This window comes from Meriones unguiculatus, chromosome X (genome assembly GCF_030254825.1).
Source record: "Meriones unguiculatus strain TT.TT164.6M chromosome X, Bangor_MerUng_6.1, whole genome shotgun sequence".
Lineage (NCBI taxonomy): Eukaryota > Metazoa > Chordata > Mammalia > Rodentia > Muridae > Meriones > Meriones unguiculatus.
In genome coordinates, this window is record NC_083369.1 from 102,516,083 (window position 1) to 102,660,261 (window position 144,179).

General features: G+C 38.4%; 1 pseudogene; it reads left to right on the forward strand.

Moving 5' to 3' along the window:
• The first annotated feature begins 42,254 nt into the window (after positions 1 to 42,254).
• Positions 42,255 to 43,022, forward strand: LOC110540252 (small ribosomal subunit protein uS5-like; annotated as a pseudogene).
• Positions 43,023 to 144,179: the final 101,157 nt, after the last annotated feature.

Consider the following 144,179-nt stretch of genomic DNA (forward strand, 5'->3'; position numbering starts at 1 on the left):
ACTTTCACAGCTTCACACAATGCCCTCTCTGGGCCTCCATGTGGGGACACCCCTAACACATTCCTGGCCTCTGCAGCTTTCCATAGTCACAGGGGGAGACTCCATAGCCCCTTTCTTCTATCCTTGACTGTAAAACCAGAACCATGTGGCCAGAGCGGCCAAGTTATGCTGCTTGCTGGGGCTGGAATACGGCCCCCTCATTCAATTTGATCTTCATTAGCTTTCTGGTTTTGATGGTTTTCTTCACTATCTAAGCTTGGATGTCCTGGAACTCACTCTGTAGGCCAGGCTGGCCTTGAACTCAGAGATCTTCTTGCCTCTGCTGGGACTAAAGATCTGCGCCATCATACCTGGCTATAAGCTCTTCCTCAATTCTTTTTCACAAGTAGGAAGCTTGCTTATCTGGGTGAGATCTTGCCCTGAAGTGATCACTCCCTTTATTCCAGTTAGCAACAGGCTTTTCGTCAATCTATTTATCTCCTGACTACTGGGCTTGATTCAATTTCACTTCCTGGTATTCCTTTTCTCCCCAAAATGCACATTGTTTAAAATATTTCCTTATTCAGACTTCTTTTTATCAGACTGCTCCTTTTTATCATAGAGCTGCATAAACATGACCATTAATAACCAAGTAACACAGTTAACACTAGGCTGTCTGGTAGTCTCCTCTGCCAAATCTATTAATCCACAACTCTTGAATTTAGCCTCAGGTAGATATTTTGAACAAGGGTAGAAAGCAGCTACATCCTTTGCCAAAATATCACAAGAACATAGTAACATCCAGGCAACAAACTAACATTCTTCTCCTCTGAAACCTCTTGAACTGGGCCCCCATATTTCAAATCATCCTCAGCACCATTGTCTTCTATACTCCTACTAGCATGGCCTATTAAACCCCACTTAAAACTTTTCTAATCCAGAGACCCAAAGTCCACATTCCTCCAAACCATAGCCTGGTCAGGCCTATACAGCAATACCTCAGCACCTGGTACCAACTTCTGTCTTACTTAGGGTGTGTATGACTGAGAGTAGATACCTTAACCATGGCAACTCTTATGAAGTAGAACATTCAACTGGAGCTGGCTTACAGGTTCAGAAGTTTACTCCATTACCATCATGATGGGGAGCATGGCAGCATATAGTCAGACATGGTGCTGGAAAGAGGTAACTGAGAGTTCTATATCTGGCAGGTAGCAAGAAGAGAATGCCACACTGGGTGTAGCTTGAGCATCTGAGACCTCAAAGTCTGCCCCTAGTGACACATTTCCTTCAACAAGGCTACACCTATTCCAACAAGACCACACCTTCTTATATGGACATTCCTTATGGGTCAATGGGGACCACTTTTATTCAAGCAATCACACCATGACTACTAGACATTAGGCAGCAATGCCATCTCTTTGGCTCATGAGGCCTGAATGGTAGTGCTACTTCTCCATCTGTTCACATACTTGGTCTTAAAGAAGCCCTGGATATCAACCCATGTTTTCTACAGCCTAAGCAAATCTCTTAGACATCTGTGTAATAAGGTTTGCAGCACTAATAAACAGGGTTCAGCCTGACCTGCAAATCAGAACATAACAGGAAAATTGGCCAGCATCTTCAGTTATGATGTTAATGACATAGAATATTTGCCATTAATGTCACAAGGAATGGGGTTTTTTTTTTTCCAGTCTAGAGAGTGGATCAGAACCAACTCTGGTGGTAAAATGTATGCTGGAGATATGAAATATTTAGCATGTACCATCCTAGAGAAGGCAGTGCCCACAGCTAATGACAAAAAGTAGCTCTTCAAAGAATGACCCAACTGAAAATTAGTATTTCCCAGGAATGAGCCCCCTAATTGGTTACCCAACACCAAGTGTTCATCCCTGAAATTATTAACATACAAGCAACATTGAATGGATTTAGCAGGATATTTATATATTTAGTCATATGTAAAGGATATGTAACAATAAAGAAAAAGATGTCATGGATATGAGAAGACTGGGAGATGGGAGCATGACAATGTTTAGAAGGAAGAGAGGTGGCAGGGTAGATGGATGATATAGTATTTTAATTAAAATAAAATTTAAAGCTAGTTATAAAGGAACAAAAAGTGACCTAACTAAAAGAAAGAATATAAATAAAAATATTCCCAAATATATAAAACAAATGGAAGATTTATATGTAATTTATGGAGACGAAGAATGAGTTTCTCTAATAATAAAGCATCTAGAAGTCAAAAAAAGAATAATGCACAAAATTTGGGCATGAATAAATGGTACCTAGAAAAATACATGTATTGGGGTAAAAAGATAAACTTTTTTAAAAAAAATTCCATTAAACATACAGTGCAATTTTCTTGCATATATTAAATAGATATCAATTTAGATTATGGAAAACACTGTTGGTGAAGCTGTAAGGAAAGACTGTTGAAGTTACATGTACATGTCTATGGAGGATAATTTGGCAATCTTAAACACAAACAGAAATATATTTCTTCTTTAACCTAGTAATTCCACTTCTAGATGCATATCCTAAAAGTATACTTGTGACTATCTGAAATTTTATATACATAGTATTTGTTGGCATTGCTTAATCTAGCTGTTGAGCTTGATTACAGGGATTTGGACATGAAGGGCAAAGTGTTCTACCATTAAGCTACACCTCTGACCCTTGTAAAAGATTATTATTGCAATATTGTTAATAAGAGATTGAAAATTATGCAGTTCAGTATGGTGGTGGTGGTGGTGCATGCTTTTAATCTCAGCACATGAGAGGCAAAGGCAGGTGGACCTTTTTGAGTTTGAAGCCTGCATGGTCTACAGAGAGAGCTCCAGGATAGCCAAGGCTACAAAGAGAAATCCTGTCTTGAAAAACCAGAAAAGAGCCAAGATGGCGACTAGCACACACAGTTTCTGAGCGGTGGGATACCTGAAATTCTGAGTTGGTGAATGGAAGGACCTCTAACCCAGGAAAACCACGGTGAGGCTTTCTAAACAACAGGGAACATCGCAGGAGGTGAAAACTTTGGTCTCCGGTCAACCAGGGACTTGTTTGGGGAAGGAGAGAAACGATCCTTTGATCTTGCAGCACTCCCTTCCCCCAGACATCCTTCCTCCTCGGCACAGCGGCACAGCGGACTCATCTTTCTCAGCGCAGACCTAACTGCCTGGGGTATACAGCCATTGAGATGGAGCCCCAAGCCCTTTAGCGGCAGACAAAACCCAGCAGTACGTGTCCCAGAGTCCCAGATTCGCGCAGCGGCTGCACCATCCTCCCAGGGCGCCATACTAGCTCCGCAGGATCCCCATCACTGACGGTACAGCCCGCCCAATCCCACAGTGACAGAGAATACGCTATATACTCACCAAAACCAGGCAGAAACATCATACAACCTGGACACACCAGGCGCTGGGCCTCCCAAGCTTGGAGAGCACAACGAAGAGATCCCAGGACTTCCCAGAAAGCATTGGGACTAGCAAGCCAGTCTCCACTTGGAGAAATGGATACTTCTCTCAAAGAAAAAGTAAAATCAGAAAAGTTCCAATCACAAAATATCCAAAAAATCAAGGATGCTATGAAAAGACAAAATCTAAGAATAATAGGAATTCATGAAAAAGAAGACTCCAGGCTCCAAGGTCCAGAAAATATTTTCAAGAAAATCATAGAAGAAAATTTTCCCAACTTAAAGAAAGAGATGTCCATAAATATACAAGAGGAATACAGAACTCCAAATAGACGAGACCAGAAAAGAAACACATCACGTCACATCATAGTCAAAACACTAAATCTACAGAACAAAGAAAAGATATTAAAAGCAGCAAGGGAAAAAGGCCAAGTAACATATGAAGGTAGACCTATCAGAATCACACCGGACTTCTCATCAGAAACTATGAAAGCCAGAAGGGCCTGGGCAAGTATCATGGAGACTCTAAGAGACCACAAATGTCAACCCATACTACTATACCCTGTAAAGCTTTCAATCAACATAGATGGAGAAAACAAAATATTCCATGACAAAACTAAATTTACACAATATCTACACAGCAAACCAACCCTACAGAAGATACTAGAAGGAAAACTCCAATCCAATGAAAACAAATTCACCCAAGAAAACAGGGCATACAGATAATAACCCAACAAAAATGAAAAGAAAACAAGCAATGAAACAGGGGTAGATCACCGACTCCATTACAAAAGGAACAAACATGCATTGGTCACTATTATCTATCAATATCAATGGACTCAACTCACCAATAAAAAGACACAGGCTAACAGAATGGTTAAGGAAACAGGATCCAACATTCTGTTGCATCCAAGAAACACACCTATGCAACAAAGATAAACACTACCTCAGAGTAAAGGGCTGGAAAACTGTTTTTCAAGCAAATGGTTCCAGAAAACAAGCTGGAGTAGCCATCCTAATATCTAATAAAATAGACTTTCAACCCAAGTTAATCAGAAAAGATAAGGAGGGCCACTATATTCTCATCAAAGGAAAAATCCACGAAGAGGACATCACAATCTTGAATATCTATGCCCCAAATACAAGAGCACCGACATTCGTAAATGAAACATTATTAAAGCTTAAATCATACATTGATCCTAATACCTTAATAGTGGGAGACTTCAACACTCCACTCTCACCAAGAGACAGATCAACTAGACAGACACCAAATAGGGAAATAAAAGCACTCACAGAATCCCTAAATCAAATGGACCTAATAGACGTCTACAGATCGTTTCACCCAAACTCAAAAGAATACACCTTCTTTTCAACACTGCATGGAACCTTTTCCAAAATAGACCATATAGTGGGTCACAAAGCAAACCTCAACAGATACAAAAGGATTGAAATAATCCCTTGTATACTATCTGACCACCATGGACTAAAGCTGGACATCAACAACAACAGAAACAACAAAAAGCCGGCACGCACATGGAAACTGAACAACTTACTACTCAATGACAGCTGGGTTAAGGAAGAAATAAAGAAAGAAATTAAAGACTTCCTAGAATTCAATGAAAAGGAAGGCACAACATACCCAAATTTATGGGACACATTGAAAGCAGTGCTCAGAGGAAAATTTATAGCACTAAGTGCCTGTAAGAAGAAATTCGTAACATCACATACAAACAACTTAATGGCCCAACTGAAATACCTAGAAAAAAAGAAGCAGATACACCCAAGAGGAGCAGACGGCTGGAAATAATCAAACTAAGGGCTGAAATCAATCAATTAGAAACAAATAAAACTATCCAAAGAATCAATGAAACAAAAAGCTGGTTCTTTGAAAAAATCAACAAGATAGACAAACCCTTAGCCAAACTAACTAAAAAGCAGAGAGAAACGATCCAGATCAGCAAAATCAGAAATGAAAATGGGGACATAACCACAGACACTGAGGAAATCCAAACAATTATTAGGTCATACTACAAAAGCCTATATGCCACAAAATTTGAAAAGCTAAATGAAATGGATAATTTTCTTGAAAGATTCCATCTACCAAAACTAAGTCAAGATCAGGTAGAAAGACTGAATAGCCCTATATCTCCCAAGGAAATCGAAGCAGTCATTAATAGTCTCCCCTCCAAAAAAAGCCCTGGACCAGATGGCTTCAGCGCAGAATTCTACAAGACCTTCAAAAAAGTGCTAACTCCAATTCTCCTCAAGCTATTCCACAAAATAGAAACAGAAGGAACACTAGCAAACTCGTTCTATGAAGCCACAGTCACCTTGATACCTAAACCACACAAAGACCCAACAAAAAAAGAGAACTTCAGGCCTATCTCTCTTATGAACATTGACACAAAAATACTCAATAAAATACTTGCAAACCGAATCTAAGAACATATCAAAGATATCATCCACCATGACCAAGTAGGCTTCATCCCAGGCATGCAAGGGTGGTTCAACATATGGAAATCCATCAATGCAATCCACTACATAAACAAACTGAAGGAGAAAAACCACATGATCATCTCCTTAGATGCCGAAAAAGCATTTGACAAAGTCCAACACCCATTCATGTTTAAAGTCTTAGAGAGATCAGGGATACAAGGCACATACCTAAAGATAGTAAAGGCAATATACAGCAAGCCTATAGCTAACATCAAACTCAATGGAGAGAAACTTAAATCAATCTCACTGAAATCAGGGACAAGACAAGGCTGCCCATTGTCTCCATATCTCTTCAACATAGTACTTGAAGTCCTAGCCAGAGCATTAAGACAACTAAAGGAGATCAAGGGGATATAAATTGGAAAGGAAGAGGTCAAAGTGTCACTATTTGCAGATGATATGATAGTATACATGAGCGACCCCAAAAATTCAACCAGAGAACTCCATCAGCTGATAAACATCTTCAGCAAAGTGGCAGGATACAAAATCAACTCAAAAAAATCAGACGCCCTCCTATATACCAAAGACAAAAAGGCTGAGAAAGAAATTAGGGAAACAACACCCTTCACAATAGCCACTAATAACATAAAGTACCTTGAGGTGACACTAACCAAGCAAGTGAAAGACCTGTTTGAGAAAAACTTCAAGTCTCTGAAGAAAGAAATCGAAGAAGATATCAGAAGATGGAAAGATCTCCCATACTCATGGATTGGTAGGATTAACATTGTGCCAAAAGCAATCTACAGATTCAATGCAATTCCCATCAAAATACCAACTCAATTCTTTACAGACCTTGAAAAAAGATTCTCAGCTTCATATGGAGAAACAAAAAACCCAGAATCTCCAAAATGATCCTGTACAACAAAGATCATCTGGAGGTATCTCCATTCCTGATCTCAAGCTGTACTACAGGGCAACAGTAATAAAAACTGCATGGTACTGGCATAGAAACAGAAAGGAGGATCAATGGAACCGCATAGAAGACCCAGAAATAAACCCACACACCTATGAATACTCGATATTTGACAAAGAAGCCAAATCCATTCCATGGAAAAAAGACAGCATCTTCAACAAATTGTGCTTGACCAACTGGATGTCTACATGCAGAAAAATGAAAATAGATCCATATTTATCACCCTGCACAAAATTAAAGTCAAAGTGGATCAAGGACCTCAACATAAAACCAGATACCCTAAATCAATTGGAAAAAAAAGTGGGCAACAGCCTAGAACTCATTGGCACAGGAGAGAACTTCCTGAACAGAACACCAACAGCACAGGCTCTAAGAGCAATAATCAATAAATGGGACCTCATGAAACTGAAAAGTTTCTGTAAAGCAAAGGACACCGTCATCAAAACAAAACGACTGCCTACAGATTGGGAAAGAATCTTCACTAACCCTTTATCTGACAGAGGACTAATATCCAGTATATACAAAGAACTAAAGAAGCTGAAAAGCAGCAAACCAAGTAATCCAATTAAAAAATGGGGAACAGAGCTAAACAGAATTCTCTACAGAGGAATATCGAATGGCAGAAAAACACTTAAAGAAATGCTCATCCTCATTAGCCATCAGGGAAATGCAAATCAAAACAACCCTGAGATATCACCTTACACCCATCAGAATGGCCAAGATGAAAAACTCAAGTGACAACACATGCTGGAGCGGTTGTGGAGAAAGGGGAACCATCCTCCACTGCTGGTGGGAATGTAAACTGGTACAACCACTGTGGAAAGGTATCTGGCACTTTCTAAGACAATTAGGAATAGTGCTTCCTCAAGACCCAGCTATACCACTGCTAGATATATACCCAAAGTTCGTTCAAGTACACAAAAGGGATACTTGCTCAACCATGTTCATAGCAGCTTTATTTGTAATAGCCAGAACCTGGAAACAACCCAGATGTCCATCAACGGAGGAATGGGTACAGAAATTGTGGTATTTTTACACAATGGAATACTACTCAGCAATCAAAAAGGAGGAAATCATGAAATTTGCAGGCAAATGGTGGGATCTAGAAAAGATCATTCTGAGTGAAATATCCCAGAAGAAGAAAGACAAACATGGTATATACTCACTTATATAGACCTATAAGATATGATAAACATAATGAAATCTATACACCTAAAATGATAATCAATTGAGCAGACATAGAAAGACAGATGGGATGTGCATTGAACGTATGACAGGAGTCTACTGAGCGCATCTGAAAGACTCTAACTAGCAGTGTTTTCAAAGCAAAGACTCATGACCAAAGCTTTGGCAGAGTACAGGGAATCATAAGAAAGAAGGGGAGTTAGTCTGATGGGGAAAGGATAGAAGCTCCACAAGGACCAAATATATCTGGGCACAGGGTCTTTTCTGAGACTGACATTCAACCAAGGACCATGTATGGATATAACCTAGAACCTCCACTCAGATGTAGCCTGTGGTAGCTCAGTAACCAATTGGTTTCCCAAAGTGAGGGGAACAAGGACTATTTCTAACAGGAACTCAATGACTGGCTCTTTGGTCTCCCCACCCCCGAAGGGAGGAGCAGTCCTGTTAGGCCACAGAGGAGGGCTTTACAGCCAGTCCTGAAGATACCTGATAAAACAGGATCAGATGAATGGGGAGGAGGTCCTCCCCATCAGTGGACTCGGAAAGGGGCACGGTGGAGATGAGGGAGGGAGGGAGGGACTGGGAGGGAATGAGGGATCGGGGCACAGCTGGGATACAGAGTTAATAAAATGTAACTTATAAAAAAAAATAAAAAAAGAAAAACCAGAAAAAAAATGTGTACTCCTAGGACCATGATTAGATAAGCAATATTATACCTACTCAAGGAGAGTTTCTGCAACTTTATAAAATAAGATGTGTTATTGTGATACTGCTTTAAGGATTATGTTTGAGTGGGGAAAAAAATAGATACAGATTTCTGGGTAAGATGACAGACTAGAAGCTGCCTCTCCTATTGAAGGATAAGTGTAAAAGTAAGAAAAATGTCTATTGAAAATAAAACAGCTTCAGGAATTCACAAAGATAGAGATAGAATACTTGAACAGTACAGAACGTTAGACAGGTGATGCAAGAAAAGAAGTTAGCCAAGAGAAAGCACCACCAGGGAGAGAGGAAGCAAAAGCTTCCTCCAGAAGATGATTTAGACAGTCCTGTTGAAAACAGACTAGGGTCCTTACATTTGTGACAAGCTCACAACCTTTACAAAAACAGTTGCAGCTTTATTGAGACTGTTATCCCTCCAAGAGATGTGTCAGCGTAAATAGAAATCTCATTCTGGTACTTCCTGTGTCCCAGACAGAAGAGGTTGATACATCTTGAGATAATTATTGTTTGAAATTGAGTTCTTCTGGGGGTCTAAAAATGAGACCCAACCTGGTGACATGGGACCTGAATTTAATTTACTACAGCCTTTGTGTGAGAAATAGCTCCGTGAAGCAGTTATAAAAAGCTGGGAGGCAAGAGGGGAGATGACAATTTGAAAAGTACAGGCTCAGATCAGACAGAGTACCTACGTAAAAGTAAAACCCACCCACAGTGTGGGAAGCAAATTTCATTAACTATGACTAACTCTGGCATTTAATAGCACTGAGAAGTAGGTGGATAAACCTTTGGAGCCACCTACATGCCATTCACTGTTGTACAAGCTTCAGCATTCTACCTGGTGACCATCCCTCCATCCCTCCAGTAAGATGATTAATATTGAGAGCGTCTTGAAAGCACCCTCAGACTCCACTGCTGCAATTGCCTCCTACACTCCTAAAATACATACCTCTAGCTAAAACTTTTGTACTTTCCATGCTTTCTTTTTTCTTATACTTCTAGCAGTATTTTTATTTTAAAAATAGGTCTTTGGTTTCTATTTCCCTTCATAAATTCTTCCAAGTTTTTGTGTGTATATAATAAACATAAAATTTTATATAATAAATATTATTATATAATACATAATAATATATATTATGTATATGAACATATATTTCATTAGTGGACAATCTTTTTTCTTTTCTGTATTATTTTTCTTGTCTTTGTCCCCTGTGTTTTCCCTCTTTTTCCTGTTTTTTAAAGTTGTTTTGTATGGGTTTTTGTTTGTCTTATTTGTTTTAAAAATAAGTAATTTTAATTTTTGTGATCATGTACTGTTTTTTCTATATTATTATTATTTTCTGTATTCATGTATTATTATTATTTGCTTTGTATCCCAGTTGTAGCCCCCTCCCTTATCTCCTCCTGGTCACACCCTCCCTCTCTCTTTTGCCCCTATCCCTCTCCCCTAGTCCACTGATAAGGGAAGCCCTCCTCCCCTAATATCTGACCTTAGTCTATCAGGTCCCATCAGGACTGCCTTGATTCTCTTCTTCTATGGACTGGCTCATTCGCCCTATCAGGGAGCAGTGATCAAGGAGCGGGCAACTGAGTTCATACCAGAAACTGTTCCTTCTCTCCTCATTAGAAAACCCACATGGAGATGAAGTTGTCTATGGGCTACATCTGAGCAGAGGGTCTAGGTCTCTCTCTATGTAAGGTCTTTGGTTTGATGGATCAGTCTCTGTAGGACTCCCTGGGTCCAGCTTTTTGTTTGTTTGTTTGTTGATCTCCTTGTGTGGCTCCTGTCCCCTCCAGGTCCTTTTATATCCCCCTTCTTACATGAGACTCCCTGCCCTCTGTCAAAAAATATGGAACACTTCATGAATTTGTGCACAGGGGCCATGCTAATCTCTGTATCGCTCCAATTATGGCTCAGCTGTTAAAGACTAGGCTCATTTAATTTTTAATTCTTGTATTTATTTCATATTTTCGAATTTTATCATTAGTAAATCTTTTTCTCCTTCATTTTTAATCTTTATTGATCAACTTGTAAAGGCACTGGCCCTCCATCCTAATGACCTAAGTTTGATTTCCAAAATCCATGTTTTGATTCCCAAAAGGCATTCATGTCTAAGTTAAGACTTATTATTTAAATAGAGTAGTCAAAACTGATATTTACAAAATAATAAAGTCAAAGATTAATGGAGGAAAACAGGGAACCCATACAGGTTCAGGCAAACCAATTTTCAAATAATAATGAAATATTAATGGTATCAAAAATTAATAAATTAAATGTTTCAGTGTTTCAGATGTATAGTAAATTGAGAAGACATTACTGAGTTCCCATACACTGAAAAACAGTTTACCTTATTAATACATTAGATTAGTATAATACATTTGTTATAATTAAAGACCCACAATATTGTTATTAATTGAAGCCCATGCTTAATTCAGACTTTTCTCTAAATGTTCTTTCCTAAAATATCACAGGTTCCACATTATATTTAGTTACTGTTTCTTCTTAAGGTCTTCTGATAGTGAGAATTTCTCACATTCCTTCGGAACCTTCTCTCCTCCTCCAGACCTAGTTTTGTTTTTACTTTCAGGCACTGTAAAATATTCCATTGTGAATATTTCTGCCCTCAGTCTTTGAATGAAGGATTTCTTTAAGGAACATTGGTGCGCTTTTTTTTTTTTTGAATAATGGTAATAAAATCAAAGGTCTGCTTCTTGATTAGCTTCTTAGGTGTACAGATTTTAGTAGGTTTATCCTATATTTTATGTCTAATATCCATTTATGAGTGGGTATATACCCTGTGTGTCTTTCTGCTTCTGGGATATCTCAGTCAGGATGATCTTTTCCAGTTCCCAACATTTATTTACCTGAAAATTTCATGATTTCCTTTTTCTGTATCCATTCCTCAAATGAAGAGCATCTGGGCTGTTTCCAGCTTCTGGCTATTACAAATAAAGTTGCTACAATCATGGTTGAGCAGATGTCCTTGTCTGGCTAAGATGGTCAATCCCCATTCAGAAAGGCAAAGAGGATGGACACTGGAAGAGACAGGAGCTCCACAGATCCAAAAAGTCTGGGCATAGGGGTCTTTTTGGAGACTGATACTCAAACCAAGGACCACTCATGGAGATGGCCTGGAACGCCTGCACAGAGGTAGCCCATGGCAGTTCAGTGTCCAAGTGGCCTCCATACTAATGGGGACAGGGACTGTCTCTGACAGGAACTGGTTGGCCTGCTTTTTGATCACCTCCCCCTGAGGGAGGAACAGCCTTACCAGGCCACAGAGGAAGACAATGCAGCCACTCCTGATGAGACCTGATAGACTGAGATCAGAGGGAAGGGGAGGAGGACTGGACTGTGGGAGTGACATGGTTGGGGAATAGGTAGGGAGGGGAGGATAGGGAGAGGAGGAAGGAGGGAGCTACAGGGGGGGGATACAAAGTAAATAAAGTGTAATTGATACAAATAAAAATAATTAAAAAAATAAAGGATGGAAAGACTTAAAAAAAATTCAAGGTTTGAACAAAAAAATGTGTTCTATGCTACTAGGGTGTGTTCATTGCTTCTAGGTCCTTTTAGCTAATTAAAGCAAGAATATGTATGTGTTTGTACTAAAATTGTATAAGCATATATTTATAAGTATTTCAATATGTAGCTTGCCACTTCATGCTTTGAATTTTCAGTCTTGTAACATCAAATTTCTTGAATCTTGCTCTTATAATCACCCTGTTGTAACCTGGTCCCTGTTTATGCTGTGACCTGCTTAGCCGTCTCCAGGAAGCTTTCCTTGCCATCTCCACTCAGATCTGATCCTAGTGTGAGTCCATGGCATGTTCATTCTTTTACCTCTTTACTGCTGCAATATTTGGAAAAGAACGTATTGTCAATAGAGCATGAATTCCTTGTAGAAAGGATCTGGGTTTTATTAACACTTGGCTCAAGTTGGAGATGTTCACCATATTTTTGATAGGAAGGTCAGGGACTAAATATCTCCAAGGAATTGAATTCAATCCAGTCATTATTGGATTTAAATAAATGAGCTCAAGAAATCTTTTAACCTTACTTAAATGGTACTTTTTTTTATTCACTTTATATCCTGAATGTAGCCTCCCCCCTCACCTCCTCCTGGTCTCACCATCTTCCCCCTCTTACCCTTATTCCTCTCTCCTACTCCTCAGACAAACCAATACTTAACTGGCACTTAATTGGCCAGCCAGTTCTGTCAATTTGAACAAGAAGCAAGATGAAATTAAATTAGTCTCAAAGAAAAGGGAAAAATCCGAAGGTAGGAATCATGGAGGTATTCTTTCTGGCTTGCTCAGCTAGCTTTCTGATGGAACCCAGATGGGTGTGCATAGGGATGGTGATACCCACCATGGGAAGGACCCTGGTACTTCAAATCATGTCACTTAAAGGAAAATGAATAGAACCAAAGATTGTTATGTTAAGTACTTGTCTTCTCTTATATGCAGAATCTAGAAGTAGAAATATACATAATAGTAAAATGTAACATTTTGGAAGAAAAGGGGAACACATGGAAGGGTAATAGAAGCTTGAGCTAGTTAAAAGTGTATATCAACAAAATATAATGAAATATTATTTTATGTAATTAATGTATACTAATAAAAAGAAAATAATCTCTGCAGACTATATTTTGCTGCTGCTATGTGGGTAGAACATGTCCATCTAATTGTTCCATCCTTGTAGGGCACTTCACCAACACAGACTTCTTTTTTTTTAATTTTTATTTTTTTTCTTATTAGTTACATTTTATTAACTCCGTATCCCAGCTGTATCCCACTCTGCTCCCTCATTCCCTCCCAATCCTACCCTCCCTCCCTCCTCTCCACCCTTCTTTCCAAGTCCACTGATGGGGGGGACCTCCTCCCCATTCATCTGACCCTGTTTTATCAGGTCTGTATAGTTCTCCTCTGTGGCCTAACAGGACTGTTCCTCCCTTGGGGGGTGGGGAGGTCAAAGAGCCAGCCACTGAGTTCCCAACACAGACTTCTTAAGAAATGACCTAATAAGTAATGGTTTATAACCTCCATACTTCATTAGTGTGGTGCTTGAGAGTTATGATAGTAACTATAAATTTTTTAATTATTATTTTATGTTTATGGGTGGTTTACATTTTTTTGTGACTTTATGCAACCTGTGTACCAGGTGCCTTAAGAAGCCATAAAGAAGGCATCAGATCCCCTGAAACTGGACTTACAGATAGTTCTGAGCTGCCATGTGGGTACTGGGAATTAAACCTGGGTTCTCTGGAAGAGCAGCCAGTACTCATAATCACAGATCCATCTCTCTAGCCAAAGTCTGTGACTCTTGAAAGGATGCTTTGATCCTCTTGGTAGCCTGTGGTTACTTTCACCATAGGGTAAAATATAATAGAACACTACTACAACATTAACAAATCAGAAGTTATTTGTGTTTGGGCATGGGAGAGGGGACATATCATTGACATAGCCTGCACATCAGAACCTAATCCCATCTGGGTTCTGAAAATCTTGACCTTGACATTGCTACTACAACAAACACATGCAGAAATGCCAAAGCCCCTGTTCTTACACTAGGACAAAGCATTGAGGAAATTTATCTTCATGTATTTATGTATTTATCCTACCCAGCCCTTATACCCTAATGGCAAACTAGCCCTATTGATCTATCTCCCTCAATTCTAAAAGGATCCACCTTCCTCCCTTTACATACAGTGTTTTCCTTTCCTCTCTCTCTATCAAAGAAATACAAACACATAATTTTCACATCTTGAATGTTTTATTTCAGTTGTCAACTGGTGAATTTCTTGTTGGTTGGCCTTAGATACAGTCTTAAGTGTCTTCTCTTTCTTCCACGTTTATTTCTGAAAACACTGTAGTTTTTTCTAAGTTTCTAACCCAGGCTTTACATTTTCTGGATTCACAAGATGTTACACAGAATGGTTTTATGTTCCAATGGCTTTTTCTCTGGCCATGGCAGCCTTGATTCTTTCCATTATTTGCCTTGTGGGTACATAAGAATATAGTTGGTCTTACTGCGCTCTTGTAGTTTCTTGGGCAAGCGGGGGGCAATTGAGAGGATTTTTTTCTTGGTTTCTTTGTGAAGTTTTTCTGAAGTTTCATTGGTTTATTCTGTAAGTATAAGAACAACAGGGTGAGTGGGAAGGCCACTGGTTCGGGAAAGAGAAAAGGATTGTATAGGAAAGGGGTTCTTCTGCAGAGGAGTAGGATTCATGCTGGGAAAAGGTAGCCTAGGATCATTGATAGAGAAAACTGACCTTTTTTTTCTTCCTGGTATTCAGGTGACTGGAATAATACATTTCTCTGTTTCTGATGGTAGATGGACCTGGCTGTTCAGATGTTTCGACTGGCTGTTGATTGTTGGTATTCTCTGGTGCACAGGCTTCTTTCCATAGATTTAACCCTGCCAGGAAGGGTTTGCTCCAGTCACCTGTCCTCTGCAAATTGCCCCCCATGATTAGTACAGCACACCACCATTCAAAAAGTGGCTGACAAGGAGCCCCTCCACCAACAGCAACAGCCAGTGACAGATCTAGAATGACTTATACATCACAAAGGTCCTCTATTCCTCATAACTTTGCAGAGGTTGAGGGGAGAGTTTTGAGAGGCAAGGAATAAAGGGGTTGGACAAGAGGGTTGTTTCTTCAGTTCTACCTGTACATTCATTCCAAAATTATTTGTTTCTTGATTTTTCTACAGTTAATTATCTGTGGTCAGATGGCAACAGAAAGCGATTCCTTCAAGGCTCTCCCACAGCTGCCCATCCCCCAACACACACCCCTGCTTTCATTGGTTCAGTCCCCACCTTTTTTTTTTTTTTAACTGGGAAAAGAGATTTATTTTTCCCTTTTATTGAAAATAAATTCTTATATAATATATCATGATTATGGGTTTTCCTCCTTCTACTCCTCCAAGCCCTGGCTCCTTTCCTTTCCAGATACACTCCCTTTCCATTTCTCCTTAGAAAAGGACAGGCTTCTAAGAGATAACAACAAAACATGACAAAAAAAATATATGAAAGTTGGACAACCAACCCAACAGCAGGAATAGAGTCCCAAGAGCAGGCACAAGAGTAAAAATCCCTCATTTTCATAGTCAGGGGACCCATAAAAATACTAGGCTAATGGCTATAATATATATGCAGGGGACCTAGTACAGACTGTGTCAACCCTATGCTTACTACTTCAGTCTCTGTGAGCTCATATACACCTTGCTTAGTTGATTCAGCATACTTGGTCTCCTGGTGTCCTTCATCCCTTCTGGCTCTTACATTCTGTCTGTCTGTCTGCCTCCTCTTCCAGGGTTTCCTGAGCTCTGGGAGGAAGGATTTGATGAATACTTCTCATTTATATTCTCTCTTCATATAATATCTGGCTGTGGGTCTCTGCAATTCTTCCTATCTAGTGCTGAAGGATGTGTCTCTGATAATGACTAAGTAAGTCATAGAGTTATGAGTATAGCAAAATACTATTAGTAATAATTTTATTAATACCTTTTTTACAGTAGTAGTGTTTGGTTTAGTCTCTATCATCTTTTACCATGATCTGCTCTTTTGGATATATCAAGATTTTTTCTAAAATAATATGAATTTAAAAATTCTCATTCCTAATTATGAAGAGTTTTCATATAAAATGTGATTCCATAATTTTTATGCAAACAGATTCCTATTTTATGCTTAAGTATGGCTCATAAACTAAGAAAGTTTGATTTCATTATGTTTTGTATTTTCACATAATTGAAAATTCCTAGGAGAATATTTTATGAGGTAGAAATTACCTCAATTTCAATGTCAATAAATACAATTATATTAGAGGTTATATTTTAACTTCTTGAAGATTTAATTTTAATTATGTGAGAGGAGTATGAGCACATGAGTGCAGGTACCCAACTATCCGAGAGGCATTGGATCCCTCTGGAGCTAGAGTTATACATAGTTATATGCTGTCTAGCCAGGGTGCTATGGGCATTGTAATCATGTCTACTTCAAGAGCAGTATGTACTCAACTGCTAAGTCATCTCTACAGCCTTGTTTTTTTAATTAATCTGTTTGTCTATCAGTATATTGTTATCTGACTTATTATTATAAGACATAAGATCAAGTAGTACATGTAATCCAACTTTACCCTTACAAGAACTTTTTAACTTTGTAGGCCCAACTGCTTTATACATCCCTTCAAAATTTAAAATCATCTCTATTGTTAAAACCTACTATGAGTTAATTGTAATAGTATTTAATTTATAAATCAATATGGGAAGAATTAAAATGGAGACTTTCAGTCTGTGAAAATGTTATATCTATTTCCTTAAGTCTAATTTGTCTCTCAAGTGATTTGTGATTTTGTTTGGTAAATAATTTTTTTCTCCATTAAGTGTTTCTTATTATTCCTCAGTAAAGGTATGTCATCCTGGAACTTTGTAAAAGTTTCACTGTTTGAATTACTTTTGTTGTTTAGACTATTTAAAAACTTAAGTGTAGTGATAATCTATTTGTTTTTCAAAATCCTTTTCAGTGTAAAACTTTGAATAGGTTTGTGGTCTGATATAATTTTTGTCACTTACTTTTCTGTTGCTGTGTAAAAACTCCATGACCAAAAGGTACTTATAAAAGGGAGAGTTTATTTTGGCTTACAGGTTCAGAGAGAAAGTTCATAATGGCTGGGGAAATACTGGTAAGAGTAGGAAGATAAGAGATCACATTCTTTAACTGAAAACAGCAAGCAAACAACAAACTGGAAATGGAATGAGGTTATAAACTCTCAAAGCCTGCCCTCAGTAATGTACTTCCTTTCCAGCAAGTTCTCATCTCCTAAGGATCCCATATCTTCCCCAAACAGTGTCACTACTTGGGGATCAGGTATTGAAATGCCTAATATTACAGTGAACATCACTTTCAAACCACCACATGCTGTTCCCTTGCCCCTGTTTATGCCAATCTCATGTAATAAAATGCATTTAGTCCAAAATCAAAAGTCCCCACAGTCTCAACACTGTTAAAAGTCCAAATCTCTTTTAACACTCAGGCAGCCTCTTATCTATGATCCAACCTCCCTTTAAAATAAGAAAGTGTAGTTTATACTTCTAATACAATGACACAAAATATATATTCTCATTCTCAAGAGGAGGAATCAGTAAATTGTGAGGAAATACTGGACCAAAGCAAGACTGAAACTCAGCAGGACAAACACAAAATTCTATAGCTACAATACTAATGTCTGGAACTTTAGTTTCAAAGGGCTTAGACGGCTCAGTCCCCACAGCTTTGCTGCCTGCAATGGGCCTCTATTCTTTTGGCTGGTTTCATTCTCTGTATGCAGCTCTCCTTGACATCTCCATTATCTTAGGATCTCCATGCAATCCAGGCTTCAATTTTATAGCATCATGCAATAGTCTCCCAGGGCCTCTGGTCTTTCTGGCCTACTCCTTAAAATGACTTGACTATTGCCACATGTTGCTTAGCCTCAATACCTTCATAATCATCTTACGTCATTGAGGCCTCCATAGCCATTACCCTATGGCTGAAACTGCCAAGTTTGACCACCAGTTTGGAATAGATCCTTGTTCCTATGAATCACATTTGTAGAAACTGTTGAATGCTCCTGTTTTCTAGGAGCAGAAAACTCCTTAGGCCTTACTTTTTATGAATTGGAAGCTTAGCTGGGTGTAGTCTTGTCTCAAAGTCATTCCATTGTTGCATTGTAGAACAAGAAGTCTCTATTTAATGATGTTCGTCTCCTTAGTAATTACAACTTTTCTTCTAGCACAAGCCTTTCTACAATAAAAAGTTTCCTGGTATTCATTTTTCTCTACAAACTGTACATTTTACATTTCTTATTGCCTCATTTGTTCGTTTTCACTTGTAGACCTACATCAGAATTATCAGTAATAACCACACTACAGACTCAACATTATGCTATCTTGAAATTTTCTGAACCAAAGAAGTTAGTCCATTACTTTTTAATTTCACTTCAAGAAAGTTCTTAGGACACATACAGAAGACATGAAAATTATTTGTCAAAATATCACAGGAATGACCTTTAGCTTGGTTGCTAATATTGCCACTCTCTGAAACCTAATAAATGAGCTGGGTCTCTACTGTCATCATTTCTCCCAGCACTACTGTCTACCAGACTTCTACTAGAATGGCTCATAAAACTCAGCTTATAGCATTAATCTACTTTTCTAGTCCAAAGTTCCTAAATCTGTAGTATCTCCCCCCCCCCCAAAAAAAAAAAAAAAAAACACCATGGTCAGGTCACAGCAGCAGCCCATAGTCTGGTACCAAATTGTGTATTGAATTTTTGTTGCTGTGATATACCATGACCCAAAGCAATTCGTAGTCAAAAGAACTTATTTTAGTTTATGGTGTTACATAGGGGTTTTATTGCTGTGAAGAAACACCTTGACCATACCAACTCTTTTTTTTTCTTTTTTAATTGATTAATTTATTTTTATTAATTACAGTTAATTCACTTTTAAAAACAGCTGTAGCCTTCTTCCTCATCCCCTCCCTATCCCAGACTCCCTCTCTCTTCTCCTACCATGCCCCTCTCCCAGTCCACTGATAGGGGAGGTTCTCTTCACCTTCCATCTGATAATAGTCTATCAGGACTGGCTGCATTTTCTTCCTCTGTGGCCTGGTAAGACCACACACCCCTCAGGGGTAGTTGATCAAAGAGCAGGCCACTGAGTTCATGTCAGAGACAGTCCCTGTTCCCATTATTAGAAAACCCACTTGGAAACTGAGCTGTCATGGGCTACATTTGTGTAGGAGTTCCAGGTTATTTCCATGCATGGTCCTTGGTTGGAATATCAGTCTCAGAAAAGATCCCTGTGCCCAGATATTTTTTTCTCTCTCCTGTGGAGCTCCTGTACCCTCCTGGTCTTTCTATCTCCCCCTTCTTTCATACAATTCCCTGCACTCTGCCCAGAGTTTGGCTATGAGTTTCAGCCTCTGCTTTGATACCCTGCAGGGTAGAGTCTTTCAGAGTCCCTCTGTGGTAGGCTCCTTTTATTTTCCCTGTTTACTACCTCTTCCAATGTCCATCCCGTTTGCCTTTCTGAATGGGGATTGATCACCTTACCCAGGGTCCTCCTTCTTGATTAGCTTGTTTAGGTGTACAGATTTTAGTATGACTATCTTATATAATATGTCTAATATCCACTTATAAGTGAGTATATACCATGTGTGTCTTTTTGCTTCTGGGATACTTCAATCAGGATGATCTTTTCTAGTTCTCATCATTTGTCTGCAAATTTCATGATTTCCTTGTTGTTAATTTCTGGATAAATTCAATTGTGTAAATGTACTACAATTTCTGTATCCATTCCTCTGTTAAGGGACATCTGGGTTGTTTTCAGCTTCTTGCTACTACAAATAAAGCTGCTATGAACATGGTTGAGCAAATGTCCTTGTTGTATAACTGAGCTCTTTTAGATATATACCTAGAAGTGGTATAGCTAGATCTTGAGGTAGCACTATTGCTAAATGTCTGAGAAAGTGCCAGACTGATTTCCAAAGTGATTGTACAAGTTTACCCACCAGCAATGGAGAAGGGTTCCCCTTTCTCCACATCCTCTCCAGCAAGTGTTGTCACTTGAGTTTTTTTATCTTAGTTTTTTTTATCTTTATGATGGGTGAAAGGTGAAATCTCAGTGTCATTTTGATTTGCATCTCCCTGATGGCTAAGGATGTTGAACGTTTCTTTAAGTGTTTCTTGGCCATTCAATAGAAACTCCTAAAAATTAAAATATTTACTTGGGGCTGCCTACAGTTTTGGGGGTTCAGTCCATTGCTGTCATGGTGGGAATCATGGTGACAATGAGGCAGACATGCTGCTAAAGAAGGAGCAAAGAATTCTACATCGGGATCAGGAGGCAGCAGGAAGAGACAATGCCACAATGGGACTTACTTGAGCTTTTAAAACCTCAAAGCCTACCCCCTAGTGACATACTTCCTCCACCAAGGCCACACCTCCAATAATGCCACTTTCTGAAAGTCTATGGAGTCCATTTTCATTCAAAGCACCACATTTCACTCCATAGCTCTACTGGCTCCCATAGCCATATAACCATATCATTATGCAAAATGCATTTGGTCCCATTTCAAAAGTCCCCATAGTCTGTAACAGTCTCAACAAAGTTTAAAAGTCCAGAGTCTCTTCTGAGACTCATGCAATCTCTTAACTGCAATCTCCTATAAAATCAAAGTTAAAAAGCATATCACATATTTCCAATATACAATGACAGAGGATGTACATTACCATTCCAAAAGGGAAGAAACGGAGAATGGTAAGGAAATACTAGACCAAAACAAGACCAAAAACCAGCTATGTGAACTCTAAACTCTGCATCTCCAAGCCTGATGTCAAAGCACTCTTCAAATCTCCAACTCCTTTCAGCTTTGTTGACTGCAACACACTTCTCTCTCTTGGGCTGGTTCCACTCCTTGTTAGCAGCTCTGCTTGGCAGGTATCCCATGGTTCTGGCATCTCTAACATCTTGGGGTCTCCAAGGCATTACGGGGTTCACTTTCACAGCTTCACACAATGCCCTCTCTGGGCCTCCATGTGGGGACACCCCTAACACATTCCTGGCCTCTGCAGCTTTCCATAGTCACAGGGGGAGACTCCATAGCCCCTTTCTTCTATCCTTGACTGTAAAACCAGAACCATGTGGCCAGAGCGGCCAAGTTATGCTGCTTGCTGGGGCTGGAATATGGCCCCCTCATTCAATTTGATCTTCATTAGCTTTCTGGTTTTGATGGTTTTCTTCACTGTCTAAGCTTGGATGTCCTAGAACTCACTCTGTAGGCCAGGCTGGCCTTGAATTCAGACATCTTCTTTCCTTTGCCTCCTGAGTGCTTGTAATAAAGGTCTGCACCACCACACCTGGCTTTAGGCTTTTCCTCAATTCCTTTTCACAAGCAGAAACTTGCTTAGCTGGATGGAATCTTTCCTTGAGTTCACCATTCCCTATATTCTGATTAGCATCAGGTTTTTCTTTAAACGTTTTGTCTCCTTGAGTACTGGACTTGACTCAGTTTCACTTCCTGGTACTTCTTTTCTCCTCAAACTGCAAAAGCTTTTGCTATAATGGTCATTTTTCACAATATTAATTCTATTAATTCATGAGCATGAAATCTCTTTCCATTTTCTAGTGTCTTTCTCTATCTCTATTTTCAGAGATTTAATGTTTTATCATAGAAGTCCTTTACTTCTTTGCTTCTTTGGTTTGATTTATTCTTAGTTGTTTCATTTTTTTTTTTTTTTGAGGCTGCTGTGAATGGGAGTGTGTTTATGTTATCTTCTATATGTTTCTTATTGGTACATGGAGAAGTTATAGATCTGTGGTAAATTAATCTGATTCCTGCTACATTGCTAAATTTGCTTATTATTTTTAGAAGTTTTCTGGTGGAATTTTTGGAATCTCAAATGTATAGTATCATGTCATCTGCAAAAAAGGATAGTCTCACTACTTTCCCTATTTATAACTTTTTAATATCCTTCTCTTGCCTTATCATTTAAGCTAGTATTTTTAATATAATATTGAGAAGGTATGAGTGCTGGGAGATGGCTTTGTGCTCTCTGTATTCAGATACTTATTTCTGTGCTCAAGATCTGGTTGCAGTCTAGACATGGGCATTGTCATTTCTATAAATAATCTCCTGTCTCAATATTTTATAAAAATTGTTTTCTGTCTTCTCTGATTGGTTAATAAAGACCTGATTACCCTATATCTGGGCAGAAAGGAGAGGACCCAGAATTTCCCATCCCAGTCAGGGGGTTTCAGGTAGGGACCAAAGAAGGTCAAGGAAAAGGAGAAGGATGCCATAAGGAAGTCACCATGAGGAGTTCGCCATGAGGGACAGACAGACAGAACAGACATGACCAAGATGAGATCAAGAAGGCAACTAACAGTGCGAGCACATGGCTGCGAAGTAGCCAGACTAGTATAAACAGGTTGGAATAAATAAATATCTGTCGGCTGTAATGTTTTAAAGCTTATTAATAAATATAATAGGTCTTCTTGTCATTATTTGGGAACTAGAATGGCACTAGACAAGCCATTGTTTTATTTTACAAATGAGTATAGTGGATATCCCTGTCTCATGTCTGACTTAAGTTAGATTGCTTCAAACTTTTTTCCATTTAGGAAGATGTTGACTGTTGATTTCTTGAATGTACCTCTTATTATGTTGAGGAATGTTCCCTCTAGTCCTACATTTTCTACGACTTTTATTATGAAAGTACATTTGATTTTGTCAAAGACTTTATCTGCATATGTCGAGATGATGACATGGTTTTTGTTTTATAGTCCATTTATGTTGTTTATTACATTGAATGAATTTTGTATGATACCATCCCTACATTTCAGGGATAAAGCCACCTTGGTCATGGAATAGTATATTCTGCTTGCAAATATTTTATTAATTTTTTTTAGTCTATACTCATCATGGATATTGGCCTATTGTTTTCTTTTTGTTGTTATTGAGTCTTTACCTGGTTTGAGTATTACAGGGATAATGTTTTCATAAAAGTTTGGAAGTGTTCCTTCTGTTTTTTGGTTTTTTTTTTAATAATTTAAGAGTGATTATCTGTATATCATCTTTGAATGTCTGGTAGAATTCTTCCATGAATCCATCTAGCCTTGCTTTTTGGTTTTAACCTGGAATGTTTTGTATTAAAAGTTAAGATATGTTTTCTGTAGAGAACAAACAAATGTATTTTTTTCTCAATCCATTCAGTCTATCTGTATCTTTTGATTTGAGAATTGAGGTCATTGATATTTAAAGTTATTACTGAAATGTGTGTTAGTCGTGTTCATCATGTTGTTGAATTTTGGTGGTATTTTTTTGTGTATGCAGTGGTATTCTACATTTTAGAAATTATGGCTTCATATTTCTTTCCACATTTACTCTGCTGTTCTCATTCCTTTCTCAGCCCCAAAATAATGCTTCCTATATTTTCTTTAAGTTTGGTATGCTGAATGTAAATTTTTATGCTGTTTATATTGTGGGAAAGTGTTCATTCTCCTTCAGTTATGTTGTATAGTTTTGCTGGATAGCTATCATACTCTTTTAGAACTTGGAATGCATTGCTCCAGGCTCTTTTGACTTTGAAAGTTTCCATTGAGAAATCAACTGTTATTCTGATGGTTTTCCTTTATATATGGCTTGCTTTTTTTTTTTCTTGCAGCTTTCAATATACTTTCTTTGTTATGTCTACTTAGTGTTTAAATTATGATATAATATAGGGATTTTCTTTTTTGGCCTTGTCTACTTGATGTTATGTATGCTTCCTGAATCTATATAAATAGGTTTTTCTCTAGTTCAAGGAAGCTTTCTTCTTTGGTCTTGTTGATGATCATTGGCTTGGGATTCTTCTCCCTTATCTATGCTTATACTTCAAATATTTAGTTTTTTCATATTGTCCCACATTTCCTAATGGTTTTAATTTTTTCTTGTTTTTTGCTTATTTCGTCTAGTTCCTCAGTTTTTCTTCTGAACTTGATGTGTCTTCTGCTTGATTCATTCTACTTGGAAAGCTTCCCTTTGAGTTTACTATTTGCACTATTGTGTTTTTCAGTTCTATCTTCATTTCAGCTTGATTCCTCTTCATTGTTTCTGTCTCCTAATTAAATTCCACTTTCAAGTCCTGGATTGTCTTCATCATTTTCATCAGCTTTACGCTTGTGTTTTCTTGGACATCACTCAGGTATTTATTCTCTATAAGCTCTTTCTCCTTGATTTCGTTGAGCTGTTTTGTTGTGTCTTTTTTACTCCTTGAATTCTTGAGGAAGTTTATATTTGTTCTTTTACTCATCAGGATAGACCAAGGAGGATGGCATGAGAAGTCTGGTTGTAGAGTAGGGTCTTTTGTTCCTTTGTTTGTTTGTTTGTTTGTTGCTTTTCTGAAACAGAGTTTCTCTGTGTAGCACTGGCTGTCCTGTACTCACTTTGTAGACCAGGCTGGCCTCAAACTCACAAAGATCTACCTGCCTCTGCTGGGATTAAGAGCATGTTCCACCACAGCCCAGTTTAGGGTGGTGTCTTAGTAGTTTTTTTTTTTTCTGAATGAAATCTATAATTTTGATAAAGTCCAATTTGATAAAGTCCACTGTGATAAAGTCATTTTCTTGTTACTCCTCTTTTTGATGTCTTGTGGAAAAAAAAATCTTGCAAATCCAGTGTCACAAATATTTACCTGTGTGTCTTTAAAGATTTTATTGATTTTTCCTATATTAGAATTTAGGTTATTGATTCACTTTGGATTAGTTTTCACATATGCTATGAAGCAGACTTTTAGCAATAAATTATTTGTTCAAACTAAATCCAAGGGACTGGAAAGATATCTCTTTAAGATCACTGACTACACTTCCAAAGGACCCTGGTTCAATTCCCTGTACTGACACAATGATTCACAATCAGCTCTAACTCTAGTTCCATGGGATTCAGAGCTTTCTTCTAGCCTCCTTAGGTACCAGGCACACATGTGGTAAAAAAAAGACATACATGTAGGCAAACCACTCATACACATAAAGACAAATAAAATTAAATATACATATTTTATATTTATAAGGAAAAAAACCTATGAGGACTGTAATACATCTTGTCTCCTATTTAATGACCACTCTGTATTGTACTATACTGGGATAGAACTTAGGTCCTTAGTACATGCTAGGTAAGTGTTATATCAATGAGCTATACCACTCTGTCTTGAACCATGTTGAGGATAGAATTTAGGTCCTAGTACATGCCAGGTAAGTTCTAAATCAATGAGCTATACCCCTAAACCTTTATCACCACTTCAAGCAGCATCAAGAACTCCTAAACACTTAGCTTTACATTTGACATGCTTATTCATCTGATAACAAACCTCTTTTTTCAGATATATCTCCTGTACTTTCTTTAGATATCCATATCAGACTAAAGAACTTGCTCATCAGCTATCTCTACCTTTAGGCTCACAGGCCAATCAACTCTGTTTTTTAATTATACACTGTTCTCTTTCACCACTGTGTCTCCAACATCTGATACAATGCCTGGCACACCAGACACTTGGGATAGGCCCTAATGTCAGGAAATAAAATATAACATGCATCAAACTTATTTTAAATAATGCTTTAGGATGTTATGATAGTGGAAAACTGCATTCTTTTCTTATAAAATGTAGTGTTGTTGGCCCTTTCTCTAGTGTTCTTCTTGTTTGATCCTCAGCGTTATTGGCTTGCACTTATAATTTTTCACCCTATATGAAAAATCTCCCTAACCCCCTCTCTCTTTAACAAAAGAATGGCACAGTAAGCTGAGATGTTCACACCAGGAGACAAATAAATTCACGCCTCTCATCTCACACTCAATTGGGTACATATTAACTGAGCATAATGGTGGGAAGATTTGCCCAATACCATTTAAAATTTTTTCTCTTGGTGTGTATAGCTGAATTCATGTAAGCAAAGTATGCCTATGAATGTCAGTGTCGCAGACAATCAAAAACTTTCTTTGCATGAATGACTTAATTAATTAATGGTGTTCTCTCTACTTGAATATCTTCCTTTTGTCTCTGCCTATCAAAACCCTATGCATTTTTCACAGCTGAGTTGATGACCCACTTATCCCCCAGCAGGCTAATTATTTCATTTATTATGTGTCTACTCTGCAGCAGACAATGCAAAACACCTTCTCTGCATTTCTCTTGTCAATCCACACAGCAGTTCTATGAGATGGGAGTAATGCATGTTTCTCCTTTTTTATATTCCCCATGGTAAGTATCATCTACTTTGTTCAATACTCTCTTCCTATTTTCACAAACAGTATTTGGAATATAATATGTGCTCAACAAATAACTGCTGACTAACTAGAAAGACTTTCTGATTCTAAGACTATGTGCTTAGTTCTTATGCCAGGGCTCAACCTGTTTTGACTTATGACCCTAACTATGCTTTTTATACTCTGTCATTTGCATACAGGTGCCAGACAACTCTGTTTTTTATCATATATCATAGGTGTTTGTTTGGTTTAAATTATGTTATAAAAACTTCAGGTATTTTATATTTCCTCAAAAGGTATGTGCTTCTGGAGAGTTTGTTCTGCTTCTTTATTATTATTTTTTTTTCTTTTCTTTCTTCATATTGCCTACAAGATGTAAGGTCCATATGCTGGATTCTTTGTATTAAGGTACTTCCATACATATCTTCCTTTCTCAGTGACATTATATTTGTTTTTCATAAATGTGTTTTATTTAAGTTGGCCAAAATTGTACATATTTATTTTGTATGACATGTTGTTTTGAAATTTGTATACATGATGGTATGGCTAAATCAAGCTAATTAACAAAATATGTAACCTCAAATGCTTCTAATGATGATAATACTCGAGTTTTATCCTTGTAACAATTTGTAAAAATGCAACATACAACTGATTTGTTGGTGTTTATCTGTAGTCCCAGCACTAGATGGATAGAGGCAGTAAGATCAGGGAGTTCAAAGCCAGCCTAGGTAACATAAGAATATGTCTTAATTTTTTTTTTAATAATACAACACATTGTTAGTGACTGACACTCTTATAGCCATCAAGTTATATAATAGATGTCTTAGAATGACTGCCCCTGTCTAACTAAAATTTGGTGTTTGGACTTCCCAAGGTAAATTATGAGGGTTAAATGTGTTATGTCCTTTTTGAATATGCCATCTATTAGACAGAGTAAATTATTGTTTATTTTTTGAATGTTGAGTACTTTTATTATGAAGTAGTATTAAAAGAAGGTTGAGGGAAACTTTGGCCATCTAGAAAACTGCCTTTAAGAGGGGGGCTGCCTCTTACTTCTGGGTTGTTTCCCCTCCCCCATTACTAATTACTAATGACTATGGGGTAGCAAGAGAGCCAACCCAAGGAAGGATACAGTAGTCAGATCTAATTAAAGAGAAGGAAAAAAAGTCCAGAGGGGGAAGGCCTCCAGTGTTGAGAGCTGCTTTTTTGTCCAGCTGCTTTGTTATAGAATATTCAGCAAAAAAACATGTTTTCATCCTAGTTTTACCTTAAGACAGAGATAAGAGGATATTTCCCCAAGTTCCTTAAAACTTGCTTGTGTGACCTTGGACCATATCTGCTACAGGGAAGATCTTTAAGAAAAAAAGTCTGGCAGTTCCATGAACTTTTTTCTTGTATTGATGTGATTTGCTTTTGATTTGTCTATAAAGAGAAACTGAATAAACTCGAAGCTGCAGTCTTAGTGACAGCCCTCTTGAGCTGATGCCATGTGTAGTGTGACTTGCTTTAATTATTTCAGTCCTCACTCCCAACTCAGGTACTGTTGGACTTTGCCTGCAGTCTCGGGCACTCTAGGAGCCTATAAAATGTCTGAAGCAAAGCCGCATTTTGCACTTGCACCTCTAGGACTCCTCCCATCCACTTGATGGGAGCTATTTGTCCTAATAAGTTTATCATTTTGGGTTTTTCTTTTCTCTCTCTCTCCCTCCCTCTCCCTCCCTCCCTCCCTCCCTCCCTCCTCTCTCTCTCTCTCTCTCTCTCTCTCTCTCTCTCTCTCTCTCTCTCTCTCTCTCTCTCTCTCTCTCTCTCTGCCTGGGGCCTTGTGACCTATAACTGTTAGTTTCAACTTTCACTTTCACATTCTTTTTGTGTGGCAGTCTGGAATATCCATCTGTCACTTTCTGTCAGTGGCTCTCCTCTCTTCAACCATCACTTCAGTTTCCTGTTTCCTTCATTTCCTCTTCACAGTTTTTTCCTGGAAATACAACTATTTGTTTATTCCACAGGGCAAACTTAACAATGCCTCCTAGACATTTACACCTCACTTAAAATCCCTGTTAACAGTTTTGTATTTGGGGAAAAAATGTGTCTCTTGATATGACCATGTTAACCATTTTCACTTATTTTATTAACATGATGTATTCCGCTAATTACTTTTCATGTTATACCTTGTATTCTTGTTGGGTGGTGGTGTTGCATGCCTTTAATCCCAACACTTGGGAGTCAGAGGCAGCCAAATCTTTGTGAGTTCAAGGCCATCCTGGTCTGCAGAGTGAGTTCCAAGACATCCAGGGCTTCACAGAGAAACCTGTCTCAAAAAACAACCCATCTCTAAAATATAATAATAATAATAATAATAATAATAATAATAATAACCCTTCTGTTCTTTGGAAAGATTTCATTTGGTATGGTATGTTATACTTTTTGTATATAGCTAATGTTTGCTAGTATCTTTGTGATATTGGCATATATACTCCTAAATGTTTTTGGTTTGGTTTTCTCATGTCTTTGCTGTTTTTTTTTTTTCTTTTCTTTTCTTTCCTTTCTTTGATAGTTCTGCTCTGTAGCTAGTTCTGGCTTAACAGATTAAGTGATAAACTATTCTCTAGGGTGGTAGCCCCATAGCCCTCTTGTTCTTCTCATCATGACTTTGCTTACTGCCAGTGATCTAGAATTATGTCAGATCATAGCTTCCAATTCTTGGCCTACTGTGTCTGGAAGAGAGCTTCTGGCCAAGTAGGCTGGGTGGAAGAGGAAACTCCAGAACTCTGAATCACACTTTGCTATAATTATGCTTTTTATATAGAATGTTTGGGTCCTATAACTTCTAGGAAGAAAATAGCCCTAGACATGAAGCAGAAAGGAGATTCTCTGTTCTCCTGAATATACTTGCCTTGAATAGTCTTCACCTCAGTTTCTCCCCAAATGGAACAAGAGATTAAGAGCAAGAGCAGGTCAAATGACACAGTTAATTGTCTTATAACTTAATGAATTTTCTCTCTTTCTGTGCCCTTAAATAATTGGTAGAGACTTTAAATTATTATTCTAATACTTTATGCTAATAAATGGTTGGTTGTTAGGGAATGAGAGCTTTTCTCTTCTATTACTCTAGAGATCTTAGGTGATATTGTAAACTCATCTTGCTAGCAGATTTCTCTCTTATAGATTTTGATGAATCAAGCCATCTGTGTTGTCATTTGTCCTGTATAGGAGGTCTGTGTGTCAAAGAATGAAGGGTATCTCTGTGTGATAGAGGCAGAGGGACAGGGCATAGAGATTGTCATTCTAACAAGTAGGCATTAACTGAATTTTGACCAAACTATGGAAGTTTTCAAAGTAATATTTTTCTCTTTCAGCCTTAAAATTAAGTTATGAAATCAGCTGATATCCTTGTGTGATCCTGCAGCAGAGAATCAAGGAAATCTGTAGTTAGTCGTCTGATTCACTGTGACTAAGGTACTGTGAGATGGAAAGATATTTTTTCAAAGCACTAAATTTCTGCTAATTTCCTATGTAGCATAAATAACTAGTATGAGTATATAAAATAAAAAAACATGATCATAAATCATATTTTAATATAGTTGTTATTGTTACAAGGAGCTCCCCAGAGAAGACCATTTAGACATGGTGTATAGCCAACTGAAAGTGTTTATTTCAGGTAGCTGAGACTACACTTAGGTATTCAAGACCCCAAATGTAGTCCAGATTTAGAGAAAGATTTACAGAAAGGGTCTTTTAAAGGCAAAACCCACATCCTGTTATCTTTGCTTGACAGCTGTAGAAGAAGCTTTTGTGTAAGCAAGCAGTTTAACAGAGGCTAAGATAAGCAATTAGCTGTAGTGTAGAGGTTTTGTGCAAACAGTTTAACAGAAGCTAAAACAGGAAGTTAGGCGAAGGAGAGGTTTACACAGGCAGGCAGTTTAACAGATGCCAAGATAAATTAGCAGGGATATCTTAACCTTGGGTTCATAGAACAGAATGGGTAAATTCTACAAGATTCTCCATCAAGGAGATCAAATTATAAGCAGACCTAAAATGACCTCAGCAAGAATAAAAGATGGAAGAACCTCTGCATTGTCTTTCTATGTCACAATCTCAACTTTAACATATAATTTTGTGATACAGTAATGTATGCTTTTAAATTAATGAAATTGATAGCATCTAGCAATGTATATATTATTACTATTATTTAAATAAATTATAAGTATAAATATATTTAAGTATACATTTAAGTTTACATTTCAAGGCATCTGCATCAAAAATAATCTGAAATAAAAATATTTATAATTGCTTTTCATAACACAATTTCAAGTACTGATAATCCTACTCTGGTTCCCTCCTCTCTCTAACTCCTCTCATGACCTTCCACTCCTTAAACTAATGGACTCTTATACTTTAATCAGTATTATTAAATATATACATAAAATTTATAAATATAGCCTAATGAGTTAATTTACTGTTGCTCACATGTATATGTGCTTGGGATTAGATCAGGGGGTTCATCTCTGGAGTAGACTGATTGTCCTTTTCTCAGCAGTCAATAATTGCCTATAGTTCTTTACCTTGGGATAGGTTCCCATGAGATTTCCTCCATCCTTGTTGGCAAGTCATCTGGTATTGTCATTGCTCAGGTCTTACTTAAGCAAATATATTGGAAAATATAGAAACCATATAGAAAATATTTATTTCACAGCAGACATTCTGGTTTTCTGGCTCTTACAGTCTTTCAGCCCCCTTTCCTGTGATGTTCCCTGAGCCTTTAGGTGTGTGTGTGTGTGTGTGTGTGTGTGTGTTTGGGAGGGATATTATAGACATATCAGTTAGTCTCACACCACCCCATTACCAATATCAATTGTTCACTACATTTTGACCAGTGGTGGCATTCTGCAATGGTCTCTGCTGCAAAAAGAAACTATGCTTTAGGTATAATGATAAATATTTAGAATATATTTAGAAACTATACTTGTTGGGGAGGTAAAGGTAGACAGATCTTTGTGGATTTGAGGCCAACCTTGTCTATAGAGTTAGTTCTAAGACAACCAAGGCTACCCAAAAACCCCTATATGAAAAAAATTAATAGATAATAATGAATAAAATGGAAAAGAATGATTTGTTGCTGTCCTAGTCCAAAAGGAGATAAAATAAACAGATAATTAATTGTGATTAAAATTCTTCATACTATGTGGTCACCTTAAGGTTTACCAGTTTAATTTTTGGATTTTTTTTGAGAGTATAAAAAGAAACCAAATAATATATTTAGTGAGATAGCAGGCAGAGAAAAATGGGCAAGAGTTTGAGGAAAGAGAAATACGTAATTGCTTTTTACTTCACTATTGGTATACTGTTTTGTGGGATATATACAATTTACCCTTGTTCATTCATATACTGATTTCTCTATCTCACTCTCTGGTTTCAATCCAGACATTGCATTTTGATGTTTATTCTAAGCATCACCTGTCTTAAGTTTGTGTAAACATGCCACCATTTGTTCTCTGTATTTTTAATAAAACAACCAGCCCAATAGGCTGGGATGTCCTGGTCCAGATGGGAGGAGAAGGAAATGAGTGGGGGGAGTTGGAGCACAGAGATCAGAAGGAGAGGACTTGGAACCACAAAGATTGGTGAACCTAAGATATGACTAAAGGGAAGTATAATGTGGAAGATCTGAATGGGAGGAAATTTTGAAGGCTAGGAGGTTTAGGATGGAGTAATTATTGCCCAGCATTGTGGGTTAATTACGTAAATCCTAGTCTCTGTGTAGTGATTTGGGTATATAGCTATTTTAGGAATAACTGCTGTTTAAGTAAAAGATAATAATAATAAATATTAATAATAATATTATTAATCAATAACAAATATTAATAACCCACAACACTTCATGGATTGCTCTTAGTGTTACTGCATATTACTGGATATTAGACATTTGAGTAGGGCAAATACAGGTGTATAAACCAGAGGAAGCTGTTGATGTGAATGAGAAAGGGGAAATGGAAATGGACCATTGGGCTAGTGGTTCGGCAAACAAATAGTATGGCAGGTTATAAGCTTAGCCCAGCTAAGCCTGAGAACCTTGGTGCCTGGTACCAGGGCTTTATCAGCAGTAAGGCCAAGTTCTCATTTAGGGAATCTCATCTGCGGGAAAGGATAGGTACAGATAGGCAGCTTTAGAATGGAAGTAGGAAGGGGCACAGTGGTCTTTTAGGGTCTACAAAAGACTGTAGTTTTGCAGTTCCGAAAACAGTGGGACAGAAACAAAGTAGTAAAAGCAGCTGGAAGTGGGGAAAACCACAGTGTTTTTTTGTTTGTTTGTTTGGTTGGTTGGTTGGTTATTTTTTTTAATAACCAAAATAGCTGCCAATCATGTGACTACCCTTCATTGCCCTAAGTTCAGATGGCAGTGAAACCATGTGCTTGCCCTTAGTAGAGATGGCAGTGAAATCATGGCTCCTCCCTCCTTATCCCAAAATCAACATGGTAGCTTGCCATGTTTGGTGCATGACCATAGCAGCATAGTGAGACCAGGTGCTTGCTAGTGGGATGGCTGTCCTGGCCCAGTTAAAAACTCTCTGCATGTGCGTGGCATGGCTGATTGGAAGTCTGCACAACTGAAAACCCTCTTCTGCAAGCCAGCCTCTTGTGGCAGGTATTCTGTGGGAGATTAAAAACTTCGCCCATGGGGCCTGAGACAGTGATGCAATCTAAAGCCATCTGTGTATGCACAGGGTCCCCAGCATTTTCTTACCTAACAGCAATAGTTTAGAAGAAGGCTGTGTCTGTGTCTGAAGAGGCAGTTTCAGGGGCTGGCATGAGTGTTTTAGTTCCCCCAAGATGATTTTAGTGCAACTTGAGTGTTTACCATATCCGTGGTGCTTAGAGCACATGTCAGGATGCCGAGTCTGAGCAGTAGCAAGCAGAGGGACAGGTGTGCATGGTAAGGGCAGGGCAGTGGAGAGAAAGTGTAGGTTTTAGGTACATATGGTTGAGTGGTGGCTAGGAATTGGTAGAACAGAATAAAAATCTGTTGCCGGCATCATGGTCTGAGTAAGGGTTCCTGGTGTGACCAAACCAGGTGCTACCAGGAGAGCCCTTCCTGGCCAATGTACCAATATTGGGACCAATGAAATGATGATGCACACAGACTTTATATGAAAAATGTTTTTTAGATGGAGTTGAAGAGAGGGAGAGGAGATAGCGAGACAGGATAGGGGAAAGGGAAGGGAGTACCCTGACAGAGAAAAGGGAGAGAGCAGGAGAACAAGAAAGTTAAGAGGGCAAGAGAGCAAGAAAGCAAGAGAACGACAAAGTGGTGGGTTGGTCCTTTTAAGAAGTGAGTTAACCATGCCTGCCAGGTGTGGTTACCTGGCAGATACATCATGACATCATAGGTTGCTAGGCAACCCAGAAGCAGACTCCCTAAATACTAACACTGAGACTACAGAAAATTTAAAACAGTGATACTAGAAATGTGTTGGGTACAAAAAGTTACAGGATCAAGGTTATCCATTATGGTAGTGACAGAGGCAGGACTTCAGCATAAGGTTATGTGGTCCAAAAGCAGTGCTCTGTCCACTCTATGCCATGACTTCCAGCGGCAATGAGGCAAGATAAAGTAAGATAAGAGTATCATGCTGTGACAACTGTAGTCTTAGAAAGCTGAGCATACCTGGTATTAAAGGTTCAATCTTGACTCTTGTCTAACCCTCAGTTTTCTTATTTGTCTGATGGTGATAGTAGTACTTACTCCCATCTACAGGATTTTGTTAAGGTAAAGGGAAAAAGTATAAATCACATAATATATTATTTGGCTTGGTGTAAACTAATTTTCAGCACGAGAGATTTGAACCCAGGTTCTTGCACATGCTTTTTTTTTTCTACCACCAAGCTAGATTTGCAGACCTCTGTGTAAATTTTTAATAAATATGAACCTTTACTTTAGGCTAAGAGCTTGATATCTAGAATAGTCAAGGCAAAGTTTCAAGGCTCATTGCTCCCTAGATCAGTAACTTTGAGGTGGTTAACTATTTCCTTTGAGCCGCAGTTTCTTCATCTGTCTCCCAGAGCTGTTATGATAATGCAATGAGATTATCCAGGTAAAACATAGTATATTCTTCCACATGGAGTATGTAATGGACATTTAGTAGTATGGCATGATTGTCAATGCTGGGGATGCTAAGAAAGCTGATATTGGTTCCTTCCCTTAGTGTCTGAATGAACCTATTTGCAAAATGATAAAGTCTACCATTAAAATCCATGTGTAATGTTGTATTCTGTTTTTCATCCCTTTCATCCCCTTTCCTTTTGTACAATTCTGTATACAAATTCTTCCTTTACAGTCAAATATATGTGGCCTATAGCATAAAATATTACTCTTCTCACCAGGATTTGCAGTTCAAGGGGACCAATTTCTAAAGTGGAAACAAACAAACCAAAATCCACAATGGTGCAAATCCCAGCCCTTGTTTAGGACAGGGTTTCTCCCTTAAGCCTCTTGATGTTTTAGAGCTGAGTAATTGGAGGAATGAGAGCTTTCCTGCCTTGATAGAATAGCTAGAAGTATCTCTAGCCTCACTGGATGCCAGTAGTGTAGCAATTTCCTCTGCAGTTAAGAATGTCCCCAAGTTTTATCAAATATCCTGTGGGCAGTGGGGGAAAGCATACACAGTACAGAATCACTACATGGCTGGGTGGTGATTTTCAGTATAGCCAGGGCTACACAGAGAAATTCTGTCTTGAAAAACAACAAACAAAAAGAACCACTACTTGGAGAATTCTGCAGAGGAAGTGGGGCCTTCCAAAATGTCTTCAATTCTCTATATGTGTTGAAAGTAGAAACATCTTCAAGAGACATACATCAATGGAAGGGCAAGAAGCCCATTGTAATGCAGTAAGGAGGCATGATTCTTGAGGCAAATTGGGTGAAGAATACATGTTGTATTCAAAATCAACATTGAAGAGAGTTACTGTGATTCAGACAAGCCATATCTGAGGGTGGAAATGGGCTGCCACTTTGAAACTCTGGTTATAGTATGTTGCTCAAGATGGTTCCACACGGGTACCTGCTGTCTGGATTTGGGACTATGGTTGGCTCATCCAGTTGTTTCTCTGCTCATTACACCCATCATCCCCAGAACGTTTTAGAATGTGAAGAATCTGAGCACAACAGACACCATTTCAGTACTAACCTCCATTTTGTAATTGACCTAGCTCTCACCCCCAGAACCTGAAAAACGTGTTTATACTTGCAGGAAAACATAGCATTCCAGAAGACACAATGTGCCCACCAGTCAATCAGGAAACAGGTGGAAATGACTATTGTCCTCATGGTTGCTAAAACAATTATATGTTTTCCTTGTGGTTCCCAACATAGTTACTCCAACTTGCCTTTAGCTAATCACTATCTAAGAAGCCTACTCTTGATAAATCTCACCCAATCTTGTAATTGCCAAGTCTGAAACCCCTTCCCCTTGCTAAAAACCCTATAAAAATCAGCTTATTTCTAGGCTAGTAGCTCCTGGCCTCTGACTACCATGTCAGTTCATGCTAGGAGTCCCAGTTTAATCCCGAAATAAAGATTCTTTGCATTTGCAGATGATTTCTGACTCCTTGTGTGGTGGATGGTCTTCTGGGTTCTCAGGAACTGGTTACAATATCTTGGGGGCCTGTCTGGGATCCCCAAGATATTCACCAGGACTTCCAAATCATAGAGCCCATTTCCAGGCTGGTAAGTGTCTGTCTGAATGTTTGTCTTGTCTCTGGCATGAAGGGCCCTTTCTCTAGTGTGACCGGCATTGACCTAGGTAGATGCACTTGGAGAGTAGTCAGTCCTGAATCTCAGAAGACATTCCAGACCCTGATCTGTACCTGTATGCGGGAAAAGGAAATCCCCTGAAATCTGTGGGAAGACAGTGCAGATTGATCCCACCATCTGGCCAGAGGCCAGTGTCTTATTTTCGGTTCTGCCTCTGAACGCTGGGAGGACAAGTGTTAGCCTTTTGTGTCTGGTTGTTTTTTGTCATACTTGTGTTTCTGTGTTATGAGACAGAGACTGACGAAATGGGACAGACTGTACCTATAACTCTTTCTCTTATGACAGGCCATTTTAAAGAAGTCAGAGAATGTGCTCATAATTTGAGCATAGAAGTAATAAAAGGAAAACTTGTAACCTTTTGCAGCTATGAATGGCCCACGTTTAATGTGGGATGGCCAGCTGAGGGAACTTTTGATCTCAACACTGACCATAAAGTTGAACAGATCGTTTTTTACCCTCAAACTGGACATCCAAACCAGGTCACATACATTGCAGTATGGGAAAATTTGATAGAACACTCCTTACTCTGGATTAAACCAGTTTTATATCCTCAGAAACAGCTTCAGGAGACAGTTCTTTTGATGCAGGAGGAGGAACATCCTGCTTGGAAGGGACAAAATGAAATCCAACCTTCAGTACCACTGTATTCAATACTCCAGGGGGGAACAGAGGAGGATCTGGTCTTTCCCCCTCCCTATCACCCTTTCCCAGTCCCTAATCCACCATGGCAGATGGCAATCAACAACCTCCAGTTCAGAACCAGTCAGATCCAATCGAAAATGAGGAAGTAAGGAGTGGGACTGACTCCATACCTAAGGAGCCCTAATGCAGTTTCTCTTTGGGCAGTGAGAGATGCCACCACCAGGTTCCATTGATGGGACCTCCAGATGCCACTGTCCAGGCTCCCCAAATGATCAAGGGGATCAGCTCCACCATTATCAGCCCTTTGCTACCAGTGATTTATATAATTAGAAATTTCAGAATGCAAAGTTTTCTGATAATCCTAGGGATTTAATTGATCTTTAAATTCTGTCCTATTCACTTCTCAGCCCACTTGGGATGATTACCAGCAGCTTCTCCATATACTTTTCACCATAGAAAAAAGGGAGCCGAGAGCGTATCCAAACTGAGGCTTGGAAATTCATTCTGGGTGACAATGGCCAGCCCACAACTAATATAGACACCATCAATACTGCCTTTCCCCTCTTGCGTCCTGCCTGCGACTACAAAAGAGCAGAAGGTAAGGAGAGGCTCCAGGTCTACCATCAAGACTCTATTGGGGGGGGGGGTGTCTCAAAGCAGCTGCACATAAGCTGACTATACCCACATGTGGCTAGCCAAGGCTTTTGTGGTTCAGGAAGACTTTCTGTTGGAATGGCGGGCAACGCCCAACAAGGACAATCCACTAAACTCAGGTTCAAGCAATAGGGATTATAAATCTTCCGTTAATCTAAGCACGGGGAACTGTTAATCCACATGTTCCCTATAGTCTCACTTGGCAAATTATAGATGGGATTACGGGAAAATTATTATACCAGAGTTCTCAAACTCACCCTCAAAACACCTGGTTCCCTGACTTACAAATAGACCTAGAAGAGACCTTGACTAAATTAATCTTTGAGACTGGCAGGGAATGGGTATCTCTTCTTCCCTATGTTTTATACAGAGTATGCAACTCCCCTTATAAGATAGGAATGATTCCTTTTGAAATCATGTTTGGAGTACCATCCCTTATTATCCCCAATTTACAATCTTATATGCTAACTGAATATGAAGATAACTATCTTATTCATTCTCTCCAAGCCCTGCAAAGGGTCCATGAACATGTGTGGCCAAAATTAAGGGTCCCATATGAGAACAGCCCACCACCTGATTCACTCCGCTGGTCTGCCATTGCTCTGGCATCTGCTCTGGCATAAAGACAGGTTGCCCTTTCCAAGTGCTAGTGTAGTTGGTTGGTCTGATTTCCAGGGCAGGCCACCCCTAATGGAACAGGATGGAGGGCCCATGAAGAGATAGGCCACTGTTCCTTTGGTTTTTCTTTCCTCTTCTTTTTTTCTTTCTGCCCTTGTACCCAGGACTTTTTTTTTGTATTGTTTTTTTATGTTCTTGTTTGCTTGTGATGGTCACAGTAGGCTGGTGGCCAAAGAGCTGTACACCACGGTGACTTTGCCTGCCCTGTGCTCCCAGCGCTACAAGCTGCGGCACCTCTGGTTGCTGGTGGGAGCATGCCTCTGGGTGGGACAGGTTAGGGAGCAGATAAGAGCAGAGTGGGTGGCATGAGCTTGCCCAGGCCATTTTCACCTGGAGGGCAGAGGGAGGGAGCTGCTTAGAAAAACTCCACTTGCACAAGCCTGCCTTCTGGGAGGGGGAAATGGCAATGGTAAACTTCCACCATGATGTTGCCCACTACTGTTCTAGGGTCAGCATGACAGGGTAGAGGTGAGGAGACATACCAGGGGATGGCTGCATCGTGTGGCATCCCGAGAAACACTGCCAAGTCCCAAATTCCCTTGTAGATTTAACAGATAACAAAGTGCTTGAAATTACAGCAGGATGAAGAAAAGTTTTGTCTGTCTGTTTTAAATGTATGGTTAATACATGTTTATCTCTGACTAATCTTAAATGGTTAATATGCTCTGTATGTCTTGGTTGTAGATTAACAGTTATTGGATATGTTTAAAGTTTAAACTCAAACTCTTGTTTAGAACATATATGTGTGTATATATGTTTATAACATCTATAGAAGCACAGATGTTTTAAAATAGCAACCATGTGGCCTGCCATTTGATGTAACTCTGCCATCTTGAAATTGCCACATGGTATGGGGTAGGGCAGAAAAAAAATTTCAGAACCTCTTAGTCATAATGAATTCTGTTTATCATCCTATCTCCTTTTAGACTAAGAAGACAAGTCTCATTTTAAATTGGTGTTGCTTTTAGAAACTAAATTGTTTACATTGGTAAAATTTGGTTTTGACTTTTAAAATTATGGTTATGCTTTGTAACTTCACTCCTAAAAAGGGTACTTTATTTTCATATTACAAAAACAGATTTCTTCTAAAAATGTGTTTAAGGCTATGAAACATTTTAAAGTTTATCAGGTATTTTATAATGTCTTTATGGATTTTATACATAAAAATTCAGGGTTGTGTTTTTGAGGCATGCTGTATGATTCAACCTTGGTTTGTGAAGGTCTATTCTGATTTGAAGGGTGTGCCTGGTTGTTAGATCCTGAATGAATGGATTAATGTTGTTTCTTTCTGGCCGATAAGTTTGGAATGGCCAGAATTGTTCAAGTATAGTTTTAAAATTGTTCTATACTGTTCTATTAATTATTTGGTTCTAAAATTTCCTTCATTACAACGTTAGAACTTGGTTACAGGAAAAACTGTAAATGGTACACAGTGCTATACCGTGGGAGACAACAATGCCATCAGTGATATCTGAAGGCTATGTTTTAAATTGTCAGCCACCACCTAAAACAACATGTGGCTAACCACCATTTTAGTTAAGGGATAAAGAGTGTGGAGCCATGGTTTTATGGCCATCTTTGTTGAGGGCTGCCAGCTCTGTTCAGTTCTCTGTCTAGTGCTAAGAGAAACTTTTATCCTTTAAACTTTTGCTGTTCAGAGACCACAGGAGCCTAGGTGGTGTTCTGACTGGTCATCTCTGTCATTTTCATTGGTGCATAGATTGGTACAATTACTTAGCTTGTAATTTATCCGTCTCATGTCTCTGATCACATTGATGGCTAAGCTAAGCTAATAGTAGCTTTGCAGCTAAAGAGCAACAGTTAGATCCACTGTTAGTTCATTGATCAATTCATTAGCTAGTTAGATCTACTAGGTACTAGATCTCTTATTTAGCAAGGCAAACAGGTTTGCCTTGCTCACAGGCTTCATTTTAATTGCCTGTGTCTTACAGTGAATAACTGGATAGAAAGATGTAAAGTTTATGTAAAGTCTGAGGATATGAAAGTTTAAATTATGATGATCTCAACAAGTTGAGGCTCTAGGAATATGTTTCAAGGTTGATAAATGCAATAAGGATTGGAGGTCTAAGTAGGTGTTTTAAGGCATGTGAATACAAATTATAATGAGATAAGAAAGTAATTTAAGGCCTATTAAAATGGGAGGTATTTCAAATTTCTCCCCCCTCTATGCTATTTTTATGCTTATGTTGTTATAAGATTTCAGAAGTTCGGAGTTACAACGTTGATCAATAGCGTTCTGATAAGTTGATGGAGCACTGGCTGATTATTATCCAGTCACAAGTTTGAGATTATAATTTCCCTTTGGTTGTCTTCTAGAGATAGACTTAAAGGTGCTTCTATTTATGCTAAAAACATCTCTGTCTAATATGTATATCTCTGACCCCAAAGCCATAGCTTTTACTAGGTCTTAATGGCGTGAGTCTACTCCTGCTGTCTTGCAGACACCTGTTACCTGCTTTTTCTAAAGCATGGATCTCAATACAATGGTGATACTAATATACTTCCTTTTGTAAACTAAAATTCATATGAGTTTCAGGAAATAAAAAAGTCAGAAGCCCTGGATCTGCCATAGCTCAAACTGACCCCAGATGAAATTTTCCCTTGGTCTTGGGATTCCTCATTTTTGCCATTTACTAGACAAATTTTAACTTCTACCTCTAGTCTGAATTTGTCTCCGAAGATTTCGCCCTGGCTAACAGTCTCCATTCAGGGATCAGCTATGGATTGCAAGCTGAAATCTGGACTTTCTGAAAGGTAAAGTAAACCAGTCCGGCCAATGTGATGGCTCCCTGTTTCTTCAACTGGATAGCTAATTAGATGGTGCCCCATTGCTTAGCTTTTGACTAGCCTTTCAGCCTTCCTGGGTCGCCACTATCTCTACCCCAATGTCAGCCTGAAAAAGTTACAGAAGAAAGATTCATTTGCCTTTATCCTACTTAACAGGCTGAAATGCTAAGTCAAAAGGGACTCCTTGACATTAGTTATTATCTTGGGGACCTGCTTAGCTGAAGCAGGAACTGGTAATGCAACACTGGATGCACAAAGCTAGAATTATAACAGCTTAAAGGAAGACGTTGATAAAGAGATTCAATGCCTTGAGAACTCAACCACTCATTTAGAAATTAATGTTGATTTCCTTGTCATAAGTAGTGTTGCAAAACAGGAGGGGCTTGGATCTGTTCTTTTTACAGCAGGACTGGCTATGTGCAGCACGTAATGAAGAGTGTTGCTTTTGTATCCACCACTCAGGGATAGGTAAAGAATCTACAGCCTTAGTAAAGGAAGGGTTGCAGAAATGAAAGCTTCAGAGAGAACAAAATCAGTCTTGGTTCGAGTCGATGTTCAGTTGCGCCCCCTGGTTGACTACTCTGATTTCAGCATTAATAGGACCGCTGTTTATATTACTACTTCTGCTCACACTTGGTCCTTGCATAATCAGTAGATTAATAACTTTTATTAGAGAATGAATAAGCATCGTGCACATAGTAGTACTAAGATCTCAATATCAACCTATAAATCTAACCCAAGGAGAAATAGCTACTCCACTTGGTCCCATGATTGGGCCCAATAGTTATTGGAAAAGGGGAAAATGAATCTGAGCAGAACAGACTCCCTTTTGGTACTAGCCTCCATCTTGTAATTGACCTAGCTCTCACCCCCAGAACCTGAAAAATGTATTTATACTTGTAAGAAACCATAACAATTTCTGACTCCTGGTGTGGTCGGTGGTCTTTTGGGGTCTTATGCACTGGATTCATCAAATGAACATTTCCCTAAATAGTCAAGGCTTTTATGTTACTATGAACATAAAGTTAATCTTAATTTCTACTTAAACTTTTCAAATATATATCTCTTCAAATAAAATTCAACAACTATGCAACAATTTAAAATTACTTAAATGTTGCTTCTTCTTCAGGAAAACACCAAATGACAGAGGAAACTGGTACAGTGGGAGGGCATGGAGTACGGGGTTGTGGGAGCAGGATTAGGAAACTGTGGGGTCTTAGGGGCCCCTGGTTATGGCTGAGGCTAAGGGGCTAGTGGAGGTAAAGCTGAAGACAAAGAGGGGATCCCTGTCACCAAGTTGGGCAGCCTGCTTAAGGACATGAAGATAAAGTCCTTAGAGTAGATCTACCTGTTCTCCCTGCCCATTAAGGAATTCAAGATTATCAACTTTTTCCTCCATGTATCCCTAAAGAATGAGGTTCTAAAAATCATACCAGTGCAGAAGCAGGCAGGGGCTGGCCAGCTAACCAGGTTTAAGGCTTTCGTCATTATTGGGGACTACAGTGGTCACATTGGTATTGGTTTTAAGTGCTCCAAGGAGGTAGCCACTGCTATCCAAGGAGCCATCATCTTGGCCAAGCTTTCCATCAACCCTGTTTGGAGGGGCTGTTGGGGCAACATGATTGGCAAGCCCCATATTATTCTGTGCAAGGTGATAGGCCTCTGTGGCTTTGTCTCTGCTCCTGTGCCCAAGAAGCAACTGATGATGGGCCGGTATTGATGACTGCTACACATCAGCCAGGGGCTGCACTGCCACCCTGGACAACTTTGCCAAGGCCACCTTTGATGCCATCTCCAAGACCTACAGCTAGCTGACCCCTGACCTCTGGAAAGAGACTGTTCACCAAGTCACCTTATCAAGAATTCACTGGTCATCTTGTGAAAACTCACACCAGTCTCTGTTCAGAGGACCCAAGCTCCAGCTGTGGTTACCACATAAAGGTTTTTATACAAGAAAAATAAAGTGAATTAAATCTGAAAAAAAAAATTACTTATATGTTAACTGAGAAACAAAGGGCTACAACTTATAATAACAATGAAGGTAGGAAGAAAATCAGCAAAGACCAGAGAAACTCAAATATTAACAAGGGATGGTACCTGGCAGGATTGTTTTCCCTATATTTTACTTCTCCTAGATTTAAAAACAAATATTAATGCTATGCTGGAATAAAGTATTCACTTGATAGGAAAGTACTAATACATCCTATGCTTACCCAGGTGGGGAAGATGTCATAAAATCAAACAAATGATAGAAATTTTAGTGGCTGTCAAGCTAGCCCTCCCAGTTGCTGCACTGTTGGAGTCTTTGCATCTGATGAATAACAAGAGAATCTGGAGTTCCCCTGCATGCAGTTATTAACACTAGTAATAACTGGGGCACTAATCTGTGCTCACCATGTTCTGTTCTCCCGTGGCTTTCTGCTGCTCTTTAATGAGGCACTTTCGCATTTTCCCATGTATTCCACATTATATGCATGCTGGACTCCTCTACCTTCCCTGGATTTATGCATGTCTCCAGCAGATGGTTGGGCCAGTCCACCTCTGGTGCTTGTTTAGCATAACAGAGAGCTCAACAAGTGGGGCCTGCTCAATCACTAGCTTCAGTTTGCATTTCCGGATCCTGGTGGGGTAAACACCCAGGGGTGAAGGCCTGCACTTGCTGTCTCTGACCCACCTTTCCTAGAAGCTAAGGATGGGTTTTCTTATTTACTTTGCAGAAGTTGTTTTTCCACTTTCCTCTTTATTCTACCCTTCCCCCACTCTTTTTTTTCCCTGGACTCCTATGAAATTTCCCATTATGGTGATTGGGATAAGAATTTCTCCAGGAAAAAAAAAAAGAAATTGTAAAACAGTGCTATATAAGATCTAGGATTAAATGCCTCTGTTTGTGGTGAGCCATCTCTGTTCAACTTGCAGTTGAACAGCTCCTTTCATTCACCCTTGCTCACTCTGGAGAAAGATGTGCTGCATGGAACACCCAGCCTCCTGTGTTTGGCAGGCGCTTTGAGCACTGAAGATGCAAGCAATTAAAGAAATCGAAATTGACCTCAAATAGCACACTTGCAATCTCGTGAAGCCTGCGGAGTAGTTCAAGTCACACCTCCTGGGTGCCTGGCCTTCTGGCTGCCTCAATTCACAACTCTACTGTTCTGTATGTTCTCAGAGCGTTGATTTCAACTCCTGCAGTTCTAAGGGCGTATTTACAGATACTTACCATGGTAAAACAAGCTACATTTTCCCCATCTGATCTTTCTGGGCTTTTATGTGGGGAAAAAAAAATACCATTTTGATGAAGTCATTGGAGGAGGAAAAGGGTTGTTATTGTTCTAGGGTGCTAGGAGCTTTGCCCTAACGATTTAAGATGCACACAGCTTGAGGTGAGAGAGCTATAAAGTGCCAGCCTGAAGTTTACTATAATATGTTATTTCCATGTAGGTGGAAAAAATTGATTTCTAATTCATAAAATATATCCCCTTATGCCAGTCATTACGTACTTTCCCAGTTTCAGCCTGAAAGTATTCTGTGAGATGTATTTGGGGGAGAGAGGGCTACTTTCTTCCCACTCCAGGTGAAGAAGGGAAAAATGGAACTTTATGGAGAGGAAGCCAAGAAAACAGTTGGAGTGGTGTGATTGGTGGGGGAGGAGCCTAGATAAATGGTAGTCTCCATATATTTTCAGGACGGCTCTTTTCTCTCCAGTGCTGGAGGGAAATCAATATCTTGTTTTCAGATGGGTAAATGGAGTCGTCTCTTTAAAGTGCCACGGTCAGTTCACCACACGTCGGGCAGCTGCTGCTTTCCAGGCTGCCCTGCGATTCCCAGGCTGGGAGGATTGACAAGGCGATGATAAACTAACGTGCCCCCTCAGCTCTGGGTGTGTGCCATTGTTCCCGCAGCTGAGACCCTCTGCTGCTATTTGCTTTCTCCCACATACATTATTCAACAGCCCAGGAAAAGGCCAAGAACCTCTTTCATTCAGGAATTCTGTATTAAAATAATCAATTTCAAACTGAAGCCGGGAAGGCCAGCTTGCTACAGGGAGAGCCTATTAATAAGCCACCAGTCTTTCCCATTTGCATTGAACTCATGCTGTATTGTGGTAATATGGGATTATTTTTTTTTCAGTTTCCTCAAAGAAACTAAACACCACACTGGCTCCTCTGCCCTTTCATAAATAGCATGTAGAAGAACTTCTTCGTTTGATCCACCATTAACAGAACACTAGAGGCCATATTTGTGCCTGTTACTAGCCACTGACCAATTCCGATTTTGAAAGTACTTTAAAAAAGCCATTAACACTCCATGAAATGTAGCAGGAATAAAAGTTTTCAAGTGTTTTGTTTCCTATTCATTGGCATTACATTTCTTGCTTTGCCTTTCCTGCCCCCTACTTCTCACCATTCCCCCACATGCACACAGACACCACACACACACACACACACACACACACACACACACACACGCATACACACTCAGAAGCAGTGATATTTAAGTTTTGAACAAAATATTTTAGAAAGCGTCTATGTATAAATAAAGATAAATTTCAGCAGCACCGTGAGATGATCTCTAGACTAAATGTGCTTTTCCTGTTCGGTTCATAAAGGGTTAATCAGAGCCTTCTATTGGTGGCTGCCCTATTGTCAAAATTCTTTCTAGCCCACTTTAGTCCATTTTCATGCCTTTGGACAATCAATGGCCAAAAGATAACTATTAATAGTTACTCTTTTATAATCAATTCAGCAAACATTTATTGAATACCAAATGTGTACACAGGAAATCTCCAGGGCTTTAGCTTGGGACATCCCAATGAATCTGTTGTGATCCCCCAAGTAGCCAATGAACATAAGTTTTTTTGTTTGTTTGTTTTCATATGGTTGCCAGATTTCGAAAAGGAAAATATAAGATACTTAAATTTGGACTTTTGAGAAATAAGTAACTGTTTAGTATAATTTGTCCCTTGCAATATGTATGACATACTTATAAAATTTTTCATTGTTCATCTGGAATCAAAGATAATAGGGAACCTGATACTGCATCTGGAAACTCTTTTAAAAAGTAATTATTTGTATGACTTTGAAGATTTTGATATTGTTGTCTATTACTTCCCCACCACTGCCAAAAACCAGAAAGAACTGCATTCACTGAACAATTAGTAGAAATTTTAATTTCCCAAATAAGGAGAAGCCTTTTATAACTAATTATAGAGATGCTATCTTTCTTAAATTTTTATGCATGGTATGGAATAATTTTTTAATGTTCCTGATAAATAGTTTTAATAACTATTTAAAAGCAATTATAAACATAACCCATAAATATAAACATCCTTGGCCCACTAGTTGATTGATTAGTAGTTGGTTGGTTGGTTGATTAATTGATTGCTTTAAAATGGAGGAAAAGTCCTCACAGTAATTCACTCTGCTTTCTACAAAGACTGCTAAGCATTCAAGAGATAAGCATATCAAGAGGTAAAGCTAAGCCCAGTGTGTCCATGAAAGTGCCCCATATAAGACGATACTATGAATAACAGCTACAGTCACCTCTGAGCACAGCCTTGCAGTTGTCAAACACACAAGAGCAGCCCTCTGAAAGTATTTGTAGGGCCCAGAGTAAGCTCACTCAGCATAGGTCCTATATAACTTGGAAACTTAGGACTGTCAAGAATGATCAGTGCAATCAGTACTTTATTGAGACTACCTGGGAAATGAAGGTAGAGAGACACAGTAACTGTCTCCCTCCAGTATCTCACAGTAAAAATACAAAAAGCCACAGTACTTAGCAAAATAGTGTTAGGAAAACCCATATAATAGTAGCTACCTTTATGATGGGCTTATTATGTCCCAGGCACTAGGCTAAGTTCCTTCCTTCCTTTTATCCTCACAGTATCCTTTTGAAGATACCCATTTCTCAGATGAAGAAAGTGAGCTTAAGCAAGACCATTTGACTTTTTCCATAAGGTTAAGTGGTGGGTCCTGGGTACTAAACTACCATGTTCTTCCTATAAGGATTATAGGAAAAAGAGAAACAGCTCAGAGATTTGGTCTTTACACAAAGCACTGTGCCCAACTGATTTGTTTATCTAGCTCAATGCATGCAGTATATTGATTTGATTAGATTACATTGCCTTTGTAATGTATTTGAATTATTTGGCACTACAAATTGGTATGTGAATTTATTGAGGAAAAAAGATGCATGATCTAATCAATGATGATCCATCAGAAAGGAAAAAAATGTCTGTATGAACACTATCTTTCTAAGCATAATAAACTCAGAGGAAGATTCAAATATAAACAAAATAAAAATCTTGCAGGAAAATATTTAAGACAGAGATCAGGACCAAATACTCAAAAGCTACTAGGTGGGGTTATCAGACATTATATGAGTTAATTTTTGTGTGTGTTTGGTAAAAATAATAAATGAAGTCTACAGATGAATAATAGATTTACAAATGATTATAAAGACAGAAAGTTTATCTTCACTATACAAAGACCTCTTGTAAATTAGCAAGAAAGGGAAACTTTAAAAGATAACTAGGAAAAGATGCTAGTAAAAAGGCTGAGGAATGAACCTCAGTAGGTAGAATGATTGCCTTGTATTCACAAAGTGCTCAAAGCCAAACACTACGTTAAAAAAATGGATATAGTGGTATACACTTGTAATCCCAGCTTCTGGGGGTGAAGGATTAGGTGTTGAAAGTCATCCTTGGGTACCCAGAGAATTGAAAGATAGCCTGGACTACATAAACAAACCCTGACTCAAAAACAAACCAACAATAAGAAAAGGGATATGAAGGGAGATATACACAGAAAACTAGTCCAATAATGCCAGGCAAGCATACAAATAAGATGCTAAAATTGACTAATAACCAAGGAGATGCAAATTAATAATGTGACAAAAAAATGACACAAATCTTCTTTAGTTTTTAAATTATCTCAAAGATCTAAACTAAGACAAGTACTTTACCAATGAGCAATATACCCCCAATTAAGGCAAAAGAATATTTTGAAAAGATATTGCCTCTTCCTGAAGAGATATTGAGAATATGACTTACCTCTGCAATTCTGCTCCTGAAATATAACTCTTGGGGGTTGGGGAGGAAGCACTAGTTTACAAGCCTCCATGTACTCAAGAATGATTGTTACAACATTGCCTATAGGTTGCACACATACAAAGGAAAACAAAGAATGTTATTAAGACGAAAGATCTTTGAATAAGTTTGTAATGTATTAACAAATACCATTCAGACATTAAAAATAATGTAATAGGGGCTGTAGAGATGGCTCAGAAGTTAAGAGCATTGGATATTCTTCCAGAGGTCCTGAGTTCAATTCCCAGCAACCACATGGTGGCTCATGACAGTCTGTAATGGAATCTGATACCCTCTTCTGTGTGCATGAAAGCAGAGCACTCATATACATAAAATGAATAAGTAAATAAGTAAACATTTTTAAAAAGAAAAATACATAAAAATAATGAAATGAGACTCTAGTAGTGACTTTGAACTATCTGTTCAAAGAACTGTTAAATATGAAAATAAGATGTAAAATGTGTTAATGCCCAATTTTTATAAAATGAATTTTATTTTTTTTTATTTTATATATAAGTGTCTTGTCTCTCTCTCTCTCTCTCTCTCTCTCTCTCTCTCTCTCTCTCTCTCTCTCTCTCTCTGTGTGTGTGTGTGTGTATACCATGTGCCTGCCTGGTGTCCATGAAGTTCAGAAGTGGGTGTTGTATCCCCTGCAACTAGAGGATAGGAATGTTGTGAGCCACCATGTAAGAAATGAACCTGGATCCTCTGCAAGAGCAACAAGTGATCTTAACCATCGAACCATCTTGCCAGTCTCTAAAATGTATGTTTTAAAGTATGTGTGTAAACTAAACAAGTTGAAATTCATTTGTAGTCTCATCACTAGGACATAATGTTTTAGAAGCACTTCCACTGAGTTTTTTCATGTGTATATTTACTTTTTTTTCCTATAAAATTGGATCATTGTATATAAGTGATAATTTGGACATGAGTTAAAGCATGAAATAACTTCTACTGAGTTGTTAATGTAAGCTGTAATGATAGACAGAAGAGGGCTATCTGGAGTAGGGAGAGAGGGGGATGTAAAGATTGCATTAAAGAAAAGCACCATGCCTATGTAGAGTTGAGGAAGGTTGGGAATGTAGCATAATTGGTAGGGCACATGTCTAACATGTGCAAACTCATGGAATCAATCACTAGTATTAAAATCAAGTATGTTATTATATACCTGTAATGTCAGATCATGAGCAGTATAGGACTCAAAGTTCAAGGTGGCAATGGTTAGGTCTGTGAACTTGACACAACCTAGAATATGTGGGAAGAGCCTCAATGAGGAATGGTCTAGACTAGGTTGGCCTGTGGTTATATCTGTGGGATATTATCTTGATTGCCTTAATTGGTGCAGGAAGACCCAGTATGAAAGTGGGTGGTGGATTTCTCTGGAATGGATAAAAGTACAAAAATCTAGCCAAGTCTTAAGCATGCATGCATTCATTTTTCTGTGCTGTGACCATGGATATGACTATCTGCCTCAAATCCTTTATGCTAAATAAACCCTTCCCCTGTGAATTACTTTTTATTGGGGCATTTTATCTCAATAACAGAGACAAACCAAACCAAAACAAACAAACAAAAACTAGGAAAAAAGCAACAGCCATTTCAAGACTGCCTGGGAAACATGAGACCCTGTTTCAAATAAACAACTAAAACAACTGCAGGACTTTTTCTTGTAACTTGTGGGGTTTGTTTGTTTGTTTGTTGTTTTTGTTTGGTGTGTGTGTGTGTGTATGTGTGCATGTGTATGTGTGTATGTTTAGCCGAAAGGATGTAGTCATTGTTACATAGGTTAGTGTTGACTGCAACTGCTAGTATATTTGCAAGACAAGTTCATATTACTAAGGGAAAAAGTTCCATTTGCTGTAAGTGGAATTTTCATTGAAATACAATTGCCATGGTTTTGCCCATGGCAATGATGATAATTCAACGGCTCATCATGCTTCTCATAGCTTAATTCCTAGTTAGCAAGCATTACTAACCAAATGGGAAGCTACTCAATGGCACAGATTGCAGTAAAATCCATCTCTTATTCATATCATGAATTGTGAGGTTGATTTGATAGTTGCTCTCTGTTTGACTCTAAATTTAAGTTCCTCAAACCTCTTCTTTTTCTATGTTTTGAAACCTTGTGAGTATTTTGAAAGGAACTGATGTGGTACCATTTATAGAAATAGACCTGTCAGGAATAAGAGCAGATTTGGTGCGGTGAGAGACTGTTCCCAGGAATAGTTTCATCCACATGCTGGACCATAGAGTTAAAAGATGGAGCAAAAACTTGAAAATGTAAACCTTGGATTGAGAAGAGAAAGATAAGGTCTGTGAGAGATAAAAATAGAATCCAAAGTACTGGGATTGTAGAGAGAGCAAAAAGGAAAGAGAAAGAAAAAAAAAAACAGAATATTACTCTGTTTATAAATGGGTGGTCAAAGGTAAGCTAAAAAGAATGATGTTTGGAAAGGTTAGGGGGAAAGAAAGAAATAACAAGAAACAGTATTTGTTACCAAAGCCCTTTATCACTGAGTCATTTCCCCAACCCTTTCTGCAGTATCTATTTATGGACCCTACCACTTCTTTCCTTCAACTGTAGATTTTTTTTCCCTAATGCTTTTGCTTATATTTTTATTTCACGCTTAGGAGAATACCCCCAGTAGACTTTTTTTTTCAGTTTTTCCTACTTTATATTTAGAAACTTCTTATCTGAGCATGAGATATATCAAATAGTCTTTTATATTATGACCATATCTTCATATGGCTTCATTTTTTCTAGTAACCCTATGAACAAGCTAATATTTATTTTAATATGAAGAAAAAAATAATTCTACTTTACTTAACCATTGTTTTCAAATTTACCAAATATCATTTGTACATTATATTTTATTTACTCTGTGATTTGGGATATGGCTTACTTTCACACTGAGAACTTAAAAGCTAAAATTTGGAAGTAGATTCATAACTTGAGCATCTGTCAAGACATATATGCTCACAAGTATGAAATAGAAGCAAAAAAAAGCATTATTCAACCTATATATGACATGTTCTCTTTTTTCTTTACAAAGAAATGAAACAGTTTAATTTTCAAATTACAGTATAAAAGTAATAATTTTACTACTTTTAATATCTCATTTCTTTACGGTGGAATGAGCATTAAGAGATGAATGTTTTGCAACAATTTCTAAAGGGCACCACCATGCCCATACGGTATCTTTATATTACACAGGATGACCTTGAACTGGTGACCCTCATGAATCAGCCTCTAAGGGCTGAGATTACAGGTGCATACCATCATTCCAAGCTCCATTACTGAACTTCTTTTTCCTTTTTGCTTGTCTTTTCTTATTTATTTCCTCTTTTTTTTTTTGACCTTTGAGTGTCTGGCAACTTCCTGGTACCTTTGGAGACAGATGAACCCCCAACCATGGCCTTCATTGGCCACGGTTGACCCTTTTTGTCTGACCTTCATTTAGGGCTTCTCTTTCCCTTGGGTGAGATTCCCCTCCCCGCCCCCACTAGCACGGTTTCGCTCCACCTTTTGCTCCTCTATGAAAATCCTAGTGCTAAGTAAAACCATGTCTACTACAGGCAGCTGTGCCCTTTGTCTCTGGCCAATGATGACAAGATGTTGGATCAAGTAGTACCACACTACTCTACTGAGCCAAACCTTGCCTTTGGGATGCCTCTGGCAGGTCACTGACTCCCAATAGAAACTGCCCATTCATCCATTCCTCCAGCATCCCCACTGGAATGTCTTCTGGAGAATTTTAAATCCCTATGCATGGAACCTGACTTAAAGGCCTCTAAGCTCATATGCTTCTGTAATAAAACTTGGCCTACATATTCCTTAGATAATGTTTCAAACTGGCCAATTAATAGCACATTAAATCCGAATGTTTTATGGGATCTTTTTAATTACTGTCAGAAATCTGTTAAATCAAAGGAGGTATCTTACGTTCAAGCATTCTCTTCTCTGCTCTAAACCTTCTCTCTGTTCTTCCTGTTTTCTTACCCAACTTCTTCTAGCTATAAGATCTCAACCTCAAGAGTTCTCTACCTTTAACCTGTGGATGAACCTCCACCTGGCTGTTCTCAACCTCTGGCTTTTCAGCCTCCGGTTTCTCCCTCCTCATCTGCTTCCTTGACTTCCTCTTTGGCTTCTCCAGCATCCTTACTCCCATCCTCAACATCAGGCCATCCTAGTCATTCTACACCACTTCCACCCCACTAACGGCTATTAGCCCCTCTGCTACCCATTCTCACTCTGTAGCAAAGCCTCCTTCTTCTACTCAGTGTAAACCAGCCTCAATTCTTCTCTGCTGAGAGGTGACTGGCATGGATGGCTTAGTTAGTGTGCATGTTCCCTTCTCATTAACTGAACTTTCTCAAGTAGAAAAGACACTAGGATCCTATACCTCTAATCCTTCTACTTTCATTAAAGAATTTCAATATCTCACTCAATCTTATAGTCTTACCTTCCATGTCATACACACACACACACACACACACACACACACACACACACACACACATATATATATATATATATATATATATATATGATTCTTACCAACAAACTATTACATGAGGAATGCAGGTTTGGGAACAGGCTAGAATGCATACAGATGAGGTTCACCAAACAAACACAGCACACCTGGTTGGGGCTGAGGTGGTGCCCAAACAGGATCCACAATGGGATTATAATACCCCTGAAGGCATTTTAGCTAGAGATCAGTTCACAGCCTGCCTCCTGGCTGGTCTCCACAAGGCTGCCCTCAAGCCAGTTAAATATGATAAGCTCCAGCAGATGACTCAGGACAAGAATGAAAACCCATCTCAATTCATAAAGTGCCTTACAAAGGCTCTCTTAAAACATACTAATCTAGACCCCGAAAGTATAGAGGGTAGGCAACTGCTGATGATCTATTTTTTCTCCCAGATTTACCCCAATATCAGGGCTAAGCTTAAGTGCTTGGAGAGAGGACCTCTGATCCCACAGGCAGATGTCTTAGCACTTGCCTTTAAGATGTATCATGGGAGACATGAGAAAGCCTGCAAGCAAAAATACCAAATGCTAGCCAAGGCCATCTGAATGGCCTCAGGGACTACCCAGACTTCCTTCCCTCCTAAGGCAAGAGGACCACGTGGTCCCTGTTTCCATTGCGGTCAAGAAGGTCACTGGGCCCAGTTTTGTCCTAACCCCCACAAGCTACCATGATATGGGGGCATTACTCCCAGATCGCTCTCCAGCCGATATTCTAGGCCTGGCTATGGACAACTGAAGGCTTCCCTTGACCCTACCACTACAATAACCAGCAGGGAGCCATAGGTAATTATCATGGTATCAGGGTGGCCCATCTCCTTCCTTGTAGACACCAAAGCTACTTACTCAGTCCTGAAGGAGTACTGGGGACCAACCTCTCCTTCTAGTTCCTCTGTTGTTGGGGTATTGTGACAGCCTTGCCAGCCTTGCTGGACTCTACCACTCAGTTGTATTTTTCAGGGGTGTTCCCTTGACTCATTCATTTTTAGTGATGCAAACCGGTCCAGTCCCCTTACTGGGGAGGGACTTTTTAGCCAAATGGGAGCCTCTATCTCCTTTACTCCACCCATTCTCCTGACCCCAAGCTCACCAGCATCTTCTCTCCTCCATCTCCTAGCTACCCTACCTACCAGCTGTGACATGCTGCTTCCTTTACCAGCCTCTCAAGTGGACCCCCAAGTCTGGGCTGTCCAAAACGCATCTGTCCCTAGGCACCATTCCCCTATGGTCATTCAGCTACAGGATCCCATCTGGTATATTACCCAAGCTCAATACCCACTTCCTCTCAAGAGTCTCAGGGGACTTAAGCTTATTATCACTGACCTTCTAAGAAAAAAAAAAATCCTTTGCCCCACTTCCTCTCCTTTTAACACCCCTATACTTGCAGTTACAAAGCCCAATGGAACCTTTCACCTGTTCAAGACCTCAGGCTTCTCAATTCTGCAGTTGTCCCCCTCCACCCTGTTTTACCTAACCCTTATAACTCTTTTCTCCACTATCTGCACAGATACCTCCCATTTCTCAGTTCTGGATCTGTGGAGAGCTGCTTGTTAAGTTGCTTTGTTATTCATGTTTTCACCCTGGCCTTCACCTTGAGACAGAGAGAAAAGGAAGTTTTGCCAAGTTCCTTAAAGCTTGTGTGTGTGTGTGTGTGTGTGTCTGTGTGTCTGTGTGTGTCTGTGTGTGTGAGAGACCTTGGATCATATCTGCTATAGGGAAGTAGTTTTAGAAAAGTTTGGCTGTTCCACAAATTTCTTTTTGTATTGATGTGACTTGTTTTTGCTTTGCCTATAAAAAACGAATCGTGGAATAAACTCACACTGCTGCAGTCATTACTGACAGCTCTCTGGAGCTGATCCCATGTGTAGTGTGATTTGTTTTAATTATATTAATTATTTTAATCCTCACTCCCCACTTAGGTACTGTTTGACCCTGCTGGTGGGCTCCAGCATGGATCTCAAGGACAAATTTTTCTCTATCCCCCTGGATGCCCAGTCACAAAATATCTTTTCCTTCACATGGACTGACCCTGAAACCCTTGTTTCTACTCAGCTTACCTGAACTGCCCTGTCCCAGGAATTCTGGGACATCCCACACCTATTTGGCCAAGCCTCAGCCTCTGATCTACTCTCCTTATCTCTCCCTTAACCTAAACTTATACAATATGTAGATGACCTTCTCCTCTGCAGCCCGTCCCTTTGAGTTAGCCAGGCTAACACCTCTGCTCTTCTAAATTTCCTATCCAGCAGGGGCTATTGGGTCTCACCTTCTAAGGTCCAATTGTCCACCTCTGAGTTCACTTATCCAGCAGGGGCTATTGGGTCTTACCCTTCAAGGTCCAATTGTCTACTTCTGAGGTCACTTACCTGGGACTAACAATAATCCCAACCCACAAGGGCATCACCCTAGATAGAAAAGATGGAATGCCATCTCTGGCAGTTCTCACTACTAAAGAAGAAATTTTATCGTTTTTGGGGACTGGCTGGTTTCTTATGGTCCTGGGTCCTTTTCCCTTCTTGCCTGCCCCTTATATGAAGCATGCTTAGGCCCCTTGCTTGAACTCCTTCTTAAACCCATTACTAAGCCCTTTTGGAGGCACCAACAGGCTCTTCTTGAGGCCCCAGCCCTACATCTCTCAGACTTAACACGACCCTTGTCACCCTATGTAACAGAAAAAGAGGGATATGCCCTTGGAGCCCTGGGTCACCAATTGGGACCCTCCTTTGCACCTGTAGCATACCTATCAAAAATTAGACTTGACAATCCAAGGATGGACACCCTGCATTTGTGCCTTAACAGCTTCTGATTTGAGAGTCCAAAAAAGTAACTTTTGAGTCATCTATTATTGTCTTCTCTTCTCACAATCTGTCTCACCTTTTAATTTGTAAGGGCTTACAAGCTCTACCTCCCTCCAGGGTTCTTTCCCTCCAGGTGGTGTTAATAGAAGATTCTACTGTACCTCTCAATACTTCAAACCTTCTTCCTCGACCTCACTCTAACTACTCCAGATCTCATTCTTACATTGAAACTATAGAGGAACAATTGCCCGACTCTCACACATACAGGAGGGCACATTGCCTCAGGCCATCTATACCTGGTATACAGATGGCAGCTCCTTTATCCATGAGGGAGCTCAAAAAACAGACTATGCCATATTGTCGGACACTGAGGTGGTTGAGGCACAAGCCCTCCCTGCCCACACCACTAATCAACAGGCCAAACTAATAGCTCTTACCTTCACCTTCCAATTGGCCCAGGAACACAATCCCTTAACATCTGTCTACACAGGCTCTAAATATGCCTTTCATAGTCTTCTCTCCCATGCATGCCTCCCTTGCTTACAGCAAAGGGAGGATCTGTAACCAATGCAGGCCAAATTATAGCCATACTAGAAGCCTCCCACCTTCCCACAGCCATCGGAACAGTCCACTGCTGGTCCCATCAGATGGGTGATTCCACTGTTTCCAAAGAAAAGAAAATAACCGGGCTGACAAGGGAGCTGAGGTGTGGCCCTTGTCTCATCCACCACAAGACATCCTTACACTACAACTCACATCTCCCCTATCATCTCCTGACACTTGTCAGATCCTGTCCTATCTACACCAGCTCTTTCATCCTAACAGTTGAGCCTTGTCTAACTTTGTCAAGATTCCTGCAGCCCACCCCTGAGGACTTGCATTTCCTATAGACTATCACTGCCTCTTATAAAATCTGCCATACTTTAGATCCTAATGCAGAATATCATAATCCCCCTTTCCCTACCCACCAGGCTAGAGGATCTCTCCCCAGGACTGACTGGCAACTTGATTTTACCCACATACCAGCAGTATTATTTTCGGTACCTCCTGGTCTTGGTGGACATGTTCTTGGGATGGGTGGAGGCATACCTCACTACTAACAAAAGAGATCAGACAGTTTCTGATTTCCTTCTCTGTGAGATTATCCCCACCTCCCTCCAGTCTGACAATGGTCCTGAGTTCACTTCTCAGTTTTCCCAGACCTTCTCTAAATCCCTTAATATCCCTTCATATTTTCATATCCCATACCATCCCCAGTCCTCAGGAAAGATAGATCGAACCAACTGATCCTTAAAAAATACTCTTGTTAAACTATCACAAGAGCTTCACCTTGGTTGGGTAAAACTCCTCCCCCTGGCCCTTTTCAGGCTACGAGCTCTCTCCAAAAAACCTTTGTCCATCTTTGAGCTTTGAGCTCATGTATAGAAGAACAGTCCTAACTCCTGTTGTTCAACTAAATCCTCACCTCTCCCTGACCACCTACTTACTCCCTTACTCTGTCATCTCCATTCTCTTCTATGGAACTTTACTGACCACTGTTTACCACAGCCACACACTAACCCCTGTCTGTCTCCTATTAACATTGGGGACGGGGTCCTTCTCTCCCCTCCAGACCAAAACCCCTCATCTCTTTCTCTTAAATGGCAGGGGCCTTTCAAGATGATTCTTGTGACCCCCCCCAATAGCTGCTAAGCTTGAGGGCTTCCCTCACTCGATTCATCTAATTACCTCAAGCCTTTTAGCCCCCCTTCAAGATAATGCTCCCTCTTACATATCAACTCCAACAGGATCCTGCTCCCTCGAGCTCTAGAAGATGCCAAGACCAACCACCTTATCTCCAATTCCCGAGGAATGAGAACTCGCTACAGCATCTGTGTTCAACCCTACTGGATATCAATGCTAAGTTCCTTAGACTGTAATAAAACTATAATCCTTGATACCTCATCTCAACCTGGTAGTTATTATTTAAGAAATATGAGGCTGGGGTCAACCAATCTTCTCTGCAAGAGGTTTATTAAGTGGGTATGGAGGAAAGGGGGGAGCAGGACATGAAGAGAGAGAGAGAAAGGGGAAGGGGAGCCCCAAGAGAATGGGAGAGCTTGAGAGAGAGAGACAGAGAGAGAGAGTGTGAGTGAGAGTAAGAAAGGAGGAGTAAGAGAAAAACCACGTATTGGGGTTGGCTCTTTAAGGGGCAAGGTAACCACGCCTTCCAGGTGTGATCACCTGGCTGGCGACACATGATGACATCATAACTTGCTGGGTAACCCAGGAGCAGGTTGAGTTCTGAAATACTAACACAACCCCAGTGCACTACTGCTAATAATACCTTGCTTCTTTGTGGTACTCAGGTCTACCATCATCTGCCTACTGGTTGGTCAGGAGTTTGCACACTGGTGTTCCTCTTCCCTACCTGGGGCTAGTAAATAAAAAGGAGCCCCTACTAATCCCAGTCATGGACTCAATAGTTGTCCAGCAGGACAAGAGGGCAATTCAAATCTTACCTTTCTTGGCTGTTGCAGGAATCACTGCAGCTGTCGGGACCAGGACAACAGCACTAACCACTTTACTAACTTTGTATTATCAGCTTTCTTCTCAGTTCATCCAGGACCTCTAGCAAGTGGCTCAGACAATACTAACTCTCTAAAGACAGACTGACTCACTGGAATGAGTATTGCTTCAAAACCTATGAGGACTGGATCTCTTCTCAGCTAAAGATGGTGGCCTTTGCATCTTCCTTTAGGTGGAATGCTGTTTTTATGTCAACAAGTTCAGTATAGTAAAAGGCAAAAATCCAACAACTCCAGACAACCTACAAAAGCGAAAAGAACAGCCAGAGGCCCCTACCTCTTGGGCCTTTGAGAACCCCATATGGAAATGGATTCTGTCATTCCTCACACATCTTCTGCTCGTCTTTCTGCTTTTGTTTTTTGCACCCTGCTTTATTAACTTCTCTACATTCCCCCAACAACAAAAGCAAAAATTCAACAACAAATGCAAACCATTAATCAGCTACTCTTACAAGATTATCAACCTCTGCACACAGAACCAAGTGACAATGACCTTCCAATCAACCTTGATGATGGGTACAAGCTATACCCTGAGAATGACAATGCCCCTAATCAGCAGGAAGTATCTTGAAGAGCAAAAGTCGGCCCTATGTTCTCCCCACCATCACCCCCTTACTAGCTCCTCATTTTTTAATAAAATAAAAGGAGAAATGTTGGTATTTGTAAGCAGGCATCTCTATGCCCAGCCCCAAGGGACCTCACAAATGGGATATTAGGCATTTTTGAGGCCACCTATGGTCCACCAGCAGACTACCTGCTCATGCTCTGGGTCACCTTATAAGAGAACTTGCACAACCTCCTCTCTCTCTCTCTCTCTCTCTCTCTCTCTCTCTCTCTCTCTCTTTACTACCCTACCCAGAGAGGTATCTGTGACCCCTTCCCTTAATAAAACCTCCCACGTGGAACCAGTCCTGTGGCTTGATTTATGAACCCACCATGTAACTTAGCTACACAATCCTAAAGCAAACGCGAAAGACATTGGAAGCAGGAGAAGACAGGGAACGGGACAGGAGCCTACCTCAGACAGCCTCTGAAAGACTATTGATCTAGGTATTGATGCAGAGGCTTAGACTCAGATGCTGTGATTTCTAATAGCCCTTGGTTGATTTGGTATCTATCCACTGGGAATCAGCTTTAGATATTACATAGAAACCAAGCCTTTAATCTCAGCTCTTGAGAAGCAGAGGCAGATGAATCTCTGAGTTTGAGGCCAGCTTGGTATACAGAACCAGTTCCAGGACAGTCAGGGCTACATAAAGAAACCCTTTTTCAGAAAGAAAAAAAAATTACAAAGAGAAGCTGTGTGAAGAAGTACAAGTGTGTCAACGAAAGGCTTCCTTGCTTAACTTTTTCTATTACAAGATAGACTCTTGTTTCTGACAAGTAAACTTGTTTGAAAAATCAGTCCTGGTGACATGACAAATTGTCCTCAGTTGAAATCTCCAATTAGTTATGTGTTAGCTGTGTGATATAATCTTTTATAAACTTAGCTACCTAAGTGATTTCTCGTTGAGGAATAGAAATAGTAGCAGCTACTACTACATGGGGCTATTAGATTAAATGAGATGCACACCTCTCATAGAGCACAATGAAAAAGCAAAGAAAAGTGAGCAGGGCTCATTCACTGAAACAAGGGTCAGGAAGTAAACCAAGTAACAAGAAGCTCCTCTAACTTACAAGATTCATAAGGTCCCTCTGAAGGTTTTAGAGCAGTCACATTTGCTAGGGAGAAGTGAGTCTCCTACCACCCATAGCTGCCTGCAAGTCATACAGAGAGCTCCAGAGAAACAGCTTTCATGTTTTTATAAACCCATATGTGATTGGGCATTTTCAGTAATACAGCTGCCTTCAAGTCACCTATGCTCCTGTAAATAACTCCTCACCAATTCTCTTGTAAGTAACCTCAATGAACTGACTCACTAAAAGCTAGATTTGAACGCATGAATGAAATTGTTGTTTGCTTTTCTTTTCTTTTTCTTTTTTTTTTTTGTCTATCACTGTTAACCTATAGGGTGATTTTTTTTTTTCTCTATATCTCCTCAGGAAGCCACTTTGCCTATCTAAGGTTTCTTACATGAGTTCACTAGGTCACTAAATCTGTTTCCTGTTTTTCAAGAACAAGAACCATATCTTAAGCATGTTCATTTCATCTTGTGTGAACTATTTACCTGCTTTTTTGTCCCCTAACCGCCCTGCTAGCATTTGAATTAGGGTAGGACTTCTTTCATTACTACTCTATCCCAAGCACCTGGCAGAGAGCATGGCATGTAATAGACAGAATAAAATCCTGTGGATTCAATAATAGTCCTAATTCCGTGGTCCCTTTGAGCCCTTGGTTTGGACCTCCTTCTTTCTTTAGTGACCATTGCCATCACTTTGCAATTGGTAATTTCACATGACTGATTTTGAACTCTGAAATGCCCTAGTTACCAAAACTCACCATTTTTGGTGACTTGTTCAACTCCATCGCTATGACTGATGGTCTCTTGACATCTCCCCATTCTTCAGTCAATGCCTCTCTGACTTCTCTCATCTCCCTTCCCAGCCCAACAGTCTGCTCTGTTCTTTTCAGAGCATTGGTTAGGCTGGGGTCACTGGGGCACAGAAATTTAGAGGGTACCACATTTTTCTCCCACCACTTCTTTGGGCTAAGAAGTCTTACCCTGGCCCCAACCCAGCCTCTTTGGCAGACACAGAGATGGATGAAGCTGGAGGCCTGAGGTCAAAGGCTGGGAGTACACCAACCAGGAGACCTTTTGTACATAGGGCCACCCCTCCTCCCACCAAAAGCAGCTTCCATTTAGGAGAAGGCAAGTTTCAAGTTTCTGTAGAGTTGTAGACCCAAAAATTAAGCTATAGCCACTTCCATTGGAAAAAATGGTGCTGGGAAACCTGGAGTTTAGAATATTTGAAGCTGGATCCATGTCTTTCATACTGGATAAAAAGCAACTCAAAATGGATCAAAGACCTGAATGTAAGATTTAAAAATTTGAAGCTTCTGAAGTAAATTGCGACAAGATACAGATGAAGACGAAGACTTTCTGAACAGGAATTCAATAACAAAGAATTAAAAAATGGTACTACATAAAATTAAAAGGCTGCACAGTAAAGAAAGAATCATCAGAGGGAAGCAACAACCTACAGAACAGGAAAAGTCATTACTAACTATACATTAGAATATTAGAAGACACATAGAACTTAAAATATTAAACACCCCAAAGCCCAAATCATATGACTAATAAATAAGGTAATTAGTTGACTAGACAGTTCTGATAAAAAGAAATGCAAATGACCCATAAATATATTTTTTTAAATATTCAATAGCTTTGGCAATTAGTGAAATACAGATTAAAACTGCTTTCAATTCTATTTCATCAGTCAGAATGGCTACCATCAAGAAAGTAAATCACAACAAATACTGGTGAGAATGTAGGAAAAAGAGAATGCTTATTCCCTATTGCTGGGAATATAAACTTGTGAAGCCACTATGGCAATCAATATTGAAGTATCTCAGAACATTAAAAGTAGAAAGCACTACCATGTGATACAACTATATGGATATATGCCCAAAGATAACTAAATCAGAGACACAGAAATATACATCTATGTTAATTAGTACACCATTTATAATTCCTAGGAAATGAAACCACCTCAATGTCCATTCAGGTGAATGGTTATGAATGGTTAAAGAAAATGAGTATGGGCTAGTGACATGGCTCAACAGTTAAGGGTGCTTGCCACATAATCCTGATCACGAGTTTTAGCCCTGGAACCCACACTGGAAGGAGAGAACCAGCTCTTGTTCGTTTGTTTGTTTGTTTGTTTGTTTGTTTGAGACAGGGCCTCACTAAATGTCTCTGGCTGTCCTAGAACTCAGTATGTACACCAGGCTGTCCTTGAACTCAAAGATATCTGTCTACCTCTGCCTTCCGATCACTGGGATTCAAAGTGTACACTACCACATCTATTTTGAGAATCAACTCTTGAATGTTGTCTACTCATTTTCACACACACTGTACTCTAGCACACATACAATACACACATGTGCTATAATAATTAATAATAAAGACAATTTTTATTTTACGAAATAGATTTTTAATACAATATAATCTGACTACAGTTTCTCCTCCCTTGATTCCTTTCAGTCCCTCCCCACCTCACCTCCCATCTCGATCCACCCCTTTTTAGTCTCTAGTGATAAAAACAAACAGCAACTAAGGGATAATAATAAGATATAATAATAACAAAACAAACAAGTCAGAAAAGAACAAAACAAGCAGAAGGAAAAGAGCCCAAGAAAAGCCACAAGAACCAGATAAACTATCCACTCACTCGCACACTCAGGAATCCCATAAAAACACAAAAATAGAAGTCATAATATATACATAAAACCTCTAGGGTAAAAATAATGAATAAATCAACACATGTTGAAAAATAAAACACCCTATCACAACATTATGAGACAAGGAACCTCCAAAGAAGCCTTTTGAGTTTGTTTTCTGTTGGCCATCTACTGCTGGACAAACCCTTAAGAGTTGTTTGTTTCTCCAGTGAGACTCCCTTGGAGCAAAAGAAATTTTTTTTGCAAGTGGTTATTAATTGGACATAGCTTCTGGATTAAGGTTGGGACCATGTGTCCACTTCTTTTTTCAGTGCTAGGACCCCATCTGGTAAAGAACTATGCAGATTTTGTGCATATTGTCTCAGTCTTTGTATGTTCATATGTATGTTGGTCCTGCTGTGTTTAGAAGGTCTTGTTTCCTTGGTGTCTTAAATCCCCAATGGCTCTTACACTCTTTCTGCCTCCTCATCTGCATGGTTTCCTGAGCCCTGTGGTGAGGGATTTGATGATCACATCCCATGTAGAGCATGAGTCTCTCATGCTCTGCATATTATCTGGCTGTGGGTCTCTGTATTTGGTCCCATCTGCTGCAGGAGAAAGCTTCTCTGGTGATGACTGAGCAAAGCACTGATCTATGAATATAGCAAAATGTCATTAGGAGTCATTTTATTGTTATTTTTTTTCCAGAATAGTATTGTTTTACAGTAGGTCCCTGTGTTATCCAGTCTCAGGTTCTTGGTCACATAATCAATATCTGCTATGGACTCCATTTTGTGGAGCAGGCCTTTAGTCAAATTAGATATCGGTGGGTTACTCCCACAAACTTTGTGCTCCCATTGCATTAGCTTACCTTTCAGGCAGGACACCATTGTAGGCCAAAAGGCTTGTGGCTGGGTTGGTGTTTGTTTCTCTGTTGGTAGCATACAGAGAGCCTTCCCTAGCACTTATGGCTAAAGGCTCTAGTTGTTTCAGGATTCCTATGGCATCCCTTAGGCCAAAGACTCAGTTAGATGCCATTTCTAGTGCTGAAGTTTCAATTGGTGGTGAGAGGTGTCCAGTTGGGGCTCTGTTTCTCCCATTATTTGGTGATTCATTTAGATTACTTTCATATATGTATTTATTTTAGTAAATCTCTACTATATTAGGTTTCCAAGGACCCCTCAAAAGGCCCTTAATTTTAGCTGTCCCTCCCTGTGTCCACTCCCTCAACCCCCTCTTTTCTGTTCTTCCCTCCTACTTGATCCTTCTGTTCCAGTCTCTCCTGCCTTCATCCATCCATAACTATCTATTCTATTCCCCTTTCCTAGGGAAATCGGTCCCTCCCACTAGTTTATTACAGTTTACTTAACTTCTATGGTTGTATGGATTAAAGCTTGCTTATCATTGATTTAACAGCTAACATCTGCATATAAGCAAATCCATACCACATTTATCTTTCTGGGTCTGGGTTACCACATTCAGGATGATTTTTCTATTCATTTGCTTATTTTTTTCACAATTCCATTTTTTTAACAGCTGAGTAATACTCCATTGTGTAAATGTACCATATTTTCATTATCTGTTCATCTGTTGACAGATATCTAGGCTATTTCCAATTTCTGGCTATTATTAATTGAGCATCAGTGAACATAATTGAGCAAGTATCTCTGTAATAGGGTGCAGCATCCTTTGGGTATATGCATACAATGGAATTTTATTAATAACTTTGCAAAAAAAGTTACAACAGGAGATTATTACAGTAAATGAAATAAGTCAGACTCAAACAGGCAAATATCATGTGTTCTCTCTTATGTGGAAGATAGAATAAAAAGTGTGTGTGTGTGTGTGTGTGTGTGTGTGTGTGTGTAGTTCACAAAACTAGAAAGAGGAGGTAGAGATCTTAATGGAAGACAGGAAGAGAAAGGTTAGAGATACCTTCAGTAGGAAAGCAGAAGGGAAGAAGAGAAGAAAGCAGCCAGAGAGGAAAAGTGGGCATGGGGGAGGGCAGTGGGGAAGGGAAGCAAATGAAACTCAGGTCTGTTATAAAGAGGCCAGCCTTGGGTTTCAAATTCTGTCAACAAGAGTTGGTCCTCCCTTTCAGTGCAGTGGGAATTTAAGCTTAAATCATCGCTACTTCTTTCTACCTATTAATGTTTAAAGAGTTAAAGTCCAGGGGCATTCTTATACTTGGTTTTGAAAGTTCAAACAATTCTAAAGGAAGAATTGCAAAAGTAAGGCTCCTGTAAACTCCTTCCCTTATTTGTGCCCAATGTATTTCTTTTTTTCCAAAGCCCAGCATTCTGCATGCACATTCATTATATGTTGTTTCCAGCTGATTTACCCTTTAGAAAGTTGTAGCCACAGGAAATGCATGCCCTGGAAGTGACTCAGGCTTTACAATAGCACATATCCTGCATACATAGCCAGGCTGCCAAGGAAAGTTGACCAGTGGACTAACCATTCCACCTAAACTAAATTATATTATGAATTCTTGTTCCCTCAGAAACATCTGATTTTGGTAACATTTTGTTAATCTTTTTTAAAAGAACAACATTTTAAGCTACCTCATAGCATTTCTCATGCAAAACATTTATATTTATATTTGACATGTTCTGATTTAACTGTTTCTTTTTTTCTTTTATGGTTTTTGTTTCCATTAAAAAGTGTAAAGTCCATTATATTTCTTAATATTTTCTCATAATTTTTTCTAAAAGTCTTACATTTTATGTTTACATTTATGATACATTTTGCGTTTTTGTTAAAAATGTAAGACGGGTCATTCTTTTGTCAATGTCTGTTCAATTAGTCAGGCATTGCTTCTTGAAAATCTGTATTTTCTCCCTTGAATTACTTTCCCACTTTCATCATATACCAGTTGAGCACATGAGCACAGTGGTATAGATCTGTTCTTGGGTGGCCAATGAAGATCTGCTATTGATCTTCAAGTTTTTTTTTTCTCCTGAAAATACCACACTGTATTGATTAGCTTATCTCTATAGGCATTCGTTATGTAAAATAGAATGTTTCTTCAAGATTCTTACTTTTTTCATGTTTTTAAAAACATGCGATCTGTCTTACTACATAGCCCTGGCTGGAATAAAACTCTCTTATATAAACAGTAAACATGTTGGCTTTAATTTACATATATTTGCCTGCCTCTGCCCCCCCCCCCCATGCTTAAATTAAGGTGTAAACCATTCATGATTTTTTTTTTTTCTGAGATAGTTTCTCTGGGTAGACCTGGATGTCCTGAAACTAGCTCTATAGACCAGGCTGGCCTTGAGGTCACAGAGATCTGCCTTCCTCTGCCTCCTGAGTGCTGGAACTAAAGGCATGAACCACTACACCCAGCTTAGATTATTTCTTAATACCTGTTTTCAAGATTTTTTCAGTACTCTAAATCTTTTTGTAACTTTTCATATTAATTTAGAATAATCTCATTGATGTATACCAAAATTCTAACTACTATAAATAAGATTAAACCCGTATGTCAATTTAAGGATTGACATCTTTTCTCAACTGATGCAAACAACATATGACTCCATTTATTTAGATACTCTTTTGTCAGCATTTTATATATTTTTTTTAATATTTATTTTACTTGTCTGCGGTATGTGCCATAATTCACACATGCAGGTCAGAGGGCAACATTTGGGAAGTTTTTTTTTTTTTTTTTTTTTTTTTTTTTTTTTATCATGTGGATCCCAAAGAGTGAACTCAATTTATTAAGCTTGGAAGCAAGCCCATTTACCAGGCTAGGATTTTATACTTCTAGGCATACAAGTCCTGTTCATATTTTATGTTTATACATACAATTGGCCCTTTTTCTCTGTGAATTCCACCAGGAACATTTAATTAACTGCACAGTTAAAAATAGCTACAAAAAATTTATCTAAGCTGAGTATGGTACTGCACACCTATAATCTCAGCAATTGGGAGATGGAGACAGAACACTCAGGAGTTCAAAACCAGTTTCAAGTACATAGCAATTTAAAGACTAATCTGGACTACATGAGTCTCTGTCTCAAATAATCAAACAACAACAAAATTCGCATCTGTATTCTACATGTATACACTTTTTTTCGTCTTATTCCCTAAGCAATACTGTTTGACAACTATCTAGATAACATTTATATTGTCTTAGTTACTACAGATAATGTATAAATTATTTAAAGTTTATCATATAGAAAGACATCCATACATATATGCAAATACAACATATTATCTAAGGGACTTGAACATCAGTGGGTTGGAATATTTGTGGAGGATTCCAGTAATGACTGTTCTCTCTTGATTTGTGTGTTTGTAAATGGTACTTTGTTTTTCATTTTGATTTTTATATATTCATTGTTAATATAAGGAATGCACTGGCTATTTATATGTTTGTCTTTTTGTGACTGTGATGAATTCATTTATAATTTCTATTCATTTATTGTCTATGTATCTTTTTATGTCTTCTGCATATAAGAATAGTATCATTCTACTTCTAATCTGTATGTCTTTTTCTTGCCTTATTGAAGGGATAGAACTTACAGTATCGTGCTAAGAGCAGTGAATTCTAGAATTATTAGACATTAAGGGAGCAAACATTGAGCTTTTTAAAATAATTTTTGTAAGTTTCTTAATTTTTCATTCTCTGTTCTACCAGCTGAACTATTGAAGGGATGGCTTCTTAATTTTTTTTAAATATTTACTTATTTTTTACTATGTGCACATCAGGTGTGATTAAAAAGATCAGAGGACTACTTATGGGTGTTGGTGCTCTTGTTCTACCATGCTTTGCATTTCACATATTTTAATATGTTATGTATTTTTCCACTTTGAAAGTGTTACCAGACTTTATTTAGGGCAGTTTTGGGCTCACAGCACAATTAAGCAAAAGGTACAAAGAGTCCCATATGCCACTGCCTTAATACATGCATAATTTCTTGCACTAGAGTGATACCATTTCCTATAACTGCAGAGACTTCATTATTACCTGAATCCATGGTAGACATTACCATTTACTTCTGATATTACATATTCTCTGTTTTTGGACAAATTTAAAGTGATATGTACCTACCATTATGTATCATACACAATAATTTTAGTTCCCTAAAAATGTTCTTTGCTATGCTCCCTTCAGTCTCTGGAAACCACTGATATTTTAAATTGTCTTCATACTTCTATCTTTTCCTGGATGTTAGAATCACACAATATTTTTTTTTAATTAAGACTGGCCACTTTTCACTTAATAATTTGTATTTAAATTTCTTCAATGTCTTTTCATAGCTTCATAGCTCATTTGCTTAATCCATGGTCTGAATATACCACAATTTATATACTCATTATAGCAAAGGACATCTTGTTTTCTTCAATCTTTTGACAACTATGAATAAAGTTACCATAAATATACATTTAGTCAGTGTTGAACTACTGATATAAAATACCTGAGACAGGTAACTTTATAAAAAGAAATGGTTTATTGTTTTCACAGTGTTGGAGGTTCTCATCTAAGATCAGGCAGCCTTAGAGGTTTGGCCTTTTGTAAGGGCAGTGCATAACAGAAGAGTATGTATAGAAGCAAATAATTATTTTTGAACTGGAACAAATGGAACAGATGAGATAGGCTTCCACAATCTTCTTCAAGGGCATGAACTTAATGACCCAAGGGGCTTTTTTTTTTGTGTGTGTGCCTTACCCAAATGTCCACTGAGATAAGGCTTTACATATAGGTCTTTGAGAAGCACTCAAATTACACTTAAGCCATAGCAATGAAGATGTGCAGGTATTTATATGTTTATTAGTTAATATATCTTTGGATAATTTTCAAGAAGCAAAAGTGCTAGTGTGTTAGTAAAGTGGTGGGTGGTAGCAACAGTAAATATTAATGTGTATTGGTCCATATTTATATCAACATTTGGGATTGTCAGTGTTTTGGATTTTTGCCATCTTAAAAAAAGTATTATAGACTTTCATTATTATAAGGATCTTTAATATTCCCAATGACATATGATGTGGAGTATTTTCTGAATGCATGTTTGTCATTACATATTTTCCTTTAAGAGATCTCTGTTAAGGTCTTTGGTCCACCTTTAAATCAGATTATTTATTTTGTTATTGATGAGTTTTAATAGTTCTTTTAAAATTGGATAACTGACTTTCATCTGAGATTTCTTTGCTGTTCTTTAAGTCTGTAGCTATCTTTTCATTGTATTCTTAGTAATAGAGTAGAATATTAAAAATTTGTAATAAATCCAGTTTGTAATACTTTATCACTACCACACACAAAGGATATCTAGATTTTCTCCTCTATTTTCTTCTAGTCGTTTAGTTTTGCATTTTACCTTTAATTCTATGGTAAATTTTGAGTTAATTTTTTTTTCAAGACAGGGTTTCTTGGTAACCATGGCTGTTTTGGAACTCACTCTGTAGACCAGGCTGGCCTTGACCTCACAGCAGTCCTCCTGCTTCTGCCTTCTGAGTGCTGGGATTAAAGACATGCAGCACCACTGCCTGTCTTGTGTTAATTTTTAAGGCAGGCATAAGGCCTGTGCTTATATTACTAATAATATGTTACATGACTATGTCTATTTGGCTCAGTAGCATTTGTTGAAAATAAATCTTTTCTTTGTCATTTTACCCTTGCTCCATTCCTTAAATATCAGTCGATTTTATTGGCATGGGTCTATTTCTAGGCTATTTTGTACCTGTTGACTATGTTTCTCTGTTATTGGACAGTACTATATTTTATTTATAAATGTAATTTTATAGTGACTCTGGAAGGTAGGTATATTCAGTCTTTGAACTTTGTTCTTTAATATCAATATTATGTTGGCTCTTCTAGGTCTTTTGCCCAAGCAAGTAAAGGGGGTGTTGTATTAAGTTATTAATATTTTATATTGATTTATCTTTTGGTAAAGCTGCTGTTAATCCTCAGCAGCTGTATAACCAAATCACCACACAGAGACTGGGTTTTTAGTTAATCTAGAACACAATGCTGGGCAATATTTACTCCCTTCTAAACCTTCAAGCCCTCAGTTTCCTAACATTTAGATTTCCCACATTATGCTTGCTTTTTGTGAAATCTTAGGTCTGGTTCATGCTCCAAGTCCTCCAAGATCTCTCCAGCTCTGCTCTCCTCGCTCTCCTCTCGCCCCTTCTCCTCCCACTCATCCCTGCCTTCTGGCTCCTCCCCTCTTTCCTGTCCTCTGGCTCCTCCCTTCTCAACATTGTGTCTAGTTGCTTTATATTGTCCTGTTTACACAAGAGTTGAGACAGGATGCTTAGAATGAGTATCACAATGCAATATCCGATTGAAACCAGAGAGTTGGGGGTGGGGTGGAGTGGGGGAGAAATCAGTATTTGAATGAACAAGGGTAAGGTGTATACATTAAAAAACAAAACAAAACATTATACCAACAGGGGGGCTAAAGTGCACAGAGCAGGGAAGCAGACAGAAGCATGACATCTAACAGAAGGAAACTATTACAAGAGTTATGCTCTAACTCAGAAGCTTACAAATGACTGGCCTTTTAGCAATAGGGAATCTTTATCTTGTATTGCCCTGACTAGCAAAATAATCTGAGAGCTTTCTAGAAATGGGAAATCTTAGGCCAAAACCCAGATCTTATGCATCAGGACTCTGGGAAATAGACAACATTTTGCTTTCTAACAAACCCACTAAATTATTCGAGTACATGCTCAAGTTTGAAAGAATTGGTTTATTATTGATTGGATAAATGTGTGCCTATAGACTTTGCCTTTAACATCCCTGAACAATTTCTGTTTCTGCAAGATGGTAATTATATCAGTACTAACTGTTGAGTATTGATTCATATATGTCATATTACATGAATGCAGTACGGTAAATTGTTTATAAAATGCATACAGCTCTTCGTAAGTATATTTTCACTCTCACATGTATATGAAATGCTCTGTGGTGGGAAAGAGAGTGGCATGGAAAGTAAAAAGACAAGGAGAGCAGTTGGGGTAAAGACCTAATACAAAATATTGAAAACAAATTTAAACTGACTCAACAGAGTAATGTATAGTAGGAGACGGATGCACTTGGAATACACATGATGACTGTTACCTTTGTGTTATTACCATTGTCCCTGAGACTAGTCAGCTTCTTTAAAAACATAAGTCTAAGCCAATTCATTCTTGTGGTCTTGTGGTGCAAGGCTTTGGCCTGAGTGAAACTAACAAATTGTGGACTTTATTTCCTAACCATCTGTTCCTAAATTCAGAGTTTAATTATTATTAAAATGTTTGCAATTTCTTTAAATAGTGAAAGAAGTGAATCTCTTTCAGTCCTAGAGTTTTCACTGGGAAGTATCTCTCTGGAATCATCCCAGTATCACTTCATCACCAGTTCTGGAGCCATAGAACTACTTAAGTTGGGAATAAAGGAATCTCAGGGTTTTCTTTTCCCTTTTTTTTTTTTTTTTTTTTTTTTTTTTGCAGAGAACAGGCAAGAAATTACACATGAATGGACAAATCTTTTTGTTCTAAGGTACACTGCTTCCCCTCCTCCAATAGAACACATGTCATTTGTCCTTAAAAACTTGTAATTCTAGTATTGGAATATGTTTTTTGACAATACTACAAAATGTGACTTTTTTGTATTAATTATAAATTATTGGCAGTAAATCCTCCGTAACTATTAACACCTGGCTTATTATAGACATCTTCTAAGACAATGCAGACTACAGGAACTTCTCACTAGAAATAAAATATAGAGATCACATTTTATGAATCAAGTTAAGGTTTAAGGATACCAATTAGCTGTCCATCTGTTACATCTTTGTAAGGGGCCTAGGTCCAGTTCATGCATAGTCCTTGGTTAGTGCTTCCGTTACAGCAAGCCTCTCTGGACCCTGGTTAGTTGGCTCTGTTGGTCTTCTTGTGGAACTCCTGTCACCTCCAGATCTTTTTCTCTTTCCTCCCATTTTCCCACAAGACTCCCTAAGTATCACCCAATGTGAGTCTCAGCATCTGTTTTGCAGATGGACAGCTTAGGCTTCTTGCTGATCCTCTAGTAAGGGAAGTGGGTACTGCATCGGACACAGACTCATTTGCCAGCTTTTTTTTTTTTTTTTAAATCACTTCCTCATGGCAGGAATGCCTTACCAGGCCACAGGGGAAGAGGACATGTTCAGTCCTGATGCAACCTAATAAACTGGAGTGGATGGGAAAGGAAGCTCCCCTTTTCTGAGGAAGAGGCAAGTGGGGAAGGAGAAGGAGAAAGGGTGGGACTGGGAGGGAAGGAGGGATGGGGTTACAACCAGGATGTAAAGTGAATAAAAAATAATTAATTAATTAAAGATACTAATTACTAGAAGTCAAGTTCTTAACTAGACCCTGTTCCAGATATATCAAAGTTGAATAATAACATTTTTCTAAAAGTTATTTTTTTAAGTTTGCTTTTTAATTTCTGAGTGAAGCATATGCTTTTTATACTGCTCCAAACCAGTATTTTTATGGCTTTCAAACCATCAATAGACTGACAGGCATTTGGGTAGCACACTTTTCTTTCATTGATGACAGTGGATATGCCTATCAGCTAATAGCAAGCAATGAGGAAACTAAGAAGGTAATTGCTGCAAGCCTCCATATGATAATGCGATGAAAAGTTCCTGTCATGACTATAAACATACTATGTTAGCTGGCTGAACTCAGTGTGCTGAACTCCAGATTTCAGGACCATAGCAACAGACCACACACCAATGAATTTTTTCATTTGAGTTTGGGGATATATTCTTTGACTTTTGACTGATAAATCTCAGAGTTGTAATCGGAAAAATACTTTTTCCCACCCTAGAGGGACCCTTTTTGGAACCCTTTTATAACATTGGTTGAAGGGGGTGGGTTGAATGTTGCATCTGTACGTGTTTTCTGTGCTAATCTGAGAGCTGGATTCAACCCCAGGACTTGGGTCACTTCCACACAGAGATCTCATTGTGAGTGGGAGGAAAATGGCAGCTTCTCAGCTGCACTTTGAAATTCTGCATTAAGAAAAAAACAGCAAGTATTCATAAGCCTCTTATTTAATGAATGAATCCCTTTGTATTTACATCCTTCAAAATTCAGGGAACAAATAGGGTTTAGTTGCTAGAAAGTGAAAACTTCAAGCTCATCAGAATGGGGGAAATAGGAGGTAATTTAGATGAACAGTGGCAGTGGCTCCATCCCAGCTCCTTGGTACCTGTTCCTAAGGGCATGCCAATCAGTCTTTTCTTTTGCAGTGTCTCCACCTCCAATTTAGGTCATCATCTACAAAAGACCAACAAAGTGCCAACCAGTATAAATCTGTATTCAGCTGGTGTGCTCACCTGAAACTTAGAAACAAAGGGAGCGAACAACTAGTGGATTTGGGTAACTGGCAATTGCCAGTGCATGGCCTGAGAGGGTGCTGCCACAGGTATTCATCTTGCTCCTTTTTGCTTTTATTCAACATTACTGTTTACTTCTCAAGAAAGAGCAAACCATGAAGGACACATTCTAAAGATGCAACATTATCAGGGAAGATCCCATTTTTTTTTTTTTTGAATTGCCAGGATTTCAAATTGGAAATGAGATAAATTCATTCTTCGGTTTCCCCACTCGTAAGATTACTTTTAAGAAACTCTTCAATATTAATTAGCAGGCTGTGAATTTGGTTCTATGCAATTATGATGAGCCAGTTTTTGAAGTATGAAAGAGCTAACTTATCATATTTTTGAATTACTCATCTAGAAGCCTGAATATTTTTGTATTTCCATATTTCTTGGGTAGCACTTAATTTAATCTTAGCCCCATTTCTTTCAATAAACCATTGTTGCATCTCATAAGCAGCACAGCTTCTTCCTCTAACTCATCTCCCCGTGAAATTGGTTTAATGAAGCAGAAAGGTATGAAGCATTAGCAACAGTGGAATCCATGTGGTAGCACTTCATTTTTCAGAGGCACTCATATTTCTACCCTAATTTATAAAATCAGCACACAAATGATTTTTATCACGGCCATTACATCAGTATAAATTACTGCCTTTTCTATAACATGGCAGTTAGTCAAACTGTTGAAATGATATCTATTAGTCAAGGGACGGTGGGGGGAGAGGTGGGAAAGAGTTATGGAAAATAAGGGCTGATGGTTGTCTTACAGAAACACTAATATTAATTTACCATAATGAACACCAATGAGGTATTTTGCAAACGTACAGATGAAAATTAAATGTACAAAGTGAAGCAAATAGGTCAATTTGTTCAGGACAAAGAAGAAGACCTTTTGTAAACAAGCGGTACAACATAGAGACAGGCACAATGTAGTTAGTCAGGCACTCCTATCCGATGGCAGGCTAGTGCTGCCCTGGGCAAGAGCCATTGTTGTTCTCCCCCTTGTGGGTGTCTTCATTTATCTCATTGTAGGAAATACCATCCTGGTTTTGTGCCCTTTGGCTTCTCCATGTCAAACACCACTTGCCAGGACTTCTTTGGAGAGCACTAGATAGTGGCATCATCTCTTTTTACCACTACCATCTAGGTCATTTGCCACAACTGACTTGCCCCTTTCAAGCTAAGCAACCCTCAGTCAATTGACCTTGCTAATATGTGCCATATGATCCTTTGCATGGGATGGGTGCCTTTGCTCCCACTGTGAATAACAGTTTACTAAGCAATTGATAAGTATGGCAGTTTCTTTTAAAGAGAGGGTATAGATGGGAAAACATGCAAATGGTTTAAGTTGAAGGTAATAAATTATCCGCGCAATTCAGAACATTCCAACATGAGTGTTGTATACAAATTGAAACTCATAATTTGTCTGTTGAGTGACATGGTTGTGTAATCCAATAAAATCTGTATTTTCAAAGAGGTAACTTTTCAACAGTTGTGAGAAAGAAATTCATGGAATTTAGGAACTCACCCCAAATCAGTTTTTTGCTTATATCAAATTAAATAAACTCTGTTGTTCATAGACCCATTACTTTTACTGTTGAACAAACCATAATGATTGCTTTCAGGTATCAAAAGTCATATGACAAAATTTAAAATTCCTTTTATGTTAGTTTTAAGTTAATTAGTATATAAGGCTGCTACTACTACTACCACACACATACCTTCTGATTTTTAAATTAATTAATTAATTTATTCACTTTACATCCCAGTTGTATGCCCTCCCTCCTCTCCTCCTATTCTCATCTTTCCTACCTCTTTCCCAAGCCCCCTTCCCCTAATTCTCAGATAAAGGGAGCTTCCCTCCTACCAACTCACACCAGCACATCAAGTTGCATAGGGACTTAGCACATCCCTTGTGGCCTGGCCAGGTATTCCCCACCAGGGGGAAAGTTATTGTAAAGCAGGCAACAGTCTTTGTCAGAAATAGCACCCCCTCCCATTTCTAGAGGACACACATATTGGCCAAACTACCCATATCTTCTGATTTTCTTACAGGTGGGGAAAGAAATAGAATACTGACAGTAGGCAAGAATTATTTGAACAAATATTTTCTTACAGGTTCTGGCTCAAGATTTGATGCTTACAATTTCTTCCCTTTACCATAACAAGCCCATGAAGTAAGAGGCATTATTATTCATTCTTTGAAAAGTGAATAAAGCAAGCCTTAGTCAGATTAAGTATTTTATAAACAAGGTTTAGGTGACCATAGTGGAGCTATCCTCCTGTTGTAGTTGTAGAGGCTTGAATCAAGGAGGATGAAAGTCTTGTCTGACATGAATTAAATTAGTTAAGACCCTCATTTTTCTCAACTGCAAAACAAAGGGGATGATGATGATAGATTAGTTATGTTAATAATATTGTATGTAATGATTTATATTGTAACTGCTTCCTAAAGGTCATGGTCTCCATCTGGAATCTTTGTTTCAAGATACCAGAAATTTTAGGAGGTGGGACCAAGAAGTTGGTTTCTGGGTGAGGGGCTTTGAGGAATATTCATATTTTGTTCTCACCTTTCCCATCTGCCTCTCAGCTTCCGGGATTCTGTGATGTGGGTTGCCTACCTCATTACATGCTCTTATCATTATGATTTTCTGCATTAAATCAGGCCTAAAACAAAAGAGGCAAGTGACACTGAAATGAAGACTCCGAAACCATGAGCCAAATCTTTTTCTCTTTAATTTTTTTTTCATGGAAATGGAAAACTAAAACAACAAACAAAGCAAACAACACTCTACACACTTGTAAAATTTATATGAGCTAATGTATATAAAAATGCAACAGAATGTTTGGCAGATAGTAAGGGTTTTATAAACATGCACACTGTGTGGTATTTATGTGTGTAGGTGTGCATGTGCACACCTAGAAAGAGCGAGGTGGAATAAATATAGGTGCCACATATTCTTTTACTGCTGCCTAAGACTCTTTGTAACCTGAAATCCAGCATGGCCTTTGTATAAACACTGGGGGCTGAACAAGATTCTAAGTTAAAAAACCAGAGACAGAAGATGGAACATCTGAGGAGTTTAATGAGGTTCAACTTTAGGAGAAAAGAGAACAGAGCAAGCACCCTACTGTGAGACTAAGGAAATTAGAAATAAGGAGAGTAGAAAACTACTGGAAAGTTAAATGAAAGTGGAACCCAATGGTTAGGCTGGAAGAACTTATCCAAAATGGCATTATGGTTGAGTAGGATATTATGTAGTATAAAGCCCATTATATTCTAGCCATGAGTCTGAAACCACTGGCAAAATGTCACATTTCCAATGACTTAGAACTAAGAAATTGAAGATTGGGGATTTCTATTTCCATCAAAAACACATTCTTTTTCTATGTCAACATCTATAGAAAAGACTCCCCCTTTTTAGAAGAAGACAAGTAATAAAATCAGAAGGTGTACATGTGTGTGTATATGTATGCTTGTGTGTGCAGGTAATAGAACCTTGCACATGATGCTAACCGTGCACTCCACCACTAAACTGTATTCCTGTACTTTATTTTTCAGTTTTTATGTTCACTTTCTGTTATTTATTTCTAGTTTTCACTATGGTAAAAGGAGATTCACTGTACAATTTTATTTTTTCAATCCTTCCAAATCTGTCATGTGGCTTCACATCGTCTGACTTCAAGAGTATTTTATGTACATTTGAGAAGAATGTTTTCCTGTCATTAGTGGTGCTTTGTATAGTCCATGTATATGTGAGGTCTAGGCTTCTGGTGTTGTTCAAGTTTTCTGATTCCTTTTCCTTGTCAATCTTCAGTTTATGTGTCATATTCATTAGTTAATTGAGATCTTGAAATTTCCAATTATTGTTGCACAGCAGTTTGCTAACCCCTTTGAGTCCACTAGTTTTTCCTTCCTTTCAACACTACAAATAATAATTGTGTTCCTAGTAGATGCTGAGACTCATAGCCAAACTTTGGGCAGAGTACAGGGAATCTTATGAAAGAAAGGGAAGATAGAAAGACCTGGAGAGGACAGGAGCTCCATAAGGAGACCAACAGAACCAAAACATCTGGGCCCAAGGTCTTTGCAAAGACCCTCCAACCAAGGTCCATGCATGGAGATAACCTAGACCCCTTGCTGAGATGTAGCACATGGCTGCTCAGCAATGTGGGTTCCCTAGTAATGGGGACAGGGGTTGTCTCTGACATGAACTCAGTGCAGCCTCTCTGATCACCTCCCCCTGATGGGGGCCAGACTTACCAGGCCACAGAGGAAGACAATGCAGCCAGCCCTGGTGATACCTGATAGGCTAAGATCAGATAGAAGGGGAGGAGGACTTCTCCTATCAGTGGACTTGGAGAGGAGCATGTGAGGAGAAGAAGGACAAAGGAGGGTGCTACAGCTGGGATACAAAGTGAATAAATTGTAATAATCATATAAATAAATATTTTTAAAAATGTGTTCCTATTCAGTTCCTTCTGTCCCTGATGTTATTGTCACACATTACATGGACAGAAAAGAGAATTAGTACTTTATGAATTTATGTTTCAAATTACATAGGGAAATGGGATATAAAATAAAATAAAGTATCTGTCTCATTTTTATTTATTTATTTAGTCACCTTTAATGTTATCTTTTATTTATTTGTTTGACTTAGTTACTCTTTTACTTCTCTATTTAGAAACTTACTACCCAGGTATAGCAATCAAGTATACTACTAGATGTATAGATTAATGAATTAGAATTCAGAGTATAGGAATGCACATGTTGTCAGTTGGATTTCAGTACAAATACTAATATCATTTGATTAGAAAGAGTCACATTTGTAATAAATGATGTCTGGTTCACTAGATAATCCAGATACAAAAGACTGACATTGTATCTCTAAAAATTAATGTAAAAACAGGCCAAACCCAAAACATAAGTATAATAATTAACATAAATACATAGAAGAAAACCTAGGTGTAAATCTTCATGCCCTTATATTTGGTGATTCTTAATTATATTACAAAGCACAAAAAACAAAACAATACAATTCATGAAAATTTATAACTTGCAATTCCACAAATCCTATCAAGTATTTTAGAAAGACAAGCTACAAAGTGAAAGAAAGCATTTAGAAATCATATATCCAGTAAGAGTTTAATAGCCATGTAAAGAACACCTAAAAATTAACAGAGTAAAACAAATTAAATCAACAGTACTCCAAGTGATAGCCACACACACACAGACACACACACACACACAAATACACTAAACTGATGGTAGGAGTACAAACTTTGTAGCTTCTCTGGGAAAACGCTTTGCTAGTTTGTTTGTTTTAAGTTACATGCAGAAAAAAATCCAAATAACTACTGATTGGTGCATAGAGAAATAAATGTTGAGATATGAAAAGGAAACAGTACTGTTATTTTACAGAGTGATTTTACCTTATAAGTATTATGGTAAGTGAAAGAAACCAGAGAAAAGTTACTTGTGACATATAAAAGTTACTTTAACATATAGATTTTTTTTTACATTAAGATGAATGTGTGTGAGTGTGCTCATGTGTCATAGAATGTATGTAGATATCATAGGACAGCTTTCAGGAGTTAGTTCACTCCTTCCATCATGTAGATTCCAGGGATTAAATGAATTTCGGTTGTGAGTCTTTGTGGTAAGCACCTGTAGTCACCAAGCCATCTCTCCGGCCCATACATACTTTTGAAAAATGTTTATTCATATATTGTATGAATTTTATAGAAATTAATAATCCTTCTGCCCTGCCACTTAAAGAAATGGATGAATAGAAATAAATTTAGTTAAAAAGGCCTTACAGTAATCTAAATGAGAGAAGATGGTGGTCTGAATTCAAATGATGACAGTGGAGTGCAGAAAAACAAATGATTGTTACTTGGGAAACACTGTGTATAGGACTAGTGAGAAAAGAACTTGGTCACACATATAAGTAATGGCTGATATATTCTGAGGTTAGGCAAAAGGAAATGTTATTTACAAATGATGTACTAGAGAAGCTCTGGCTTTTCCACTGTCAACAGATTTTGCCTGTAAGAAAAATGTGACCACTTTCTTACTCCCATGACGTCTAGTTCTGGAAGGAGAATTTCATGTAATGCAGAAAACATGAGTACTGACTAACAATCACTGAAGTATCTTCAAAGTGGAGTAATTGGCCACTTATGCACACCAATTTTAGTATTTGTGTCTAAAATTTTAAAGTTTTAGAATTATGCACCTATATGGCCACTCTCTTCTCTGAAACTTCTGCCCCTCCTTTTGTGTACTACATTCCAATGTAATACTGTCTATCAAGTACTGACAACTTTAAAATATCTCTTATAACTCCACAACACAACCTGGTGAACATGCCATGGTTCTTTCTCCAAAGCAATCAAGTTATACATTTCTGAAGCCTCAAGGGTTTTGGTACTGGATATGAGATGAACAATTCAGAGCACCCTTAGGTATAGGAATGAATAGAAGAGGGAGATAGGCAGGAAGAAGGAAACAATGCACAGGACCTATCAGGAGGGACCTCAGTCCCAGACCACAGGAGGCAGTGGGGGTGGGGAACAGCAAAACCTCAGCTGCTTGAGAGGAAGGGCCAAGACCTTTTGTCTCATAATGTATGGAAGAGTGTGTGCATGTATGTGATGTTGATGATTAAATGGTACATGGTATCAGCGAAAATTATCAGCATTGATGCTGATTAGGGATGCTGAGGAACTAATAGTAAGAAAGAAAACTAGAAAAAATTGGTCTGGGTGTGGAAAAGTAATACTAATTGCAATCATTTATGCGAACTGCTTAACATTTATGACTAATTACCACCCAACACAATAACCATTAGGTATATCATTAAATATGTGTCAGATTAACTTTGTTGTCAGTTTTATTTGTGATTAGAACAGTAAACTCTGCATGTATGCTGCGACTTAATAGTTTGTTGTTCATGCAAGCACCACTGTCGGTTCATAATTTGAGAGAGAGAGAAAAAACACCCACATTATGTTAGGGCTGGAGCATGGAAGGCGTTGAATTGCAGGCTAAGCAGTTTATGGTTAATTTAGGAGACAATGGGGAACCCTTCCAGAATAATCAACAGGGGAGTTACATGATCAGTGCTGTACATTAGGAATCAAAGATTGGCAGAATTGCAAGATTCTTTAGAGATTACTCACACAGTGGTCACCAGCCAGGAGTCACTGGCAGTCACATGGGGACTCCAGAGAGAATGTCAAGACTTGAGAAAGCCAGAGGGAACCATGCTTTTCTCCATATTAAACCTGAACAGATCAACTACAATGTCAATACCATTTGCTTTGGGCTAGAGTAAATCACACAGATGCACTCATTAGAAGAATTGATTGGAAATTGTGATCATGATAAAAGTTTTTAGTGGTAAAACAAGTTATTGTTCTCAACAAATAAAAATTTTCATAGTAGAAAAGGCTTACAGTTTAAAAAAAAATAAAGAAAATCCTGATTGATTAAAAAGTCAAGAGCCACTATTACAATCCAAGAAATCATTTCATTAATATACAAAAAAACACGAAATAGAGATAAATGTAACTTGCTTTACAAGAAGATGGATAAGTGGGTTGAAGAGTACTAAAGATTAGAAAAATACTTTAGTGGCAGGTTGAAGTGCCTAGACTAGTGTGTTAGATTTCAGGCAGAGTCATTATTTGGATATGGACAGAGAAGAGCTTAATTTACAGTTTTAGTTTACAGTTCAATGTCATAATCTGTGACTGAGGAAGTCAGGGAAGTATCCTGGAGGCAGGAACTGAGGGAGAGATCATGGAGAAGTGCTGCTTACTGGCTTGCTCCTTATGACTTGCTCAATTTGCTTGTTTATATAACATCCGAGCCCACCAGCTCAGGGTTGGCACCACCTACAGTGAGCTGGGCCCTCCCATATCAATAATCAAGAAAACATTTTACAGCTTTGCCTACAGGCAAGTCTTATGGAGACATTTCCCCAATTATGGTACCCTCTTCTCAGATATGTCCCTAGCTTGTGTGAGGTAGACAATAAACTAGTTAACACACTGTCAAATGGTATGAAAGAGAAGCTATAGCTTACAGGCTTATAGATACCAATGTACACCATAACTGAGGTGAATCAGTAAGGGCCTATACTGTGTGAAAAAGTCAGGCACAAGGGGAAAGTACAATTATATAACATTATTAGAATGTATAGTGTTTTGAAAGTAGCGGCATGGCTTGGGGATAGGTAAATAGGCACAGAAGAGGGGAATGTGGTTATGATAAGATAACATAGGGATCTTTGTGGCAACACAGGTGTCATGTTAGATGCACTGGTAGATATGTTATCCTATATGTAAAGATGTTTTATACAACTAAATATGAACATGCTTGCACAAATAAGTACAAGTCCAACTAGAGAAATCTAGATTAAGATTGGTAGAAAGTGGAAATATATTTTATGTACATGAACAAGAAAACTCAGGATTATCAAGATGTCAGTCCTCCTAGTCTTAGTCAATAGATTCAACATGATGACAATCAAAACATTAGCAAGTTATTGTTAAATTTACAAATGCATGTGTGTGTGTGTGTGTTTTGTTAAGGACAACTTTCATGAATTAGTGATTTCATTCCACCACGTGGGTACTAGGGATGTGGCAAGTATTTGGAAGTACTAGGATGGTGGCAAATACCCTTACCTGTTAAACTATCTTTCTGGCCTTTGGCAAGTTATTTTATGAATACTTTGTTAGAAAGCTAAAGTTACCCAATTTCAAAATTTATTATTAAACCATTATAATGAATATTAGGTTGGTATTGGCAAAAGAACAGACTAAGAGATTAGGGACATAAAACAGGCCATACTATTTACTCTTTTCTTTTCCTTTCATTTTATTTAATTAAATTTTTATTGTTTACATTAAATTTATTCGCTTTGCATCCCAGCTGTATACCCCTCCCTCATTCCCTCACAATCCCACCCTCCTTCCCTCATCTCTTTCCATGCCCCTCTCCAACTCAGTGGCTGGTTCTTTGACCACCCCTCTTCTTTCTTTCTTTCTTTCTTTCTTTCTTTCTTTCTTTCTTTCTTTCTTTCTTTCTTTCTTTCTTTCTTTCTCTCTGTCTCTGTCTCTCTGTCTCTGTCTCTCTCTCTCTCTTTCCTTTGTTTGGCTTTTCGAGAAAGTGTTTCTTTGTGTAGCCTCAGTTGCCTGGACTTGCTTTGTAGACCAAGCTGTAATCTAGAACTCACAAAGATTAACCTGCTTCTGCTCCCTTAGTGCATGGATTAAGGGCATGTGCCACCATGCTTGGCTGGCCATACTGTTTTCGTAGCTATTTGTTTTATGCCATCTAGGGTAATCACTTAAGTTGACTTTTTTAATACCTATAATTTCACATATATTTGTAGCAGAAATTTCCCTTATTGAGTTCTACAAAATAGAAAGGCATCTATATAAATACAGTCAACTGATTTTTGACTCAGGAATAATGGCAGTTCAGTGGGAAAAGATGTGGTTTTTCAACAAGCAATAAGACTGAGTCAAGTGGACATCCTCATGCAAAAAGTATTAATGGTAAGCTGGACATAGGAGCCTGCAATCCTAACATTTCAAAATATTGACTGTACATTTAAGGTAAGGTGTACAAATGGCTAATAAACACAAAAAGGTGTCCAACATCATTAGCTGTTAGGAAAGTGTATGTCAAAACCATAATGGATTACTATTTCACACTGTTGGGATGACTACAAATATCAGCAAGTGGAATTCTCTGCTTGTGCAGATTGGAAGCAAGAGGATCAGGAGTTTAAGGCCAGTTTCATGTATATATAAGTTTGATATCAGCCAGGATTATGTGAGACCTGTCTCAAAGAAAAGAAAAATATGATAATAATGTCAATAGTAAAGTCTACACCAATCTTATGCCATAGATGTAAAAGTAAAACTTAAAACTCTTGCAACACCAGAAAAAAAATCTGGGTGGTCTTTTGTGTGAAGATGACTTTTTAGATACAACACGGTAAGCACGATTCATGAAAGAACAAATTGATAAACTAGACTTCATTTAATTTAAAGTTTTTCTCTGTGAAAGAAACAAGGAAATGATAGGTTAAGCCTCAGATTAATGGAAAATATTTGCAAAATGCATACCTGATAACAAACAGGATACAAATTATACAGAGACTTTTTAAAACTAAAAAAAGAGAGAGAGACAACAAACAACCCAGGTGAAAAATGAGCAAAGCATATAAAAAATGCTCAATGAGATTTGACTTTAGTGAATTGCAAATTAAAACAACAAAGAGACGCCACGAAACACATATTAGAATGGCTCAAATCCAAAGTGCTGACATCTAATGTGATAGCGCACGAGGACTGCTCATTCGTTGCTGGTAGAAATGCAAAAATAATCTGATTATGAATATTACCCTGATCCCCAAAGAAATCTGGTACTCATTAGCAGTAAATGCCTATCCTTTCATTCTCTCTCAGCTCTGGGCAAGCACTGATCTACTTTCTGCCACAGTAGACATGCCTATTCTGGATGTGGTATATATGAAATGAGATGCAGCTTTTGTGAGTAATATATTTTAAGTTACAATGTTTTCAAGACCAATCCTTAATGATCCCAGCATGGTGGCATGTAAGATCAGCAGTCAGGAAGCTGAAGCAGGAGAATTGCTGTGTTTGAAGTTATATAACCTGGCCTATATAGCCAGTATCAGGCCAGTCAAAGCTACAGAGACTTTTGCCAGGTACAGAGGAAGAAGATCCAGGCAGTCCTGATGAGACTTGATAAGCTATGGGCAGATGGCATAGGAGAACTCTTGTACTCGAGGAAGGGGATTGGGGGAAGAAAGAGGGAGGGTGGGACTGGGAAGAGTTGAGGGAGGGGGTTTCAACTGGGATGTAAAGTGAATAACTTGTAAAAAAATAAAATAAAAAAACAAAATACACAAAAGCAGAATAATCCATGTTTTAGCTTGTATTACTCTATTCCATTTTTCACTGTGTTAAATAATATGAAATTTGTCATTTAAGGTTATTATAATTGTGGCAGTAAGTCAACAGTGTTTTGAAAACATTACCTTTATCTATGTCTAGGAGCTTTCAGCATTCAAAATGAAAACCTATAACCAGTTAAAAATAACTCCCTGTATTATTAGTCAAGCTTCTCTCTAGAGAAACAGAACCAACAGAATAGACATATATTACAAAAAGACATTTGTTGTGTTGGCTTAGGGGATATAGTCCACGTAGTCTGGAGGAATTCTGGAAGGATACAGTTCTTTTTTTGGAAGACCAAAGAAGTTGGATCTGGAAGTCAGTGGATGCGAGCAGTCAAGAGCTCAGCTTTCCCCCTGGCCTCTTTATATCTGAGAGTTACCGGAAAGTACTATCCACTCTGGGAGATGCTCTACTCAGTTAATCACTCCTGGAAATACCCTCACAGAACCTTAGCACCATAAAGTGTATCTCTTAATTGATTCCACATCTAATTAAGCTGATCATTGATATCAGCCATCACACTTCCCAATTCCTTTCTTCCCCTAGTTCCTAATGAACTCTTGTACTTTGCTTCTAAGAATAACAGGTATACATTTTAGGCATGAATGGAGCTCTATGGTGATTAATGTCATGAGATTTTGGTAACATTGAATAATGTGTGGATTACTAAAGCACACCTATAGGTGTCTGTGAGGACATTTCCAGAGAGGATTAGCTGAGGGGAATGTCCTGTCCTGAATGTGGGTGACCCCATTTTGTAGTTTTAAGAAAAAAGGAGGGTGGACAGAAATCTAACCAACAAAACATTCTTTTTTTTTCAGAGATAATTTTTTATTATTACCTCAATCCAATATTTCTTTTTTTTTTTTTTTCAATGCAGTTTATTCAGGAACCTTGAACAATCTTCTGACCCTGGGGAAAGCCAGCCCACAGCTTAAATAGCCTCTGGGTAGCCAACCCCAGCGTGCCACGTGGGCAATGCAGATAGGTCCACATACATGGAAGCAAGCCAGATCCTCAGCCTTAGCCAAATGTGGAATTGTTCGTGACAGAGAGCACTCACCATCGGGAAGGTGGAAAGCAGAAACCAGCTCCATCTTTAAGGCATAGCATTCTGCAGCTCTCTACAGTTCCCCCTTTTTGTTTTAGACGCATCAGGCAAGAGTAGAGGTCTGATCTCTGATATTAGAAATAAATTGGGACTTTGTACAGATGTTCATTTAGGTGTCATCCACCCAAAGAGCATGAGACCCGACGATACCTTTTTCTCAGAGGCGGGACCTGGGGCATCAACCCGCATGCAATCAGACATGCTCTTCTCTGGGTCCAAAGCAGCTGACCCTGAGTGCAGTGCTTAGCCTCGCATCCTGAGCGTAACATTTTAGCTTTTTATGGTATCCAACCATGCTTGGGGAGAATGTCCTGTTTCAATGGCTGTAAAGGTCTGAATGATCATGGCTGCATCACACTGTTGTGAGACTCTAATCTTGCATATATACCACAGGCAAACCAAGGAGACCAACACCAGAAGGCCTGCTAATGCTCCCATGTCCGCCCATTCCTTCAGATGATTCATGGTTGCAGCAATCCATGATGATAATCCTGTGGCTAGTCCTGCGTCCACTCTGGTAGAATTTACTGTGACAATGGCCACTCTCAGCTGCTCCATCGTAGTATCGAATTCTCCAGTCCAATTACCTAAAATATAGCTCGACAATTGTTTAGACAGATTTGCAGCACAGGAAAAATTCTCATGTTATATGCTAGTGACTCAAAGTTCAGCATATTTTCATTGACAGACAAGTTGAGCGATTTGCCATAGGGTATCAATTTGCTCCTGCACGAGGGCAATCCTCTGATTGAACACCATCAAGCTTCCTTTTAGTTGAGCATTAATTCCTTTATGTACAACTAAGGCATGAGCTACATTGGCTAAATGATTATTCAGGGTGTGAGCAGTCTGCCCAGTATCATGGCTAATGCCCCGATGGTAGCTCCAACAGCCGCCAATGAGATGGTAGTAACAATGGTGGCTGTAGTTCCAAGATCCCTTTTCTGTCTGAAGAGAGTCATAGCGTGAGGGGCATCAACGGGCACAGGTACCCTTGCTTGCTGGCCACCACAAAGTGAGCTGCTTGTCTCCACTATCCTTTTCCCATGATAAATGGAAACTTCTGAAACTGTGAACTCAAATAAATCTTCCTTTCATTAAGTTGTTTTGTTCAGTATTTTGACTCAGTAGTGAAAAACTAGTTAACAGAAGTGTGAAGTTTCCATACATATATACTGATGAGATTGACCATCTTTTTTTAACCACTTTTCCCTTACACACTCCTTTCATAGTCTGTAACAACTAGTATTTTACTTTCAGATCAACTCTTTTTTTGTGAGTGTTGTTGTTTTTTAACATTCCATGTACATAAAAACAAAAAACAAATAAAACTTTGTATTTTTGTGCCTTTTTTCCTACTTAATATGCTCACTTCTATCCATGTTGCTCCAAATGACAGGGCTTCGTTCTTTTGTGTTTTCTAATGTCTGAATACTGTTTCATTTTACATATGTATATATATATATATATATATATATGAAACGTTCTCTGTCCATTCATCAGTTGATAGGCACATTGGCTGATTACAAATCTTAGCCATGGTGAACAGGGCAACAATAAACATGGTTGTAGTGTGCTGATTTCACTTCTAGAAATGGTATAGTTGAATCATATGGCAATTCAAGTCTTAGTTTTCTGAGGAAATAACATACTGTTTTTCATAGTATCTACATTACTATCATCAGCATATAAGAATTTCTCATTCCCTAAATTCTTGTCAGCATTTGTTTTATATATAATAGCCATGAGCTGGTACCTAGTAGCAATTTTGAAGTGTATTTCTCTGATGACTAAAAATATTGGGCATTTTACATATATTTGTTGTTCATTAGTATTTCCTTTTTTGAGATGTATCTGTTTTTTAAATTAAATTTATTTTCTAATATATTCACTTAACATCCTGAATTAAACAGTCCTAAATTTCCTAAAGAAATAGAAGTAGTCATCCAAAGTCTCCCAACCAAATAAAAGAAAAAAAGAAAAAAGAAAAAGAAAAAGCCCAGATGATTTCAGTGCAGAATTCTACCAGACCTTCAAAGAAGAACTAATACTAATTCTCTTCAAATTATTCCACAAAATAGAAACAGAAGGAACATTGCCAAACTCTTTCTGTGAGACTACAGTCACTTTGATACCTAAACCACACTACAACCCAACAAAGAAAGAGAATTTCAGACCAATTTCCCATATGAACATTGATAAAAAAAATACTAAATAAAATGCTAGTAAACTGAATCCGATGTATCTATTTTGATCACATTATTTTGGTTATAGTAGTGCTGAGTTCAAGAAGTATGGGTACAGTAACTTTGTTTTGTTTTTTTTCCAATACTGTTTTGCTCAAAGCTAACCAGGAGGCAGGAAGATGAAAACTTCAAAGCAAAAGCCTATCTGGGGCACAGAGTGAGTTCAAAGCCAGCCTGGGTAACTTAACAAGAACCTTTCTCAATAAGAAGCTGGTGCTATAGCTCAGAAGCAGAGCAGTTGCTTACCACACACAGACCTTGGATTCAATTCCCAATAACACACACACACACACACACACACACACACACACACACACCTTTTCTTTTTGCTTTTCTGAGGCTCTTGTTTTACCATACTGATTTTAGGGATAACTTACTTACTACAACAACAGCAAATAGTTGAGATTTCCAAAGAAAATGTGTTTATCTGTAGATAAGTTTAGTGAGTTTGCTATTCTAGCAGTATTTGATCTTCCAAACTTTAAAACAAAAATATTATTCACTTTATTTTTAGCATGCTTCAATATTTCTCAGTGTTTTATAGATTTTAGTATAGAAACTCTGTACTTCCTTGGTTAAATTAATTCCAAAGTCATTTACTTTTATACCAATGGGCTTGTTAGTTCTTTTTCAAATTAAGATATAGGGGGCTGGAAAGATGGCTCAGCATTTAAAGTCATTGGCTGCTCTTCTATATCTCCTGGATTTGAGTCACTGTACCCACATGATGATTCACAACTATCTGTAATTACATTTCTAGGGGTTCCCCAGCTTCCAAGGGTATCAGGCACACACTTGGTATACAACCATACATCCAGGCAAATCACCTATACACATAAAAATAAAACATTTTTAAGTTTTAAAAATAAAATTAAAATATACTTGCAAATAAATGTTGTATACATTTTGGTAGGTAGCACATTTTTATATTTTCAAATTTTTATTTATGTCTTCAGCTAGGTGTGATGGTATATTCTGTTAATCTTAGCACTCTGGAGCAAGAAGCAAGCAGATCTCTGTGAATTAGAGGTCAGCCTGGTCTATATAGGAATTTCAGGGCAGGCAGGGTAACATAATATAGATAACCTTTATCTATTGAATATGTATATGTATATATATATATATATATATGTACGTATACACACAAACACATATATCTGGCAAGCAAACATACAAAAAGACTTTTGTCATTATAGAATTCATTTATGTCAAGGGGAGAAATGATAACTTATATTTCATATCTTTATTTTTATTAATATTAAATAATTGTGCACACTTGATTATATCATATGATATTTTAACAAATGTACACTGAATTATCTGACCAAATCAGAATATTAACATTGTATCAGTTCCACATCTTTATGTTCATTGCCTTCAAATTCCTCTCTTCTAGATGTCTATAAAATATATAATATGTTGCTATGAATCATAGTCACCTTTCTTTCTGCTTATTTGTAAAAGTAAGGTAACTGTCTAGTTAAGGTAACTATTTCTATGACAGAATTCTACGACCAAAAGCAAGATGAACAGGAAAGGATTTTTTTCTTCTTCTTTTTTAAATTTATTTTTTAAATTAATTAGTTTATTCACTTTAAAGAGCAGGAAAGGTTTTATTTGGCTGTAGTCCATCATTGAAGGGAGTTAGTACAAGAACTCAAGCAGAGCTGAAACATGAAGGTGGGAACCAATGCCAAGGCTATTCAGAAGTGCTGTTTACTGGCTTGCTCCTCATAGGGTGCTCAACCTGCTTTCTTATAGAACCTAGGAGCACCAAACCTAATGTGCTAGACCCTACCCTACCTTACTACAAAAGCCTGTATATCACATAATTTGAAAATCTAAAGAAATGGACAATTTTTTTTGGTAGATTCCATTTACCAAAATTAAATCAAGATCAGGTAAAAAGGCTGAATAGTTGTATATCCCTCAAGGAAATAGAAGCAGTCATCAAAAGTCTCCCTTCCAAAAAAAAAAAAAAGAAAAAAAAAGAAAAAATACCCAAAGTCAGATGGTTTCAGGGCAGAATTCTACCAGACCTTCAAAGATGTTCTAACTCCAATTATTTTCAAACTCTTTCACAAAATAGAAACAGAAGGAACATTACCAAATTCATTCTATGAAGCCACAGTCACCTTGATAACTAAACCACACAAAGACCCAACAACAACAAAAAAAGAACTTCAGACCTATCTCTCTATGAATATTGATGCAAAAATACTCAACAAAATACTGGCAAACCGAATCCAAGAACACATAAAAGATATCATTCACCATGACCAAGAAGGCTTCATCCCAGGTATGCAGGGGTGGTTCAATATATGGAAACCAATCAATGTAATCTACCATATAAACAAACTGAAAAAAAAAAAAACACATGATAATCTCCCTAGATGCTGAAAAAGCATTTGACAAAATCCAACACCCATTCATGTTTAAAGTCTTGGAGAGATCAGGGATACAAGGCACATACCTAAACATAGTAAAGGCAATATACAGCAAGCCTATAGCCAATATCAAACTCAATGAAGAGAAACTTAAATCAATCCCACTGAAATCAGGGACAAGGCAAGGCTGTCCACTCTCTCTGTTTCTCTTCAACATAGTTCTTGAAATTTTAGCTAAAGCAATAAGACAATTAAAGGAGATCAGGTGGATACAAATCGGAAAGGAAAAAGTCAAAGTAGCACTATTTGCAGAAGATATGTTAGTATACATGAGTGACCCCCAAAATTCAACCAGAAAGCTGTTTCAGTTGATAAGCACCTTCAGCAGAGTGGCTGGACACGAAATTAACTCAAAAAAAAAAAAAAATCAGAAGCCCTCCTGTATACCAAAGGAAAAAAAAGAAAAGCCAATAAAGAAATTGGTGAAACAACACCCTTCACAATAGACACTAATAACATAATGTACCTTGGCGTGACTGTAACCAAGCAAGTGAAAAACCTGTTTGAAAAAGAAAAAAAAAAAAAAAAAACTTCAAGTCTCTGAAGAAAGAAATTTAAGAAGATATCCAAGGATGGAAAGATCTTCCATGCTCACGGATCAGTAGGATAGTAAAAATGGCCATCCTGCCAAAAACAATCTACAGATTCAATGCAATTCTCATCAAAATTCCAACACATTTCTTTAGAGACCTTGAGAGAACAATTCTCAATTTCATGTGGAAAAACAAAAAACCCAGAATTGCTAAAAACAGTCGTGCAAAATAACAGATCTTTTGGAGGTATCTCCATCCCTGATCTCAGGCTGTACAACAGAGCAATAGTAATAAAAACTGCATGGTACTGGCATAGAAAGAGAATGGTGGATCAAAGGAATTGAATAGAAGACCCAGAAATAAAGGCACAAACCTATGGATACTTGATTTTTGACAAAGAAGCCAAAACCATACAATAGAAAAAAGACAGAACCTTCAACAAATGGTGCTGATCTAACTGGATGTCTACATGTAGAAAAATGCAAAGAGATCAATATTTATGTCCCTGAACAAAACTAAAGTCCAAATGGATCAAAGACCTCAACATAAAACCAGACACACTAAATCGATTAGAAGAAAAAGTGGTGAAGAGCCTTGAACTAATTGAGACAGGAGACAACTTCCTGAACAGAACTCCAACAGCACAGGCTCTAAGAGCAACAATCAATAAATGGGACCTCATGAAACTGAAAAGCTTCTGTAAAACAAAGAACACTGTCTTCAGAACAAAATGATAGCATATAGACTAGAAAAGGATCTTCACCAACCCTATATCTGACAGAGAGCTAATATCCAGAATATATAAAGTACTCAAGAATTTAAAAAGCAACAAATCAAGTAATCCAATTAAAAAATGGGGAACAGAGCTAAACAGAGAATTCTCTGTAGAGGAATACCGAATGGCAGAGAAGCACTTAAAGAAATGCTCAACATCGTTAGTCATCAGGGAAATGCAAATGAAAACGACCCTGAGATCTCACTTTACACCCATCAGAATAGCCAAGATCAAAACTCAAGTGACAACACATGCTGGAGAGGATGTGGAGAAAGGGGAAACCTCCTCCATTGCTGGTGGGAATATAAACTTGTACAACCACTCTGGAAACCAATCTGGCACTTTCTCAGACATGTAGGAATAGTGATTCCTCGCGATGCAACTACACCACTCCTAGGCATATATTCAAAATATGCTGAAGTATACAAGGACCTTTGCTCAACCATGTTCATAGCAGCTTCATTTGTAATAGCCAGAATCTGGAAACAACCCAGATGTCCCTCAACAGAGGAATGGATACAGAAATTGTGATACATTTACACAATGGAATACTACTCAGCACTTAAAAAAAAAAGTAAATCATGAAATTTGCAGGTAAATGGTGAGAACTAGAAAAGATCATCCTGAGTGAGGTATCCCAGAGACGGAAAGACCTACGTAGTATATACTCACTTACAAGTGGCTATTAGACATATAATATTAAAATCTGTACACCTAAAGAAGCTAATCAAGAAGGAGGACCCTCAGTAAGATGCTCAATCCTCATTCAGAAAGTCAAATAGGATAGATATCTTAAGAGGGAGAAAACAGGGAACAGGACAGGAACCTACCACAGAGGGCCTCTGAAAGACTCTGGCCTGCATGGTGTCAAAGCAGATGCTGAGACTCACTGCCAAACTTTGGATGGAGTACAGCGAATCTTATGAAAGAAGGGGGAGCTAGAAAGACCTAGAGGGGACAAGAGCTCTACAAGGAAAGTAACAGAACCAAAATGTCTGGGCACAAGTGTCTTTTCTGAGACTGATACCCTAACCAAGGACCATGCATGGAGATAAGCTAGAACCCCTGCACAGATGTAGCCATAGCATCTCAGTGTCCAAGTGGGTTCCCTAGTGTGGGGAGTAGGACTGTGTTTGACATGAACTCAGTGACTGGCTCTTTAATCACCTCCCACTGATGGTGGAGCAGCCTTGCCAGGCCACAGAAGAAGACAATGCAGCCAGCCCTGATGAGACCAGATAATCTAGGGTCAGATGAAAGGGGAGGAGGATCTCCCCTATCAGTGTTTTTGGGGAGGGGTATGGGAGGAGATAAGGGATGGATGGTGAGATTGCGAGGGGGCTACAGCTGGGATACAAAGTGAATAATAATTAATACATTAATTATAAAATTAATCAATTTAGTTATTAATTATAAAATTAAATAATAATCGATATGATCAATTTTATTAATTTATCTAATAAATAAAAATAAATTAAATTTAGAAAACATGAAAAAAGATGGAAGTACAGCAAAGAGGCAACCAGTTATAATGTTGGAGATGAAATTCAAATCAAACATCTAGACTGAGGTTTCTATGTAGTAATAAAGCAATGTTCTTTCTTAAAAATTTTTTCTAAAGTAACAATTTTTACTTAATTTAGTGTTTTGAATGCTCAAAGTTCAAACATAGTGGTACCATGTGGATACACCTTGTTTGTCAGGTTGGTATTCTTGTTCATGCTGTTTGCAAGTAGGTAATGCTGTTTCTCCCCTCCCCCAGCCTGAGCAGCTGGTATATTTTTTGCTAGCATCATGAAAGCCAGCCAGCCGAAAGGAAGCTTCTGTTTGAATTCTAGATTGGTTTTGGTATCTTTCCACCAAGGTATGCTCTGTCTTTAGCAACCCCCACCAAAAATGAACAAGTGTTCACATCCTCACCAACATTTATTTCTTTTGCTTTCTGGATGATCGCTAGCCTTACTAAGGTAAGATGGAATCTTAACTTCATTTTAATTTGTGGTTCCCTTATAATGAAGGATGTTTGAACACTTTAAAAATTGTTGATATCCATTTGTATTTCTTCTTCCAAAAACCCTTTGTTCAGATCTATAGTTCACTTTTAATTGGGTTGCTTGTTTTCCAGATTTTTTTTTCCCTGCACAATTTTAAAGGTTCTAATAAAATGACACTTTAAATATGGTTGTATCATTTCAGAGTCTTCTGTGGAAAACTTGTTCATTCTTGGTGGGTGTGATAAGGAAAGCAATGTTCTTAATGTTTTAAATTACCATATGGTACAGATGTTCTTCCACTTACAATGGGGTTAGATCCTGACAGACGTATCATATGTTAATATTGTCATAAACCACCATAAGCTACAATGCAGTTGATGGACTGCACACACTAAAAATCTTGACTCAGCAACACAGTCCAGCGAAGAGTATTATGTGCTAGGATTCTTATAGAGAGTTGATGAACTAATAATACTTATTAAAAATTTATAAAATCTCTGTTATGTAGTAAGTGATCAATAAATGTTATCTGTTATAATCATTATTGCCTGCTAAATGTATTGTTTTGAAAATAAACATTTAAGGTGGGAGAGATGGCTCAGTAGGAAAATGCAGTGACTGGGTAATCCTACAAACTTGAGTTCAATCGCTGGAACTCACATAAAGGTGAGAGAACCAACTCTACAAAGTTGTTTTTGGACCTCCACATGTGCATTCACTGTGGCATGCACACTCACTACAAACACACACACACACACACACACACACACACACACACACACAAAAGCATGTACATGCACACACAAAAACGTAATTTTTAGAAAGAAAAGAGGTTGTTTTGTTTCTATTTTATATGTATGAATGTTTTGCCTTCATGAATGTCTGTGCAAAAACTTTATTTCTTACTCATTCTCTCCACTTTTCAGGAATAATCACTGTTAACAGTTTGACATATCCATCTAATATTCTTTTATGTAAACATAGATACATATGTGTAAACATACATATGTATATGCATATGTATATATATGTACATATATATGTACAGACACATTTAAAGCACAGATGTGGTAAATTAATGACTACTTTTAAACTACTTATTCATGTAGCAATATTTCCTGTTAGTAATATAGAACTGTCTTCCTAAAATTTATTTTTTAATTATGTGTATGTGTGTGGATATGTACGGGTGACCCAAAAGATGACTAAAGAGATGTTGGATCTCCTCAGAGCTGGAGTTACAGGTAGTTGTGAGTTGCCTGGTATGGATACTGGGAATCCAGGTCCTCTGGAAGATTAGTATATGCTCTTAACCATCTCTGTAGCCTCTGCTTTCCTTTTCAACAGCATTATTAGTGTTCTATATTATGTACTATATTTATCCAATTTTTCATTAATACTTCTTTTTTTCTCAATTTTCTCATGACTACAGGCAGTGATTTGATGATTCTGATCTTACAGGTAATATTCCATACGTACACTGTTATTTTCATAGGATGAATTCTTAGAAATAAAATTGTTAGGTCAAAGGATATAGTCATTCACAACATCAGTAGTAACTTTCAGTTTTGTTCTAAATGAGTTGTTGTAGTTGTCAGTGCTAAAAAATGCTTTTTCAGAGGCTAGAGAAATGCTCAGTGATTAAGAGTGCTTACTACCCTTGCAAAGGACCTGGTTCAGTTCCAAGCACCCACATAGTAGTTTACAACCACGCATAACTCCAGTTCCAGGGTATCTAAAGCCCATTTCTGGCTTATAAGGGCACTGCATGCATATGGTACGTGGACATACATGAAGGTAAGACAGTTTATTGCTTCTTTAGCTGTGCAGAAGCTTTTTAGTTTTTGAAGTCCTCATGTCAATTGTTGGACTTAATTCATTGTCAAATGGAATCCTGTTCAGAAATCCCTTTCATACAGCTGTACCAGGTAGGTTACTGCTTATGTGTCCTTGTGGCTGTTTCAGTGTTTGAGGTTCCAGGTTTAGTTATTTGATCCATTTCAGGTTAGTTTTATGCCACATGATAGATACAGGTCTAATTTCATTTTTCTGCATGTGGTCATCCAGTTTTTCCAACACCATTTGTTGAAGATGCTATCTTTTATCCACTGTATATTTTTGTCATCTTTGTCTAAGAGTATGTGTGTTTCTTGTATTTTATATGAATGTGGTTTTCCCTAGCTTGGGGTGGTTTTCTTCTGAGATCTTGTTGAAGATGTGGTTTATGCCATTGGTTTGGGATTCTTCTCCTTTGTTTATACCTATAATTTGAATGTTTGTTCATTTTCATAGTGTATATTTCTCTTATGTGCTTTTAAATTTTTATATTAATATATATTATATATAATTACATATAAATTTTATATTATTATATTATTTTCTTATTTGGTCTAAGTTCTCTTTATTTTTGAGTCTTGACATTATATCTTCTGCTCAATTCATTCTACTTATACTTGAGTTACATTGTTTTTCAATTCCATCTTCATTTCATCTTGAGTCTCTTCAATGTTTCTGTCTTCTTATTGAATTCCGTTTTCAAGCCCTGGATTGTCTTTGTCATTTCCATCAGCCTTATGATTGTGTTTTCTTTGATATCACTAAGGCATTTATTCTTCTTCAGCTCCTTTTTCTTTAATTTCATTGAGCTACTTCTTCGTGTCTTCTTTAAACTTCTAGAATTATTTGATGAAGTTTATGATTGTTCTTTAAAATTCTGTGTCCCAGGGATCCTCTACATCTTGTTAGAAATGTTTCGTAAGACTACTAGATTTCAGAGAGAAGATAACAGTTTGATTTGTCATGTTTTTTTTTTTCTATTTTTGTAATGAATCTGGGCATTTGAACTTCTTTTGTTAGTTCCAAGTCTGATGAACAGAGCAGTTTGGACAGAAGAAAGGATAGGTAGGTTGTTTGGATCTAAATGTTAGATATGGATTGGTTGGAATAAAATCTGGTAGACGGAGGACTGGACTAGTTTTGTACAGGAAGTATCTTCTGGTCTACATAGAGTGCAGGGTTAGGTCTGGCTGGGGAGAAAGGGTAACTATGGCTTGGGAGAGGCCTGTAAGATGAGTGAGTGGTTAGGTTAGGGTGAGTGGTTACGGTGAGTGGTTAGGGTCCTTGCAGATGTCTAAAGATTGTTTGTGGTACAGAGAGGAATGGCCAGACAAGACTGCTGCCTAGTATGTGGAATAAGTCAGGTTGGAGAGAAGGCATGGATGGGAGACTCAAGGAGACTCAGTAGGATAGACACTGGAGAAGGATGTGGAAGATTTGGCTGAATGAAAAACTTGAATGTGGCACAGCAGAGACTCTGGGTGGTAGCAAGTAGGGCCAGGTACTGGCAGAGGCTGGTTGTGACACAACGTGGGTGGCCAGACAAAGGCAGTGCACTGGGTGTAGTACCTGGGCTAGATCTGGTGGATTGGACAGATGGCATTGATGGGGTGGATCAGGGAGACTTACCAAGCTAGACCCTGGAGTAATAAATAATTAATAAATACTTTTTTTTTAAAAAAAAGAATCATTAGTGCTACATCCACTATGATTTTTTTAAAGAAAATATTTTTTTCTTTTATAGAAAAGTAGGTTTTTTTTCCCCCACATAATATATCCTGATTATAGTTTCCTCTCCCTCTATTTCTCTCAATTCCGTTCTACCTCCTATTCCATCCAGATTCTGGACCATGTCCACTGTAATTTTTTTAAGACAGTGTTTCTCTGTATGTCCTGACACTCGTTTTGTAGACCAGGCTGGCCTTCAACTCACAGAGATCTGCCTCTACCTCCTAAGTGCTAAGATTAAAGGTGCTATATATCCAGTTTCACTGTAATTTTTCTTTAATTTTATTTTTTCACAACTTATTTGTTATATATCCTGATTGAAGCTCCCTTCCTCAACTCCTCCCAGTCCCACCCTCCTTTTTTCTTCCTCCCTATCTCCTTTCTCTAGTTCACTGAAAGGGGGAGTTCTCCTTCTTTGCCATCTGCCCATAGATTATCAAGTCTCATCAGGACTTCCTGGATCCTCTTCCTCTGTGGCCTGACAAGACCACATTGCCAGGGGCAAGTGATCAAAGAGCAGACAACCAAGTTCATGACAGAGGCAGCCCTTGCTCCCCTTACTGTACTGTGATATATTTTTAAAAGATTTTATTTATTTATTATGTATACAATGTTCTTTCTGCATGTACACGTGGATGCCACAAGAGGGCACCAGATCTCATTATAGATGGTTGTGAGCCACCATGTGGTTGCTGGGAATTGAACTCACAACCTCTGGGAGCACATCCAGTGCTCTTAACCTCTGAGCCATCTCTCTAACCCCCACTGTGATATTTTTTAACCTTTAACATTTTGCTTACTTGTTAGGCAATATATTAGATATTTACCTTTCCTCTTCTCTGAATTTCTTGCTCAAGGTTATTTTCTTTGAGTGATTTTCTTTTTTTATTTATATTTCTCTGTACTTGAAATTAGACAAAAGTTTTGTTTAAGTTGCCATTTTAGTTCAACCATACTGAGGAGGATCAGTTTTGGTTTTTTGTTTGTTTGTTTAGTTGGTTGGTTGATTGGCTGGTTGTTTGGTGGGTTTGGTTTTGTTTTTTTTGAGACAGGAGCTCACTGTGTAGCTCTGGCAGTCCTGGAACTCACTATGTAGACAAACCTGGATTCAAACTCACAGAGATCTTCCTACCTCTACCTCTGAAGAGCTGGGATTAAAAGCATGCACCACCATGCCTGGCTAGAGGAGCAATCTGAATATATATTCTGGTATGAGTTTTTGTTTAATTCTATTTTGCTTAAGTAAGTTTGAAAATTATCCTTTCATTCTCTGTCCTTTAACAATTAGATGATGATAGCTACATGGTAATTTCAAATACACAAATACACATGAAACTCTCAGCCATTTCTCTAATTTGCTCCAATCTATACTTTTCAAAGTTTTAATGCAATAGTTACACAGTTTTCTTTAAAAGGTACCTGTCAGTTAGTTCAGTGCAGAGGGAAGCATAAGGCTGCACAGTGTTTCACATCTTCAGGCTTATTCTATACATTCAGACAGAGGCTGATGTGTTTTCTTTTCTTTTGGAATTCTTTAAGGATGACTTCATGATTGGGCTGCCTCTGTAGGTTTGCTGTGGATGAATAATGAGCTTTTAAACCATGAGCAGGACATGTTGTGAAACAGAAGCAAACAGTTCAGATTATGTACAATCTGCCATCAAGGGCATATCAGTTGGAAAGGCTAGAGCTGGCCCTGTGCCTGGAGCTGGGGAAGACCAGCAAAAGAAGCCAGAGTGCTCGTGGTTGGGTTTCCTAACTGTTTTCATTTCTCTTTCACATGAGTAACATTCTAACTGTCTAGCAATTGAGAGGCTAATCCAAGTTAATTTGATGTCTGACTTAATACAAATTTAATTCAGTCCCATTTTCCTAAGTGGTAGTTTATTCATTAGAGAAAAAAATCCTGGGATCAGGGTACAGTTTGCACTAAACGCAGTATAACTATTATCCAAAATCTCAGTGCTTACTAGAATCTTTCCATTCACATATTGCATATAAAGATGCTTTCTGACAATTTTGTTTCATATATTGACTATTAAATACAGTTTGAGCCAACAACCACTTACCTTGACCAGTATTAGTATAAAAAGAGAATCATTAGTTGGTCCTGGTTGCTCACATTTGTAATCTGTGTGTTCTGGGGCTGAAATAGAAGAATTATCATGAGTTTTAGTTTAGTTTATGCTATGTGGCAAAAGTTAGATGAGCCTGAGATACAGATTGAGACCCTGTTCCAAAAATAAAAATAAGAAAGATCTTACAAGATTAATTCTCAACCTGTAGGGCATGACACCTTTGGAGGTCAAAAGACCCACTCACAGGAGTGGTATAAGACCATGAAAAAAAATAGATACTTGCATTACAATTTATAACAGTAACAAAACTGCAGTAGTGACAAAAATAATTTTATAGTTGGATGTCACCACATCAGGAAGAACTGTACTAAGGGGTCACAGCATTAGGAAGGTTGACAACCACTGTCAAAGAGGAAAGGGAGGATGGGGAGTACTGGTAATGGAAAGAGAAGATAAAAGATGAGAGTCAAAATAGAAGAGAGGAGAAAAGAAAAGTGGGGTGCTTCAGGACCTAAATTTAAATTACTGGAATTACAGGTCTTGAAATTCCCTGCTTCTACTCTAGGTAACTTTGAACATCCCTTGGGGTCTCCCTGATTCCTCCAGGCCTGTAGTGTGAACATTTATAATCGTAATACAACTCCTGGGTGATGGAAGGTGGAGACAGAACAACCCCTTGAAGGTCACATGCAAATTAGTCTGGTGTACTCAACAGAAAAACAACAAAGAGACAGTGGACAGTGAGGGCTCACAACCAAAGTTATTCTTTAACTCCCTGCCACAAAAACCACACACACTGTAACATGTATGCAGCTGTACTCACAAATGTACACACACTCACACAAACGCACACACACACACACACACACACACACATCACCACCTACACAAAAACAATTCACCAGAACAAGGCTAAGAACAGACTCCTATGGCATACCACTGGAGAGTCCTTTCATATTAACATTCAAGTATCAGTCCTTGTTGAAGTACTTGAGCTACAGGTGTATGCCACTGCCTTCAGCTAAGAACTTCTGTTTTGTTTATTGCTACCACAGTCCTTGCCTGGCGGTAGATGCTTAATTAGTATGTGCTAAAAATTAGTAATAGCTAGGTATTTTTCACAGTCAAAGCACTGTTCCATGAGACCTATACATAATTTTTCACTCTTGACTTTGAAGACCCTAATAATACATACTTCTACTATGAGAATATCAATTGGGATGTGGCTGAAAATATGCCCCACTGCCTAGAATTCCATTTCTGTCAATTGATGGGTTAAATGGTAGGCAAAGTCAGCTTGCATGTACCTAATGCAGGGCAATGCATGAGAATCATAGTACTTGCTCGTATTCAATAGGGCAAACCTAAAGACTAGGAGAGAAGAGCTGCCCTACTTTTCTGAAAGGAACTTATCTGTTAGGAGAACAGGCAAAATTATATGCATATTAACTAGAAATTTATTTAGCTCTACCAATGTTGGCATGGGAAAGAGTCCATTCTGTATATTCCCAAAGACAGGAAAATGGAACAACATGTATAATATGTAGCATTTATGTTCTATTGAACATACACATTCACAGGCAACACACAACACACAAAGAGAGGAGCATTTAAAATATTAAGTCATTTATTTTTGGATTTTGAGTTTTTTATATTTTGTGAGTAGAGACAGGATCTCCCTATGTGACTCAAACTGGCGTACAACTTGCAAGGATCCTACCTTTACATACTTGAGCACTGGTAGCACAAGTATGCCTCTATGCCTGTTTCTATTTTACAGTTTTGAAAAAAGTTGTTTTTTGTTTCCTGAATTGCTTGTTTTTGTTTTGTTGTTCTTGTTATTGGTGGTGGTGGTGTTTTAATAAGCTGTGGGTCATTCCCCTTCCTATTATAGAGGTTTTTTTTTTTAAAGCCATTAACAAGGAATTGGGAAGATTAGTTGCCTCCTCAGAAAGAAAAACTTTTTTATTCTGGTTTGTTTTACAGGATATGTATATTTTGGGAGAATATGGATAAATGTACTTAGAAATCTGTGACTCTGACATATATTATATGTCAGCTGACTACAGAACAGCTAAAAAAATATTAAAATCATGGTTACAATTTTCCACACTTAAAGAAAACTACTGCAGGGATTGTCATTTTAGACCTCTCTTTGACTAACGAGGAATTGTTAAGGGAGTAGAAGTGATGAAGGTGTAACAAGAGACTGAGTGAAGAACCACAGAGACTGTCAGCTAGCAGAGTGATGTCAGTGAAGGAAAATTACATGCCCACATGTATGGCATGGGACTCTGTAGGGAAGAAAACTGCAGAGCAGTGGGAAACACTGTGAAATGTCACTCTAATTACAACTACAAATGGCATAGCACAAAATGCTTAACCAAGCATGGCCTCTTTGGTGAGGAGAATCAGAAAGAGAACTGAATGGAGATAAAGGATAAGCCTTACACGTGCCCTGGTGAAGAACATGCTAGGCACAGAATTGCAGAAGATGCAGTGGCTCTGATGTGGGGACAGTTGTGGCATCTGTAAGGAACAGTAAAGACAGAGAGTGTGGAGCTGCATCAGAGTTCTGGAAGAGTGGTAGCAGGAGTACTCAGAGAAGGCAGAGCAATCATGTCAGACCTTCACAACTATGCATCATCATTGGGTGGTTGAACAGAGGACTAGAATGCTAGTTATAAATTATCAAGACCTCTCTGGCTACTGTATTAGATAGACAAAATGGGGGATAAGGATTTGAACATAGAGAGGCATATCAGACGTTCTGCCAGTGAATAGGTAAGACATACTGGTGGCTTGCACTAAAGTATCAATGTGAAGCTAAAGGCTAAGGCAGATTGTGGATCTATATCAAAGTCAGAGTCAGTACACTTTCTGATGGGATGGAGAAAAATGAAGAATAACTTTAAAATGTTTGGCCTGAGGAACTAGATGAATGGTAATTCTATTTGTTCAGGTTGAAGCAATTAAAGCAGAGCATGTCTTATTGGGTGGGGATGCTGGAGAGCCAAATTGATTTTTTTGATGTACTGAGTACAAGATTATCTCAGTTATTCAAATGGAGCTATTAATTGGAGCTGTTAACATGAGTACAGAATTCATGAGCGTCAATTTGGCAAGAGATGTAAATGTAGGAGTTTTTGGAACATACACAGTATTAAAGTAAGGGACTGGAGAAATGGATGGACAGATCTGATTATTATATTTTTCTTCCTACCACTTCCACTGTTCTTGAGCCATAGAGATAATTTAGCATTTGTACATATTTTGTATGCTCTTTCAATATATTCTGCTAAAAACTGCTGGCCCACAAAGAATGTAATATCTATATTCCTTTATGTTAGTATTTTGGAACACAACCTGCTTCTGGGTTACCTAGCCACCTATGATGATGTCATCATGTGTTGCCAGCCAGCCAGGTGACCACACCTGGAAGGCATAGTTATCGTGCCCCCTTAAAGGTCTGATACCGACACGTGGTCCCTCTCTTACTCTCTTCTCTCTTTCACTCTTACTCTTACACCCTCTCTTATTTTTTCTCTCTTACACTCTTCTCTCTCTCTCTCTCTCTCTCTCTCTCTCTCTCTCTCTCTCTCTCTCTCTCGGCGCGCCCTTTCCCCTTCCCTTTCCCCCTCTCTTCCCCTACCATGTCCTACTACCCACTTCCTCCATACCCCCTAATAAATCTCTCGCAGAGAATATATCAGCTGTCCCCTTGCATCATCTTCTTCCTCTTTTTGATTTTTAACACTTTACCCTCTGTATAACAAAAAACAAAGGGAGGTGTGGTAGATATGGAGAGCAGGAATTGAACATGGGGCAAAACATGCTGCAAATTTCAGGGATGAATTTCATATATATATGAAATATATATGTGAAATATATATGAAATTCATTCCCTGAAAAAAATATGTACACACACACACACAAACACCAAAAAAAGAAAACAAACAAACAAACAAACAAAAAAACCCAGGTCACTCTATATAAAACGCATTTTCGAGAAAAGGTTCTATTACTCACCACCTTTTGAAATTGAGGGAACTTCGGGGATTAACCACAGAAAGCATTGAAAGTTATGCACTGGCTCATTGTAAGAGGAAGTGATAGAAAAAAAAAGACTGGAAAGAGAATAGAAACACCTCCTCATTCTTAGAGCAGAAGAAAAGCTGTTTGGAGCTGAACTGTATCACTATTTTATACCACATACTATGCTAGATCTCCTGCGTGTATTAAGTACATAATTAATCCACACCACATTTTGTGAAGTATCAATCATTAGACCCAGTTTTCAGACAAAAACAGTGAATTTTTGAAATACACCCCCCACCCTCGCCCCATACTCCAAACCGATAGCTTGCTGCACCTGCATGCTGCCCTGCCCACTGAGGTAGAAAAGAGAACAAGGTAAAAATGCAGGCACTGAGAGTGTTAATCAGAGGCTACGTGCTAGGCTAGGGGACTCACAGTATTTACTACCTGTAACTCACTTCTTTGAAATGCTAATTAAGCACTGGTCCCAGGATACCCACTGCTTTCATCCTAAAACCTTTAAAGTTTTTTTTTTTCTTTTTACTAAATGGAGCAACTACCATTTCCCACTAAGCTGCCAACTGTAAGCAGTCATCTCAGATTTAGGTAAAGCTCAAACAGGGACCTCATCTGGCCCATCATTCTCTCAGTGGCAAAGATTTGGATCCCTGTTAAGATGCAAATGGCCCTGGAAGGGGTAGCACTGGGGTCATGTCTCAGCAGTCCTAGGGTCTGTGAGGATATGACCTTTCCCAAGGTCAGGTGTTGACAGGGATGAAGTTTTGTTTACACCAGGAAGTGGTCTGGATCCCACCAGAAGAACATGCAACTTCATTTGGGCACAGTGCTCCTGCAAATGGGTCTAAAGAAGAATAGAAGAAAGAAGTGTCTTAAATTTAGCAGCAGGGGAACAATGCTGCTTAATGTTTGTGTGCCAATTTGTCGGTGGTAGGCATGAAAGAATTAGAGCAGGATCCACGTCCTGATGGGAAAAGCAGGAAAGCACAGTGACAATCATCACTAGTCATCACACACTGACCATCACACAGTGGACAATAAACATTCTAGGATCTGTTGAGGACCAAAGCAGTTTCCTTCTGACCTTCAAATGAAGCCAGTTAATAACTTGAAAATAGCATCTGATCTTACAAGTCAATCCAGCAGCTCCATATAGGTATTGGCAGGATAGCATAAGTCTTTCTGTTGCAAGTTGTTCTGATGAAATTATGTCAGATATACCCCTTCTCCAGCCACAAAACTTCTCCCAGTGTTTTCATTTGTAATGAATTTTCTCCTCCCCATACTCCCATAGCCCTTTGCTTGAGCTTCTCTTCTGGTTTTCTACTGTCATCCTTATTAGGGTTATTTATGTGCACATCTATCTCTTTATCCAGATCGTGAGCTCCTAAAGGGCTGAAACTAAGGTTTCCCCATGGACCATGCATAGGGCCCCACACATCATAAGCATTCAATAACTGCCTCCTGAATTAAATTATAACTCAACACCGCTGTTGTTGTGATCGGCATGTATTCATTTAATCCATTTGCCTCTTAAGACTCTCCTGTCAGAGCTCAAAGGTAAATATGCATGCGTACAAAGAGAATTTTAACAGTTGATGATTGAGAGCGTGTTTTTGTTGAAAATAGGCCAATGACACAGGAGTCAACTTTCTGAACAGAACACTAGCAGCACAGGCTCTAAGATCAGCAATCAATAAATGGGACCTAATGAAACTGAAAAGCTTCTGTAAAGCAAAGGACACTGCCATCAGAACAAAATGACAGCCTACAGATTGGGAAAGGATCTTCACCAACCCTATATCTGACAGAAGGTTAATATCCAGAATATATAAAGTACTCAAGAAGTTAAAAAGCAGCAAAGCAAGTAACCCAATTAAGAAAATGGGATACAGAGCTAAACAGAGAACTCTCTGTAGAGGAATATAGAATGATAGAGAAACACTTAAAGAAGTGTTCGACATCCTTAGTCATCAGGGAAATACAAATCAAAATGATCCTGAGATTTCACCTTACACCCATCAGAATGACTAAGATAAAAAACTCAAGTGACAATACATGCTGGAGAGGATGTGGAGAAAGGGGAAACCTCCTCCATTGCTGAGTGGGAATGTAAACTTGTACAACCACTCTGGAAATCAATCTGGCACATTCTCAGACAATTAGGAATAGTGCTACCTCAAGATCTAGCTATGCCACTCCTAGGCATATATCCAAAATATGCTGAAGTATACAACAAGGACCTTTGCTCAACCATGTTCATAGCAGCTTCATTTGTAATAGCCAGAATCTGGAAACAACCCAGATGTCCCTCAACAGAGAAATGGATACAGAAATTGTGGTACATTTACACAATGGAATACTACTCAGTAATTTGAAACAAAAAAAAAAATCATGAAATTTGCAAGCAAAAGGTGAGCACTAGAAAAGATCATCCTGAGTGAGGTATCCCAGAAGCAGAAAGACATACATGGTATATACTCACTTATCAGTGGCTATTAGACATATAATATTAAAATCTGTACACCTAAAGAAGCTAATCAAGAAGGAGGACCCTGGGTAAGATGCTTAATCCTCATTCAGAAAGTCAAACAGGATAGACATCAGAAGAGGGAGAAAACATGGAATAGGACAGGAGTCTACCAGAGAGGGCCTCTAAAAGACTCTACCCGGCAGGGTAGCAAAGCAGATGCTGAGACTAATTGCCAAACTTTGGGCAGAGTGCAGGGAATCTTATGAAAGAAGGGGGAGATAGAAAGACCTGGAGGGGACTGAACCTCCAAAGAAGAGCAATAGAACCAAAAAGTCTGGGCACAGGTGTCTTTTCTGAGACTGATACTTCAACCAAGGACCAGGCACGGAGATAACCTAGAACCCCTGCACAGATGTAGCCCATGGCAGCTCAGTGTCCAAGTGGGTCTCTAGTAAGAGGAGCAGGGGCTGTCTCTGACATGAACTCAGTGGCTGGTTGTTTGATTATCTCCCCCTGAGGGGGGATCAACCTTACCAGGCCATAGAGGAAGACAATGCAGCTAGCCCTGATGAGATTTCATAGGCTAGGGGAGAAGAAGTGCCCTTAGTGGACTGGGGGAGGGACATGGGAGGAGAAGAGGGAGGGTGGAATTGGGAAGGGATGAGGGAAAGAGCTACAGCTGAGATACAAAATAAATAAATTGTAATTAATAAAAAATAAATTACATTAATAAAAAGAAAATAAGCCAACTAACCGTGACATTTTCTAGACAGTCAGAAAAGGTTATCAGCAGATTAAGAGGACTGTTCTCAAACACTGTCAAGTGTTGCTCTATGTGGCCAATGGGTGGAGAGCTTTGTGTGACCATAAAAGCTTGCTCAAAGGCAATTTGGATTCATTCTGACAATGTCATATTTACAAGAGAGGTGATGAAAGCAGAGTCAAACAAACAGCCAGTCAAAGTGCCATTCAGCATGCTGGAATTGGTATTGCGTGAACGTGTTAGTGAGCACCTCGGTGAACAAGGTTGCCCCGGGGTCTTCCCTGGGAGCTACTTGAAAAGCTGAGAAGTGCACTGGAATTCTCAGCATATAGTCACATTCTCTCCATTCCATGCCTTCTCCAGTTCATGAGAGGTAGCTGGCCTCATGGACACTTTGTAGTGACTACCTTCTGTCAGGTTGCATTGATCTTCAAACTTAATACTAAGAAAACAGCACATTTTTGTGGACAGAATGGTTAGAAAACTCTGTGGCGTGTAGCATACAGAGGATTGTTCCTCTACCCCAATGCCTGACACACATATACACACGCTGTACTGAGGGAATTGAGCCTGGATGGAGAAACCCTGGTATCTGCTAATGCTAAAGGCAAGAGATCACATAGGTGGGTAATATGCCAGTTATAACGGTATGCCTCCTGGGTCTAAGTCTAGACTAGTGATGAGCAAAATAAGCATAATATGCAACTTAGAACTTTAAGGCTTAATTGTGGAACTTGACACTCTGAGGGGAATGAGGTAGAGATGGAGGAAGGCTGAACAGACTGACAATTTAAACGCAATTGAATAAGTGGTGTACTCAGTCCACATGCAGTAAGACTTCTGATGGTGCTGCTAAGAGAAAAGTCAGATGCACCTTAAGGGTCAAGAAGACTTTTCTGGGGGAATAAATTTTGTTTGGTTTTGGTGGTGAGAATAAATGCCAGGGCCTCATGCATGAAAAGCAAGCACTCTGCTACAGTTCTACATTCCTCCTGGGGGAATGCCTTTTTAAAAGTATCCAAAGTTTTATTAGGAATTGCTTAACAGGTACATGAGCCCCAGAATGGCTATGAATGTGGCCCAACACAAAAATCATAGACTTAAAAATGGAGTTTTGTTATGGTGGTGGTGGTGATAGTAGTGGAGGTTTGTGTGTGTGTGTGTGTGTGTGTGTGTGTGTGTGTGTGTGTGAACACAGTGGCACAGTTCCTTCTGTTTGGTTGGTTTTCTGTTTTTATTTTATTTTGTTTGTTTGTTTGCTTGGGGGGGGTTGTTTGTTTTTCAGAGAAAGGGTTTCTCTGTGTAGCCCTGGATGTTCTGGACCTTCTTTGTAGACCAGGTTGGCCTCTAACTCACAGAGACCTGCTTGCTTCTGCCTCTGCCTCCAAGTATTGGGATTAAAGGCATGTGCTACCACTGTTCTGCTTGGACCACCACCTCTCAGCCTCAGAGGCAAATTTTAACTGGAGTAAAATGAAACTACAAGACCTAAGAGGTGAAATCAAGAAGATGGCTCAGTGTGGAAAAGCATGCAAACTCAGGTTGAGAATGACAGAAAATAAACACAAAAAATGCTTGGGGTTGATAAATTCAACTTAAAAAGTAAGTTGTGACAATGATTGTCTAATCCTGCTGTATTAGTTACGAGTCTCCTTCTTGTGACAAAATACTGACAAAATTAACTCAAGCTAGGAAGGGTTTATTTTCTTATTCATAATTTGAGGGTACAATAATCCACCATGGCAGGGAAGTTACAGTGGTGGGACTCTGAAGTAGCTATTCACATTGCATTCACAGTCCAGAATCAGAAATGGAAGAATGTTAGTGCTCACCTCTCTTCTTTTCATTTACTCTGGGATCCCAGCGCATGGAATGTTGCTGCCCACAGTTAAGGTGAGCTTACCCACCTCAATGAACCTAACCCAGATGATTGCTGCCAGGCATGCCCAGAGGCTTATTTTCTAGATCCTATAATGTCAATAAACAATGACAACCATATGTTTCTTATTTATGCAAACCATTAAAATATGTTTTAAAATAATTAAAAGTTATAAAATTAAAAGAAAATGAGATTTTTGCTCATCTACATGAAACATGGGAAAGCTGAAAATTATCCAGCCTAAACTACTTAAAGATCTGTATGTGTTTCTTACTCACTCATGATTTCTGTGGGTGAAGGAGGATGGAGGAAATCTGTTGATTCCTTTGGTAGTTTTAGCTCCATGCAGAGAGTGAACACAAACAGGACAGATCTGTAGAACTGTGAACTGGGTACACAATGTGTTACCCAATAGAGAGCTGTCACCTTTGTAGATGGCCCCATAAGTGTCCATGACCAGCCATCAGAACAGAGCTATTAAAGCCTGATGAACACTGGAATGCAGAAGACACACCCTCACATTGGTCCTTACTAGAAAACTAAAGGAAACAAGGACCATGATAAGAATTAGGAGATAAGGAAGGTCTTCCTCCCCTTCCCTGATAGACCCTAGGACCTGGGGATGGTCACAGGAAGAAATGAGGGAGGAAGGGTAGGATTGGGATGGAATGAGGGAGGGAGCTACAGCTGGGGTATAAAATGAATAAACAGTAATTAATAATAAATAAATAAATTTTAAGAAAAGGAATTAGGAGATAACTGCCCATGCAGATTTTAGGAGAGTGGTGCCATCATTATTCAACCTCTGTGGTCCCTTGGCCTCTTCTGAGTGCAGTTTCCATCTGTTATGTCTGAACAGTTTGCATGGTAATAGTCATCTAATTGGGGAACTGAGAATGAAATCAGGGGAAAATCTGTGGCTTATTCACAGAAACAGTGACTTTCCTGTACCCTGGATGAGAGACAAAAGATCATGACTGATTTCCTGGTCATCTTAAGGGAACAGTTTATAACCCTCTAAAGAAATCAAGCAAAAAAAAAAAAAAAAAAAGAATTGGCTTTTTCACCTAACAGTCTATGGGGAAAGTACCACGAAAGGCCAGCAAATTATTATATTTGTATAATTAAATTTAACACGTTCATCAATTTGATAAGGATAATGTTTTTCCCTTCCCCTAAAATCTTTAACGAAGTCCCATTTCTCTGGCTGGAATAATCCCAGGCAATAGCCTCAAGTACAACTGGAAGCTTGCCGAAATCCTGCTTTCATACTTAATTGTCCATAGAAATCAGAAACAACAAAAATGGAATTGCCTTTTAGAACAATAGGACCACAGAGTAAAGACCTGCCAATGAGTGAGCTTCTGAATTGCCAACATCCTGCTTCAATGGGAAGGATTCCCTTGTGTCTTCTGACGTAATCCACATTGACTCTGAGAACTACAATCTCTGAACCTTATATTTTTTTTGCACTAAGTTAGCAGTGAAGAAACAGGATTCTTTTGAACATGACCACCATCTGTTGCAGGCGAGGATTCCACAGCCTCTGATCTACCTCTGATGTGCTTTGACTGAATGCATCTAGGTGCTGCATTCCCTCTGTCTGTGCCTGTGTTCCATGCTCCCTTAAATTAAGAGCAGAACAGCAACATTAAAAAAAAAAAAAAGAAACACTGGCCTTTCTTTCTTGACTTCCTTTTGACCATCAGAAGGATGACATGCATTATACAGTAATAAGTACCATGTCACATTATATATGCCTACATAGTACTGTCAATACATGTTAGGTATGTGACTAATCTAATGGCTGTATAATGTATAAGTCACTGTAAGATAGACAGTATTTTTAACTCTTTATCTTTTTCAAAGTCCTTTTAGTCCCTAAGAACCTTAACAAGATTAGTTCAGTTATCCAAATTTTATAAATAAAGAAATGACACATAGAGAGGTAGAGTTTACTCAAGGTTATCCTACCATTTTTTCTATTTTAACTTTTCTACTTTGATAAGTAGAAATTAAAAAAAATCTTTTGTCATCCTCGTTTAAGATAGAAATCATTCTTAAGCATACTGTGTTTAAGTATGGGAGAAATGGTTTGAAGGAGAGGAGATTTACTTTGGCTTAAAGTTTCTTAGGTTTCAGTCCATGGTTGGCTGCTTTGTTTCTGGGCTGGTGGTAAGACAGCACCAGAGAAGGATGTGGTGAGGCACTGCTTCTTATTTAATAGCAGCTAGGAAGTAGATGGAAGGCGCCAAAACGGAGATATTGCCCTTCAAACGCATGTCCCTCTTGTCCTACTTCCTCTTGCCAAACCTATTTTACAGTTCCACCACTTTCCAATGTTTAAAATTTGAATCACTCAGTGAATCAAACTACTCAAGGGCCTAATCATGATCCAGTCATCCCTGAATACACCCTTATAAGCACACACTCAGGTGTAATTTACTCCCGTCTTAGGCACTTCTCAATCCAGTGAATTTGACAGGCAAGATTAATTTTCACAGGGTAGTTGGGAGTGTTTTATGAAATTGACTAAAGAATATGCTTCATCCAGTATTTCCCATGTAGTAGGTGTCTGATAAATGACAGCTGGTATTTATAGAATAAAATCAGACTAAAATATCATTCTTTCTTGCATTATCCAATACTAGGTCTCCTTCATGTTATGTCGAAGTGCTAGGATGTTTTAAAGCACAATCTTAGGATGAAATCTAGAAGAACAGCCAAGTCTACCCACCGAATACACTGCACACCCAGGGAAAAGACAGATTTCAAGGTGCAATTATAAGATCCTCTGTCTGACTGTAAAAGCCTCCTGCTTTCCAGTTTACAAATGGAGGAGACTATAAGACAGAGGAGTGCTGCTGAAAAGTAATGACAAATGAAGATTTGAAACTATCAATTTCTGTCCTCTTGAATTAGTTTTGTTCCCAATACATACATATAAAAAAGTTAATTATTATCACTCAATTCACAAAAATTCTGTAAGAAATATTTTCTGTTTCTGCAGTGCTCCTGGGGCACTGGATTTTATCTAATTTTCTTTCATTCTTATATTTTTTGTCTCTCTTGTAGTCTATTGGAAGTTTTCACAGGGAACCCCAGTTTCCCTCTTTGATGAGAGGTTTCAGTAATGAGACTCTAGATTGAAGGTACATGCCAGTTCTGACAAGATACATTTGGAAGGATGTCTAAGGAATTTCCAAGATTTTGAAAAGGAATAGGCCCTTATAAGAGAGGGTTATGTCCACCTTTACTTGTATAATCACAGCAGATACATTGGGAAATCACTAGGAATAATTAACCTATTCTGGATAACACGTGCTTAGCTAATTGGGCTGAAACCCAGGGTTGGTTAGCAAGCTGGCTGAATGCCAGGTAGCAGGTGTCTGTATAGAGTCAGCCCTGAATCTTTTTTCAAAAGGAGGAGGGTCTATGCATGTTTTGTTTTTGAGAAAGTTTGCTTAGATTTTACCCCTCTCCCATCCTCATTTGAAAATGAGGACAAAAAAGTTTATTAGTACTAAAGTAAAGATTATTTCTCTCTTATGTGGTTTTATTTTCCCCCAACCAATTTCAGTCTGGATTTTAAAAAGATCACTGCATGTAACTCTTTGTCCTTATACCTTTTGTTTTATTTATTTTTATCATAGTCACACAATCAGGATTATTTTATGATGGTTTACTTTAAGTCCTATGGACTAGTATTATTTGTTAGAATAACATTTCTGAATATATCCTTCATTGTTTATACATTTGAATCATGATAGCACTTTCACTTCTGGGTTAACCTGTAGTTTAGATGTGCAAGCAGCAAATTTAAATTTCATTCACTTTCTTCATTTCCACTTATCAGAAGCTCTCCAAGGGAGGTTAAAGAAGGTTAGTTATGGGTACACGGATATTCAGCAGGATTGCTGGGTCTCTGTAGGTAGGGAACAACATTCCCTACATACCACTGATAAACAGGCACCTCTGAATATGCATCTGAATCCCTGCCCCCCAGGGAGCATTTGGATAAACACGTGCTTGAGTTTAAGAAGGGAGGCTTTCCCTGCACCCCAACAATTTGGAGCTTGAGAAACTTTCCTATGAATTTCTGGAGCTGAAAAAATAGAATCCCTCTTGAACTGAAAAGAGCCTCACCAAACTCAAGGGCAGAAAATGAGAAGCCACTGAAAAGGACGGCACCATTTTCTGTTTGCTTTTTTGCCTCTGGGATCTCAGCTTTCCTGCATGGTCTAGTAAAAATGTTGCCCAGTATATGAAAAAGAAAAAAGATGTCATTTCAGAAAAGCTACTGCTGGCTTACGCTCTCTTCTAGTAAGAAAGCAAAGAGGGAGATCAGCTGTTCTTTCCCTATTCCTCTAGTGCTGACTTCTTAGGATCCTTCAAAGTTTCAAACTACTCTTAGAAAACATTCTACTAATTAGGCTCCAGTTTTCCTCAAGTGAATAATTTTATCAACATGTCTGATATGTGGAGTCTCACTGATCAGTATTTGTGAATGACACTTTCTTCAACTAGCAGGATCAAAACTATGTGGCTCATTGGAAGAACTGCATCTTGAGTGTCCCCCTAGTACCCTGGCAGACATCCATGGCCACAACTCACCCTTGATGCTCACAGAATTGGAGTAAAAATTTTTCCCTAATGACTGGATAAACAAATGTTGCCCCCACACACAATAGAACACTTTTTAGAACTAAAAAAGTATGAGATCCAAGAGATAAACTATATTGTGAATGAATTCTGAAGACAGAAGAAGATAGTTATTCCAGAGTCAGATAGTGCATGGTTTTCATGGATGTGAAATGGTCAGAATAGGTAAAAAAACACTTTTATTATTCTTATGCTAGGAAAAGAAAGCAGGGGTTGAGCTTGCTAGGCAAGCTCTCTTTAGCTGAGTTATTTTCATTATTCCCAAGAATAGTTAATCTATAGGGACAGAAAGATGATAAGTCAAAGGCTAAGGAGGACATATGGTGAGAAAGAACATTGATAGGTTAGTGGTTTATTTGGAGGGTGATCAGGATGTCTTAGAATTAAATTGTGGGGAGATAGTGTTCTGTGAGGACACTAAAGCCATTAAATAGTATACTTCTTAAAAGGGTGAATTTTATGGTATGTGAATTATATATTAACTTTATTCTTGAGTTTGTAATTTTTATTTTTTAATTTTTAAACAATTTTAAAATTTAAATACATTTTGATCCCATTCTTCCCCTCTCACAAATCCTTCTGATCCTCTTTCCCTCTCTAACCACCCAACTTTAACTTTTTTCTCAAAAATAAACAAAACCCCAATACAGCAAACTTCCCTAAACCAAGAAAACAAAGCTATACTCCCCTAAATATAACAATAAAAACAAAACAAAATCAATACCTAAAAAAACACACCACCAAATTCTAATGAAATAAAAGTACACACACACACACACAAATAGAGTTCATTCTATACTGATCAATTATTCTTGAACATGAGGCCTGCTCTGGAGCAGTTGATATCTCCAGTGTCACTCTATTGGAGAATACTGATTTTCCCTCCCCAGCAAGTAAAAGTAACAGTTCAGTTGTTAATCTTTACTCTGGTGACTAGGTGTTCATTCATTCATTCATTCATTCATTCATTTTAATATAACAAAATAAAATACAGTAAGATAAAACTAAAACTCTCACATTGAAGATAGACAAGACAAACCAACAGAAGGGAAAGAACCCAACAGAAGGCACAAGAATCAGCGACCCACCCATTCTCACACTCAGGAGTCTCATAAAACTACTAAGCTCAAAACTATAAAAAAATATACACAGAGGACTTGGTGTAGAGCCATGAAGCCTCTGTGCTTGCTATGTCAGTCTCTGTGAGCTCACTTGAACTTTGATTATGTTGATTTAGAGAGCCTTTTTCTCCTGGTGTCCTCCATACCTCATTGGCTCTTACATCCTTTCTACTTCTTCTGCTGCGTTCCCTTAGCTCTGAGGGGAGGGATTTAATGGAGACATTCCATTTAGTGTTGAGTGTTCCAAGGTCTCTTATTCTCTGCTTATTGTCTAGCTTTAGGTCTCTGTATTTGCTCCCATATATTGAAGGAAGAACCTTCTTTGTATATCTCAATTAAAAAAAAAAAAAACAAATAAAAAGGATTCTTTAGTATAGCACTTGCAGAAACCACCAGTCACAGATTAAGTATGTGTCATTAAATTTGAAGTTTCACTATTTATCTTAAGTTCACACATGTATATGCTACAGTCTCTTCGAGATGTGAACTATGCAATTGCAGAACTTCAGCCTTTACTTCTACTATTGTGTATTATCACCATTTCTGTCCAGTACAAACAGAGCATACTTTCAGAAGTCTCCCCTCACTCCTTTTACCTCTATATTCACCACAGATTAACTAAATTATCCTTTCTCTATAATACAGCTAGCAAAGTTATGAACTGCTTCTACTGTAAGTATCAATTTGTTACTCTGAAGTTTTATGTTGGCTGTGTTGCTCATCTCTCTACATATAGAATAATTTTCCCAAGAAACTATGGTCCCAGTGATAGGGTTTCTTCTGATGCTAGCTGTCAAGATCTACATAAACCTATTCTTGCTGTGTAAACCTGCCTAAATTAGTCATTCTGTCTGATTGGTTGATAAAGCAGCCTATTTCCGGGCAGGGCAGAAAGGGGTAGGTATGGCTAAGCTTCCCAGGCTTTGGTTTCAGGGCAATCATGGGAAACAGACGGACAGGAATAGAGAAGGAAGGAGGACCCCACCATGGGTTAGCATGTTGAAGAAAGCATGTGGGCTGGGAAGAAGGACTCCAATAATGGTGAGAAAAGGCCCAGATGAGGAATACAAGCAAGTGCCATGGGATTATGGATGGAAAGTAGATCAGATGAGAAGGATTATGGTGGATGCAACTGGATGGGGGCTGGGAGATGGATGGTAAAGTTATTGAGACAGTATACATGAAATAGCTGCCCAGCCCAAGATAAATAAGGCAGTTATAAAATCTAAGAGGTGTCTGTGTATTATTATTTGTGATAGTGAGTTAAATAATACCACTGTGATAATCTTAGGGTTAATAAATAAACATTATATAGCCCAATACTCATTTTATTTTTATTTATTACAACAACATACCAGCCTTCAGGATTACTAAGGATTATTAGGGTGAAAAAAATACCTAATTTAATATAAACTCATGCCTCAAATTAGATACTTGGGATAGGGTGTCTTGGAGAAAAAAATAAAGAAGTATCACAGAAGAGGTGACATCTGGGAATAGCCTGAATGTTTTAATAAGCTGTCTTGGAGATGAGTTGGGAGTTGTGGACCTCTAGGAGCACAGCATGCGGGATGCGGAGGACAGGAGTATCAGGAGTTCAAAGCCATCCTTTCCTTCATGGTCAGTTTAAGACAAGCCTGAGCTACCAGATACTTTTTCTCAAAAACAGAAATAAAACAAACAAAAACTATTATCAAGAATAAAAGGCTTCTCCAGATGGAAAATAATCTATGCTATGCTATTCTAGGGAGAGAAGTTGATTTCTAACCTTGTAGGTAAAAGAACCAACATACACTGTACAGTGAAAAGTCATTAGAGATATATTGTTCTAAAGAAGTGATGTAATCAAGACTGAGGATGTAGCTCAACTGATAAAGTGCTAATTTAGTATATATGAGGGTCTGGGTTCTATACCTAGTACAAAATTAACAGTGGGCATGATATATGGTATGTAAGCTCCACACTTAGGTCAGGGCAGGAAGATCAGAAAACAGTTGCATCCTTGGCTATACTATATAGTGAGGTTCAATCCAGCCTGGGCTATTTGAGACCCTGCTGCCCCAAATAAAAAAACGAAAGGTAGGAAAAGATAGCACAATCAAAGGTATTTTGTTTTGTTTCACTTTGATTTTTTGAGACAGGTTTTCTCTGTGTGGCACTGGTTGTTCTGGAACTTGCATTGTAGACTAGGCTAGCCTCAAACTCACAGAAATCTGCCTCCAAGTACTGGAATTAAAGGCATGGGCTATCACTGTCCTGTTTGCACCACCACCTCCTAGCTTCGGAGGCAAATTTTAACGGGAGTAAAGTGAAACTACAAGACCTAAGAGGTCAAATCAAGAAGATTGCTCAGTATGTAAAAGCACCAAGCTCAGGCTGACTACATAAATTTGATCAAAAATTCAGATGCAGGAGTGTGCATCTGTAATCCCAATACTCCTATGGTAAGGTGGGAGATAGAGACAAAATAGTCAGTAACTTTAGCAGAATCGACAAGATAGACTACTTTAACAAGGTGGCAGGTGACAACTAATTCCCCCTAATTGTCTTCTCTCCTCCACATGGATGGATGGATGGATGGTGCATGCATATCTGTAATACACTACCACAGAAAGGAAGGAAGGAAAAAAAGAAGCCCATCACTATTGTAATACTCCAAGATAAAGAAGTTCAAACTTAGAAGTATGAGCTGGTATAATATGAATTGTCTATACTGTGGGTAACTAGTATGTAAGTTTCTAAGGAAGTAAATTGTATCACTGTTCTCAAAGCATTGATGATTTCAGGTGATAATGCAATTACCAATGTTTGTTACATTCTTCTGAAACCTCAACCCAGCTACCATATGCTAGACTTCAAAGCCACAGTGCTGTAAGCTGATGAATATGTGGTGTTTTAAGCCTCTAAATGATAATTTGTTACCTAGTAACTGAAAACTAATACAGGATCCATCACCCTTCATGATAATGTGGCTCATGTGCAATAAAGTATTCATGAAATAAGAAACAGAAGGAAGCTTCCTGAATTTGATAAAAGTTCATAATGCAGATACAAAAATTTATGGTGAATTTGTGTGTGTGTGTGTGTGTGTGTGTGTGAGAGAGAGAGAGAGACACCAAAAGATGAAAAATCAGCAGTTATTATTAAAGTTTAAGACCTGAACTAAGGCTAGGTGGATGGAGAAGTCCAGTAATATCCTGAGGGGAAGAACTGGCCTTACTGCATTCTTTCCCCACCCACTAGAGATACAATTACTAGGAAACTGGCCCATCCCCCTAGAGAGGGACACCAGATCATTAATGGTCTGGGGACCTTTCTATAGCCAATCAATTAAAAATGTAGCATTTTGACCAATAGATGCTTGCCAGGCAGGAATTGCCCCTGCCTTGGGCATGCTGGGAGGAACCAGAATCTTTAATTCACCCAACTAATCTGAGCAAGCTCGGCCCTCGCCGCTTCGGCAGTGGGGGGTGTGGGCCCAAGCTGCAGCTTGTAATTTTTAATAAAAAGAACTTCATGTATTTACAGCGGAGTCTGTTTATTCCTGGTCTTTTGGGGTTCGTAAACTGGGCAGAACATGTGTGCATATGTGTATACATATGCGGCATACAAATGTGTAAGAATGTATTTGTGAAAGCGCCATGGACTATGTATGTGTCTGTGTGTTTGTTTGCATGTGTGAAAATATGTGTCTGAAGGCTTCCTGGAGTATGCATGTGTGTATGTGTTCGCATATGTGGCATACAAATGTGTGAGAATGTATTTGTGAATGTGGCCTGGACCATACATACATGTGTGTGTGCAGGTCAAAGTTCAATATCAGATATTACCCTAATTTTTTTTTCAGCTTAGTCTTTGAGACAGGCTCTCTCACTAAACCTGTAGCTTGTTTCCACACCCCAGTGTTGGGATTGCAGAAGTGCAATATCACACCCAATTTTTCATATGGATGCTACATATCTGAATTCAGCTCCTCAGATTTGCAGAAGAAGCATTTTACTCACTAATCCAGCTCTCTGAATATGTGTAATTTTTGAGATACCTACCATTGCTTTCTGCCCCAACAGAGACTGTTGCACTGCCTAAGACCAGAGTTGTTCTTTAACCACTCCTGACACCTGTCCCGATACTTGGCAGAGATACTCTATGTCCCCACTTGGGACACTGGAGCCATGGTCACTGCAGACTAGTCTGTAAACAGCAACTCACTCACTTAACCCAGAACTCACTCTATGAGTGCCTAACTTGTACACATAAACCCACCAAAGCAGCAAAGACATCAATGCCCTGGCCCCAGAACTGTGGTTGTTCTGCACATGTGTGCAGAAATCCATGGCTGTTGTCCTGAGTTGTTCGTTTCCAAGATGTCCCCTGTCTAGAGTATTGCCTTTGTTTTCAAGACAGGGTTTCTCTTTGTAGCCTTGGTTGTCCTAGACTCACTTTGTAGACCAGGCTGGCCTTGAACTCACAGAGATCCACCTGCCTCTGCCTCTGCCTCCCTGAGTTCTGTGATTACAGGCAGGTGCCACTGTGCCTGGCTAAGTGTTCCTTTTTGTAATGATACTGTTGGGACAGATATTCTTCACATGTTTTCGTGGCTAAAGTGTTGACTCATTGCAATCTATTAACATTTTTCCAGAAATCCATCTTTGAATATTCCTACTTCAAGAGCATAAAGTAAGAATGCATTCAATTCTAAAGAATAGAATATATAGGTATATTATACATTTATTTGTTTATTGCATGCATGTATGGAGGCCATGCATTCCCACCCCAGTGTGTGTAATAGTTAGAGGACAACTAGTGGGATTTAGTCTCTCCGTTCCCCCTGTGGATTTCAGAGATAGCCCTCAGGTCCACCAGACTTGGCAACAAGTATCTTTACGCACTGAGCCATCTTTTTGCCCAGATAATATCTTTTAAACAAAAGTGAAATTATTGCATATTTTAATTTTAATTACAGTTTGCATAAAATTGACTGCAAAGCTTTGCCATCAAAGTGAGGATATTTCTGTTGTAATGCATTCATGAACATAGTGGTGACTGCCTGCACACCCAATGTCTTGAGTTTCAGATTAGAATAGATCAGATATTAAGCAGAATAAGATGATATAATTATGTTGTTGTTGAAAGTAAAAAAAAAAAAAGTGGAAAAATCAGAGGTGGTGGCTATTACAGTTACAGTTTGGGAACAGTTATGTCAAGCAAATTGCAGTCTAAAGCTCAGAAGAGAGGTCAAGATTTAAACTGGAAAGGTGGGAGTACTCTGTCTAGTTCTAATATATGCAACCATGGAGCAGAAGGAGTTTGCCTAATGAGGCAGTGGAGATGAAGTGCAAGTCTTGCCAGATTAGTAGAAAGATGCACTGACATGGGCTTTGTGAACTTCATTTATGATAAAAGAAGCAAGAAATACTCATTACGGTCTATGTGTAAGTGTCCCTCCAAAATTCTACATGCTGTTTAAGAGATATGACATTTGGAGGTGATTAGATCATAAGGGTGGAGCTTTTGTAAGAGATTAGTACTGCTAGAAAGGACTCAGGAGAACTTCTTTGTCACTTCAATCCTGTGAGCACACAGTGAAAAGCTGTTCTTTGTGATGTAGAAAACAGCCCTTAGCAGATACTGAATATACAGATAGCCTTGATCTTGGTCTTTCCGGACTCCAGCCAACTAGTTTATGTTTTTGTTCTTAATATTAGCTCAAACAACTCAGACAGTTTATACACTAAAATAGCAATCCCAAAACAATTTTGGTAGATCACTAACAAAACATTAGCTAGGTGTAGTGGCTTACATCTGGAATCCCAACAGTCCTGAGACTGAGGCAAGGGGGCCCACACCTTCAAGGCGAGCCTGGGCAATACTTTGAAGTTTTTCTTAGTCATACAAACATACAACAATAAAAGAAACAAATAAAATCTGTGGCCAAATACTTTTCTTTTCCTTTTTGCCCATTTGGAGAACACAGGATGTTTTGTTTTGTTTGTTTCTGTTTTGCTTTTTTATTTTTATTTTTCCTGAGTTAGTATAGTGTTGTCTCACCAAAGCAATTTCTTGGTTAAAGCAGAGGTCTCCTTGTCTTGACAAGTACCCCTGTATCTAAGGAGAATTTTTTAGTCCAAAGAGATGACTAGCAACTTTTTGAAAAGTGCCTAGAAAATATTAACTGGACATTTAAAAACTTTGGGCGGTTTCAAAAAGTTTACTGTAAAGCCATGCATAGGAGTTTATATATTTCACTATTTACTGCCAGGAAATTTCCTTAATAGCTACATTTTGGCTATCAAAATAATCACAAAATCATTTGACCCTTCAAAAACCACCAAAGAGATTTCGTATTCTGTTTTTCCAAATCGTCAAGGCTCCAAAATGGGATTCTTGATATGGGGCTTGTTAATTAATGGCAGAAAGAATTCTAAGTTCTTCTGATGTTGTAGAGGGGGAGTGGTCAAATTGGGCCTTTGCTTTTGACTTCTCTTTTAGTCCCCAGACCACCTGTTGGTACCGATTTCCCTTTCAAATGCCTCCAAAGCTGGCGTGGTGGAGGCACCCGCTGCTGTTTTGTCCAGGATGAGCTTTTGAAAGCCTCTGTTCATCCCAAGGCACCCAGACTGCTTTTACCATTCTTTTTTTCAACCTGCCTATTGCAACTCTCTTCTGAGATGGCCTCCTGGACCCTGGAAGGGACCTAACTCATATTTCTTACAGTAATAGCATAATCTATGTGCCCTATCTCTGTCAACAGACATAGAAACGTGTACACACAAATACACACATAAAAACATGAAGCCTATTTTCCCATTAGGGAGAAATCTAATTACTAACATTTCACTAAACATTTGTAGAACAAGCAGGCCATGCTGTACTTTTTGCTTAGCAGACTAGCCAGTTTGAAATAGTGTCTAGGATTCTCATTTCCTCCCTGTGCACTCTGAGAGCACTCACACTTGAGATGTACACAATTTCAAAGTGGCTGTTTTCTGAGATGTATACTCTAACTTCCAGTTTAGTTTCAAGGGCACAATCAAAGATTCATGTGCTCTAAATTCTCTTGAAACAAGGATAAATCAAGTAAAATTATGATCAAGTTAAAAGATCTAACCCTTATAGTTACAACATTTGGTTATGAGTCTATGTTCATCACCTGTCAGGTGTGTCTTCAGGATTTGAAGATACAAGTTGAACTTCCTGAGATGAGATAGTGCAGTGGAAGAGTTCTTGCTTGTGTGTGTAAGGTCCACAGAATTGCAAATATATATATTAGAGAGAGAGAAACGGAAGCAAAATAAAAACAAGTTGGGTTGCTTCATATTTTTTAGAGACCCAAATCGTTTAAAAGCTTTCTCATTTAGAGTTCACTGACAATTCAAGTGAAAGGTGCACCGGGCTCTGAAAGGGCATATGCCGCAGTCTCTGAAAAAAAAAAAATAGGGTAGAACTAAGGAGAGGAAACATGTACACCTGAGAGAGAAAAAACGCAATGTAGGCAGAGACCCAAAGTAATCCCTATATGCTTAGGGAAACAGAAACATGAATGGCTTTTGAGAGAACCTGGAAGCATACTAGGACTTAAATGTGACGAATAGCTGCAGAAAAGCAATGGACCAACAGAATAGCTCAGCCAATAAAGAGTGCCATTGATATATATGCAAGATTAGAGTCTCACAACAGTGTGATGCAGCCATGATCATTCAGGCCTTTACAGCCATTGAAGCAGGACATTCTCCCCAAGCATGGTTGGATACCATAAAAAGCTAAAATGATACGCTCAGGATGCGAGGCTAAGCACTGCACTCAGGGTCAGCCGCTTTGGACCCAGAGAAGAGCATGTCTGATTGCATGCGGGTTGATGCCCCAGGTCCCGCCTCTGAGAAAAAGGTATCGGACGGTCTGATGCTCTTTGGGTGGATGACACCTAAATGAACATCTGTACAAAGTCCCAATTTATTTCTATTATCAGAGATCAGACCTCTACTCTTGCCTGATGCGTCTAAAACAAAAAGGGGGAACTGTAGAGAGCTGCGGAATGCTATGCCTTAAAGATGGAGCTGGTTTCCGCCTTCCACCTTCCCGATGGTGAGTGCTCTCTGTCACGAACAACTCCACATTTGGCTAAGGCCGAGGATCTGGCTTGCTTCCATGTATGTGGACCTATCTGCATTGCCCCCGTGGCACGCCTGGGTTGGCTACCCAGAGGCTATTTAAGCTGTGGGCTGGCTTTCCCCGGGGTCCGAGGATTGTTCAATGTTCCTGAATAAACTGCATTGAAAAAAAAAAAAAAAAAAAGAGTGCCATTGAAAACCTGATGACCAAATATAAAAAAATAAGAAAAAAAAAGAAAGAAAAGAAAAAGAGGAGCAAATCAGAAAATTTTTACATTTAATCAAGCCATTAAATTTATAAAATATTATCATGATTTACAGTATTTCTAAAAGTATGACACTAAAATATTATTCATTGCATTATGTTAGATATGCTTACACTTATGTACCACTGTTATCTTTACTGTATTTCTGTTGTTTTTAAAGCAGGACCTTACAGCCCAGGTTGAACTTATCCACCTCCTGAATGCTGGTTATCATTATCCTACCCAGTTAACCCTTTAGCTTTAGATTGGAAATTACATCATCAGTTCTTTACTGGGTTTTGAGGCTTTTTGGACTTGGACTGAACCATACCAAGATATAATGTGATAGTCTAAGGTAGACATAATTTTATCATTTACAATGTTTGCATTCCTTTGGTTTGGTCTTTGAGAATGGGTCTCATATAGGCCAGGTTGGCCTGGAACTCCTGGTCTCTCCCTCCACAGTGCAAGGATTACAGGTGTGCACTATAATTCTTGACCTGACTGAACTATTTTTATCCTCCCAAACTATCCATATTCCTTAAATTCTGCAGATAATATATATTTTCTGTATGTTTGTTTTACAATTGTAAACCCACGCCAGACATAGTGGTTCATGACTTTAATCTCAGCATTTGGGAGGCAAAGACAGGCAGATCTGTATGAGTTTGAGGCCAGGCTAGTCTACAAGAGTGAGTTTCAGGATAACCAGAGCTACACAGTTAGTCTGTTTCAACAAAACAAAATGAAACAAACAAAACAAAACAAATCACACAACTGTAATTCCATAGAAGAGAATGAAGTACCCAAAACTAGGATAAAAACTAACTGATGCTTTTCATATCCCAAGGAATTTGAATACAGTCCATGCAAACAGGAAGTATTCTTGATCAGAAACTAGAAAAATGTCACAGGAAACATGATGTCATCCTTTGTAAGCATGACTGGATATTTACATGATCACTGGCTCATTATTGAAGATCCATCATATTCATTAGCCATGAGCATGATATTTGTCAGTAAACACAACCAAACCAAATCACATCTTAACTTTCTAAAAAAAATTAGCTTACAAGATAATAGGTTTCATTCTGATGTTTTCTTTTCTTGATCCTCCTTTTTCTGCTCTACCAGGGCCATTTCCACTTCTATGCCCTTTCATTCCCAGTATTTCCCTTTTTGCTTTCATGTCATGTGTTCTGATATCCTTTTCTCCTTCCTTGCAACCTTTTTCTCCCCATCTTGTAGTTTTGTCTTATGATTTAGTTTTATAACCTATAGTCATATTCATACCCTGAGATGTATATCCACATTAATGAGTTGTTTGTTTGAGACAGGGGTTTCTCTGTGCAACCTTGGCTGTCCTGGAATCACTTTGTAGACCAGGCTGGCCTCAAACTTATAGAGATCCACCTGTCTCCCTGAGTGCTGGGACTAAAGGGATGCATCACCACACCCAGCATTTATAAGTTTTTGAAACAGGGTCTCACTATGTAGTTCTGGCTGACCAAGAACTCACTATGTACACCAGGCTGGTCTGAAACCCACAGAGATCCACCTACTTCTGTCTCTTGAGTACTAGGATTGAAAAGGCATGCACCCCCATACCTAGCCAAATATATATAAAGTTAAAAAGATCTGCAAATGAGGAAGAAAGAATTTGTCTTTCTGAGTTTGAATTAGCTTAAGTAATTTATTGACTTCTGCATCCATACATCATTTTTGAACATTTCATAATTACAATTTTAGGCTGAATAAAATTTTGATATGTAGATATATAGATAGACAGATAGATTAGATATATTGATTGAATATTATATTCAAGAATACATTTCTGATATATATCTCACATCATATTTTCATTGTCTAGCTATCTGTTGATGTACATATAAGCTATTCTATTTCCAAACTATGGCAGCAATAAACATGGTTGTGCAAATATCTCTGTCTTTTGGGTATATGTGCCAGGCAATAGTATAGCTGGGTCATGTTTGTTTGTTTGTTCTTGTTATTGTTTTAAAAATCTCCACAGTGATTTACATAGTAGTAATTTCACCAGTTTACACTCCTACCAGCAGCGAATAAGTGTTCTTTCCCCGCATCCTCACCAATATGTGTTGTTATGTGGTGTTTTTTGTTTGCCAACCTTTTGGGGGATTCTGAACGCATGCTTGCTTTTCAAAAGTACCGCATTAGAGAAAATGGCCTCTCTAACAAATGACAAGAACATAGTGCAGCTGTTCAAAAACCAAGAGAGAAATGTGGCCTGTAACAGCATGATGCCATTATTTTTTTCTTCAAATTGTAGCCTTGGGAAAAGAATAAAAGAAGATTAGGAAATAGGAAAGAAAAGTACACATACAATTAAAACATAAATTAAAATCTCCTTTAAAGAAAATAGCAAAAATTAGAAGATATGCCCTTCTTGTATTAAAACATCTTCTAAATGTTTTAAAAGTTATGGATTGCATGTTCACATAGTGGGGTGGGTATTTGCATGTGTTAGTGCAAGTGCTGACTGAATCCACAAGAAGATGTCAGATGCACTGAAGCTATACTCACAGCTGTTTGTGAGCTGTGAGTGCTGAGAACCAAACTCCGGTCTTCAACAAGAGCAGTATGCACTCTTAACTATGAAGCCGTATCTCCAGCCTCCACTTAGCTGTCATTTTAAATGACCTGCTAATACATGCAGTTCTTCGAGTTTCTCAGGTGAACACATGGCTTTTTTCTGGTGGGAATACTAGAGTTCCAGAGGAAACTCCATCTTTCTGACCTGATTTCTAATCTATAAATATATATATTTAAAATAAATAAAGATTGTATATTATATATATATTAGATTATATATTATATATTATATATCTAAATAAATAAAGATTATTTAGATTATATATGTGTATATATAATATATATCCATACACATATATATTATATATATAATATAATATAATAATATTATAATATAATCCATATATAATATATATATATATCCACAATATATATAATCTTTTGGGCTGTCTTTGAAAGCCAATGCCAGAACTAGAAAGATCAGAAATGTTTAGCAAGTATAGAATCTAAGGCCAGAGAGTGTGCTCTTTTCAGATTCTCTCTAAGTTTGTGGGGTCAGTTAAGAACTTTGCCAGTATCAAAGCCAGAATGCCCAGCTCCAGACCACACTTTTCTTTATGTTATCAGTACCCTCTTTGTACTGCCCTTCTTGCTGGAAATGGTGAGGTTGTAAGATGACTATGCAAAGTGTGTGTATGGATGGCACAAGGTAAAGGGATGAATATATCCAAGCATTGTATTAGTCAGCATTCCTTTGCTCTGACAAAACACTTGAGACAGGTAACGTAAAAGAGAAATTACTTATTTTGGTTCATTGGTTTTAGTCTGAGATACCCTGGCTCCATTACTTTTGGTTTTAAGAAATGAAGACCATTATGAACATGGGAGCATGTGAGTAGAGGAGACTGCTCACCCTGTGGAAAAAGGGAGATGGATACATAAAGGGGGGGAAAAAGGAAAGAGGGAGAAGGAAAGGAGGAGAGAATAGAGGAAGATTTCGGGGAGGTAAACTTATTTTTCATATTCTATGAACTGTGCCTCTTTCTCAGTTTTGTTTTCTTTGTGTGTCTTCCCAGGCCCCTGTATGTTATTTGTGGGTACTTGTTCTCCTTTATGTGCACACGTTGCCAATATACGTGCATATGGGTACCAGAAGTCAATGTTGATTATCTTCCTCAACAATTTTCCACCTGAGAGGTTGTATGAATGGGGAGCTCACTTACTGGCTGCACTACTTGGCCAACAAGCCTCTGGTATCTTCCATTCTCTATCCCCCTAACACTGGGATTTTCAAAGTGTGCCATTGTAGCCTGCTCTTTACATGGATACTGGGAATCTGAATGTAGATCCTCAGGCTTGTGCAAGCATTCTATCAACAAAGCCATCTCCCTGGTCTCTCTATTCCTTTAGTTTCCCTCAACTCTAGCATGCCTATTACATTCTAAGTGGCATATTCTTTTTTAATTTCCAGACATCACTTTGAGGGAGGAAAATTATTATCTTTCTTCTTCACAGATGAGGACATAAAGGCTCAAGTAAGGTTGAATGACTTGCCCATAGTCATACAATGAATATGAAGCAGAGACATAATTCCAGCCTAGCTGACTGGCTGCTAAGCACTATGCCGATGGCTGCTTTTATAATAGTATTAGCTAGAATTTTAGCAGTGTTTACTATGTGCCAGTAGCATGTTGAGTGTTGAACATGCATTAATTCACTTTGCAAATAGCATTGAGGGTATATTGTTACTATTATCCCATTGAATATGAAATTACTGACACTATAGAGCTTAAATAAGCACCTTGAGGCCATGTAATTTGTCTCACAGTAGAATCAAGTCAGGTGGGAACTCAGTTCTGTCCGATCTCATGGCCCCTCTTATAACCACAAGATGTTGCTTTTGAAATTCTCTGTACAATTTTATGGCTCCTGGCCACCATTGTCTTTCATCAATTAATCAAATGGTACTTTAGATTTCTAAGTGACTCAGGCAATGAAAATGGTGATTCCACACAGGCAGTTAGAAAGTGCCTCAAGGAAAGTCAAAAAGGATTGATACATTTTTTTCTCAATAAGTGTATTTTATGTAATAATAAATAAATACTATAAGTTATAAAATTGATATAACATATTATATAATATATAGGTTTTAATATATTATATATCATATCTGTTACAAAGTATATTATATGTAATATATTACATATGATACATTTAATTTATATTGCCAGCATCAAAGCCAGACTGTCCAGCTCCAGGCCACAGTTTTCCTTCTGTATCAGCACCCTCTTTGCTGTATTTAGATAAATACAAAATAAATATTTTATCTTTTAAGTTATATGTCTCAAGTATTTTGTCACAACAAAGGAAAGCAGGCTAATACAGTGCGTATTTGTCACTTCACCTTGTGCCACCCATATAAATAATATATATTATATGTCACATATATGTAACATGTTATATATTATATATTCATACATGTTATATAATGTATTATATGATAATTATTGTGTAATATATTACTATGTTATATATAATATAGAAATATATTTTATATTTTATTTTTTTTAATTATTATGTTTATTATTGCATATATGTTTATATGACTATATCAAATAATCCATAATATAAAAATAATAACTTACGTATATTATATATTTATATTAAACTTACAGTCTTTCAGGAGAAAATTTTTCAGTTGGATTGTAGTCAGCTTAAGGAACTTTTAAAAAGCACAGTAGACTGAGTCACTGATACAAAACAGAACATTTAAAAGAGTTCTGCCATTTGATATTCCTCTATTGAGAATTCTCTATTTAATGCTGTATCCCATTTTTTAATTGGATTACTTGGTTTGTTGGTGTTTAACGTCTTTAGTTCTTTATATATTCTGGATATTAGCCCTCTGTCAGATAAAGGGTTGGTGAAGATCCTTTTAGAAGCGAGTGGGAGGAGTCAGAGAGCAGATGGGGAGGAGAGGACTTGGAACCACCAGGATTGATGAACCTGACCTAAGATATGACTAAAAGCAAGTTTAATGTTGGAAACCTCAATGGGAGGAAGCTATGTGGGCTGGGAGGTTTAGGACAGAGTAATAATTGCCCAGCATTGTGCTCTAGGTTAACTAAATACAAAACAACAACATCAACAAAAAACAGTTCTGAGGGCTACATGTCTAAGATAAACCATGGCTACTCAGCAGGTTTGACGACAACCCAGATTACATGAGACCCTGTCTAAAACAAAAACAAAACAACAACAAAAACCAGGCTTGTGTTGTTTGAGTACTTGCCTCACGTGTATCAGGTTTTGGGTTCAATCCCTAGTAGCAATATACTGCCCATGATTGTGTACTCCTCTAATTCTAGAAGATGAGGAGGTAGAGGCCAGAGTTTCAGGCAAACCTATGTTACATGAGACCTTGTTTCAAAACAATTTAAGACTTTAATCCCAGCACTCAGGTATATAGAAGCAGGTGGATCTCTGTGAGTTCAAGACCAGCATGGTCTATAAAGTGAAACCAGGACAGCCAAGGCTACACAGAGAAACCCTGTCTCCAAAAAAGTAAAGAAAAGAAACAAAACAAATCAACTTTTAAAACAATAAAATAAAAAGAAGTGACAATAATAGTTTCGACATTGGGACCAACTTGAGCCTAGGAATGTCTTTGAGGTTAAAATAGACCTTTGAGGAGTTAACAAAAGAATTCATGCCAGAAAACATTTTCCTGGGGCCAGAACACCCATAGATTCCATTCACAGTCACAGTCTCTGATTCCCAGAGTCCTCCAGTTATATGTGACAAATGGTTGTTCACCCAAGCGAATTAAACTGCTGTTCAGTAAGTCCTATCTCTGCTAATGTAGAAGGCAGCTCATTTTTCTCCTTGGAGATCTATTCTCCCTGTGTCCACATGAATATCTCAAGTAGGGTTCATTGGGCCTTTACCCCTGCTGAGGAAAGACTAGCTCTTCCAACCTGCCTAAAGGACCTTTCTTCTCTGTAGAAAGGTCTTAGAAGGGCTACAAGGGCTTTATTGCTCTGAGTTAGGCTTCGTTAAATTACTCCAAAGTGCTGCTTCCTCTTAGGGATGTCAGCCAGAGAGAAGGAGACCTATTTACATCCAGGACTGTATTGAATCTATAACAAAGACCAATTAGTCTTGATTATGCTGGCTGCATTGGGAAAGATGGCTGTCCTCAGACCACCAACCTGTGCTACTAAAGGACTTATCCCACCCAGGAGTCAGCTCCTGTCCCTCAGTTCCTGGTCTGGCTTTACATGACCTCTGGGTCAGCTTTTTCTCTCTCTTCCCCCCCTCCCTTCCTCTTAGAGTTCCTCCCTCCCTCTTCTGCCTCTCTCCTCCTTCTACTTGTTTTCAGTCCTGCCAGGTTGTGAAGTGTACACTTTAGCTCCATTGCATCCTTTGCGGCCTTGAATAAAAGCTGTTCTTCTTGAGAAATGGGACCATTTGTAGTCCATCCTGACAGTTTATACCTCTAAAACAAGCACTGGGCAGGCAGAGGCAGGGAGACTGTTATGAGTTAGAGGCCAGCCTAGACTATACAGAGAGACCTTGTCTCTAAAGGCCAAAAAGAAAAAAAATAATACAACTTTTTTGTAGAAAATCCACATGTCATTTTAATATGTTTTGCATCTTGGTGGTTCATTTGGAGAAATTCATTTTTAAGCTTCAGATTACAGTTCTGTGAGTAGCAATGGATTTAAGTTGTGTGGTAATGTCTTTCATTTAAAAACATTTATTGAGCACTTACAAAATATAGTGAAACTTGAAGTTCTGGTTATTTAAGACATAACATCTGCCTTACTCAGAACTCATTGCCAAAAAGGAATCAAATGTAAGTGTAAAAAAGATTGTGATAATAGCTTACATTAATTCAGCATTTATTATGTGCCAACTAATTGTTCTCCCTGCTTCTTTTTTTATTTCCTTTAGCTCTTTTAATCAAAAGCATAATATTAGACTGTAGGAAATAAACATGGATGGCTCCATCTTTTTCCCTATAAACCTGAAAATAATACATGTAAAGCATAAGAAAAACCTATTGAATGACAGTAGGCGACTATTTTTTTTTTTTAATGTAAGGTGTTGGTTCTCAAAGCTAAAGTTCCGCAGCATGCTTTTCTACAATACACTATGAGTTCTTTGCCTAGATGAAATATGATACCTCTACCTGCTTCTTGACCCTTATGGATCCACAGTTCTTTATCTACCATTCTAAAACTAAAAACTTTAAAAATCCAATGATTCTTCCAGAATTAGTTTGGCAGCCAAACTGGTCATAATTGACATGAGACTATTTGTCATTTTTCTACTTTGTATAATTATTTATTTCTTTCACTCTTTATGTACTAAGGCATCCCTCTCAAGACAGTATTCTGGACCCTCTGGGAGCTGTTTTGTAGCATGCAAAGTGTATGCTCTGCCTTCTTTTATTATTTATCTATTTATCTATTTATCTATCTATTTATTTATTATTTCGAGACAAGATTTCTCTGTGTAGCCTTGGCTATCCAGAACTCACTTTGTAGACCAGGCTGGCCTTGAACTCACAAAGGTCCACCTGCCTCTGCCTCCCTGAGTGCTGGGATTAAAGGTATGTGCCGACTCACCCAGCTTCTGCCTTCTTTTTAAAATTTATCATCATCATCATGTGTTTGTATGTAGGTGTGTGCATGTGTGACACGTGTATAAGTGTACCTGTCATGGCATTAGTGTGGAGGACAGAGGACAATTTTCAGGAATCATTTCTCTTCTTCTACTGTGGGATCCCTGAATTCGACTTGGGTCATAAGGCTTACAAAGAAAGGAGTTTTACTCACTTTGTCATCTGGTGAGCTACCAGGAACCCCATGCAATCTTTTAAAATCCAAACATTTCTGAATTTCAGAATTCTCATGGTTTCAAGATTTAGAAGCAAGGAAAGTCTACAATTATTGTGTCAATGTTATTTTACTTTTGCAGTGAAGGAGTTGAGATGGCAGTCTTACTCTGTATCTCGGACTGTTCTCAAACTCAAAGTGAGCTCCAAAGTGACCTCAAGCTCATAGCAGTCCTCCTGTCTTAGCCTCCTGAATGCTAAGATTACAGGCATGAGCCACTTCAGAGGTCTGTTGCATCCCTTTTATTAAAAAAAATGATGAGACTGAGATTCCAAGAAATAATCCAACTAATACCATTAGGTCCTAGAAGCATCATAACTGAAACCCAGTTGCATTTTCCTTCAGTTGTATTTGCACTATGCCAGCCTTTTGTTAAAAACAAGGATTAGCTACATAAAAGAAATACAGACCAGGAGTTTCAAGGGTCCTGAGGAGGATAAGGGGCCTCTCCATGAGGACTGAGTTATGAAAGTAAGAGAGTAATCTAGCCTAGGTCCATTTAGGTAAAGAGTAGATTTTCATGTTCAGGGTGGGGAAAAGTGAGAAGTCAGATGCAGAAAATGGGTGAGGGCTAGAAAAGGCAGACCAGGATCACCAGGGTGAGAAATTTGGAAGAGAAATAGTGATGTTTCCCTTATGCATCTCAGAGCACACGCTGGACATCCATGTGTTTCTGCCTCCAATTTCACCTTAGAAGAGGAAAAATACAGATATGGACAACCCTATATTGAGGGCTGCATTTTTTGATTATGTTATTTAAATTAAGGGAGATCAACAGGGTATCTGGTAAAGCAGTGAGGTAGTCAAGAAGGGCAACAGTTGTAAAGATCTGTAGCTATAGTAGTTGTGGTGGGCTTTGTTGCTCCTTTGTAAGCAGAGTTAAAATTTAACCAAGGCACTCATGCCTCACTGCAGCTGGCAGAGATTCAGTGGGAACCGGCCGGCACCCACAGAGTAAGTCACAGTCCCTCCCTCTGTGCTGGAACAACTGTGTCCTCCTCCTCCTATTTGGAATCACAGCATAGGGCTTAAGGAGATCCATCCATTACCAGGAATTTAAACCTAGAATCTAAATATGTTCTTTTTGTCATGAATAATAAAAGTTCTAAATTGATATTTTAGAAATCAAGTCCAGTTCATGAGTAGTGAATTGAGTATGCCTAATTACATTTTATAGTCATTTAACAGCTGTTAATAATGTAATTTTGTGTTATGCCCAATTTGCACTGAATTACTTTAATGGCACACATTGTATTTATTTTTCTTTTGATGAAACAGTAATCAAACACTAGGGAATCAACTTGGACATAGAAAGAAAAATTATTATTTTTACAAGCTTGAAGAAAATTGACTTTAAATAAAAATAAATCATATCAAATTTAAGTAGTTTAACACACATGAATGCACTTGTTTTCTTTGCCATTTCTTTTTATATAAAAAAATAAAAACATAATGAACACAGTATCTTCGTTTCACATCCAAGTTTATAGTGTTTGATGTGAATCAAGTGTTTGCAAATACACATCTGACTGACAAGTAAGGTTCCTTCTCCTTAGATTAATCCTTCTGGACTGAAGAAGCCAGATTTATAAATTTCTAGTCTATCAGTTAAAGAGTTACAGGACCCATTTGAATACATTACTCAGTGGAAACATCCATTGCCAAGGTGAGACTGGAGCAGAAATTCAGCAAAAAAAAAAAAAAAAAAAAAAAAAAAAAAAAAGAAGTCTTGAAGAAAACACAAAGAAGTCTGGTAAGCACCATTCTGGTTAGAAGAAACTTCCAGGAAGAATGTTTCACTGAGATGAAAAGAGATTCAATGTTGGATTCAAAAGGGGCAACCAATTGGAATTGTGCATTTTGAAAGGCCTACTTTATGTTTCCATTCAATTGAAGAACTTAAGACACGAGCATCTAATACTGTACCCATAGGTGTTTTCTACAGCTCCACAGATCAATGTCCTTTGTATTTGAAGTGAGATACAAGAATGGAACAGAAAGAAATTTTGTCTGTCAATGCTGGCTGCCATTTTTCCAGCCAGGGCTTGACCTAGCATTTTCTGTTTTGCTTACTTGCCTCCTAGGATCTATGTGGGTGGAACTACAAATGGATGGGCTTTGCCTCCAAAAGAGTGGTGGCTGTTCTGTGCTTTGTCACTAGTAGGAGGCTAATTTCATCCTCATTATTTCTCAGGCCCCAGGGATAAGGCAATCATGTGTCAAGTAGGGAGGGGTGGTTGGAGAAGTCCACCCTGGGTATAGGCAATAAAGAGAGGAAAGAGACAGTGCCTGTGGAGAATTAAAAAAACAAGAATAAAACTGAATGCCAATCTGCTTTTCATGCTCACCCTATGCTAGCCCTTCCACACAATGCAATGAAATTCTTCCCGCAGGGCTGCCTGCTCCCACTGCTGTTACTGAGTGCTCCATTGGATTGAGATAGGACTCCGAGCCTCATAAAATATGAGATATTGGGTCACAAGCTGTCCAGTCTGGCTCTTTTTTTTTTTTTTTTTGTAATAGGAGGCATTATTACATTAATCTACTGCTTGCTCTGCTTCTTGTTGTCTCTGACAAGCAGCTGCCACTCCAGTGTTCCTCTCCTTAGCCTTGCAGGGCTTTTTCCACATCAGCCCTTTGCTCTTGCCAGTGTGAAAGTGGCTTCTTTCCCTGCCAGTGTGTATAGATCTTTATTTACTCCTAACCAGTGTTGTGGCTCTTTCAGTTGACAGAGCCTTCTGTTGAGGAATTTGGGGCAAAATGACAAGTACTGGATTCAGGATATTTACATGGACACCACCCAGTGCCTTATGTCTGGCAAAACACATGACCTTCAGATCATTCCTGCTATGGGTAAACTCTATTATTACACAAAGAAAAGCCTTAAGGAATTGGTGGATAAAAGAGGAGACTGTAGACTTAACCCTGGAGACATGGAGGTTTAATTTTTGAAGCTTAACCATGGGGACTCCAAGGTCTAATTCAAGTGCTAAATTCTCTTCTCACTAATTCAGAGCTGTTCAGACTAGGACACAGTTAAGATTTGGTTGTATCTATATAGTGAACACTTATAACAAGAAAAAAAAACAGAAAAGAAAGGATGAAAGGTGGAAGCATCTCAGCTCAATGTCTAGACATTAGAATATTAAGTCACCACAAGTAAGCACCTGGGTATAACAATAAAGCCCTGAGAGCAAACACCCCACACCAATCAGGAAGCAGAAACCATAGAGTCTGCAAGAAGATAAGCTTCAGAAGGGCCATAAAAATCCCATGCTCCAGGCAGCCTGGCAGACACTGGTTTGCAGTGTAGCTCAATATGAGTCACATACTTCTGCAACAAAGGACTCTTTCAGTGACTGGATCTCCTATCAGGTTCTCTTGCCTCTGGTCTGCTTCTGACCTGAGTGGCACCCTGGTTTACCAAGCACAGCTGAGGCCATGAGGCCACTCCCAGCTAGCTTCCATTGCTCTCAAGTGACATCACTGTCACAGAGCATCTGCTGCAGAGCCACTCACACTACCATTCCCCACCAGTGGATGATAGGCACTCACCAGTTGGACTTGCAAGCCACTTGTTTCAGCTCTCCCCACTTTCTGTAACTCCAGACATTTTAACATTACTTAGAGCTAGATTGTTAGGTTGTTGATTTGTTTACTGTGAGTTGTTTCCATTTTCTGACGTGGGAACAATAAACCTTGCATTTGAAATGTACTCCTGACTACATCTCTGTGATACAATTTGTAAGTTGTGTTCAAAACAGACGATATGAGTTAAGGATGGGATGAAGGAAAGTACCTATGTTTGAGCCATAATCCATTTTAAACCTATGCAATGCCTACATAGTCCATAAAAACACACAAGCAGTATTACTTTAAAAGGCCTTCCATGGGATTTTTTTTTTCCTTTAGTGCACTTTAGTTAAATAGAGTGATCTTTGTATGAGTCTGGTTTGGGATCACAAATCTCTTTTTTAATAATAATAATAATAAAGCAGAGAGCATTTCTACTGTGTGTGTGTGTGTGTACAACATTTGTGAAGGTTAGAGGACAACTTTTGGCAATGAGGCAGTATCTCTCTTATTTCTCCTGTTTCTGGCTAATTCTCCTGTCTCTACTTCTCATCTTGCCATAGCAGTGCTGCGATTATAGATGTTTGCAACAACATTCCATTTTTTACATGGGTTCTGAGATCCAACTCAGGTAGTCAGGCTTATTCAACAAGTGATGAACCATTTCCTCAGGTCAGTCACAAATTTCTTAAGAACATTAAAAATAGTTAATAATAAGGAAAGAAAAAAGGGGAAATGTAAAGAAAGAAAGAAAAAAATTGGGAGATGGTAAGAATAAAGAGGATATAATATACAAGATAAAGATACATGCAAATATCATACTATATCTTATTAATTAGTACAATTGATTACTAATACTTATTATTGTTATAAAGCTCTAAAGTAAACTGTACCTAACTATCTTAAAATCCACAAATGAGAAAAGCCTTTAATAACAAATTATGTAACATTTACATGTAATCAACACATAGCCCTTAATTTACTTTAAATTGTTAAATGACTTACCATAAGTATTACAATATAAGAGCTATGTAATGTTGGCCTTCCTGATCAGGGTGGAGACTGGAGGTGTTCAGAAAACCCACCACTTTGAGGCCTGGGAAGGTATCCCAGCTCTTGGGTGGGGTAGTTTCCCAAGGCAAGGGCGTGCTGAGACACAGGAGTCCAGGAACCACCTAGCTCTGAGAGGAGCCTTCCTCCATAGAGACATTGCAGCTCTCAGAGGAGGGTTACCACCATCTCTGATGAGCTGAGGAGCTTTTGAGCCTGAGTACTGTTCCTTTTTCTTTCTCCTGCTCCTCTTTGTTGCTTCTTCAGAAGTCACACCAGGCAATAAATCTGTTTAAAGAGATTTATTAGAGGGATGAATCCTGTGCTCCTAGGTGAAAGCAGCAGACACAAACACAGCCTTTATACAGGGTTTTTAGTGGGTGGAGCTTTCTAGGGCAGAGATTTCCAGAGTGAGGATTGGTAGGATTTCAAGTCCTGAGATTGGGGAAAACTGAGGGATTGGTTGTTTTTTGTTAAGCCTTTTTACCTAAAATTAGCATAAATGGGCTGGAGATGGCTGTTTTGACAGTTAGAGGCTGGAACTTCCAGTTTGTCAGTTATAGAAATGTTGGGGAGGAGCCTATTAAACTCATGCCTTAAAGAGTTTATACAGAATTGAACTCTACAAAACAACTTTCCTTAACTTATACTTAGGGGCCAAATTTCTAGTTCTGGTTGGCTGGCAGTGTCAGACCATGTAAAGTTCCTTGCCTTAGAGGAATGGCTAGTTTATACATTGTTGCCCCAAAGATGGAGCCTCCAGAGCCCACAGACTAGCTCCAGTTAAACATGCCTCCTTTCTCTCCCCGACTCCCGCTCAAGCCCCGCTTGGAGTTCTCTGCCAGTAGTAGCCATAACTGAGGCCTCAGGTGCTGCTGCTTTCTTTGTGGCTTCAGCTTCTCATTTCTCTCTGCTTCCTAGTTTACAGAGATGTGAGCAAGTCCTCACCATGTGTTTCCCACCATGATAGATTATATCCCTTCAGACTATGAGCTCAAATAAATCCCTTCTCTCCCTTAAGTTGCTTCTTGTGGTGTATTTTGTCATAGTGGTGACAAAACTAAGAGACTAATTCTGCAGTTAACTGTGTTCCATGAAACTAAGTGAAAGTGTTTACTTTTGCTTTTGGTCTTGCTCCCACCTTTTGTCATGGCATTCTTGCTCCATATTCACGCTGTACAAATATGTTCTCAATAATTAAATAACGTTAGAAATCAATCACATAAAATATAAATTATATTCTGTATTATAAACAATTGGAACTTGTAAATGCCACTCCTACTATTATCCAAAAATATAAAATACTTAAGAACAAATTTAATGAAAAATGGATTAAAACGTCAGAAAAAAAAATATAAACATTATTGAGAGAAATTTCAGAAAACAGAGGAATGTAGATACATCGACTTTATTCAGGAATTGGAAAATCTAATGTTGTTAATATAATTGTTTCCCAAAATTAATATATACATTCAAATCATAGTCATGCTTATAGCTGTAGACATGTTGAAATAAAATCTGTATGAAAGCCAGGAGTAGCTCTGCATAACTGTAATCTCAGCACATAAAAAACTGAATCAAGAAGATTTTGAACAAAAAATGAATTCAATGGTACTTTTGGAGGTTTTTTTTCCCTCAGATTGCTTTGTTGTGACATTTAAAAAAAATTTACTAGACTTTTGTTTGTATATTATGGTTTCCATTTTTGTATTTTTATATTTATTTAATGTGTGTGTTTGTATGTTGCGTTTCTTGTGCTTTTTTTTAAGTTCTAGGTTTTTATTTACCTTATTGTTTTCTAAAGAAAGAAAGAAGGTGTGAATTTGGACGTGTGAGGAGGTGGGGAATATGATGGAGAGGAACCAAATAAGTATATATTATATGAAAAAATATTTTTAACCAGGTAGAAGTGGTACCTGCCTTTAATTAAAGCATTGGGGAGGCAGAGGCAGAGGCAGATGGATCTCTGAGTTCAAGGCCAGCCTGGTCTACAAAATGAGTTCCAGGACAACCAGGGCTACACAGAGAAACCCCATCTCAAAAAAACATGAAAAATAATAAAAATCGTAAAGTCCTGGAGTGGACAGGAGCTCCAAAAGGAAACCAACAGAGACATAAAAACTGAGTCCTGGGAGCCCTGAAGAGAATGATACCCCAACCAAGGACAATGCATAGAGAGGACCTAAAACCCTGGCTCAGATGTAGCCCATGGTCTCAGTTTCCAAGTGGGATCCCTAGTAAGGGGAGCAGGGGCTTTCTATGGCATGAACTCAGTGGCGGGCTCTCTGATTACCTCCCCCCTGAATGGGGGGCAGCCTTTCCAGGCCACAGAGGACAATGCAACCAGTCCTGATGAAACCTGATAGATTAGGGTCATATAGAAGAGGAGGATGATTTCCCCTATCAGTGGACTAGGGGAGGGACATAGGGGGAGAAGAGAAGGAAGGGTGGGATTAGGAGATGAGGGAGGGGGCCACATCTGGGATACAAATTGAATAAATTATAATGAGTGATAATCATAAAAAAGGAAAAAAGGAAAAAACACATACAAGTAAAAGGGAAATTATTTGAGAAGAAAAGTAGAACTAGTGAGAAGATTAAGGAGTAAAAGGTTGGTAAGGGATAACTTTGATAGAAGTCATTATATACAAATATAAAAATGACAAAAAGAAATCTGTTATTTTATACAATTACTATATGCTAATAAAATGGAAACTTAAAGAGTTTGAGTGAGTTTGCGGTCAGAAGGTATAATGTACCTAGACTATATCTCAAAGAAAAAGTCTAAGGAAATTTAAAGAATCTGCAATACTCAAAACAAGCCTGAAAAAGAATAGTGTTTACATTTCCATATAAGCTTAAGAACAACTAAAACAAACTTAAAAAAGAAAAAAAAATATTCACACTATCTAATTTCAGTAAATCACAGTAGAAAAACTGGATGTCATACAAAGTATGCCTTAATCTCTACCTCACACTATACTTAAATAATCTGAAATTTATTAAAGATTTTAATTTTGAAGCTAACACCAGAAACTTCAATACTTTGGGGTAGAAAAAATTATTAGGGAATATGGAAAGGATTAGCCGTATCAAATTTGACAAAATGAAATATATCAAATTTAAAAGATTTACTCATCAAAACTACTTATGATAAAAAGACAAATAAATATATGCATTATTTATATATAATATATATATATATAACCCTGCACATATATTATAAAATACTTAGAAATCTAAATAACTTCTTAAATCTAGATTTTAATTAATAACTAGATTAACAAAGTCCCCAGTGGCAAAAGAACTTGAATGGAAAATTAATTTAAAAAGACAAAGAAATTACACTCAGCAATTAAAATGGAATACTACTCAGCAATTAAAAACAAGGAAATCATGAAAATTGCATGCAAGGTGTGGGAACTAGAAAAGATCATCCTGAGTGAGGTATCCCAAAAGCAGAAAGACACACATGGTATATACTCACTTATAAGTGGGTACTAGACCTATAAGATAGGATAAACATACTAAAATCTCTAGTCCTAAAGAAGCTAAACAAGGAAGAACCTAGGGAAGATGCACAATCCTCATCCACAAGGGCAAACAGGATAGACATCAGAAGTAGGAGAAGACAGAGAACAGGACAGGAGCTTACTACAGAGGACCTCTGAAAGACCCTACTCAGCAGAGTATTAAAGCAGATACTGAGGCTCATAGCCAAACTTTGGACAGAGTGCATGGAATTTTATAAAAGAAGGTGGAGACAGGAAGACCTGAAGGGGACAGAAGTTCCAAAAGCAGACCAACAGAGCCAAAACAAACAAACCAAACAAACAAACAAATAAACAAACAAACAAAGACCCTGGGCCCTGGGGACCCTCCAATACCTCAACCAAGGACTATGCATGGAGAGGACCTAAACCTCTGCTCAGATGTAGCTCATAGTATCATTTTCCAAGTGGGTACCCTAGTAAGGGGTACAGGGTCTGTCTCTGACATGAACTCAGTGACAGGCTCTCTGATTACCTTCCCCTGGGTGGGGGGCAGGTGTAGCCTTTCCAGGCCACAGAGGAAGACAGTGCAGCCACTCCTGAGGAGACCTGATAGGCTAGGTTCAGATGGAATGGTAGGAGGACCACCCTTATTAGTGGACTAGGGGAGGGGCAAAAGGGGTGAAGAAGGGGGGTTGAGATTTGAAGGAGACAAGGAAGGGGGCCATAGCTGGAATAAAAAGTGAATAAATTGTAATAAATCATATTAATAAAAATGCACAAAAAAGGAAGACAGAGGAATCTGGGCATGGTGGTGCATGCCTGTAATCCCAGCACTAGGGAGGCAGAAGCAGGCAGATCTCTGGGAGTTTGAGGCCAGCCCGATCTGCAAAATGAGTCTAGAAGAGCCGAAGGTGCACAGAGAAATCCTGTCTTAAAAATAAAAAAACAAACAAACAAACAAAAAAAGACAGAGGAACTTCGACCTAGTACATAAAAAAAGACACACAGTATATTGGCCATTAAGAAAATTCAAATTAAACCACAATGAGATAATTCTTCATATCTACCAGGATAACTAAACTGGAAACTACTTATAATACCAAATGCTAAAGAGGATATGGAACAACTGGAACTCACATACTTTGCTGTTTGGGGAGTAAAATATTGTAACTATGATTGGCATTTTCTTACAAAGTTACACATATCCTCTCCCTATAATCCAGACAGTATATTTCTAGATATTTATTCAAAAGAAAATATATGCCCACAATGTGATTTGCACATGAATTTTATGACACATACATTACATACAAGATAAAAACGAAAAGCAACACAAGTGTTCACTGTAATCATTCATCTCAACTTTCAACTTGATGAGCTGTAGAATCACCTGGAAGATGGACTTCTGAGTGTACTTGTGGGGTATTGTCTTGATTAGGTTATTCCTGGAGTGTGAAATAGGGAAAAAAATTGAGTTGAGTACAAGCATTTATTGCTAATTACTGATTGTGGATGCAATGTGACTTACCAGATGACTCAAATTCCTGCTGTCATAGCTTTCCTGCTCTGATGAATGTACCCTGAAACTATGAACCAAAATAAAGCCCTTCTCACTTGAGATGCTTTTGTCATGTATTTTATCACAGCAGTAGGAAAAGTAACCAAGGCAGAAACTTGTTATCAAAAAGTCGAGCTGCTACTGTGACAAATCTGACCATCTGGTTTATAGATCTTTAGAATGAGTTTATAGTAGGAATATGAAAGTAGAACCTTGGACTAGAAAAGACCTTCAATGCTTACTGTAATCAAAACTTAATGGGCCATTCACATAGGATCTTGGAAGACAAGAATGCTGAGAGAAACACAAAGTTAAAAAGATTTTAGAGAGGAACAAGGACTATATTCGGAATTGGAATTGGGACCGTTTGTGTTATATTCAACCAAGAATCTGGTTTCATTCTGGCAATTTTCTGAAAGCTTGAATAAAAGTGAATTTAAAAACTAATGGATTAATTTGTTTGAAGGAAGAAATTTCTAGACGGGAAAGTATTCAAGCTGGTGGTGAGATAGCAGGTTCTCTGGATGAGTAGCCAGTGCTCTTAACTGCTGAGCTATCTCTCCAGCCTCTCATTTAATGACTCTTAAAAACAGTACATATATTCTACAGTGAGAGAAAAAATAATTGATTATTTTTGAGTTAGTATATTATTTACTAGAATGAGAACTTTCAGGAATGTTAAAAACATCCCTTATTTTAACAAGGATGGTAGTGATCATTAGGCCACATTATATTTTAAAAGTCCTGTTAGACTTGAAATACAGTATTTATAATTACAGCATTTAAATGAATCATCAATAAAAAGTATTAACAAATTTGACACAATGGCTAGGTATACTTGTACTGACACTCCTGCCTCTGATTCCCTAGTACTGAGGTTATAGGCATGTACCACCACGTTGCCCAGTTGAAGAATTATTTTGAATGCTATGACATATTTTGACCTTATGTACTACGGGTGGTTCCAGATGACTTTTAATTGCTGGCCAAAAAACTATCAATTTGTAAATCATTCAACCAATTGGTAAGCACAGAACTTCTTGTTCTACAATCCTTAGAAGATTTCTCTAGGGCTCAAAGTAAGGCTGGATACATGCCTCCGTATGAAACCCAGCTGCTGTTACCGTAGCCATATGTTCCTCAGCTGTCTCAGACCCACTCTGGTCTGCCTGTTTCTCAAACATTCTTCCCTTGTTTCTAGAGAATGTTGTAGCTTTCTTAGAAGTAGTCCTGCTTCCTGGTTCCTGCAAACAGAAAAGGGTGGGAATACAGGATGCTATCACAAGTTCCCTCTCCAGACTCAGAAATAAAATGGGATTGTGACTGTCCTTTTTATGTTTAGGAAAGTTGATGTATTGCCACATCTTAGCCATTTCCTGGTTTCTGGAACATGACATTCTATTTTTTTTTTATTTAGAAACTTTGTACTTGTAGTCTCACTTATCAGGCAAATTCTGATATTCAACCCTCAAGTTTTTGCATGATGGGCAACTTTCTCCCACAAGTCTGTTTCAGGATAATAATGAATTCTTGTGATTTATTTATTTTTTTTGAGTTTTTAAATTAAATTTTCATTTTTTATATTAATTACAGTTTATTCACTTTGTATCCCAGCTGTAGCCTCTTTCATTCCCTCCAAATCTCACCATCCCTCCCTCATCTCTTCCAATGCCTCTCTCCAAGGCCTCTGATAGGAAAGGTTCTCCTCCCCTTCCATCTGACCCTATCTTATCAGATCTCATCAGGACTGGCTGCATTGTCCTCTGTGGCCTGGCAAGGCTGCTCCACCCTCGGGGGGGGGTATCAAGGAGCCAGCCACTGAATTGAGGCCAGAGACAGTTCCTGTTCCCCTTCCTAGAGAATCTTTGGAGACTGAGGTGCCACGGGCTACATCTGTGCAGGGCTTCCAGGTTATCTCCATGAATGGTCCTTGTTTTGAGTAACAGTCTCAGAAAAGACCCCTGTGCCCAGATTTTTTGGTTCTCTTGGTCTCCTTGTGGTGCTTGTGTCCCCTCGAGGTCTTTCTTTCATCCGCTTCTTTCATAAGATTCTCTGCACTCTGCCCAAAGCTTGGCTATGAGTCTCAGCATTCTCTTTAATACCATGCTGGGTAGGGTCTTTCAGAGGCCCTCTCTGGTAGGCTCCTGTCCTGTTCCCTGTTTTCTCCATCTTCTGATATCTATCCTGTTTGCTTTTCTGAATGAGGATTGATCATCTTACCCAAGGTCCTCCTTCTTGCTTAGGTTCTTTAGGTGTACAGATTTTAGTATGTTTATCCTGTATTATATGTCTAATAACCACTTATAAGTGAGTATATACTGTGTGTGTCTTTCTGCTTCTGGGATACCTCACTCCAGATTATCTTTTCGAGATCCCAACATTTGCTGCAAATTTCATGATTTCCTTGTTTTTAATTGCTGAATACTTTTCAATTGTGTAAATGTACCACAATTTCTGTATCCATTCCTCCATTGAGGGACATCTGGGTTGTTTCTCGATTTTGGCTATTACGAATAAAGTTGCTACAAACATGATTCAAAAAATGTCCTTGTATACTTGGGCATATTTTGGGTATATGCCTAGGAGTGGTATAGCTGGATCTTGAGGTAGCACTATTCCTAATTGTCTGAGAAAGCACCAGACTGATTTCCAAAGCAATGGAGCAATGGAGGAGGATTTTGCTTTCTCCACATCTTATCCCAGCATTAATTGTCACTTGAGTTTTTTATCTTAGCCATTCTGATGGGTGTAAGGTGAAATCCAAGGTCATTTTTATTTGCATCTCTCTGATGACTTAGGATATTGAGCATTTTTTTAACTGTTTCTCTGTCATTCTATATTCCTCTATAGAGAATTCTTTGTTTAGCTCTGTACCCCATTTTTAATTGGATTACTTGATTTCTTGCTTTTTAACTTATTGAGATTTTATATATTCTTGATATTAGCCCTCTGTCAGATACAGGGTTGGTGAAGATCCTTTCGCAATCAATACGCTGTTGTTTTGTTTTGATGACAGTGTCTTTTGCTTTACAGAAGCTTTTCAGTTTCATGAGGTCCCATTTATTGATTGTTGACTTTAGAGCCTGTGCTGTTGGAGTTCTGTTCAGTAAGTTGTCTTCTATGCCAATGAGTTCAAGGCTTTTCTCCACGTTTTCTTCTAACCAATTTAGTGTGTCTGGTTTTATGTTGATGTCTTTGATCCACTTGGACTTTAGTTTTTTGCGGGGTGATAAATATGGATCTATTTGCATTTTTCTGCATGTAGACATCCAGTTGGACCATCACCATTTGTTGAAGATGCTGTCTTTTTTTTTTTTTTTTTTTTCCATTGTATGGTTTTGGCTTCTTTGTCAAAAATCAAGCATCCATAGGTGTGTGGATTTATTTCTGGGTCTTCTATTTGGTTCCATTGATACATTGATTCTGTTTCTATGCCAATACCATGGGTTTTCATTACTATTGTTCTGTAGTACAGCTTGAGATCAGGGATGGAGATACCTCCAGACAATCTGTTGTTGTACAGGATAGTTTGGCAAATGAGTTTATTTTGTATCCAGTTAGTTTACTGAAGGTGCTTATCAGCTGAAGGAGTTCTCTGGTTGAATTTTTGGGGTTGCTCATGTATACTACCATAACATCTGCAAATAGTGATACACTGACTTCTTCGTTTCCCATTTGTATTTCCTTGATCTCCTTTAGTTGTCTTATTGCTCTAGCTAGGACTTCAAGTACTATGTTGAAGAGATAAGGAGAGAGTGGGCAACCTTGCTTTGTCCCTAATTTCAGAGGAATTGAGTTAAGTTTCTCTCCATTTTGTTTGATATTGGCTATAGGCTTGCTATATATTGTCTTTACTGTGTTTAGTTATGTGCCTTGATCTCTCCAAGACTTTGAACATGAACAGGTGTTGGATTTTGTCAGATGCATTTTCGGCATCTAAGGAGATGATCATTTGGTTTTTCTTCTTCAGTTTGTTTATATGGTGGATTACATTGATGGATTTCCATATATTGAACCACCTCTGCATTCGTGGGATGCTATTTGGTCATGGTGGATGATATCTTTTATGTGTTCTTGTATTCAGTTTGCAAGCATTTTATTGAGTATTTTTGCATCAATGTTCATATAGGTTTGAAATTCTCTTTTTTTTTGTTGGGTCTTGGTGTGGTTTAGATATCAAGGTGACTGTGGCTTCATAGAATGAGTTTGGTAATGTACCTTCTGTT